A 109644-nucleotide genomic window follows, 5' to 3' on the forward strand; every position below is an offset into this window, starting at 1 on the left:
AACTGTTTTGCATTTGCTTCCCCAGGGTTATCACTAGCCCGGGAACACCGTTATTGTTAATATCTCAGTTTGGAGCTTCCTGGGATCATGCAGCTGGCTTAAAGTCAAACCTCAAATCCAAGTGTGAGTAGGCCTATTATACATTCGCAGAGGAGACTGTTTTTTTGGTTGTTATTGTGTTTTTTTAACCCTTCAAAGCAGGGACCAGATAGATTGAGGCAACCTTTATCTCCCTGTACCAGTCGATGGATTTTAAAATCCATTCTTTAATGGGATATAGTCCTTTGAGGCTCTTGTCTACATACAGATGTCTCAGTTCCAATTGCTTGTCCTATCTGGTCCCAAAGCCTTGTAGTCTGTCCCTGTAATACCTTTTAAAACACAAACCCTTTGATTACTGAGGAAGTCAGCAAACTTCCCCCACCCAGTATCAGCTTATATATTGCAATCTGGCCTTTGGTTTCCTCACTGTTTTGGGGCGCTGGTCCCTTACATTTTTTTTACACATTAATCTATGCATTTAAAAGAATGTAGGTTTTGTTTTTTTTCTGTCTACTTAGGTCATCTAGGCATCCATATTGCCCAAACTGGAAATTCTTGGCATTACTTTTATAATCATAAATAATGCTAAATATATTCCCATTTTTTGAAATATGAAAGTAAAATGTGTAGTTCTAGTGTGTTTATCAAGGAAGTAGTGCTCTTTTTGTAGTTTTTCGTTCTTATTTACTCATAAACCACTTACATTTATTTGGTTTACTATAGGAAAATATTAGTCTTTTACTTTTCTTTTAGATGTAACCTCTGTAATGGAAGATGATTGAAGATAAGGGGCCTCGTGTTGCTGACTACTTTGTTGTAGCAGGATTGACTGATGTTTCAAAGCCTCTTGAAGAAGAAATTCATTTCAATGACGCCTGTCATAAAGTAGCTAAACCAAAAGAACCTATCACAGATGTTTCAGTTATTATTAAATCTCTTGGGGAGGAAGTGCCACTGGATTATACGTGTATTGATGTTACCCCAACTGGATTGTCAGCTGACCTCAATAACGGAAGTCTTGTAGGGCCACAGATTTACCTTTGCTATAGAAGAGGGAGAGATAAGCCTCCACTTACAGACCTGGGGTAAGTCTTTTTAAAAAATAATTATTGTTATGGATCCAAATAAGATGCCTTGTAGATTTTGAAGTTAACTGTTTAGTTTTCTTTCATTAATAGATATATGGCAACTTTAGAAAAATAGACACATTTATATCCAGAATCCTGTATTTTCTCACTGTGTTCATGATACCTTTTCAAGGTCCCTTTGTCCTACAGGTTTCCAGTGCTTTCATCTTGTTTGAGTTTCTTTCTGTTTAAGGTAGGGGAGGGAATTTGAAAATCATTTACAGAAAAATACCAGGAAATTAATGTATTATCACAAAATTTTAAATTATTTTTGAAGTACGAGTAAAGGATGGCTTTTAGGCATCGGTTATAATGATCATTACAAATGGATGCTTATGTCTGTATACATCAAACAAGGATGTTGGGGTGTAAATTAGTGCTTTACTTAGGGTACTATATTGAAGGTGGGGCTCCTTTTTTATATAACACCTTTATTTAGATATAAGTCACACACCAGGCAATTCACCCATTTAAAGTGTATAATTCAGTAGTTTTTAGTATATTTATAGAGTTGTGCAACCATCACCACAATAAATTTTAGAACAGTTTTATCATGGCAAAAAGAAATCCTGTACTCATTTTGGTCACTATTCAATTCTCCCTAACCCCCTCAGCTCCAGGCAACCACCAGTCTATTTTGTATCTCTATGAATCGATTTGCTTATTTTGTACATTTTATGTAAATGGAATCATACTGTATATGTTTTTGCATGTGTATGACTGGCTTTTTTCACTTAGCATAATGTTTTCAAGGTTTATCCATGTTGTAGTATGTGTCAGTACTTTATTCCTTTATATGGCTGAATAATAGTCCATCTTGTGGCTACACTGCAGTTAATTTTTTCATTCATCAGTTGATTGATTTGTGGGTTGTTTTCCACTTTTTAGCTATTATAAATAATGCTGCTGGAAATATTCATTTACAAGTTGTTGTATGGACATATGTTTTCATCTGTCTTGTATATTTACTTAGAAATGGAATTGCTGGGTCACGTGCTAACTCTGTGTTTTGAGGAACTGGCCAGACTGCCTTCCAAAGCAGCTAGAGCACTTTGCATTCCTACCGGCACTGTATGAAGCTTCCAATTTCTCCACATCTGACAACATTGTTATTTTGATCATAGTAGCTGCCCTAATGGCTGTGAAGTGGTATCTCATTGCATTCACCTGATGGCTAATGATGTTGAACATCTTTCATGTGCTTATTAGCCATCTGTATATTTTTGGAGAAATGTCTATTCAGAATCCTTTTTTTGTTTTTTAATTGGATTGTCATTTTATTGTTGAGTTTGAGAGTTCTTTACATATTCTACAAGCAAGTCCCTTACCAGATACATGATTTACAAATATTTTCTCCCATTCTGTGGGTTGTCTTTTCACTTTATTTATGGTATCCTTTGAAGCTAAAAAGGTTTTAAATTTGATGAAGTCTGATTTACCTATTTTTTATTTCATTGCTTGTGTTTTGGTGTCATATCTAAGAAAGCTTTTACTAATCTAAGGTCATGAAGATTGACACCTAAGTTTTTGTCTAACAGTTTTACAGTTCAGCCTGTACATTTGGGTCTTTGATCCATTTTGAATTCATTCTTGTATATGGTTGAGGAAAGGGTCCAATCTTACTCTTTTTTTTATATGGATAACCACTTGTCCCAGCATCATCTGTTGAAGAGAATATTCTTTCTCCATTTTCAAAAATTAATTGACCATAGATGTATGGGTTTAATTCTGGACTCTCAATTCAATTTCGTTTGTCAACATGTCTATCCTTATGCCAGTACTATACAGTTTTGATTACTATTGCTTTGTAGTAAGTTTTTACATTGGGAAGTGTAAGTCTTCCAACTTTATTCTTCTTTCTCAAGGTTTTTTTGGCTATTCTGGGCCCCTTGAATTTCCTTGTGAATTTTCAGATCAGCTTGTCAGTTTCTGCAAAGATTGGGGTTCTTTTTAAAAGAGAAATATATATATATATATATATATATACACACACACACATACACACACATATAAAGATTATATAAATTTAAATGTATGTAATTTTTTAAATTAAAAGAACAAAATTTTAAAAGACCAAAGGAAGGCTAGGAGTAGCTCTAATAATGTCTTCAAAACAGATGAAGAGTTTATAAGGAATGATTAGCCGTCTTGTTTCCATTGCTCTGTCGCAAAAGGGGATGGGCTTAACTTACGTTTTGGTTAAAAATAAGGAAGCTATGGATATCCCTACTGCAGGAGCTATACAAAAGTTCCATCTCCTAATATACTAAGTCTGAAAGTGGATACGTAGTCATGTTTACTAATGCCTGAGATGGGATGAGCTGCTGAAGTTTCTTCTACTTTTAAATTTCTATCATCTAATGGTTGATATCAAAAAGTAATATTAAAAATCAATCTTTATTCTGTTAATTTATGAGTTAATTCCCGTAATTTAAATTGGTTTCAGAACAGCTACTATATTGCTTCGTACGAAGTTTACATATTTAGTAAGTGGCTTGGAAACGTAAGCCAGCTGTTAGATCTTGTTTTCAAAAGATTAGATGAATTGCTCCTATGACTACTGACCATCAGAATTTTAGCTTGTAGATAAAATGAAGGGAATGTTGCAGATTCTCATTAGAGTGTTGGAGTTCTCTAGAGTAGAGATAAGGAATTTTCCAAGCATAGAATGGATTCTCCAATAGGAAAGGATTTGAACTGGAATGAATAAATTAACCACTCTTATAATTACCCTCATGTTTGTCATTGTGAAGAACATGACATCATTCTTGCCTTTAAAAGCTTACAGTTTAGTTAGATAAGAAAAGTTATATAACAATATAAAAATAAAAATTAATAATACAAAATACATACAACAGCATAATACCTGATTAATACCTTTCTAATTCATCATCTCTTCTTGAATATGAAATAATTTAGGTTTTGCAGGTCACATACAGTCTCTGTTGCATATTCATCTTTTTTTCCTGATTAAGGAAAGTAGGTATTTTATGCATCAAATGTATTTATATTCCATATCTTTCAAGGTATATTTTTTGAAGTAAGAAATGGTGGTTTGTTATTCTGCGTGTTGTGTTTTCATTTTCTTGTTTTCAATTGAGCATCTGTATCAGGCAATATTTTGGAGTCTTTATACACTCATTTAATTCTATCAAGATCCTAGGAGTTAGATTTTTTAAATTTTGTAGCTGAGTAGTATAAGGCTAAGAGAGGTTAAGTAACTGCCTAAGATAGTAACAAGTGGTAGGAATTTGAATTCAGATATGTCTAACTTCTCTCTGTAACAATGCCTTTTTTTAAGATTAAAGAAACAAAACAGAAAGGCAAGATCAAAAGGAGGAAGAGGAGTAAGCAATTAAGCTAACATTAGGATAAACATAGTTGCTATTATTAGGTATCCAATTTAGCTCTAAATTTTCAAAATGTTGAGAAATTTTGTTGTTTGCTAACAGCCAGGACAAAAAGAAAAATTAAAAATTATATTAGGAAGGGATAATTTGGCTCATTTCTAATACTAAATTTTATTTGTATAGTGGGATTTTATATTAATGAAAGGGAATACAATTGATTTTGGGGACATTGCCTGTTACAGTTTCTATAGCAAATGTAGAAACACACTTAATATAGTAGGCCTTTGATTTTTTTTTTTGACTGATGCTAAGGACTTAGCAATAAAGTCAAATCAGTGAATTCTGTGAAAGAATAAACTAATGTTATTCAAACATGACATTTTCTTTGTGTCTCCAAGTACTTTAAGTATACTATTTAGAAGACTTAAGGAATGGATGCCTGGCCTGCCCTTTATTACAAGCCTATGATTTTACCACAATAAAGAAGGGAAGAAAAGCCTATGTCTTTCACCCATACTTTTGATTAAAGATAGATTTGAGATTATTTTCTCTTTTGAAAGCCTAAAATTATCTCGTAAACCTGAGGGAAACATTAGAGGTAAAAGTGCAAGTAGCTTCTATACCATCTGGCAAAGGAGCCTTTTGTAAAATGTTAACTTTGGTCACAATACAGAGTTGCTTTTTCTAAAGAAAATGCTTGGTTTTAAAGACAAAAATAAATAAGTAAATAAATCTGTTACATGGAACGCTAAAACAAGTTCCGTGCGTGTAATCATTGCCTTTCTATGGTTTATGTTAAGAAGCACAAAGATTAATCTGAATTTTTCTTACATTATTTTAATTTTTGGAAGGGAAAACAGTTATCCTTTAATTTCATATGGAGCTGTGCAATTCAAGCTTGCAATAAGATTGGAATATCTGCTACAGTTTAGGATCAGTGCATGATACCTGATAATACTACCTTTCATATTTTGAGGGTATTTTATATTTGTGTATTTATTTTATTTTTTAGGGTTTTATATGACTGGAAAGAAAGATTGAAACAGGGGTGTGAAATTATTCAGAGTACTCCCTATGGACGCCCTGCAAATATTAGCGGCAGTACCTCATCACAAAAAATTTATATCACTTACCGAAGAGCCTGTGAAAACATGACTCAGAATACGTTGGCTGTTACAGACATATGTATTATTATACCCAGTAAAGGAGAAAGTCCACCACACACTTTCTGCAAAGTTGACAAGAATCTCAATAACAGTATGGTAAGTGACTCTTTTGCACTGATAAAATTAGCCACTGATGAACAGACCATAATCTAAAATAAATCTTTGTTTGGAAAGCAGCATAGCACAATTACTGAATTAAAAATATGTCTTTAAAGATGTTGGATATTTTATTTTTAGGAAAGTTCTTTAGTTGTACTTTCAAAAGGAGCTATGCAAAAAGGTTGTTGTTTTTTTTAATTAAAAAGTAATTTCTTCCCCTTACTGCAAAAGTAATGTACTAGCAAAGGTTAACCCCTCCTTCCACTTGTGCACTAGATCCCATATACTGGGGGTACCAAAAAAATGTATACAAGTGGGCACTTTGGTCAACATTGCTCAAGCAGTAGTTTGCCGTAATCAGAAGTGTCTGGACACTGATGGTAACCACTTTGAGCACCTCTTGTAATTGCAGAAGTCAAACGGGACGTGTATTCATCTTTTGTTATCAGTGTATATTGAGTATTACAATTTTCATACAGTTTTCCTTTCTTAAAATGTATATGTATATTTTTTGGTACCCTCTGTACTGACCTATTTGAGGACATGGCTTCAGCAATTCTCCCTACTTTTTGTGAATCATCAGGTTTTCTCTCTGTATTGGATTATTTCTTCCAGTATGCAAACCATATTGCAGTATCTCCCATCTTTACAAAACTGGACCTTTATATCCCCTTCCATCTATTGCCCCATTTCATTGTTCTCCTTTACCATAAAATACCGCAAAAGAGTTGACTATATTCTGTCCCATTTGACTCTTTTCAGTTAGGCTTTTGTCTCCATCATTCCACCAAGACGGCTCTTTGAATCCAGTAATCAATTCATCTTATTTTCAGTAGGTTTTGACATAAAAGATCACTTATTCCTTCTTGAAACAGTGGCAAGAAGAGAAGATATATTATTTTTCTAGGTACTCTTCTTGCTTTTCCCTCTTACCAATTGTTCCTTTTCTGCCTTTGCTAATTCCTTCCCACCTCCCTAACCTCTACACCATGAAGTACCACCCCAAGGTTCAGTCCTCAGACCATTTATCTTCATCATCTAAATTCACACTCTTGATGATCTAATCATTTAAATAACAGGTTATGTGTGGATGACTTCTAAATATATGTGTCTAGCCTGAACCTTTCTAATTCATCATCTTTTCTTGAATATGAAATAATTTAGGTTTTGCAGGTCACATACAGTCTCTTTTGCATATTCATCTTTTTTTTTAAATAACCCTGTAAAAGTATAAAAACCAGTTTTTGTTCAGAATTAATAATTTGGTTTGTGTCCTTCCAGACCTATTTGTGTGCACATATGTGGAATACATATAATATAGATAAATCAGTTCTTTATTTTTCAGAAATTGGGAATTTCTATATATTCTGATATAAGCTTTTTTTCACTATCATCCATCTCTATCAGTTAATATGACTCTCTACTTAATTCTTTTAATGATTGTATAGTATTCCAGAAACTACAAGTGAAGAATAATGAATACAAATTATTTCCAGTTTTTCCCATTACTAATAATGCTGCTTTGATCAATCTTGTGCCTTTTTCTTTGTATATTTATTGGAGTGTCTCCAGAAGAATAAATAATTATAAGTGGAATTGATGGGTCCATGAGTATGTTATACATTTTGAAAAGTGTTGACAGATTACTCTGAAAGGTTTGGCAGTTTATACACTTCCAGCAGTTATACTGAATAAGAACACACTTTCCCAGGTCTCACACCTTACCAGCACTGGTTGTTATCAATCTATTTTTAATTATTGACTGTCTAATAAGCAAGAAATCGTTCTAATTTTAATTTGCATTTTTTGGATTATTGTGGGGATTGAGCGTCTTTTAACATATAATAACTTTGAATAGCTGAATATTACTGCACTAAGTGGATGTGCTACAATTTATTTATTCCATCTTCTATTGTAAGACATTTAGATTCTTTTAAAAAAATATATTTAAAGCAAAGCCGTTATATTTAGTTAAAACTAATCTTCCATAAAATAAGTTAGGTTTATTGAGCTCTTATGTGCTATACACTATTCTAAGTATTTCACATCTATTGTTAACTTAGTTAAATCCTCACAACCACCTGGAGTGGTATTTTTACCCCCATTTTACAGAAAAAGAAATTTGAGAATTAAAAAGATTGCTACTTGCACAAAAGCATACCTTCAATAAGTAGTTGGACCGAGATTAAAACCCAGACTATAAGACTCTAGAACCAAACTCCTAAAAACTGTTCTGTATAAAACTGTTCTTACTTAATTGTTTCCTTATATGTCCTAGAATTTCTGGATCAATGTGTGTGTTTGCTTTTAAGATTTTTATCCAGAAAGGTTTAACCAATTTATATTCCTTTGAACAAAGTATAAAAAGATTGATTTTTTAGAAACAATTTTGTCAACAATTGGGTTTTTAATCACAAATTTTTAAATTTAATTTCTTAATGACTCTAGAGCAGACATATACATTGTCCTGTTATAACTATTAACACTTAGCTAAGAACTTAAAGATTGTACATGCATCTCATCATTTATTAAGTTTTCATAAGCAGTTGATTTTTAAAACTATTATTTATCCTACTCTTAAGTTAGCAACCTGAGAAAAACTGAAGGTTTAGATAAAGCTAAAAGAGGAAGAACTGGAGTGTATTGATATGTGGTTGGATACAGTGCATATTTCAGGACCCTGAAAATGCTTTTGAACCCCGTTAGTAGATCTATGTTAAGTAGATCTATGTTCTGTAGTGGTTCAGGTCAGCCTAGTGGTTCAGAGCACAGACTCTGGAGCCAGAGCATCTGGATATGAATTCTTTCTCTGACACTTATTGTATGGCCTTGGGCAAGTAACTTTGTGACTGTTTCACAATTTTAAAATGAGGATGATGATAGCGTTTACCTTATAAGTTATTGTGATGATTAAATGAATTAGAACCGTGTCCCAGTACACATAAGAAAGCACTATATTTATGTTAGCTTGTTATCTATAAGCATCTTTGAATTCTAAATTTTCTTTAAGAAAAATCTGCAATTTTAAGGTAGTAGCAATATTTGTTCAAAATGTTTAAGTAGGTAATTTTTAAAATGAATATTCCCAGTACCTAAATTATATCCTAAAAGAATTATCTGTAGTGGTGTGACCCCTAATTAGATGACCATTTTTGTCAACAGCCATTCATATAAAAAACACTCTTTTTTCCATGCCATTCTTGGATATTATTTTGATTTGTTGATGACATGTGACAGTTGGAGAGATTTAGTGGAGGAAGAAGAGCATGGTAGCAAATAGGGTTTCACAGGCCTTGGGTGGTACTAATAGTGATGAGAAGGGGATTTTTGAACTCTTCCATGATAGGATGTACAGCTTAACATCATTTCAGATTCCATTTGGTATTTTAGCAAGGTTATACAGGCTCACGGATAGTTGCCATTTTACCATTGGTGAATTTTTCGTTTATTTTGTGGATGTTGGTTTTGGATTCAGAGCAAAATAAAAATGTCATTAGAACCATTTCTAGGTCTTATTAGTTAATCAAGGTGTTCAAGGTAGATTTACTGCATTGAAACTAAAACCAGAGATAGATAGGAGTTTCAGTTTTTCCTTACCCTAAACGTTTTTCAGTTTTTCCTTACCCTAAACGTTATTGGTCCCAGTTTGGTCAGAAAGCATTTATTCTCCACTGAAAGAGTAAAGGAACAATGTAACATAGGGTGAACAGAATGGACTCCAACTAAACCTGCTGGATTTGAATTCCAGATGTGTGTCTTGGACAAATTCCTTGTGTCTTTGTGCCTCAGTTTTCTCGTTCATGAAATAGGGATAAAGTAGCACTTTGTTTCACAGGCTTTTTGTGAAGATTAAATTAATATTTTTAAAGAAGTTTAGCATAGTTCCTGGCACATAGTAAGTGCTATCTATATAAATGTTAGCTATTATTAATTACTCCTTTGGTCAACTCTGCTTAATTAGTCACTTTTGTGTGTATTTAATGTTTGAAGGAGAGCTTTTCTTTTCAGTTTTATTAAGATATAATTGATATACAGCAAGAAAGAACTTTTGTATTTTATCCTAGTGTTCAAGCTCCTCTTAAGTACTTTTAAGAAACATTACAGAGTAAAAACCTCTTAAAGGTTTATTTTCTTATTCTTAAATCTAATATCAGTTCTAAATACTCCCTGATCAGGGAAGAGAAACTTCCCGATCTTAGTTGTCAATGTCTTTTTTTAAACAATGGGTTGTGGTTTATGTCTATTAATAATCTTTGTTTTCATTGACTATAAGAGAGTAAAAGCAAATTTAGATCTTTAGAATGGATGTACAGTGACTTCTGACTTTCAGAAAAGCTAAAATAGACATGGAATACAGGAAAATTATTTTCATCTCTGTCTAATGTATATATAAAGAATCAGGGAGTGGTTGGGATTAAATTATTGATGTGCTGATAATACCCAGGAGTATAATTATATAGCTTACTCTTGTTTTGGAAGATTAGGTAGCTTGAAGGAAAGCCATCTACTAGGTCTCCAAACCAGAAGAAAAAAAAAATCTAATGGACGTGAAGAAATGTATGTTGAATCTTTCCTTAAGTTCCTACATGATTTTTGTACCAGGCTTACAACTTTGGCCTCAAAAAAAATCTCCACCTCTCCATCCCTCATTAAGTTTATGTATGGAAAGAGTTTTCAAGAATTATTAGTTTTTAAACTTTGGACCATAGCCTTAAATGATTTGGACTTTGATTGATTTAGAATAGAATCATAATATTTTAGAGCTAGAAGAGAACTTAAGAGTGGTCATGTGGTGCAAAAATGCAAAAAATTGTCATTAATGATATTTAGTCTAGGATCTTTGATTCACCCTACTAATTCTTGGCAAATTTGGGACTCTATCCTCAGTTTTTGACTCCTTGAGAGTATTTTTTAATACTATCCAAGTGGCTCTTGTTTTACAGCTTTCCAAGAATGTCAGTATTTGATTTAGCAAGTTTATTTAGAAGAGTAGAGTTATTAACAAAGCGAATAATTAAATCATGCACCTAATTCCTGGGGGGGAAAAGCATCTGAAAGTACTTATTGGGGGATTGCTTTGTAAGTTATGTAACTATGCTGTAAACCTGAAGCTAATACAATATTGAGTGTCAACAATAATTGAAAAAAAAATTTAAAGCAAGCCATAAAAGCATATATTCAGCATATCACCATTTATGTAAAATTTTAACATGCACAAAACAATAATACATACTTGTAGATGTACATATTAGTGCAGTGGAAAATTTTTAAGTGCATGTGAATGAAATACACTAGCTTCAGGCCAGTAGTGAACTCCAGGGGACAGAAAGGAATGGAAGATGAGGCTTTAAATAAACCTGTAATTTTTTGTTTCTTTATAAATTAAAATATCTGAAGTAAATATGGTAAATTGTTAACATTTGTTAAATCTTGGTTGTGAATAAATTGGTATTTGTTATTGTATAATATTTAAATAGTGTAATATTTAAATGTAGTATAATATTTTAAAAATATTTCTTAAAGTAAGTTTATTTTCTCTATATATTTGTCTTGAGTGCTGTGAATCTGTCTTTATGTACTGGTTTATGCAGGCACTCTTATGTATGCACAAAATGTCCTGTCTCATTCATTTAACAAGTATTTATTAAGCATTTCTACATAATGGGCACTGTTTTCAATGCTACACATATAGCAATGAACAAAACAAAGCCTTTACCATCATGGAATTTATATTTTAATGGTAGAAGGCAGATAGTTAAGAAAATATGCCAAATGGTGGTAAGTGCTATGGAGGGAGAAAAAGCAAGATAGGGGTGATGGGAGGACCGGGCATGTAGAGAGACGTTTGTTATTGCACATAAGGTGAAGAAAGAGGAGCTCTCTAACAAAGTGACATATGAGTTGAGACCGAAAGGAGGTGAGAAAGTGCTTTGTGAATCTGTCACCACCTAATATCAAGTGGGACATCTCCCAAGTTACATCTCTATTTCAGACCTCTCGCCTTAGCTCCATTTGATTCTTCACTTGGATGTCTAATAGATGTTTCAAACTTAGTATGTCTAAAACTGAACTCCTTTTCTTCATCCCCAAATCTGCTTTACCCACAGTCTTCCCCATCTCAGTTGCAGCTGGGACTAGACATTTGAGACTCCTTTGGGGGTAGCTGTCATTTAAAACCATGGGACTAAACGTGTGAGATCATTTAGAGAAAGTAAAGAAGAGATCACGTTTAATGATCAGGAAGAGAGAGGATGCTACGAAGGAGGCTGAAGAGGGGCCAGAGATTTGGTGAGGAGGGACCAGGAGAGTGTGATGCATCAAACGCCAAGAAAAGAGAATGTTTCCGGAAGGGAGTCATTAGTGGCATCAGACTCTGTTGAGAGGTTGAATAAGACGAAGACTAGGAATCAACTATTAGATTTGGCATCATTAAAGTTGTTAAGGTGTTCTTTTAGGAAATGGTGGGTTCTTTTGGAATGGATTCAGGAGAGAATGGGGAATAAGGCAATGATGGCAATGAAGGCAATGATGTTAGGTTTAAATTACAACTCTTGAGTTTCGGTATAAAGAACCGTAGAAAAATCTTGAAATATCTCAAAGGGGTTGTAGAGTCAAAGGAAGGTATACACATGAGTCAGTATTTCTTAGTTTATCATTGCTGCCCAAAGTTTGTACTTAGAATAAAATCTAAATTATTGTGGATTTGCTTTATTTTAGAGCACGACGTTTTCCTCGTGTTATTGCTGTTGCAAAGGAAAAATATGTTAAAGTTTATTTCTGAGTGAAAAATGGGCAATAACTTCAACGAAATGCTGACAAAATAACCAACTGAAAATAGCTAACAGAGAAATCTGTTACATCTTAGATAATATATACTGGAGAGATCAAAGAGGTTCCATTTTAAAATTAAATGATATTTTCTTTTTTTTTAATTCAGTGGGGATCATCAGTATACTTATGTTATAAAAAATCGGTGGCAAAGACTAACACTATATCTTACAAAGCTGGTAAGTATAATTTTTCATGGGATACTTAATATGTAATGTATTGTGGGGGCCAGTAAGATTAAAGAAAAAACCCTGCCTTACAACGTGTTGGTGTTAGGACTGGAACTACAACCCATGTCTTTTGAAGTTATCATCCATTTATTTATTTATTTTATTCTAATGGAAGATTAATATTAAAAGAATATGGGTTTTTTTAAATGTTAGGTTTAAATAAATAACTAATAAGTAGATGTTACTTCTCTTTAAGTTTTTAAGTCAGTAGAAAATGTAGCAAAATATTTATTTTCCTGTTAAATTAGTGTTTCTTTAATATTTATATTAAATTTAGTCAAATCTATAATTCACATGTAATTATGTTTCATAATTATCTGAACTATTATGAATTAATTTGTGATTTTATAATATGTAGTTGAAATTTTCAATTGCCAGAAACCTCAAAATATCAAACATACTGATCTTATTCACAAAAGAGCGGATTCAGCCTTTTAAGTATTATATTTTTAAAATCCGTGTCCTAGACTTCTAGTTTTCTCTTCTACCTTTGATATTTTAGGATCTATGATCCATCAGTATTTCTATATTTACTTAAAGCCTATACTGTTCCCTCATGATCTGATATAGTAATGGACAGTTAACTAGATCCTCATGGAATCTGCTGGCTGGCTAGCATATGATTAGAAAATTTCAGAACTGCCTTGGACCTTAGTATATCTGGTTCATATCACTTTATAAATTAGAAGACCAGAGTCTTATAGGTATGTGATTTGTCCAAAATCACACCGATATTAGTGGCAGACTGACGACTGGTATTCCCAGTTTATCATTTTTGTCTTTATGGGCATATCTAGTGATGGTTTCCACTTGACTTGTACTGTTCAAGGTAGGGAACGTATTTTCTGTTTCTAGTCACACAAAATCCATTATGAGACTGCTTGGAGGATGTGTTCAATACAAGATTCCTGGATCACTTTCTAGACTAGTCTATTTAACGTGAAATCATAGGTCACTTGAAACTTTATCTTCATTTAATTTGGAATTATTCAGAAGCCAGGCTTGAGTTGATACTGCTTTGAAGATATTGTAAATATGTGACTCTTCTATTTTTTATTAGTATTTTTTCTTGTATTTATGCTAGAAGTTATGTATACACTCCTATAAGATATCTATATTAATGTGTAAACCCCCCAAGGGAAAGTTATTGAGAGCTGATGAAATGGATATATGCAGATAACCATGTTGAAAATTTCAAAAAAATAGTATATTCACGTGCCTTAAGATAGTGTGACTGCAAACTGAATTTTTGAGTGTGTGTGTATTTATATATGTTTCTTTAGGATAATCTTTTCTTGTTTGCCTTACTTAGCCATTGTGAATAACGCTTGATAAATTAAGCAGTTAATATGAATCGTTTTAATGTTTGAGCATTAAAATCTATATGAATAATACCGAAGCATTTAGTTATTTGATGAACATATAGGTAATGTTTTGGTCTTCAAATATGTTAAATAAGAAAACATTTCAGTATCATTCATATTACAAGCACCTAATTTCAAGACATGATGACCTAATATTTATTGTTGTTTTTATAGGTCTGATTTGTAGATATCCTCAAGAAGATTATGAGTCATTCTCACTCCCAGAATCTGTTCCCCTATTTTGTTTACCAATGGGAGCAACTATTGAATGTTGGCCACCAAATAGCAAATACCCTCTCCCTGTATTTTCTACATTTGTGTTAACTGGAGCCTCAGCTGAAAAGGTACAATGTGTTTTAACAAATGCTATCTGCAAAATTCTTGTACATTTTTAATTCTTAAGTTTTATATAATGGAAGGAATAGTAGAAAAACAATAACTGGTTGATTGAATCTATTATACATAACTCTTCCATTTGGTTAAGATAACTATATCCAAGGACATAGGAAAAGAAAATTTTCATTCTGTTCCATATACCCAAATGTTTTTTTTGGTGAATATGGTGAAAGATATTTTTATCATCAAATGATGATCCTTCAGTGCTTCATTTTCTGTGATACAGAAGCTTTGAAAGACATTATTAAATATGCAATGCTATTTAGAATCATAGACTATTATAGGTGGAAGGGACCTTGGAAATCATCTAGCTTAACATCTCATTTTATAGATTGAGAAATTGAGGTCTAGAGAAATTCAGTGAATTGCCTGAAGTTGGAATTCCTTATTTACAATTGTGTCCTACTGGCTACTAAATATTTTCAATCCCTTTCTTATAGAGAATATTGATACAGTTGCTTTCACTCTTTATAAAACAAATGCAATTTAATTGAAACACCTTTTTTCAACAATAAGGAGATGTGAGAGTAGCACTTGTATAGTTTTTAAATTTTATTTTTTAACGTTCTGCAAGAAAGCAAAAGTGATGTCTGTTCACGACTGTATTCCTAGTACCTGGAACGTTGCCTGACTCATAGGCATGTAACAGCTCATAATGGCCTACTAATAATGGCTGATCCATTAACTATTTAACTAATGATGTGATTTGAATAAATGATATAAGGTGTATTTAGTAAATATATTACTTGTTTTCCAGGTCTATGGTGCAGCTATTCAGTTTTATGAACCATATCCTGAGGAGAATCTCACAGAAAAACAGAGACTTCTTTTGGGTTTAGCATCATTGGCAGATGGAAGTCTGATAGTTCCAGAACAATTCACACTAATAAATGCATCTGTCTTCTTTCTCACTGGCCTTTTTTGATGCATTCAGGAAATTTCTGACTTTTCTGTATCGTTATTCCATCTCTGGACCACATGTCCTTCCAATTGAGAAGTAAGTTAGAAGCCTTTTGTGTTCAAAATTTGGCAGATCTTTCCATTATGTGTGGTATATCTGTACTGGTAGTTTACTACATTTTATATGGAAACTAGATTTGTCAAGAGTTATTTGAAAAAAAAGATTTTGGTTGTTTCAATCAGGAATATTTCTCTATTATACTTTTATAGTCATGTTATTTTAAATACCTTTAACAAAATAAAATGTTTCATTTTTTGATACACTTGTGAAGTTTGGAGATCCTAATTGGAATTTTTTTTCATCTAGTTTTGTAATTCTTATTTTACATATAATTTGTGTTTATTATGAACTTTTTTTCAACTTTTATTTATTTTAACTGTGTTTTCCCAGGACCCATTAACTCCAAGTCAAATAGTTGTTTCAAGCTAGTTATGGTGGGCGCAGCTCACAGTGGCCCATGTGGGGATCGAACCTGCAACATTGTTGTTAAGAGCACTGTGCTCTAACCAACTCGCCCCTATTACGAACTTTTGAAAATATTCCTTACTGTTTTTAGGTATCATGAATTTAAAAGAAAAATTAGATAAGAGCATTCTTTATTCTTTTTAAAATTTTAGTGGTTTACTTTACGATCACTAAAACTGAATACTGTTTCATATCTGTAAGATCTGATGCAAACGAGGATTTAAATATCTTCATTGTCTGACTATTATTTATTTTATACGATTTATCACTTAAGCTCTTTTGCATTCTTAGGCAGATCTCTAATGGCAATTGGAAAGTTATAGAATTATCATAAGAATATTTGGTGTATGGGATTACTCTTTAATTTTTCTTATACTTTCTACTGTAATGTCAGTATTCTAATACAGCAGTTCTCAAATTTTTTGGTCTCAGGACCCTTTATACTCTTAAAAAAATGAGGACCCCCAAAGAGCTTTTTTTATGTTATATCTGTCAGTATTTATTATAATAGAAATTAAAACAGAGAACTTTAAAAATATTTATTTTTTTAAATAGTAAACCCATTACATGTTAATATAAATACCTTTTTTTGAAAAATAACTGTTTTCAAAAACAAAAAATAATTAGTGAGAAGAGTAATTAATGTTTTACATTTTTGCAAATCTCTAATGTCTGGCTTAATTGCACATAGGTAAGTTCTCATATATCTTTATGTATTTGATCTGTTGCAATATGAAAATAACCTGGCCTCACACAGATATCTAGGTGAAAAGGGAGGACACTTGATTAGCCTTTTCAGAAAAATGTGGATTTCCTTTTTTGTCACTGCAACCAAACTTGACAAGTGTAGTTTATTATAGTGATTAGCAGACATTTTGTCTGGTCCAAAATGTCCACAGCGATATTTGGTACATGCCAAAAGGTCCTTGATATTTGGTACTGTCCAAAACATCCATAGAGATATTTGGTTCACGCTGACCCATCTGCCTAACCCATGTACTGTTACCAGCTCAACTACTGAGACAAGAAGGGTTATTACTGGCAATACAGCCACAACACAATTATTGGACTAATAAGACCTGATAGTATTTTTTATGCATTAACCCTGTAAACCAAAAGTATAAATAAATGTTATGGGCTATTTGAACCCAGGACGTTTTCTAAGCATGGCCATTTTTGACAGGACCAAATATCAAGGACAATTTAGTGTGAACCAAATATGCGTATGGACGTTTCTCATAGGACCAACTATCAAGGACCTTTTGGCATGGAGCACGTCTCCAGGGATGTTTTTGAAAGACCTTTTGGCATGTACCAAATATCTCTGTGGATGTTTTGGACCAGACAAAATGTGTGCTAATCCCTATAATAATGCCCTGCAAGGATTATAAATTATTTGCAAGGTGGAATCTAAAACTTCAGTGATTAACTTCCCTCTCTCTTAACATTAAAATCTCTTTGTCTCACTCTTTGAGTGGAACTTTTATACATGCATGATTGGTAGCATTGTACATTGGTTATTTGGAAAATACTGGTTATTCAGTTAATGTAGATATGTTCAGTATCAATATTTTAAAAAATCACTTTTGTTAATATTACCACCTATCTCATAAGAAAAATTATTGAGTATTGAGAAGTTGTCATGGTGGCAAAAATTCTAATTTTGCTTGAAAGCCTGCATTTAATTATTGGTGACAAGTACTATGAGTTATTTTTCTGAAACAATAGGCACACTTCATTCATGTAGAAAATATATGCTGAATACCCAACATTAGATAACCTTAATTTGTCAATGGTTCTTTCAAGGAAGAATGACATTCTATGTGGGAAAAAACAACAGCTAATTCACTTATAACTCAGTCACACAAGACAACCTCTTACTTCTATGTACAGCAGAAAAGCTTTATGCATACTTCCCCTTTTATCACACAGATAATTGCAAAAATGTACACTGCAGTAAAATGAATAATATTTACTGTTTCATCAAAGACATTCATAAGTGAAACTGAATACAACAACTATTAATACAGTTTGGTGCCACTACCTTAATTCATAGTAAGATGCTATCAATTTTATCCACAATGCTTTTGCACCACCAATGCAAATATTGACACAGTGAAAAAGGCATATGATGTCTTAGTATTATCATAAAATAGTTTTCTGCTCTTCTAACTACTTCAAAGATATTAAAGCAAATGTGTGTCCTCTGGAACTCATTCTCCTTATCTTTTTTCCTTAGCTTGGTGAGTACCTTCATGTTAGAAACTGGTAGTATATGGCTTTTTAATAATTCCCGTAGTGTCTGGCAGTGTCTTATACATAGCAAGCAGTCGAAACATGTTTGTAAAATTTGTAAATTTCTCTTCTAATGTTCTCTATCCAGTTGCATTTATCTCAAGTTCTGAAACCAAGATGATTTTGAAGTAGTGTTTTAAAGAAAAATAATGCAGAAATAAAATAACTTATTCTAAAAGAAAAAACAAAATTTTGTACTATTGTTGCCTTTTTTCTTTTCCATAGTGTTCAAAACAAAAGCCATCAGTCTAGCTTCTTATCCAGTTTCTTCTGGGGTAAAACACCCATAAAATCAGTAATAGAATGTTTAACCTATTGTTAATAGAAAGTACAGGCATACCTTGGAAGTATTGAAAGTTCTGTTCCAGACCAACATAATAAAGTAGTATTGCAATAAAGCAAGTCTTAATTTTTTTCTGGTGGAGGGTCTTGCCATCAGTTTGTAAAAAGGTACAATGAAGTTAAGCACAATGAAACGAAGTGTGTCTGTATATTGTTCATCTTTTAGAAACAGTTAAGCTCTTTCATTTTCTGGAGCACTCTAAATGGTATTTCACTTTTAAAATATGAGCAGTTGACTAAAAAGTATACTACAAATGCAAGATTAGCTTCTTTGGGAATGTCCACATCTCTTATATGTTATGTGTTATCTAGTTAGGGAGAGGTAAAGTTAAAATCGCTTTTGAGACATGGATAACATAAACTTCTTGAATGTAAATAACTATTAATATGAAAATTTATTGGATTTAGGTAGAAGCGTCTTTAATGAGACAAATGATTTTGGTTTTCGTTTGTTCACTTGTTTTCATAGTACTAGGATTTTGAAATTATAGGTACACAGCTTTTGACTTAACTTGGACTTATGGTGACATGTTGACCTTTGTAGCATATGGTACTTACTTGGAATCAATTGGCTTTTTGTTTGTTTGTTTTTAAGGCATATTTCTCATTTTATGCATAAAGTTCCTTTTCCATCTCCTCAGAGACCACGGATTTTAGTTCAGGTAAGAATTTCTTGATTTAAGTGCCCTGTTGAATGAATATTGGCTCTGTCAAAATGAGATATAAGAATAACAATTTATGGGGGAAAAATCAAATGAGATCAAAATAAAATCAGATGCTATTTCATTTCAGAGTTTGGGCCCTTATTATTTATTAACTCCCTTTCAGACAATTAATGTTTCCCTTTAAATAAAAGGTTACAGCGTTAAAGTAGACAGCAGTAGACATTTTGAACACACAAAAAGAACTTCTTCCCTAAATTTGTTCTAAATATTTGAAAGTTTGTCTGTGCCTTTAGCGTTTATTCCCTAAGTTAAAAGTATTAGAATAGATAGAAGAAAAGTTTGTGTGTTTTCATACATTGCAGGAAGGAATGCTTATATCTTTGTGACGGGGCAAGTTTAAAATGAGTATAAGTTGTATTCCCCATCTCTTTTCCCAATTGATTGTATCTTTCCTCGTTTATTTGCATTTCTTTTTTGTTTGTACTCTTGATATGTAAGTTTCTGCTTGTAATCTTTTATGAAGTGATTTATATATATACAGTATTTTCATGTATAATCACTATGTGTGCCTTACTGTATTTATCACAGCCCTTAATGGGGTATCATTCAGAATTAGAAATCATTTAGCAAATACTTACAAATTTGTCAAAATCAGCATAAATTTAAAAATGTGGATTAAATAATTGTATTACTGTATGGATACAGATAAAATGTCTAGAAAATATCATTTTGATAAGCTTTATAATCAGTCTGCATATCCACATATCATCTCTGTCTTACTTATTAGTGTTTAATGCCAGAATATATGTAACATACTCAGTTTGAATACATATAAGGATTTGTTTTATAGCAGAGTTGGCAGATTTTTTCTGTTGAGGACCAAACAGTAAATATTTTAGTCTTCACAGGCAATACTATCTGTCAAAACTACTCAGCCCTGCTGTTATTGCACAAAAGCCAGCTATAGGTATTATGTAAATGAATGAGCATGGCTGTGTTCCAATAAAACTTTATTTATAAAAACGGGTGACCTATGGATTTGCCCTGGAAGCCATAGATTTGCTAATCTTGTTTTATGGCATTAAATGAATAATTTAGTCTTTCAATACAAATTTGTTAAAATGGCATCAGGGAAACATTGCGGAACAGAAGAAAAGATACAGGATTTAGAATAAGAACAGTTAGCCAGATGAGGTCGGTGATTGGGACATATTTTTCAGGACCTTAGTAAGTGATTAAACAGTTCCTACACTGGCGAACAGATATATTGAAACTTCATGGACATCATGAGTCTGTAAGTTTTTATCAGAAAGTGATGTTTTAAAATTCATCTTTGTATTTCAAATACTTTATTTTAAATCTTCCAGTTATCACCACATGATAATCTGATTCTCAGTCAGCCTGTTTCTTCACCCCTTCCACTAAGGCAAGTAAAACTTCACTTCTATTTGTTTCTCTAAATCTAGTGTGAGCTAAAGTAACATTCAGATATTATGTCTCTCTCCTAGATAAAATTTCAAATGTTGACGAAAATACTTCTCATTTAATTTTATCTAAATTTCTTTTACTTAATATTTAGGTTACAGTTCCTAAAAAATAAAAACTTTTACAATAGTGTTTGGTATTTTGTGTCCATTTGTTATCATCAAGTACTTAACTATATTACATAAATAGGTATATATGTATGTAGATTGTGAAAACAGTTATTTTTAGCTATAAATATCCTCTGAAGAACACTCAGATATAGTTAATTTTAAATTTAACCTCAAAATAAGAAGATACTTACAAATATTAAACCATGGGGTAGAACAATATATTTTATCACATTAAAAGTTCAGAGAAATTACAAAACATGTTTAGAAAAATGTGTCTAGAGTATAATTTCTTGAAATTTAATTATCTGTACGATTTCTCTAGCAGAGAAGTAGTTACAACATAATTAAGTTATTTTGTAGCACGTACCTACGGGAGACCAGCTGCCATCTTTGGCATTAATTTTGTAAGAATTGCAGATTATTTCATCACTAAATCTCAGCCCAAAGTGACCAGTGTTTTCTTAACATTTGTTCGAAGCAAAGGTAAACTAGAAATATTGATTGAGACTATGTAAAAAAGATTCTGAATTGCCCTATGTCCTTTTTTTCGTAACAGCGTTATTGCTATAAAATTCACATACCATACAATTAAATTGTACAATGCACTGGTTATATTCACAGTTCTGCAACTGTTACTATAATCAATTTTAGACCATTTTTATGGCTCTAAAAAGAAACTTTGTAGTTTACCCTCCTTCATTCCTCCCATCCCTACACATACAAACACATATACACACACCTCCCAATCCTAGGCAACAACTCATCCTCATTCTGTTTACAAATTTGCCTGCTTTGAACATTTCATATACATGGAATCATAATAATGTGGCCTTTTGTGTTTAGCTTCTTTCGCTTAGCATAATGTTTTTGAGGTTTATCCATGTTGTAGCAAGTATCAGCAGTACTTCATTTCTTTTTATTTCCAATAAATAATGTGTATGGAAAACCACATTTCATTTATCCAGTCATCACTTGGTGAGTATTTGAGTTGTTTTGACAATTCGGCTATTAAAAGAATGCTGCTATGAGTATGCACAAGTTTTTTGTGGAAATGCTTTCATTTCTTTAAGAGATTTGTTATTAGTTTTGCTTTATTTTAAAAAGTTAATTTTGTACACTTGAAATCTATATAATTTTATTAATCAATGTCACCCCAATAAATTTATAAAACCGATTAAAAATAGTTAATTCAGTGAACCAATTATTTAGCATTATATAGACAAAATACTGGTTGGCTTACTGAATTACTTTGTCAGTTCAGTATTTTGTTACTATACAGAAGATCTAAGTTTTGATTATGAATTGGCTCTGTGTGTGTATGTCATCACTTGGTAGCTCTTGATTTCATTTACTATTATCATTACAATAGTAAAGATAATCTATTTCTACATCTAAATTTTAATATATGTATTTACCTTATGGAAGGTGGGCCTGTAAGTCATTTAGTTTTTTGGATAATTACAGTTGGAAGATGAGCCGTGTTAAAAAAAACTTCCGTTAAAGGATTTGCTTTCAACCAAAGCATCCCTCTTATAAACTGAATTCTTTATTTGGACATTATGTACATAGCAGGTCTTTTTATATAAAATAAAGTGGATGACTTTTCATTTTCCATATTGAATCCAATGCAGAAGAATTGAATGATTTTGAAACCTCATAAAACTTCCTTGTTTTCATAGTGTTTTTTGATACAGTGTTTTCCTACATAAGAGCAACAATCACGCTTAAAGTTGAATATATACTACAAATCCTCCCCTAATCATGAACTTTCTTTTCATTATTTGGATAGTGAGGTGTTTGGATATTATTTTTCTAATTATATATTTTTGTTTGTATTGACAGTGGTGGCAAGTTTTCAACACTACTTCAGAATTTAGGCCCTGAAAATGCTGTGACACTACTGGTGTTTGCAGTAACAGAACATAAGATTCTCATCCATTCCTTACGGCCTTCTGTGCTTACCAGTGTGACAGAAGCATTGGTGTCTGTGAGTATCATAGTTTCTTACTGGCCATCAATTTTTTTTAAACATAATTTATTCATATAATTTAAAGCTATTTTAATGCTTACCTAAAATTCATAGAGTAACGGATTTCTATGTTGTGAAAACAATTTTAATTTTCTGACCATTAACATTAGTTAGAATTATTTAATTCATTATCAAGCATTAAACTTTAGGGGTGAATATTTAAAAGATAATTTTTTGTGTATACTGATAAATTATTCTTCAGTGTCAAAGAGCTAAATATTCTCCTCTCTTTTGTTTATCCAAGATGATTTTCCCTTTCCACTGGCCGTGCCCATATGTTCCGCTCTGCCCACTGGCTTTAGCAGATGTCTTGAGTGCGCCATGTCCATTCATCGTAGGAATTGATTCAAGATACTTTGATCTCTATGACCCTCCACCAGATGTTAGTTGTGTTGACCTAGATACCAACACCATTTCTCAGTAAGTACATTTTAGTGATTCTACACCCAATAATGTAAAACTTCATAATGTATGTATGTAATTGTGTATTTTATGAATACTCATTAGAAGTTCTTTTGAGCTATATTGTTTTTATAGTCGGAGCTACCATCTTTGAACCAGCTCTTACTATATACTTTGATGGGATAGATTTAGGGTCTAATTAAAGAAGGTTTCATTGGAAAGAAAATATACCTTTCATCCTCAGGTCTCTAAATATTTAAGAAACATGATAATCTTATATTTACTTAGAAATTTAGCAGAAGGGAAATTGAGGTTAGAAATAGAAAAAGTTTATTTTCCTTTAGTCAGATGAATATGGGTAGAAACACAAATTGGATTGAAATATTATTCCTTGATCAATATTTCAATCCTATTTCTAGTCTTGCGTAATACTATTAGAACACTAATACTTCATGGCAAAATTGATGTAATTTTTAAATTTTTTAAATAACTTAATTTGTACATAATTTTATCACTTTTATACTTTAGGAATGTAAGGATTTTATGTTTCCATCTTTTTATTGTAATGATATTTAAGTTGTAGCTACTGGAGCTATGTATTTTATAGCTTTTTTTATAATTCTGTTTAATCATACCTTATTTTCAGTTTAATCATACTTAAGCTATTCAGGGAAGAGGAAATTGATGCAGTGACCACATTGACTCAAGACGTACTTAAAATAACTACAAGTTAGTCTTTCAGTAAAGCCCAAAATGTAGTATGCTTTTTGCAACTTAAATATATGTGTGAAATAGGCTTTTCTTCATCTTTAATCAGCATGTCTTATATTAAAGGATTTGATTTAATTCTGAAATCTTATATTAATTCTAGTCTTGTCATATGTCAAAACCTCAAGTACCTAAATCATCAAAAAAGTTCAGCAAAAATTTTTTTTCTGTTATAAAGCATGTATGCTGTCAAAAGCTTTTGTTCAGAGAAAGCCTAATGGAGAAAATATGTGATGTATTTTGTGCATAAAAGCCATTTTATAATGGGATCAATAGGGTCAAAGTTTCTTTACAAGGAACATTTCACTCTTTACCAGGAATACTTAATTCTTTAAATGTTAAAGTAGTATGTCTTTTTATGCCAGTTGTCAATGTTACATGACATATTGTTTTTAAAAATTGAAATTAAGGGTGGTAAATGAGTATACAGTGTGTTTATTATGGTAATAAATTACTTTTTCCCTCTTTTTATACTTTCCCGCAATTTGTTAAAAGAATTTTTCTTATTACTTTATCTTTCTGTTTTGATCCATTAACGAGTTAAAGAATCAAAGAAACATGAGTCGTTTGCATCATCAGTAGTTTTCCTTCTTGATATTTTTGTCCTTACAAACCTGGGAGGACTAAACTAGTGAACTAATAGCTTTCAACTTTCCTTCTCCAGAATTTTATGGGAGGACTAAACTAGTGAACTAATAGCTTTCAACTTTCCTTCATCCAGAATTTCTGGAGCCTCAACCTGAAATTTGAAAGAAAAACAAATCCTTAGTATGGATTTTTAGGTTTCCTTTTCCTTCTGTGACTGTCAGATACATGTCATACAGAGTATATTATGAGTATCAAGAAATTTCTAAAGAGAAATTATTATCTGATATGTGCTAGACATAAAGCTGTATGTATAGCCTAAATTATCTCATATTATTCTCTGTATTTTGTGAGGTAGTTTTAATTAACCCTTCTGACAAATAAGGAAACCAAAGCTTAGATTTTCAAAAGGCACATAGCTTTTACATCCAGAACTGGATTTTGAAACCATCATCGTCTGACTCCAAAACTAATACATCTACCACTAACTATTGGCTAACTTTTTAATGTAATAGTAATCTAATAAATGAAGTTTCTATGATTGAAAATGCAGAAGGCATCATAGACCCAAACTCAGGTGCTAAATAAAACTATCCTACTCAGACAAGTTTTAGAGTGAACATATCAAGGGCACGAGAAGGAGATGACTTGAATAAATAAAAATTAGATGTAATGAAATGATACCAACATATTTGTCATTCATTTATGCTACAGACATTATCTAGAGTGTCCTTTTTGCTAGGCACTGGGAATGAAAAGGCAAACCAAGTACTCTCTTTTTAAGTTGCTCATAATCTAGTCTGGCAAGGCAGGCCTGCACACAATGAATGGTAAGGCACAGTGGGAGAGCTGTGTTGCAAAGTTTTATCAAGAAAATCATGTAAACAGTGTTTCTATGTTGTGTTCTCACAGTAATGTAGGATTCCATGCTCCCATTATAAATGAAATAAAACCTCCCTAGCAGGACATCTGCAATTTGACCCTGCCCTATCTGTATTTTTATTCTCATTTGTGGAAAGATAGGATAGAGTCCAAGACAGTTCTTTGTCAGCTTAAGTTTTCCCATCCACTCTTTTTTCTTTGTTTAGTTTTCAAAGTGACATTTGCCCTTTTTGTTCTGTGGAAGTTTAGGGAACATTAAAAAAAAAAAAATTCAGCAAGTTCCACTACCCACCTGTGCTATGTTGTTGTCTTTGGCAGTTAGAGCATGAGTGATTTACTTTTCTTTTTTTTCTCTACATTTTTCAAGTTTTCTAAAATGAGCATCTGTTGCTTTTGAAATAGAAAAAAAGATGTAATAAATCAAGAATGGAACCAGCAAAGCTATAGTTAAGTCCAAAAACTTTATGGTTTTTATCATCATGATCGTTCCTTCTCCTACCCCATATATAAAGAGCAATTGTGTTGTAATAGTTGTAATAAAGGAGATGGTTTGTTTTCTTTAATTTTACTATTACAGAAATGCCGTGGAAAAAATAAGCATTTTCACTTGTGTACTTTCTTCATACATAAAATAGAAAGTTAGTTTTGAAAATCTAATACAGATGGTTTAAATTACATTATGAAATCCTTGGTTTTTCAGTGGGGTGAGAGCTAGGTTATATGCTTTTCACCTTCATTGGATCTTAATGCTGTGCTTATCTCAAATAATTTGAAAAATAGAAGCTTGTCATAGAAACAAAGATACCACTCCTCTTTTATAGTTAAAAAGTATTTTAGAATGTTATACTTTATTCAACTAATTTGATATTATAGATTATTTCTTTTCTGAAAAAAATACATTTTACTTGTACTTTTAGGAGACTAAGAAACTAAAAAATATACCAAAGGTAAGTTTTATGGATCATAAATTCATTGAAAGTTTTCTACAGTGTTTTTATCTTGGAGCCTATAAGAAAAAAAATATCTTAGTAGTTAGGTGTCTAACAGAGTAATGACCACCACATTAAATTTTGTAGTTCTAGCATGATTCCAATGCAAGTGAAATTTACTCAGTACCAACATAATTATAATTTTTTGAGCTACATTTAATTAATGCAAGTTTCCACCCTCATATGAATTAATTTTAAATATTCAGCATCCCAGTTTACCAGAGTAGTATTTTCCTCTTGTTAACTAGAATATTGTGTGTTTTTTTTTTTGTTTAATGTGTTTTCTCTTTTTCCTTTTTTATATATAACAAATATATACTTCCCACTCCCACCCTCCCCCAAAAGAGTCTATCTAACAAATATATTATTTTTGCCATTTCAGAATTGGTGACAAGAAAAATGTAGCCTGGAAGATACTCCCAAAGAAACCATGTAAAAATCTGATGAACACACTGAATAATTTGCACCAGCAATTGGCAAAATGTAAGTGTTTAACTTAATTAAAGGAAGTAATTTAATCTGAGAAAAGGACTCCAATTACTTCACCTTCCTTGTAAAAGCATAGTGGTTATCTAAAGGAAAGTGTTTTTACAATCTTAAAGGCAAATGAGCATTAATGCAAAATTTGTTAGAAGGTGAATGACGGTTTATAAAATTTAGTTTTTATATCTGTCACATTTTCATAGAACCATTTTAGAATAATAAAATTTTTAAAAAAGTTTGGTTTGTTTTCTTTAATTTTACTATTACAGAAATGCCATGGGAAAAATAAGCATTTTCACTTGTGTACTTTCTTGATACATTGAATAGAAAGTTAGTTTTGAAAATCTACTACAGATGGTTTAAATGAGATTAGGAAATGCTTGGTTTTTCATTGGGGTGAGAGCTAGGTTATATGCTTTTCACCTTCATTGGATCTTAATGCTGTGCTTATCTCAAATAATTTGAAAATAGAAGCTTGCTGAAAGCATTAGGAAATTAATCAAAATGAAAATTGATTAGGATATGGAATAGTTCCGTAAAAAGCTTATATAAGAATATGTTGGTAGTGATCCAGAATTTCTAATAAGAATTAAATCTTCATTTATCTAATACTTTTGGTATGTATAACAATGGTCCATTCAGGGTCCATAATTTAATACTTACTGTATGAAAAATGTAGCAATATTTGAGGTTCTCATTTATGTAATGGGTAAAATATAAACATAGGAGTTGGTCTACATCCTTGAAGGCTCAAGGTGCATATAGTGTACTTGGAAATAAACATGGAAGACCGTATTTACAAAGTAAATATCACAGCAAGTAGATAATTCAGAAGTGACTCATAAATATTGGGATATGACAAAAATGACATCAAATAGAATAAAATTTTACCTTATGGAACAGGTAAATTATGTATGGAATTTTGTTTAAGCTACCTATTTTTAAAAAGCTACTTTCTAAAAATGCGTGCACTTCTTTTGAATAGCTGAGAAGTCTAGCAGTTTTTGTAACAATATTTAAATATTATTAAAATCAGTAAAATAGTCCATCTAACTCTACTGAAGGGCAGAATGTTAAAGCTTAAAACTACAGACTTTTAAACAATACTGTATAGGTAAGGATCGTATTATACTTTATAGCTTCAGAGCACTTTCACATACATTCTTTTATGTTTGCAACTATAGGCTGATAAGGTTGAGAGAGGTATAGTACCTTCTCGGAGATCAGGCAGTTAACAAGATGACACCAATGACTAGGCCTTCTGTTCCAATGCCCACGTTCTTTTGAGTACTTCTACTTTTTTAGAGAATAAGAATTCCCCAAAAAGCTCACTAAGGTGACGTATTGTTCCTCATATTTTAAAAAGTTTTTAAATTCTGAAGCAAGCACAAACTTTTTCCCTTGGCCCTTTAAGAATAGATACCCCGTCACCTCCAAATGGAATGTATTTACTACCAACAAGTACATTCTCCTTCATCACTACACTGTAACCATGGAAATCAGGAAACTGACATTCAGCATTACTGTTATCCTTACTCTTAGACCAGATTTGAATTTTGCCAGTTATCATAATAATCTTCTTTGTAACAAAATAATCCATTTCCAAATCACATGTTGTATTTAGTTTCAAGTATCTTTGGTCTCCTTTTCTCTTAAACAGTTTCTCGATTTCTCCTTCATTTTCTTGACACTTTTGAAGATGATATTTACTCTTGTCGATGATGTGGTCCATGATGTGGATTTGTCTTAGTGTCCTCATGATATGTACAGATCCTGCATCTTTGACAGGAATGTTGCAGAAGTGACGTTGAGTTCCTTTCGTAGCATCCTTACCCGATGGAGCAGTATGTCCATTTGTCCCATTATTGATGTTCACTTTGATCGCTCGATTAAGGTGGTGCCTACCAGGCTTGTTCTCTATGTAAAGTTACTCTTTTACTACCTAATGGCTTTGGCATTGAATTGTGCAGGGAAAGGAAGAGTTGTTTTTCATATTGTAATCCCTGAGTGTTCCTCCTGTAGGCACTTATATTAAAAAAAGAGGGGGGAGGAAGGACTATTGCATTTAACCCTGTGTCCAGTTGATATGGCTGTTATGATTTTCGTTTATTAATCTATATGTGTTTATTTCAGAACATGACATTTTTTTCTGGTGGTAGTTGGATAAACCGAGATTATTTTATGTTTAATTTGGGTGAAATGTACTCAGCAGGGCCTAAAAAATGATATGACAAGCTTTGCTGGGACTTACATATTATGAAGTTATTAATATATAAACAAATGGTTGAAATAGCTTGAGCCCTTTTGAAAACACAACAAATTTTTTCTTTCAATTTTATTGATATGGTTAACATACAGGACTGTATAAGTTTAAGGTGTACAGCATAATAAATTGACATACATATACAACACATTTATTTTGATATCATTGTATTAGTTTTAACAGTTTGAAGAAAACACTAACACTGTATTTCTTCACAGTGCAGCAGAGACCAAGAGACGATGGACTAATGGACTTAGCAATGAATGACTATGATTTTAATTCTGGAAAGAGGTTGCACATGATAGATTTAGAAATCCAAGAGGCGTTTTTGTGTTTCATGGCCTCTATTTTAAAAGGTTATAGGTCATACTTAAGACCAATAACACAAGCCCCGTCTGAGACAGCCACAGATGCAAGTTCTCTTTTTGCCCTACAAGGTGAGTGATTGCATAGTTTTATAGCTGTCATGTTATTGAGCTTAACCTTGTGACGATTTAATTGCTTTCTGGGTTAACAGTTCCTAATTATCAAAATATGTACCTATTTCGAGAGTAAGTGAGTATCAACTCTGTTGGTAATCTGTTTCCATAGGACTAGTTATTTCTCAGGCACATTAGATATAATCCCATTGGCCAAATATGCAGAAGAAACTATTTGAAAATTACGAGCTTCCTACATGTACAACTGCACTTGTTGTGTCACAGGTGTGTTGATATTAGTGCTTTTAGCTTTCGGGGCAGCCAGGCAATGCTGGGCATGCAGAGGAGCCCCTAGGTGGTCACCTCAGGCTTGAGCCTCATTTGTTTTACTTCAGTATGCTCTGTAAATATTTTTTTCTGTCTGTGCCACAATGTAAAAAAAGGATGGGAAGCCCTGGAGTGCATTTTGTGTCATGATGTGTATTTACTTTCTTTTGTAGTATTTAACATTTACAAGAGAAATTCATTTAATGAACATATATTGAGTGCCTCCAAAGCGTAGGCATTGGTTGTGTAATGGCATTTAATGAACATATATTGAGTGCCTCCAAATGGTAGGCAAAAGAGACCACAGAAAAAAAGAAAAGATAGACATGGTCACTTTTCCCATGGAGCTCATGGTCAAGAAGATAAGCGATTTGAAATAATATGAATGAACGCTTCAGTTCACAACTTTAGATCACAGAGGCCTTCTGAGGTATTCACATCTGAGCCATGATTAAAGGGAGGAGTAGAAATTAGCCAGGCAAAAGCAAAGTACAAGAGTGTTTTAGGCCGAGAGAACAGTTTATGCAAAATCCCTGAGGCTTAGAGTTCATGGGCCCAAAAGAAGATCTAAGTGTTGTGTAACTGAGCATAGTGAGCAAGGTGAAGTGTGAAATCAGGAAATAAACTTTCACTGTTTCAGTAAGTAAAACACAAACATAAATGAATACTAGAGAGGCTGTCACTGCTGCTTTGAAAAAGCTACTAGGAGAGAGAGAGCATGCACCACGTACACATAACATGCAACAGCTAAGGGGGAAAATAGCAATTTTTAAATGCTTTCACATTTAATAGTTTATGAGTAATCTTTAAGGTAGTGAGGGGACAGCAGAGACAATTCTGGGTGAGAATTTAAAATCCTGGATTCAAGTTTCCTGTTGTTATCTTTGTTAGATCCCTTCCCCTTCCCTCTCAGGGGTCTTAGTTTCTTTTTCTGCAAAATGGTGAAGTGGGGGGTATAGATGACATGGTTGATCAAGTTCTGTCTAGCTCAAAAATTCTATGTCTAAAAATGGTATTCTGTATTCTGACATTATAAATTTATGTTGAACAGCTTTCTTAAGAAGCCGGGACCGGTCACATCAAAAATTCTATAACATGATGACCAAAACACAAATGTTTATTCGCTTCATTGAGGAATGTTCTTTTGTCAGTGATAAAGACGCAAGCCTGGCGTTTTTTGATGATTGTGTAGATAAAGTAAGTAATAGTATGTCTACAGTGCCTTCACTTATTTTGTGTGACTGTTATAAATATTAGGAATTATAGTTTCATAACTTTTACTGGCTTTTAACAAAATCTAAGTTAATTTTATTGCATCATTGACTGTTTATTATGAACATTTTGGTGGCCTACTAGATATAATAGAACACAACAACCTCTTCGGAATACCTTGCAGGATTTTACTACATAAATCGTGAGTTTTATTTTAGCAGTCAGGTCTGTAACCCAGCCTGCCCACTTACAGACGATGGGAGTTTTGTTCAAGCCTGTGAACCTCTAACTTGAGCATTCTTAATTTCCACCTCTTTTTGTCTAAGGTGCATTGTCACATGCTGAGACATAGGCATAGAGCATAATGAATATTTCGCTTGAATAGTTCTACAATTTGGGAGTGAATTTGTAGCATAAATTAAGTGAATTATATTTTAAATTCATGTGTGAAACCTTCGCTTTTCCTTCCATCCTAATATCGTTAGGTAGGATAAATAGAGCAAGGTGGGTATCCATGCTGGAGAGAGGAGGTTGGAGCACAGTGGCTCGGAGAGAGCTATCAAAACCTGCATGGAGTGAGGAAGGAGGAACAGCCTAGCATGGGGTGTCAGAGCCCAAGCCAGGTGAGGAGAGCATCCATGAAAGTGGTGGCCTAACATAGAGAATCAAAGGATGAGCAGGATAAAGAGAGTGTGCATGCTGGGGGTAGACTAGACTGCTGCAAGGAGTCGGAACCTAAACAGGATGAGAAGAGCATCCATGCAGCAATGAGGACAGCATGGACTGTCAGACTCTGAGCAAGGTGGGGAGAGTGTCCCCATTGGGTAGGAATAACAAATGGGGTGTCAGAGTTTGATCCGGATGAGGGAGATGCCAGCTTGGTGGGGGCAAGGGAGTTATCAAAGCTACATTAGGATGACGAAGTCATATGCATGGGGGAGGGGTGGTGGTAGAGATGGGAGAATGTTACATATGGGGGAATCAAATAAATAAATATATTAAAGATAACAGTCTTTTACTGTCAGAGTAGGGATTGTCGTGCGGGGGACCCTGCTCGCTGCGCCATTTGTCGTGCGAGGCGGCCTGTGGGATCTCGGCTCCCGCTCCCCACATAAGAACACAGGATATGGCTAGGCCAAAAAGGAACACCCCCGGAGCCATAGGTAGGGGAGTCATACCACTATAGTCTCACTGGAGGCACTACAGTTTCACTGGAGGCTGGATCCACAAGACCTGCAACCTGCTGTCCGCTTCTCTGCCTGCCAACCAACCAACCAACCAACCAACGCAGCCGTGGCAGTTGTGTCAGTGGCTAATTAGCTAACTGGTTACAGCTGATGGTCAATTAGCCACAGCTGACAGCCATCTATTACCCAAGTCAACACCTTTCCACGTGAGGCTGAGAGCCTGGAAACTGCTCTCTGGGACTCTGTCCCCACAGGATTTACAAATAGAGAAAAGGAGAAAACCAGAATCCTGTAGTATTGAACGGAATTGGAGGATATCGTTGGTTTTCAGTATGTATAGATAAATATAGAAATAAGTATAGATGAAAGTATGTGTGTCTATGTTTATACACACATATAGTCCCTAGATCTGTACATTGAGAGGACCTTGGAGCAGCCATACCCCAATAGCCATGAGTATATCTAATATACACATTTTGACTTCTAAATACCTTACTAAAAGGAGTCAGGACTCCTTGGGAAAATGATTGGTCCTAAGTCCTTGAAGAAAATAAGCCTTGAAGTAGTAGCTTCTGCTAGAAAATGAGAAATTGATCTAAGAATGATAGAGACATATTTTTATTTTTATAAGAACAACGCACACACACGCAGAAACACAAGCCCGTTTGAAGGGACTCCCACTGGCTACATCAGGGACAACCTGAACATCAAATGTTAGTCACAGATTATAATTTATTGAATAAAATAGGGAACTATGAGTTTACACAGGTACCATTCGAGAGACTGATGAGAAACAGGATTTTACATAGTTTCAAAGTACCTCCACACAAATACATATTAATTACGAAAGAGGAAAGAGTAACTTTATGGTGGAACCAGAAGCCTGGCAGACAGTACTTTAATCCAGTGATCAAAGTGAACGTCATCAATAATGGGACATCAATAATAGCACATGGCTCTAACAGGCTGCAGTGCGAAGGCAGCGTCAATCCTCTGTGTTCCTGCCAGAGATGCATGACCTGTATTATACCAAGGAAATACCAGACAAATTCAGGGACGTTCTACAAAATACCTGCTCTGTAATCCATATTATGTCAGGGTTAAGAACATAAAAGAAAAATTAAGCTATTGTTCAAAAGGAAAGGACATTTGACAACCAATTACAATACATAGTTCAAAACTGGATGCTTTTGGTATAACATTATTAAAATAATAAACAAAACCCAAATGTAGTTTGACGATTAGGCAGTAGTAGTATGATCAGTTAATTTCCAAATTCATGTATTTTAGCTATATAGCAAAATGTCCTTGTTTATAGGAAGTATACACTGTATTTGGAAGTGATGGGTCATTAGGCCAGCAACTTACTCTTGAAAGTTTAAAAAGAAAAAAATTCTTTGTACTTGAAAAGTTACTGTACTTGAAACTTTTCTATAAATTTGTAAATATATTTATAGTATTCATGATTTTATGCCCATGATAGTAGAAAAAAAGAAAGCAAAGCTTTGTCGTATATTTTCTCAGCAATTTATTCTTGTAAGTTTATTTAAAGAAGTCCATCACTTTCAAATTTATGTGACTGTGAAAGAAAATCAGTGACTTTTTTTGGGGGGGTGCGCACAACAGCCAAAATGCAGTTCATCCCTCAATATTCAGAAATTGGCTCAGTTTGAGTTTGACATGAAAATGTCATTTATTAATTACTAAATAAGTACCAAATGTTATCTTATAAAAATGAGAAATGATTCTCACTATGTAAGGTGTAGTGGGGAAAACCCTGCATTACGAATCAGAACTTGAACCACAGCTCTTATACTCGTGACTTTAGTCAAGTCATTTAGTCTTTCTAAGTTGTTTTCTTATCTGTTTTTAAAAATATTGTGGGGAGAAATCATTATAACTGCATGTTTCCCAGTATTCAGAGTAGTGTTATATTAACTAAAAAGTAGAAAACATTATGACTAATTTTATATTTTGGCTGTTTTTATTCGAGTTTATAGGTTAGTGGTTCGTTTGGTTTTATCATCTTGTGACAGTGTTCAACTCTTGAATGACTTATACATATGAATAGCAGAAACAAGTTCAGAGCCTTGTGTAGACCCACCTACCCTTTTCTTCAATTTAGAAAACTCAAGGGATGGTTGATACAGAGAAATACTCTTTCTGGTGCTGATAGAGAATTAACTAGCTAAGGTGCTTGAAGTCCTTGAAATGCTTTGGAATAGGGAAAAGATGGATATATACCATTGTCTGCTTAGAACTCCTAGTTCATTTTCTCGTGGGAACACTGATGTAAATGATGATTAACTGTGGTTCAAATGGTGCAGGGCTACAGTGTGCTGGAAATATGTATTAAACTTTTTTGGTGGAATGATACTCTAACCACTTTTTAGAACAGTAAAAAAAGTTCACTGAGATATATACCAATAATAAATGTACTTTTGAAGTATACTGTTTGATAAGTTTTGGCAACTAATAGATTTCCAGGTAACCATGTTTCCAAAATATAGAACATTTCCACCACCCCAGAAGAAATATTGTTTTTGGGGGAAGTTTATTTTCTATATTTTGAATAACCTATTTACAAATGGACTTTTAGAACCATACCTTTTTATAAGTTGATCCCTGCCTATATAGAGCTTTGAAAATCCTGTTTATTTTAAGAAGTAATGTCATAGCTCCTGGAAAATTTTGTCTTCCTTATAGTATTATATCAAGAACTTGGTTTCAATATTTTAATCAAATTTTTAAGTTTGCTTTATTTGGTGCCTATAAAGTTAAATATTAATAGAAAAAATAAATAAATGGAAAGGTATACAACAAATAGAAAGATGTGCTTTAAAAACTGATTTCTCTAAATCCTTTTTATAGGAATAATTATGTTGGGTTTTGTATATAAAAATGGTTTTTCTGACTAGCGTTTTGCACTTCAGATGTTGTTCCTATATGGTGCTTGCACTGGTCAGATATATGTACTTGCTGAGCTTCCCTTTTGAGCACTGGTATACATTTGTTTAACAGTTGTCCCCTGTGCCAAGCTAACTGAATATTAAGGGGCCAAATTAGTGACCAGGATTTTGCTAATAGCATGCTTTAGCCAGTAGATATATTAATTCACATGAGAACAATGAATTAATTGTAGGAATCCAATTAACAATGCAGAAGAGAGAAATCTTGTTCTCTTTCAGATTTCACTCACTTTATGTATTTTGTTCACAACTTTTTGTTTCAGCTAAGAACTCATATTGTAGTATCACATGGTTTAAAAACTACTCATTAATATTGTAAGACATACAAGACTTGTAATTTTGCTAAGTATCTAGGACATGTTCTAAGAATATTTTATTACTGATAATTACTACATTATTTTGTCTAGGGTTTTCTGAAAGTAGGTCACCTGCTCTTTGTTGGTAAGAGCCAGTGCAGGACATTGGAATACTTGCTTAAAGAATAAAAATTCTGAGAAGTCTCAAAAAAAGAAACAATTCCATTAAGTGTATAACCATTGTTTCTAGGAAGACTATTTTCCTACAGTGCTATTATTTACCTATTTAAAGTCTAGATCCAACAAAAGATCACTTATATAAAATGGATTAATGTTATACTTAAAGAATTTAATGACTACCAAGAAAGTCAAAACCAAAAATTAACTGAAATATGGTTACTTGTATTTGCTTTGTTATAATTCAAGGGACTCTTTGATTAAAGAAAATAAAATGTCCAAAGATTTTATTACAAGATCCAAAATATATCTTAACTTTCAAATACAGCTAGAGTAGATGTCAATTATATTCTTGCTATTATTAAGCAGAACTCTCTGAAATAGTAAAAATTATACAGTGCTGTTACTACCTTTCATATTTTAATGCCGCAATTTAAGTACACTCAGCACAGCAAGTCAGTGCCTGCTTTTAATCTGCAAATGTTTTCTGAATATCAGAAATATTTTCAAAATAATCATTAATGGGGGGCTATTCCTTAGTTTACTACTTTGAACTTAATTTTAAGTGAACAGATCCTCTTACTTCTGGCAGTTTAGCTCTGAAAAATAAATAGTATTAGATATACGTTAACTACCTAAGCCAGTCCATGACTAAAATTGAACAGAAATTAGACATTTCCTCTTTTGATCTTAGCATATTCAAACAGAAAACATTTGACTGATTTTTAAAAGCTGGAGTGGTTAATGCTGAATAAGAATAAGAAAAACAATGTATGAGAATTATTTGAGTTTCATGTATGACTCATTTAAGAACCATGTGTTCTTGTTCTTCATATGATTATATTTTAAATCCTTACAATCTGTTCCTGTAGGATGGAACTTAACTAAGGGCAGCTTTGTGTAACAAATAGTCTGGTAAGGTTTTCTTGGTTTCCCAAGCATCCCTTTGTGTTTTCTGAGGATATTAATGTGAGACAATATGAAGAGAATACGAAAATTATTTGAATTTTGTACTGCTGTGGATGTTGGATTTCTTTTTCTCCCAATCGAGACAGATGTCACTGTACATTCACAAGACAGAAATGTCCAAATGATAAATGCAGGAATTATTGCATGGCTGTTTTTATGTTGAAATGAGAGTTTATTGGTATGGAAGTTAAGGAAAGTATCTTATACCAACGTTTTGAATCTATTGTGCAGAATTTAATATTTTAATAGACGTTACAATACTGCGTGTTAGAGCGGTTGTCCTTGTCCATACGGGTTTTTCTATACGAACAAAGTGTCTGGAGAGTGGAAAATAGGCACAGGTCTGGAAAGGGAGAAGCTATTAAATACATAAATAAAAATGTAAAAACACCTGGTGCTTACAGGCAAGCAATTATCTTATACTGTTCCATCATGGAGACAGGAGTAGTTACCAGCTTCCTTTCCAATGACCTCGGGTATTTGTTTTAACCTTTTTATTCTGGCCCATCTCTTCTATTTCATTATCATTGCTGCCCTTATAATTAGATTAACCCCATTTCATCTGCATAGAAATGTTTGCATGTAGAGCTTCTCATTTGTTCTTGGGTTGCCCATGAATACCATATCCTACTAGGGGTACCTGTGATTTATCACTGACGTGTTTTCACTATGAGTTATCACTGACATGTTCTTAATGTTTTCTTTTTAAAATATTTTTAGGTTTTGCTAATAATGGCTTAGTTTCTCTGTTTTATTGAAAGATTAATTTTTAACACTTTTATTAAATAACTAAAGTAACAGGAAATGTGGAAAATAAAAGGGAGAAAAACTTTCATAAGCCCTCTGCCCTAATACCCGTTTTACATTTACTTTCAATGTGTTTACATAATTGTAATATAGTTTCCTAATTTTTTCATAACCAGATCTTATAAGCATTTTTAATATTGCCAAATCTCTTAAAAATACCTTGTTCATTTTTATCACAGTGAAACATAACATAGTTTAGAAAGCCAAATAATTTTACAAGGCTAGGTCCCATTCCTTCCCACTCCTAGTTTCTACTCCTCGGAGACAGCCACTTTCTCTCATCTATTTCTTGTCATTTACCTTAAGTTTCTAAATAATGTGTTTTATTGCCACTTATTTTATAAATTATCTGTTAATGTCCTACCACCTACCACCACCACCACAATTCTCCCAGTGTAGTTATAGCACTACTTTTGGTTGAATGGTTGTTCAATATTAATTATTATTACTTTGTATAGAATCATTGCTAGGCTCTATATATATGTTGTAATTAAATTTCCTTTCATGTATGGATTTTGTTTCTCTGAAGTTAATTACTGTATTGCTTTGTGTCTACTATTAATTCATCTCCAAACTCTTCTCCAAGAATGAAAAATCTAAGATCTCTCAAATTTCCAAATAATCAGGTAATTTATCCATTTGATTTTTTAAAAATTCTTGCTGGGCCATTCCATCTTTATGTTCCAGTCTGAACTGATTGCTTCTAGTCTGTCATTTTGGGATTTTCCTTCATCATCATCTTGGGAATTGTCCTTTCTGTAGAGTTGGATCACCTGATTTCTGTCTTCAATAACTTCTCTTTTGGTATTCTTGTTATGATCTCTCTTTTCTCTTTCTTTCTTTGTGTGGGTGTTAGCACCATCTTCCAGTACCTTAGTGAGAAAAGTACATGGGATACATATTTTTGATGCCCTGTTCATTTGCATATTTCCTGATCCTCTTATAATACTTGATTGCTAATTTGGTTGGGTATAAAATTTTGAAGTCATTATTACATTGTCTTCTAGCTTCAAATGTTATTGTTAAGAATAACATCTAGTCTAATACCATCTTGATTTCTGATCTTTTGTGCCTCATCTCTTTTTCTCTCTGGAAGTGTTTTAAGATCCCTGATGTTCTAAAATTTTGTAAGGATATGCCTGGTATAGGCCTTCTTTTCTTCAGTGAATTGAATACCTTTATTCTGTGGACTCATTTCCTTCAAATTCTGGGCAATGTTCTTGAATTTTTTTTCTTTCTTTAATTTCTTTCCTCCATTTGCTCTATTCTCTTTTTCTGAAATATGTATTATTGGGGTGTGGCCCTCCTGGTCTGATCCTCTTAATTTCTTATCTTTCTTCATCTCATTTTCTGTCTCAATTTTAGGAGATTTCTTCAATTTTATCTTCCAATCTTCATAGTATACTTCTTATTCTGTTTATCATATTGTAAACTCCTTTCATTCTGAATGCTCTTTTTTTTTTATAGCATCTTCTCGTTTCATGAATATAGGCTTAGTCATTTCAGTTATTTTGAAGGTTTTCCCACCTGCATTGTCTCTGCTTCTTCTGAATACCTTTTAATATTTGTTTATTTTTATTCTATTTCAAGTTATTGATTTTTCGTGTGTGATCTTTGATTGGTATTTATTTTCAAGGGTGAAGCACAAAGAACTCATTGGCACTCTTTCTGGGAACGTGAGGTTTGGGGCTTCCTTAGGTATGAGAGTAATGATCATAAAGGAACTCAACTATTGCATTAGAGTCCGTGTCTGATCATTGTCTGTAATTCTTTTCTTTTAGGCTGCTTAGTTTCCCCAGGAGGTATCTCCAGTCTTTAGCCTGGGGAGCATAAGCCTGACGGCCAGTATTCTCAGAGCTGAGTGGGGAAGGTAACTGAGGTTTTCCCTTTATTGCAACATGTAGGCTTTTCTCACTTCACCTGCTTTTATTAACTTCCTCATCTCCCCACCTCTGCTCGGTGTCCTCAAGTCTAAAATCCCTCTGGTTCACTCAGAAGAACCCAACCTCATCTTCTGCCATGCTGGGAGGAGGTAGTGGCCTAACAGTACTGGGTTGGGCCAGGAATCTGGGAGTCCTGAAATTGCAGGCTTTTAATTAGCTCTCCTCCCACCTGCACACCAATATTAAAGACATCTAGCACTTTTCCTTACCTTTCTGGGACTCTACAGAGCAAAATGGCTTGCTTTTGGCTGTTCTCCTCAGCACCCCTCATTGGAGCCAGATATATGGCTTCAGCTTTATAGGTCTCATCAGTCTACTTTGCAGCTTCTACAATATTTTGAACTCCATCTCTGCTGTTGTCCCCTCCCCAGTTCATTTTGTCTGTGTTGTTTTGTTTGTTGTTTGTTTGTTTAATCCCCTTACTCTCATTTTGGTAAGATTTCAGAAGGGGTTGAAGATAAATTATTGTGTTTAATTTGTCTTATTCAACCAAAAGTCTGCATAATCTTTATTGTTTTCATTTTTAATGTTTGTGTATTTTATCCATTTATCATGCTTTGTTCATTTACCTATTTTTTTGACATGTGGATGACTTCCAATTTATTGCTATTGGAACATCCTGCAAAAAACATCTTTCATACTGATAGCTTTTTTTTATGTTAGGTTATTTTTTTAGAATAAGAATAAGGTAGATGTGTTTAAACACATCTTTCTAAAGAAGACTGTGCCAATTTTGAGTAACAGCAGGGTATGTATTATTTAGCTTATTATTGTATTATTACTAGTTTTACCATATAAAAGTCTTTTGACAGGCTAAAACAGAAAGGTACCTTATTTTATTATTGGATTAATTTGTAAATGTCCTTCAACAGAAGGTGAAATAAGTGCTTATATTCTAAAAGCAATATATCTACCTTGTTTAAATTTTATTCTTGAGCATTTACTACTTTTTCAATTTTAAGGAGCAAATGAAAGTAATACATATTCATTATATTTTAATGGAAAATAAATAATAATATAAAGAAGAAAATTAATTTCAGTAATACCACTACCCAGTGATCGCATTTTGATAATTGTGTGTGTGTGAGAGCACACACCAATATATTGTATAGCATACATCCTCTTTAAAATCTTAAAATATACTATACATATGATTATCTTAAAATCATACTATAAATATGATGTAATGCTCATTTTTTTATTTGTCATTACTTTGTGAACATTCTCTCTTGTCATTAATTATAATTCTGAAGGCATGCCTTAGTAGTTAACTATTTACTGTATGGATATAGCATTAAAAACATTCTTTAACCCTGGAGATTATGGCATGTAAGTGCTGTGAAGTTAAAACCCACAATTTGTATAATACTCCGCGGCAAGTGTATCAGCTCTTTTTAAGAATAAGAAAAAATGAAAAGTTCTCCCTGTCCTTTTTTGCTATACTCTGCCCTAGGTCCTTGTCTAAAGATATAACTTGTTAATAATTATTGCTCTCCCATTTATTCCTAACTGGTATATGATTATTCTATCTAACCTAATAAAGTTCTGTGGGGTATGTATTTGTTATATGTATGGACATGTGGGTATTTTAGATTAATATTAATGTTGTGCTCTTTAATTTATGAGCTCCTTTTGGGCATTTTAGACTCTGTGAAGTTTTATTTTTTTATGCATATTACCTTGCAGTAGAGTATCTGGGGGAAATAATACTACTGAAGGGCTTTCAGTATGAATGTGACTAGAATTTAACTCAAATGTGCTTCTATATTGGGAATGTGTGCATCTTTAAAACATTATTCTTGAATACATTCTCATCATTCAAATGCAAAATAATATGAAAAGATATACATTGGGAAAATCTGGGTCCTATCCCATCCTGTCCGTTCCATTCATCTCCCCTTCCCCATACAGGTAATTACTTTTCTTAGTATTCTTTAGTATTTCTTTATGTGAATACATGCAAAAAAATAAATATATTGTCTTATTTTTCCCTCTTTCTTATTCAATAGAGAGTATACTATGTACAGTATACTATGTACAATGTTGTGCACCTTGTTACTTTCACTTAATTATCTTGGAGATCTTTCTATAGTGGTACATAAAGAACTTGTTCATTCTTTTCTTTTCTTTTCTTTTTTTTAACTAGCTCTTTAGTGTCCATTTGTGTAAATGGTTTATTTAACAATTCCCTTATAGATGAACACGTGGCTAACCAATGTTTTATTTTAATGTATGTTTTTTTAAACTTCTTCAGGTGGATATGGACAAGAGTGGTGAAATGCGACTTATAGAACTGGATGAATCTTTCAAAAGTGAACATACTGTTTTTGTAACACCACCTGAGATTCCCCATCTACCCAATGGTGAAGAACCCCCTTTACAGTACAGGTATTCAAGAGGCAGAATGTTTGAGATTGAAAGAGAGAAGCAATCCATCATCTGTGACGTAGCTTTCTAAGGACTGTGGTATTTTCAAAAATCCAAACTTTACAGATCCCTAATTTTTAGGTGGTAAGCAAGCTTATCCCACATCCATATTAAATTTTGAGGTATAAAAAGAAAAAATTAATAATTTTGCATAATATAGACTTGGGAATGGGAAGCTCTCTATATCTGCATACCTATATGTTCTCATGTTGATTAAATTTAGTTAGGACCCCCTACCCCACCAAAATGCAGTACTTTTGTTATAAATTTTGATTTTTGTTTCTCACTAAAGCTGGTTTCCTCATTTTCATCCCCTCCCCCATGCACATGGTTGATGTAATCTTGGTTTACAAAAGATTAAATCTAATTTAGAATCAACATTTGTGGCCTTGATTTGGATGATATAATTTTTTAGGCTATTAATTTGTCCATGAATTTTTATTTTAAGTCATGGTAATAATTGTTAATTTAGGAAATTTGGTCAGACAGGGCAAACAAGTACTTGGTATTTAGACTTGAAATGCTACATGTTCCTGCCTTCAAGTCTAGTGGGAAAGAGAGAAAGTTCTGAGCACGATGAAATAAAGGTCATGATAGAGGTAGACTTATATATCTATCTAGGTGTATGTATATATTACGTATATATGCTATATATCAAAATACATATGTCATACATATACATTTGTTATATGCTAGAGGTAGTTTCAAGTGTACATTTATTTTTACTTAAAATGGTATTTCCTTTTAGATTTTAAATTATTTTTTATTCTCCAACAATATTTTCTTACTTTATTTAAAGATTCTAAAACCATTGTACACCTGTCATTCATTAAATTAGTTATTTTCATTGAAAAAGGGTTTTTCAGGACATCCTCATTTATAATCTAGATTAAATTTTTCCTTTTACAGATGAAAGTGATGTAACAGATGTTAGTAAATGTTGACTGATTCATAGGCCACTTGATGAAAAGATTCTTACTCTTTTCATCTATTGACGATGTTATTCATACCACTTTTAAGAAGTCTGTCTTGTGTCTAAGACATTTAAAATATTTCTCCTAATTTCTCTCTTTCTTTCTAAACAAGATTTCATTTCTTTGATCTCTTTTGCACATTATACTTCTAAGACTTCTTTTGGTGTGTTTGCTGACATACTTTTGTTTCTATTTTTGTGGTTTGATTTTAACTTTAATTAAAATTTTACTTTTAGATTTAGTCTTTTAACAAGAAAATTACTTAACTTTAAAAGTTCCCTTTTTTTTTTTTAAAGAATCTAAGTCATTTTTATTCCTTGAAACTACCCAATATAATTTTGGTGTAATCATACCCATCAATGGAAAAACACTTAAAATAAATGTCTTGAATGAGCACAGTGGATTCTCTTAATAAGGGATGATTTATATACTTTACTTACATTGTCTGTATAAATGATAAGGCAGTAAGTTTCCATAACATACACAGAATGGTCTTACTATCATACCATGTACATACGATGGGTTTTTTAAAAGGCATGGTTTCCTGAACTTCTTTGCTATTTTATTCTACTTAACATTCAGTCACTACCAATATTTTCTTATACTGCTGAAGTTGCCTATAATAATATATAATAGATATAGTTTACCATCTTTTATCATAGTTTTCTTCTTAGTTAATTGAAACTATTTATATGCCTTTAAGAATATCATAAAGTAGGTTAAGTTTGTTGCTCTTCTGTTCTTTTCAGCATATTTTATTCCTAGCTGCTGCTACCTTTAAATGCCCAAACATCTTCCTCTAACCCCAAATTAAGCCCACCTCCTCACAGAGCTACCCATTCTAAACTTTTCTTCCTCTTCTCCAACCTCTTCTATTTTTCGTTCTCATAAATGAGGCCCGAACCTGCTACACAGCCTGGTAAACCAATTCATGATAATGTGAAAGCTTGTCCTGGTGTCTAATATGTAATGTGCATCTTTTTAAGAGCGGCGTTCTACAGTAATATGTTAATCCAAAGCAATGATACTAATGACTGTCCTTTTTGAAAGAATATTGATTTGGTGGGCCCTTTACCAACTATCATAATATGTGATATGTTTGCTATATATGTACATGAATACTAACAAAGTTTGCTTGAGTTACTTTGTAGTTTGATCTCAGTTCAACAAAATTTAAATGTTTTTCACTTTTTTCCTCCATAATATGTATTCGAGTTTATACTTGGCTATTGCATTTCTAAATTTTATAGTAAAAAAAGTAACGTTAGTGTGAATATTTATTGAGTATATGTAATAGTCTGCTGGAAAAACATAGTTAAAATAAATACTAAGTTAAGAAGTTATTGGTCATAATTTTTTTAACTTGTAACCAATATGATCATCTGTGTATGCTTGAGATTTTTTTTTTTTCAAAAACAGCTATAATGGATTTCCAGTTCTTAGGAACAATTTATTTGAGAGACCTGAAGGATTTCTACAAACACGAAAGAGCAAATTGCCTTCAAAATCAAGTAGTCCTTGTAGTCCTTCTCCCATGTTCAGAAGAACAAAACAGGTGCTTTGATAATTTTGCATTCTTCATGTAATCAAATATTCAAACAAAAATAAATATGATACTCATCCTCCCTTAATATACTTTCTATTTCATATGTAACGATTAGTAGATTATTATGCTCCCTGAAGCATTCTGAAGATAAATTAGAGTAAACTGACTTCAAAAAATGAACTAGTTCACTTGTTCTAGAACTTTAGAACAAGTTCACTTGAACTTGTTCACTTGTTCTAGAACTTTACTTTATATATTATATAATACAAGTTCAAGCAGAGGCTTGACTATATATTAATTGTAGACAGATTTTGTTAGGGAAACATTATAAAAGCATATGACTTACACTTGTTCAGCATTCAGTTAAATAAGAATGCTTACGTGTGTAAATTTATTAATAACACCGTTGCATTTTTTTCTAGGAAATTAAATCAGCTCATAAAATTGCCAAGAGGTATTCATCCATTCCTCAGATGTGGTCTAGGTGTCTTCTGCGTCACTGTTACGGACTGTGGTTTATTTGTCTCCCAGCTTATGTGAAAGTATGTCATTCAAAAGTCAGGGCTCTGAAAACAGCGTATGATGTGCTTAAAAAAATGCAGTCAAAGAAGATGGATCCACCTGATGAGGTAACAGTTATTCTTTAAAATGCAGTATTTTATTCTAGATTTGTGTACATAGATATTTTTCTGTACACTTTTGAACTTAACTGTGTTTCAGGTGTGCTACCGCATCCTTATGCAGCTCTGTGGGCAGTACGATCAGCCAGTGCTTGCAGTTCGAGTGCTTTTTGAAATGCAGAAAGCTGGTATTGACCCCAACGCCATTACTTATGGTTATTATAATAAGGTAATTACTTTGATTTCATGGAGAAAGAGTATGACTTTTGTGATTCTACAACCTTAATTTAATGGCAAAAATCATTGATGCGGGGGTTATTTGGCATTTATTTGAAAGTATCTAAAGTATATTTTGTAAATCAAGTAAAATTTTTGTGCTATTTATGTTATACAGTCTACTTAGATATTCATTAGTTTGACTCTAAAGCCAATGTGTTCATTTATAAAAATTATTATAATGATTATTTTATTTTGTTAAACAAATAGGCTGTTTTGGAAAGTACCTGGCCTTCAAGAAGACATAATGGCTATTTGCTTTGGACAAAATTAAGAAACGTTGTTTTAGGAGTAGCACAGTTCAAAGAGCTTTAAAGAAACATGCACAATTATCACAAACAACTCTCTCAGGTAATTAAAGGTTTTTAAGAGGTGTATGTGCTTTACTTTTTCTTTAAAGTTAATGGGTGAGTTACATTTTACAATTTTTAAAATTTTAAATACTTTCAAAACATTGGAGGTTGTCTACTTTTTATTGCCATTAAACAAACTCTCATATTGGAGTATTCTTCGCATTTAAAAAACCCACAAAATTTCACTTTTTTTCTTGCAAGTTAAACTGTCAACCTTTGGTGGTCTTGTTTTAGTATTCATTAATAATTCACAATAGGGTTCTTTGTTACAGTTGTGTTTTGCTAATTATGTGGTATTTTTCATGTGCAGTATTAGTAGATAATAGCTTGAGCAACAAACTAATGTGTATTCTTGGTATCTCCGTGAGTAGTAAAATGCTGTCAAATTGTGTTCTTAAGCAGATGGCAGTGACCTGGATGCTGTTAGTCATGGCAGCATGGATAGTGGTCATGGGACACACACTGTGGAGCAGGCACCTTTTAATACGGGTTTAATCAAAGTATATGCTACTGATGATAGAGCTAGTACAGGTTTGTGTGTGCTTACCTCTACATTTCTTACAGTACGTTCTGAAAATTAAATTTGCTAGCTTTCCTTTTTTAGATTGTAATTTTCAGTCATGTATTAAGTTGTCACTTTTGAATTTTACATATTAGGTACTTGATTTGATACTGTACTTAAAACTGTAATTTTGTTCATTATTTATCAGAATACAAATAAGTTTGAGAGTTTATTCAAGTATTTAGTCCATTAAAATCCAGTTAACTCTGGAGAGCACTTTGTAGTTATGAAAATGTTATTAGAGTTTTAAAAAAGAAACTTACAGCCCCAAGCTGAGTTAATAGTACCATATCAATATCAATTTCCTGTTTCATCTATGATATGATTGGGGGAAGCTGAGTAAAGGGTACACAGGAACTCTCTGTACTATATTATTTTTGTAACTTGTGAGTCTTAAACTATATTAAAATAAAAAGTTATAAAAATATTTAAATATATATAAAATTTGTAGCATTCTAGCACTGAAAATGGTATTAATTTCACTAAAATGTAAGATTTGTACAGAAGTTTTCTCTGACTAATATTAAAACTGACAGATTTTTAAAATAAATCACTTGAAATTCTATCATTTTTGTTATTACATTTAAAAAAATTACGTATGATTTTCGAATATAAGAGCCACCTCTTCACAGACAGAAATTTTAAATTTAAAAATTCAAGCATTAATAATAAAATAGGAAATCTTCTATCTCTACAAACAGTAACATTATTTTAGTCTGTGTCCTTTTATGTCTACTTTTAAGAGTAACAAATAAGCTAATTGTGTTGAAATGTAATTTTCATAGTTCTGACTTGGCTGGTTTTATTTCTTGATAATGGAATATGAATTTAATCAGAGCTATACTAGCCATTCTCAGACATTATCTCTTAAATATGAAGAAATCTATCTTTTGTTTTTTAGTTATGGCCTTTAAAAAGACTATCTTAAAGTAGTGCAGAACCTAATAAAATTTCATCAAGATTATCTTCACATTTTTGACATGTAGTTTCTTTGGGAATAGAGCTGAAAATTTGATTAGAAAAAGTACCCACTCAAAAGTATAACAAAGATATTAAATACCTAGTGATAATACAATTTCTTCAGACAGTTCTTTACAAGTTTATAAAACCATTCCATATGTAGTCTCTCATATGATCATAACAACCTTGTGTATTATAAATCTTGGAACTTGAGATCCAAACAAAAAGGTTATATGGTTTACTTAAAGTTATGTCTGCTAAGACAGAGAACTAGGATTCAAAATCTTGTTTTGATGCTAATCTAGTGAAAATAATTTGCTGAAAATTAGAGAGCCTCTTTAACACAATATATAAGGTATTAGAAGTTTTCTTGTATCAGTGCAACTTTTGCTTTTCTTAAAAGCATTAACACTAGATTATTTTTCCTTCCCTTGTATTTGTACTCATGCAATTCAGTAATTATTCAGTTGAATTTTCGGAAAAAGCAATTACCTACCTATAAATTTAAGTAAACCTGGTGGGGTTTTTTGGGGGGGGGTTGTGGGATTTTTGTTTTTGGTAATATCATTTAGACATTCTGCGTCAGTGATCTTTGTATAAATGTTCTGTTACGAATTTCCTGCAGATTTTTCTTATTCAGTGCTTAGCTGGAACTCACACTTTTCACCTAGAAAGGTCATGGATTTATATAAAGAGTGTCTGGTTTGTCTGTGTCTTTTGGAACCCAGATAGTAGTATGAATGTATGTAGTTATTTTTGACTGCAATGTGGATCCAAAAATAAATTATTTTGAGATTATCTCTTTCTTACATTAGTAAAGATAGGGAGATCTAACAAAATAATGCTTTCAATTGAAAGTTAACCAGAAAAATTGCTAAAAATAAATCCAAATATTAATGTGTTGCTCCTAATTCCAGTTCTCACTAAAGAAGTTTATGATAAACAGCATAGGGGTATTTTTCTTTGTGTTTTTTTTTTCTAGGTGGCCAGTCTGATCTTGGATATAATTCATTATCTAAGGATGAAGTTAGAAGAGGAGATATATCTACTGAGGACATTCAAGAAGAAAAAGATAAGAAAGGGAGTGATTCTAGTTCCTGTAGGTATTAAGTTGATATTGTATAAAATTATGAACTTATATTAATAGAAAATACAAGTGACTTTAAGTATAAAAGTGTTAGTTTTATTTTCCACTTTCCCATTATAACTCCTCTTTCCTCCCATTACAAGCCCCCTCCACCACCTAATATTCCCACATACAAATCTTCATGTATGAAGTATATAATCCCAGTGGCACAACCACTCTCCAATCAGATACAGCCCTTCTTATAGTAGAAATGTATATTTCTTCCAACAGTGGCTCTTTCTGAGGCTGAGTTAATTATCTGTGACTTACATTTCCCCCCTTGCCTCCTCCCATCAAAAACAGTGTTTCACAACCAAAGAAGAAATACAAAATTTATGCCTGGGTCTCATGTATCACCAGTACTTAGTAATTTGATACACACCTTGAGGCCTCAAATCACTTATTGATAAATGGAATCACTTATTTCTGATTGATAAATAGAAAAGAGGTGTTCAACATTTTATTATATCACCTATTTTGAGATAGAAATATTTTGAAATAAAAGCTACTTCTCTTTATGCATCTTATGATGTGTATAGATTTCATCTTATTAATTTCATTTTAATCTTTACAGTGTCAGAGAGTGAGAGTGCAAAAGGAAGTGCTGATTGTCTTCCTAAGCTCCATTACCAAAGTTCTTCCAATATAGTTCGCCTCAGTGGTACAAATCATAACAGTGCTGATAAAATATCAGGAGAAAACACAGGTGAGTTGAATAGTACGCATATACCTCTGTTATGTGCAGAATGACTTGTGTCTGTATTTCTAGCGAATTTTTTTTAAGTCTTAATTTTCCAGGGTTATTTTTTTATATATTTGGTATGGTTTAGTAGCTTGACTTCTATGTTTTATAATATACTTTGTTCAAGCTTTTATTATAACGAAGTATAGGGGCAAACTTACGAGCTACATACTATCTTTTGAGTTTGGACTGTTGGGACCTTTTGGAAGGAGGAATTGGGAGCAATTGAGATGATCAGTCTGAGAGAACCACATACCTCGCCAGTTTTTAAATGAAGCATATGGTTCCTTAGTCTTCATATTGGGTCTTTTTTTTCCCCCTTAGAGGCAAAAGGATAATCCTTCAATTAGTTTAGTAGCAGTGCCCAATATTTTTTCTTTTCAAAGGCTTTTTATATATTATTTTATTTTTATTAATACAGCAATGCTTGTATTAGTGAGAGGTGATATTAGCACTGTTTTAAAGATGAGAAAACTAAGGTGTAATCTGACTGTTGGCAGGTCACATAAGTTATCAACTAGTTAATGGAAAAGTCAGTTTAGGATCGGGAATAATACTTGGTCTCACATTTTTCATCAGACCATTTGTGGAGGGTTAAACAGACCTAAGATTCAGAATTTCTAGTGTTAGTAGTCTGATCACATAATTACATTATTTCATTTTTGTGTTAGCTCAATTCTGTATCATGTTACAATCTAAACAAATATTGAAAGACTTGTGCTTTCAAGGCTAAAATATCTCTGTAAATGGCCTTGCTGCAATGATGTTTGTTTTTCTGCAGCATAGTTAGATATGCCTCTAGCTCAGGGGCAGGCAAACTATGGCCCATGTGCCAAATTGGGCCTGCAGCCTTTTTTTGTACAGGCCCACAAGCTAGGAATGGGTTTTCAAACAGTTGGGGGGAAAATCAAAAGAATAACGTTTTGGGACATACAAAAATTATATGAAATTCAAACTTCAGTGTTCATAAACAAAGGTTTATTGGAACACAGCCATGCTCATTCATTTACGTATTGTCTATGGCTGCTTTTGCACTACAAAATTAAATGATCTATAACTGTCTTACTTTGTATTTCTTTATTTAATAATTATTATAACTTAAACATTAAGTTTTTTTCCTTTGGTGTCATGGAATTGCTTCACAACCATTTAGTCCTTCCTAATCATTGTCTAATTATAACCCTTAATATTAGGTTGGTGCCAAAGTAATGGCAGTTTTAAAAGGTTAAAAATAATTGCAAAAACCGCCATTACTTTTGCACCAATCTATTATCTTGTCTTTGCCTTATTGTTCTTTCATTACTGTCTCTTCATGCTTGCCTTTTCTTAAAATCTGCTTTTATGAACTTTCTATTTTAATATGATTATAAACAGAGTACTCATCTGACTCATCCAGCTTTTGGTTACTCTCTATGCTTAACAGGCCAACTTTTTAAAGCCTGTAATAGGTGTCCCAGGTGTGAATTACACTTGTTTGTTTATCCTTATGATTTTTGGTTTTTTGTGTGTTTTTTTAATTTTATTATTATTATTTTTTTTATTCAGGGAGGGGAACAGGACTTTGTTGGGGAACAGTGTGTACTTCCAGGACTTTTTTTTTTTCCCAAGTCAAGTTGTCGTCCTTTCAATCTTAGTTGTGGAGGGTGTCATTCAGCTTCATGTTGTCCTTTCAGTCTTAGTTGTGGAGGGCGCAGCTCAGCTCCAGGTCCAGTTGCTATTGCTAGTTGCAGGGGGCGCAGCCCACAATCCCTTGTGGGAGTCGAACCGACAACCTTGTGGTTGAGAGGATGTGCTCCAACCAATTGAGTCATCTGGGAGCTCAGCAGCAGCTCAGCTCAAGGTTGTTCAATTTTAGTTGCAGGGGGCGGAGCCCACCATCCCTTGCGGGACTCCAGGAGTTGAACCAGCAACCTTGTGGTTGAGAGCCCACTGGCCCATGTGGTAATCGAACCGGCAGCCTTCGGAGTTAGGAGCTCAGAGCTCCGACCTCCTGAGCCACCGGGCCCGCCCTATCCTTAAGATTTTTGGCTTGAAAACTTTCCCGTCTGTTAAGTACTATGGGTTATTACTGCTGCCAAAGACTATATATGGAATTTATAGGAATACTTATTTTTCAATAACACGTTTCTTATATACTAGTACATGCTGTGATTCAAAGGATTTTTCAGGTTTGTTTATATTTTGCAAATACATATACATGTACATATATACATACAACAGCTTTTAAAAGATATGGGAGTAAAATAACCAGAGATGTTTTAATGTTTGATTGGATATTGAAATAAAATCATTACCCTGTAGTTACTTCATGATTATCTTGAGAATTTAACATTTTGATAAATGAATGTGGAATACTGAGAGTTAAACCACAAGAAAATTTACTCTGAAATAGGAAAACATACTCTGAAATGTTTTTCTAAGCCTAATTCTGGTTTTAGTATGTTTTAATTCTTTATCTTTAGCTACCATATTTAGCTATAATATTTCATATTATACTATATTATACTAGGTTATATTATATGTTTGTATTTGTGGCAGTTGTTTCCGGCAGACAATATTCATTAAGTAATTATTTTTTGAGATCCTACTTTATGCTACCATATGCCAGGTGCTACTGGGGATATAATAAGGCACGAAACAGAAACATGGCCCCTGCCTTCATAGAGAAGACAGGTGAGAGGGATAGGAAAATATTAATCAGAGAATCAAGTAAATATAAAAATGCTCTGAGATTAAATACTACAAAGAAGGGCTGTAAATTGCCACAAGAACATATAATAGAGAGACATGACCTGGATTTGGGTGAACATTGGTCAGGGAAAGCTTCCTTGAGAATATGGTTTTGAGCTTAGATCTGAAGGGTGAGTAGAAAACAAGTGAAAGGGGTTGCAGAGAAGGAGCTGAGAGGAGGCATTCCAAGCAGAGGGAAGCAGTATGCAAAGGGCTGTGTGGTGAGCATGCTCAAAGAGCTGAAAAAGGGCTGGTATGTATCAGCTAGCAGTATAGTCTGTCAGTATACCAGGAATTCCTATACCAGGAATTCTTTCAGCTTTAAGAATATGATTAACAGTCAAGGTTTTTTTCCTCAGATAAGAAATTCAAAGGTAAACAATTGCTCAGGATGTTGGTTTAGGGGCTTTGCCATCAGTTCTCTGTACCTAACCATGACTATAATGTGGCAACCTAGGCTATCACTCACCTGTGCAAGGCAGGAAGAATCAGGAAGGGGACCACTAGCCCATTTATCCCCTTACCAGGAAAGCAGAAGTTTCTCCGGAAGCCCTCAGGAACTATCACTTCAATATCACTCAACAGAATTATGTCACAGAGTCACCTGGCCCAAGAAGGTTAAATAGTTTGCAGCCTCTATGTTAGAGGCACACAGCTACCAGCCTAATCTGGTGGAGGTTAGCATGCATATAAAGTTAGAATCGGACAAACTTTTCTGTAAATGCCAGATAGTAAATATTTTAGGCCTTGCAGGACACACAACAGTCTCTACTGTCTATTATTCATGTGTGTGTGATTTTTACAACCCTTTAAAAATGGAAAAACCATTTGAGACTGTACAGAAACAATTCACAGGCCGAATTTGGCTCATAGATGTAGTTTGTCAATGCCTGGTATAATTTGATAACCAGCTTTATTTGTCTTCAGGCCATAGCATAGTTCTGACTACAAAGGAAGCCTTGCACAGCTATTTAAATGCTATCCCAGAGTATTATCTTGGAGTTATAAGATTTCTCCAAGTCTTTGATAATATTTGGCCTGTTGAACAGAAAGTTTCCCAGACTATCAGAAGAAAGCATATTCTTAGTTTCTTGTGTACTTAATCATAAGCTAATAATAGAAAAAAAAAGAATAAACTTTATCTCTCTGCTATATTGTTTTCCTTGCTAATGGTACAGGTTTATTAAATAATATTAGTTTGTAGGCTTTTATGGTTTCTAGTATTCCCTTTTTATTTCCTATCCTGTTATCTGAATGCTTTACATGGCAGGAAAAAAGGCACATTTTTAGTAATTACATAGTTATAGAGAGCTCATTCTGTTGAATAAAGCATGTAAAAAGAATCGTTGGCAATACCACACCTAGAATAATGCTTTAGAAGACTCCCACATAATAAGGACAATTAAAATGATCAGAAATCTAGAGTGCTGCTTTCAGCATTGGTACCTAAGTAATTTGGTAAGAAGCAGTGAATAATGTTTCTGGCTATTCTCATTTGACTGGTCTAAACTTGCAACCAATATGTAAAGCAAAGGCAAAATTGTTTAGCCACATCTATAGTAATAAGGATTTGGAGTTTTTTAAAAATACTTTCTGTTTATGGATAAAGCTAACATAGCTGCATTTTATTTGGTTTGGTGTAGTGTTTTTGGTTTTGTTTTTCATTTTTATTGGCAGAAGACCCAGAATCTTAAGGTCACCTAACACAACCACAACTGTATAACCATTGTTATTTAATCAATTTAGTGGCATTAACATGAATTTATTATTAAATATACCCAGGATAAATATTAATTTTAATTTATAAACTTAAAAAGCAGTGCATCCTTATACCTAAGAATATACCCTTTATGGTTAGTCAAATCTGAATTTAAATACCAGTTCTATCATTTCAGGACTGGGTAACTTTGGGCTAGATAATGAATGTGTCTGAGTGTCAGTTTTTTCTCTGTTGGAATAATTATGGTAGATAATGTAAGTAAAGTGCCTAGTAAAGTATCTGTCAAATAGCAGGCACCTGATTAGTGCTTGCTATCATCATGTTCATTACTAGTATTTCAGGTATTTTAGACAACTTATATTCGCACAGTACATTTTTCATGGCTAAAAACACTTTTCTTGTTTTTCAGAGAGCACAGCTGAGTCACTCTTAATATCATCTTTTGAGGCTACAAATGAAACAGGAAACATTCAAAGTAGATGCTTCAGGAAAAGACATAAAAGTGACAATGAACCTAATTTGCAGCAGCAAATGTCCTGGGGAAATAGAAACCATGACCTTAGTGGAGGAGTAGTGATGGGACTTAGGCTCAATAGAATTAACCAGGAAGCAAACCCTGGAGATATGGTTGAAAAATTAGGAGCTGATGCAAAAATTATTTCACATGTTATTTCAAAAAGCACAAGACCAAATACTCTTGATATTGGAAGGCCATCTTTAAGATCAAAAAGAGACAGTCTAGAAAAGGAATCTAGTGATGATGATACACCTTTTGATGGTTCTAACTGTTTATCAGAAAAAGTGGATTCGCCAGTTATTTTTGACTTAGAAGATTTAGACAATGAAAACAATGGGTCAAAAGTGGGATATGTTACACGAAATCACAAGAGGATTCAACGTACGAACAGCATTTCAGTAAAACCTTTTGAAAAAACTGATGTGGCAACAGGATTTGATCCCCTCTCTCTTTTGGTTGCTGAGAGTGAGCAGCAGCAAAAAGAGGAGGAAGAAGAGGATGAAGATGATAGCAAAAGCATTCCAACACCATCTGCTAGGCGTGATTTAGCTGAAGAAATTGTGATGTATATGAATAACATGACCAGTCCTTTGACAAGTCGGACACCAAGCATTGATTTACAACGGGCATGTGATGATAAATTAACCAATAAGAAAAGCCCAACATTGGTCAAGGCCTGTAGAAGATCGAGCCTGCCTCCTAATTCTCCTAGGCCAATGAGACTTACCAAATCTAAAAGTTATACAAAAAGTGAAGACAGACCAAGGGATAGACTCTGGTCTTCTCCAGCCTTCTCACCTACTTGCCCATTTAGGGAAGAATCTCAAGATGCATTAACTCATTCATCGTCTTCATTTAATTTAGATACACTACTAGTACCTAAACTAGATATTCTAAGGAACAGTATGTTCACTGCTGGAAAAGGAGTTGCAGAGAAAGCAAGCAAATGGTATTCCAGGTTCACCATGTATACCACATCACCTAAGGTAAGTTTTGTTAATACTTTCTATTTTTCCTTTTCTCTTCCTCCACTGCCAAAAGTTCCTTACTTTAAAGATGCCTGTTTTTACCATTCTCCTTAAATACAGCTTTACAAAAAAGACTCTTGCTTAAGGTTGGTAAGTGTCAAGAATTTAAACTTCAATAAAAACTTCAAAAGGAAAGAAAATTCACTAACTATAAAGTTAGGTTTATAATTCAGTTTTGAAAGAAAGTGATTTGAAGATAGATAAAAATTAGTGTTATATGAAAATGCTTACTGAGCTTCATTATTTCCTTCAAAATGCAGATTTTTCTTCAGATACAGTGTCCAGTATATTACCAGCCAGACATAGGATTTCTCCTGCTGGTTAAGATGGAGTAGCTTTTGATAGAGCTACATACTTCTTAAGAAAAAAAGCTAGATGAAAATGAAAATACAGAAAGTAGATGTTAGAAGTCTGCATAAAACTGCTAAAGCAACTAGAAAGTAGAGGGGCAAGATTCTAGAGAGAGAAGAATTGCAGAGGTGAGCTCAAGTTCTGTAGCTACTTTTTCCCTGAGGACATTTGCTTATTCTGAGCACAGAGCAAGAGGTTGCAAATCCAGGTTTTGCCTTATCAGAGAACTGTGGAGAGGTGAGGAGGCCAGCAGAGCTTTTAAGATCTTGTAGAGCTGGAAAGAAAATTAGAGACTTTGGGGTCCTCAGATACACAATTTTTTTCCTTCAAGACATTTTCTACATGCTGATATTGCATGAGAAAGAGGATAAAAAGATAAGCAGAAAGTCTCTGACAGACAAGAGTTCTCTGAAGTTTCATGGTGCTGGGAATACAATAACTAGAGTTCATGAGCTGGTGGACAAGGGGCTGGGGCTGGTGGTGAACACACCAGGCCCTTAGCTGGAAATTCTGCCCAACTCTGCCTTAGGAACATTGGCAAACTGGATGTGACTGAGCCTGACCAAAACTGCAACCTAGGCTTGACTCAGCTCCATCTATGGTTAGATTAAAATAATCAGCCTTTATCCAAAAGAGGAAATAGTATACCCTTTTTGGAAAAATAGAACATTATCTGGAGTCCTTCCGATTTTTACATATTTTTAAAATTGTATGTAATTTTTAAATATATTTTTTATATTCTATACATTTTTTATTTTTTATATTTTATACGGTTTTTTTTATATTCTGTCATTAAATTAAAAATAGCTATATCAAGAAACAGGACTATAAGTAAAAAAAGAAAACATGGTGGAAACAGATCTTTAGGTGATGCAAATATTTGAATTAGCCAGGGACTTTGAAATAATTATAATATTGTCAAGAAAATAGAGGAAAAGGTGAAAAATAGCTACAAAGATGGAAAATTTCACCAGATAATTATATATTTAAAAAAATAAAGTGTAAATTCTAAAACTCAAAAGGATACAAAGTTAAGAATGCAATAGTTGCATTTAAGAGCAGACAAAACACATAAAAAGAAAGGTCAGTAAACTAGATGAAAGTTAGTAGAAAATATACACATCGAAGCAAAGACAGCGAAAAACTGGAAAATACAAAAAAGAATGTAGGGTTTAGTGAAAATGCGTAGCATTGATGTAATTGAATTCCAGAAGAAGAGAGAATGAGGTATTCAAATGAACATTTAAAAAGCTAATTGCCGGGCTAACCTGGTGGCTCAGGTGGTTGGAGCACAGTGCTCCTAACGCCAAGGTCGCTGGTTCAATTCCCACATGGGCCAGCGAGCTGCTCCCTCTACCACTAAGAGAGTGAATAATGGCTCTCCCTGGAGCTGGGAGGCCGTGAGCAGCCAGAGCTCAGTGTGAGCTGACTGCCTTAGCCGGTTTGAACTGGAGTGGGGTGGGGAAGTGGACAAAGGGGGGAAAAAAAGCTAATTGCCAAGAATTTTCCAAAAGAAAATTAATCAAAGATGTCAGTTCACATATTTAGAATATCTACAAATGTCAAGCAGAATAAATACAAAGAAAACCATATTTAGGCATCTAATGTTAAAGTAGATGAAAATGAAATACAAAGAGAAATCTTAAAAGGAGCCAGATAAAAGAGATATATCATGTTTTGCCCAGTATAATGCACTCCTTTATATAATACGCACCCTCGTTTTTGGCCCAAACTTTCAGGGGAAAAAAATCTCTCACTTTAATTTTTCAGTTCAAATTTTTATTTGTTTAAATTTAGGTACTTGTTTTTTGTATTATAAAGGAATTTTAGCATTTATTTTTTAATATATTATGATACAAGAAATTTTATGTAACAAATAATGACAAAACACAAGAACAGATATAAATACAAGAAATTTTATGTACTGGTAACAAATTTACGATATTTACACGTCATAAAAGGCCAAGGACTCTTCATCATGGCAAATATGTCCTAAGTTCAGCAAAACCAATTATCGTATTCCAGGGTATTATTTTGCATTCGGATATTGTTACTGATTTATTTTAACTCATAAGCATAAATAAAAAAATTAAAAACATTTGCGAGTATATAGATACAGAATTAGTACTATGCATGTATAATGCACATCCTTATTTTTCCCTCACAAATTTGGGCAAAAAAAGCATGCATTATATACGGCAAAATACGGTATTACTTTCAAAGGAGCAACAATAAGAAACCGACAGTTGTCTTTTGAACAGAAACTATGATGTCAGAATACACTGGAAAGACATCTTTAGAGTTCTGAAAGAAAATGACTGCCAACTTATTTTTCTATACCCAGCAAAGATATTCTTTAAAAATTAGGGTGAGAGTTCTAGTTCCACTATAGTAACATAAGGCCACAACGCCCATCCCTCCCACTGATTACAGCTAAAAACTCCAGGCAAAATACAAAAACAACAACTTTCTAAGGATTCTGAAAAATAAAAGCAGGCCAACTATGAGAAGGGACCCACACAGAGATGAATTTTCCATTTTGTTTTTCTCATTCATCTTTGGCCCAAGAGCAGATCACAGTGTGGCATGGCAACTCTGGCAGCTAAAAATTCAAAAGAAAACCCATATTTCCTGGGCAGAGGAACCAGGGAAGAGGGCCACTGTGGGCTGGAAAGTTTGAGGGGAATCCAAGAGAAGGGGATTCCCTTATTCTGTGTGTGGACCACATAAGTCTCAAGAATCAAAACGCAAAGTACAATCTGAAATAACTCTGTTGACTGCTTGCTAAAACAAAAGCATCAATGTTCTGCAAGAGATTAAAACAGTACCCAGACTATACAACATTCACAGTGTCTAAAATAAAATCCAAAATTAGTTGGTATATAAAGAATCACAAATATATGACCCAATTCTCAAGGGAAAGACAATCCTGAGATGGCCCTGGTGTTGGAATTATCAGACACTGTAAAGCAGCTATTATAACTAGATTCCCCGAGGTAAAGAAAAACACATTTCAAATAAATGAAGGGAATTTTAAGCAAGAAATAGAAATTATTTTTAAAATGTATAACTATAAAATACACTTAAACTCATTGGATGAATTCAATAGTAGAATGGAGATCACAGAGGATAGTCGGTGAACTTGAAAATCGAGTAGTATTAATAGAAACTATCCAATTGAAAGAACAGAGAAAACTTTTTTATACAAATGAATATGGTAATAACTATGTATAGTACCAGGTGAGTACTAGACTAGTCAGGGGGATCACTTTATAAATTACATAAATGTCTAACCACCATGCTGAAATTAATATAAAATAATATTGAATGTCAACTGTAATTGAAAAAATTTTTAAAGGTGGGGGAAGGTAAAGGGAAATAAAAGGTTCAGATTTCCAGGTATGAAACAAGTCATGGGTAGGTAATGTACAGCATAGGGAATATAGTCAATAATATTGTGATAGTGTTATATGATGTCAGATGGTTAGTAGACTTATGGTGATCACTTCTTTAGGTATATAAAGGTTGAATAACTGTGGGGTACACCTAAAGCTAATATAATATTACATGTCAGCTATATTTTAATAAAAATCTTTAAAAAAATGAACAGTACCTCAGAGACTTTGGGGACAGTATCAAAAGGTGTAACATATAATTGAAGTTCCAAAAGAATTAGAGAAAGAGATTGTGGTAGAAAAGATATTTGAAGAAATAATGGCTGAAACTTACTGAATTTGGTAAAAGATTTAGAGTTACAGGTATAAGAGACTCAGTAAACTATAGACAGGATAAATTCAGAGAAAACTAAACCTACGTACACATAAGGAAACTGCTAAAAACCAAAGATATCCATCTGCTAATAAGAAAATGACTGCTGGAAAAAGAAAATAAGAATAAAAAGTATCTTCAAAGCTGTTAAAGAAAAATGACACATTACCTACAGAGGAATAAAGATTTGAATGACCATGTAGTTTTCATCATAATCCTTGGAGGGAAGAATACAGTGGAACAACACCTTTAACGTGTTGAAAGAAAACACCTGTCAACAACCCAGAATTCTGTATCCAGTGAAAATATTCTTCAGGGGTGAAGGTAAAATAAAAACATTTTCAGAAAAAGGAAAAAAAAAATCATGGCTGGTAGACCTATAAGATGTGCTAAATGGAGTTCTTCAGGCAAAAGAAAAATGATATTCAAAGAAACCTGTATCTTAAAAATGAAGGAAGACCAAAATAGATGGTAAATAGCTGATTAATATAAAAGACTACTTTTTTAACCTCTTAAATTGCTTAAAATACTTACAATTGTCTAAAATAAAAAATTATCTCACAGGATTTTTCAGTATACAAGTATGTTCATGTTTTATAGTGGTAAAAGGACTCACCATACTGACGTTTATTATACTTATTATATATGAAGTGATACTATACTAAGTAGACTGTAAAGGATTAGGTATATATATTGTAATCCTTCAAGCACCCACTTAAAAAATATGAGATGTAGCTAAAAAACCAATAAAAATATTCCAATAATCTTAAAAATAGCTCAGCAACACACACAAATACACACACACACACACACACACACACACAACTAGAAAAAAGCAAGTTTTATCTGGGCAGTAGAATTACAGATATTTAAAAAAAATTTCTTCATGCAAAAATTTGTATCTACCAGATTTTCTTATGGATTACTGGTATAACCGAAAAAAAATTTAACTCTGGTGTTCTCAAACGTGAAAACTAGAAATATATGTCTTTGAAACCTGGATGATTGTGGAAAAGAATAAAGTGTAAACAAATGAAATTTTAAAAGAAGAAAATGTAATTCGAATGGTATCATCCTGGGCTGAGATTTGCAGGAAGGAAATGAACAATAAATGGAGATTTAAAGTCAGCAAGGTTAGCTTACTAACAGATGATTATTTTGATCTAACTAAAAAATGCTGTCTTAAAAATTGATCTCCAGATCACATGGTACCTCTGTTTTAATTTTTTATGGCACCTCCATATTGTTTTCCATAGTGACTACCAATTTATATCTCCACCAACAGTGCAGGAGAGTTCCCTTTTCTCCACATCTTTGCCTACACTTGTTAATCTCTTATCTCTCTGATGGCAGCCATTCTATAATAACAGGCTTGAGGCAATATCTCATTGTGGTTTTGATTTGCATTTCCCTGATGACTAGTCCTGTTGAGGACCTTTTCATGTATCTGTTGGCCATTTGTCTTCTTTGAAAAAATATTTACTCAAGTCCTTTGCCCATTTAAAAATTTTTTTTTCAATTATAGTTGATATTCAGTATTATTTTATATTAGTTACAGGTGTACAGTGTAGTGGCTAGACATTTATATAATTTATGAAGTGATTCCTCCGATTAGTCTAGTACCCACCTGACACCACCATACGTAGTTGTTACAATACTATTGACCATATTCTCTGTGCTGTACTCTATACATCCCCGTGACCACCTTGCAACCACCAATAGGTTGTCGAAAAAATACCCGCATCCCCAGGTTCATTGCAGCATTATTCACAACAGCCAAGACACGGAAACCACTAAGTGTCCCTCACCAGATGAATGGATAAAGAAGATAAAGATGTGGTATCTATATAGAATGGAATATTATTCGGCCATTGGACGGAAATCCTGTCATTTGTGACAATGTGGAGGGATCTTGATGGTATCATGCTAACTGAAATAAGTCAGACAAGAAGGACAAATACTGTATTTTATCACTTACGTGTGGAATCCAAAAAAAGCTGAACTCATAGAAACTGCACATTGGAGGGTAGGGGAAATGGGGAGATGTTGGTCAAAGGGTATAAACTTCCAGTTATAAGAACAAGCTTTGGGAATCACAGCATTGTCATTATTGTTAACAAAATTGATTGTATACTTGAAAGTTGCTAAGACAGTAGCTATTAAACTTTCTCACCACAAAAAGAAATGGTAACTATATAATGGGTTCGAGGTGTCAGCTCATGCTATGGTGGTATTCATTTTGCATTATATAAGTGTACCAAATCAACACGTTATACACTTAAACTTACACAGAGTTATATGACAATTATAGCTCAATAAGGCTGGGGGAAAAATTGATCTCCAGCATGTCCGTCCAAATTAGCACACCCTTGTAAATTCGGTTGTTTTTTTCCTCTCGAAGTTATGTGATTAACTGATCAGCTGAGTAATTAGGCATTTCCTCTGCCTTTGAAGTGACTTTTTAAATAATAAGCTTTAAATATGAAGGAAAGTAAGCTTATAATTATGTCCTTAGGATCAAAGTTCTGATCGTACCAGTCTTTCTTCAGTGGGAGCCCAGGATTCTGAATCTACCTCTTTAACAGATGAGGATGTCTGCCCTGAGTTGGAAGGAGCAACTTTCTCCCAAGAGAGCGGTATCACCCCAGGGACTAAGGGAATTGATTTCAGCAGAACAAGCCTAGAAAGTTCTGCCTCCTTAGAAGGTTTGTCTAAACAGTTCTGTCATGCCTCATTTGGTATGTGGTACCTTTACTTGTTTTATGTTTTAATTTTGTAAAAGATTTGCATGGCTCCAAAGTCAAAACAATGAGAGCTGGGACACTTTCAGAGGTCTAGCTTCTGTCCACCCCCTGCATCTTGTTTTCTCCCTGTCCCTAGAGGTAACCATATTTATCCATTTTCGTTTATCCTTCCATTGTTGCTGTTTAAAAAAAAAATAACTCGGTGTGTGTGTGTGTGTGTGTGTGTGTGTGTGTGTGTGTACGTACACGCTTATTACCTCCCTGCCCTACCTCAAAAGGTAAAGTACTGTAAATACTATCCCACTCCTGGCTCTTTTCACTTGACAATATCCTGAAGATATTGCATATTGGTTGTTTTTTTCCTCTCGAAATTATAATGTCATCATCACATAACACTGTCCCACATCCATTTTTACGGTTGTATAGTTCATCATATGTCAGTATATTATTTTATTTTAACCACTGCTCTGTTAAGTTTCCAGCCTCTGACTATTACAAATAATGCTATGATGCATATATGTCATACTATATTTTTGCCAGGGTATTTTGAAAGATACTTCAAAATTCTTCCTTGAAGTGATATTGCCAAGTTCCCTACCTCAGGGCTATCCTATTTTGCATTCCCACCGGCAGTAGTTCAACGTACCTATTTCCTCATAGCCTTGTCAACAAAGTATGTTGACAGACTTTTGGATTTTTGTCATCTGATTGGTGAGAAATGTATTTCAGTTTGGTTTTTACTTATACTTCTTATTAATTTGTTTTAATAGCTGTATTTATATTAGAGAATTAATCCATTCTCTCTTATGTAAGTGACAGATACTTTTTCCAAGTTTGTCAAGTTTTGTGGAGTTTTTTTTGGTTACATGTATTTCATTTTATGTCATCAAACCTATCAGTCTTTTTCCCTCTTGCTTCTGGATTTTGAGTCATTAGGAAAGATTTCCCCTTTCCTAGGTTCAACAGTATTTTCTTCTGATACTTCTCTGGTTTCTTTTGTAACATTTTCTGGGGTCAGCATACTTTCTGTAAAGGGTCATATCATAAACATTTTAGATTTTGTGGGCCATCATGTACCCTTTTTTGTCACATATTCTTTTTTTTTTAACAATGTTTTAAAATGTAAAAACAATTCTTAGCTTGTGGCTATACAAAAATAGATTTGACCCCTGATTTAGATTTTCAATCCATTGAGATTTATCCTGGTATATGATGTGAGGAATGGATGAATGTAGTATTTTTTCATATACACCTTTGCTATTTTAAAAAGCTTTGGTGGAAATTTTCACACATTCACAAAAGTAGAAAGAATAGCACAATGAGCCTCCATGTACTCTTCGCCCAACTTCAAGAATTATCAGCAAATGGCCAATCTTGTTTTGTCTTTTCCTCTCTCCCCTCTGCTGCCATATTTTTTCCTTCCCTAAAGTCTCAAACAACATATAATTTTATTCATAAATACTTCAATATGTATCTCTAAAGTATAAGGACTTTAATGTTATATATTTTTAATTTCTTATAAAATTACTTAATTTGTTGAATAAATTTATTTTTAATCTTATGTCATACATATAATGTGTACACTTTTATGTATGTAAATACATTTCATAAATTGAGGACGTCTGAGTAACCAGCACTCAGATCAAGAAACAGAATATTAACAGCATCCCAAACCTCCTCCTCTCATGGCCAGATCCACTAGTCACTACTCCCTTCATGGATAAACATTATCTTCTAACACTGTTAGCATGGCCATTTTTAAACATTTTATAGATGCACATGGTGTGTAGCTTTCATGATGCATTCACTTTTTTGAAAACATAATTGTAATACCATTGTATTTTTTTAAATGTGAATGTATCATATAATATCTTAAATATTTCTTTAGTTTAAATTTGCACGATTATCTCATAAAGCTGTTTTTATAGGTGGTTTGTTCAAATTGGGATCCAAACAAGGTCCACTTGTTGCTTTTGCTTGGTTTGTCTATGAACTCCCTTTGGTCTTTGTTTCCTCTTTTTCTCCCCCACTTTGCCGTATATTCATGAAGAAATCAGGTGATGAGCTCCCCTCCTCCTTTTTTTCAATATACAAGAACAGTTTGTTGTGCTAAGCAAATAAAACTTACCCCACAACCTGATTCATATTTGTTAAAATGAATATTTATTCTGTGCTGATGATTAGTTGCAAAAGATGGGCTGCCCACATAAATGACTGATTTAGCCAAGGCAAATAGAAAGTATTAGAAAGCACCTTTGAACGAGCTTTAGCAGAGGAATTAAAGAAGGTTATTGGAGCGCCATCAAAAAACAAAACAAAACTGCAGTTCCCATCAGCTCCAAACATCTTTTTTTTTAATCTTGAATATTTTTTATTTTTATTATTTATTTTTTTATTAGTTTCAGGTGTACAAAACAATGTAATAGACATTTATCATTTATATCCCTCACACAGTGATAACCCTCCTCTCCCCATCTACTACCCCTCTCACATCGCACACAGCCATTACATTTCCACTGTCTCTATTCCTGATGCTGTACTCCGCTTCTTGTAACTATATATATATATATACATATATATATATACGTGTATATATATATATATATACACACATACATACATACACATACATATATATGAAATTGTAGTTGACATTCATTATTGTTCAGCGTCAGCTTCAGGTGTGCAGTGCAGTGATCAGGCATCTATATCATTCCTGAGGTGGTCTCCCTAACGTCTTAAAGGATGGTGTGAGGCTTCAGCTCTCTCTGCGTCTCTGTATCTCTGCATGGCAGGGCCTAGGGCCAGTGGTAGCTCTGGAGTTGTCTTTCTTCCCTTTGTCCTTTATTTGCTGAAAGAATCAGGTCTTTCATTAGTCTGGAGTATGCTGACTGCATCCCCATGGTGATGTTTAACATGTTTTCCTATCCTTTCTATTTCTTGTGAACTGGTAGTTTATACAATTCCTTTTTTTGATCTTTACATTTATAAAAATACCAATGTTCATTCATAAAATATAGTAACTACCAGGAAAAAAACGTATAGAGAGTACAGATTACCTCCGGTTTTACTAACAAGATATAGCCACTGTCAATTGATTGGACCCCAGAATTCCCCTTTTGTTGTTGTCGTTGTTGTTATAAATACCTACTAATAAAGCATTGCTCTGAAGAATACACTTGGAAACTCCTCCCTAGTGCTGAAGAGCAAGATTACTGTACCAGATCCTAAAAGATCCTTATATAGGGCAGAGAATTGACGGTAAATCTTTTCATGATTTGAAATAAGATGAGCTATTTTATACTTTTTAGACCTTAGAACTAAACACCTTCTTGTATTTTAAACATGGAAAAATAGAGACAGCAAAACAGTAATTATAAACAAATGTAATGCCTTCTAGTCTGTACACACAATGCATTTAATAAGTGAGTAATGACTGAACACACTTAGCATGTGTGTTCAATAGAATTAGAACACATTTCCTTAGGTTTGTACTCAGAACAAAAATTCATGCGTTGAAAAACATTTTTTATTAGTTTTTTAATTAGTTTTAATATTTTGAATAGAACAGTTTGATATTTTATCAGAGAATTTATGAAAGTATAAGATTCTCGTATCTTTTCTCATTCGTTTTAATGGTTTTGCTCTTTGTATTTTAATAATGAATAGGATCCCTGTCAAAGTTTGCCTTGCCTGGGAAATCAGAAGTGGCATCTTCCTGCAACACGAGTAACACAAATATCTTCCAGAACTATGCAATGGAGGTACAATTTTAATCAAAAGAGCATCTTTATGTACTACTTTATACAATGTACATTTATTAAGTGTTGGTGGTCTCAGAGTAATAAAAATTGAAATATATAGCATCTGAAAATTTGGGAATGTATTCTGCACCTGAACAAACTTAAAATATCTAGTATTTCAGATTAATGAAGTCATACTACTTTATCTCTATTTAGAAAAGTTCCATGCTTCCTTTGAGATTTATCAACATACAAAAGCATTTTCATGTTCAATATTTATATTTATCCCTTATTATATGTATGTTCTCTTTGAATTTTTATTTCACATCTCAAACACAACCGATTTTGCTATGGAAGTACACTTTTTTGAAGAGGGGTACAGGAAGCAGTCTTGGCATATGTGTCAGCTGTCCGTCTGATTTAAATATCTGCTGGATATGCTGCCATATCTCATCTTCTTACATTGAAAAACTTACACTTTTACACTTTAAAATTTTTTCCTAATTATTGTGTAAAAATTACTCCCAAATACATTTGTGAGTGTTACTTCATGCTACTTTGCATAAATTTGGAAAGTAAAGTTTCATGCAGCTGAATAGTAAATGAGTACTGATGTTGCAACTTACAAAGTTTCTGAGGACTTCAGGAATTTCTATATTTTATTAATATAATGACAGCATTTATATTTATCTACAGCAGTACTTCTTAAACTATCTATAGTGACAGACCAGGGTTTTTTTTCTTTCTTTCTTTCTTTTTTTTTTTTTTTGGTTATTGTTTTTATATTGATCACACGCTTACGATATTTCAACAATGACAAAGTACTTAAAGGTTACTAAATCCTTTTCTCAATTTCTTTACTTATCTAACCACAAACCAGTAAGAATTTGTAGACCAGCACTGGTCTGGGGACCACACTTTGAATAGCACAGGTCTATAATATGTAATTACAAAAACCTATTTTGAGTATTAACAAATTAATGCTTGGGTTTACTTTTCCATTAATAAAACCATGGCAGGTTTATAGTAATTATAATGGTAAAAACTCTCACTTAAATGAAAATTTCCCTTTTGGGCAAAAAATTTGGAATAGCTGAAATAAAGATGAGTATCTTATCTAATGCACTGAATGTAATCCACTTTTTGTTTGTAACTTCTGAATCTTTCTGAGTTTTAGTTTTCCAATAGATTTATTAATCAAAATGGCTTTTTAATTCATAATATGCACTAACCGGCTTACGTTATACGGTGCCATTTTCTCCCACAGGTTCTCATTTCAAGTTGCTCTCGGTGTAAAACTTGTGATTGTCTTGTCCATGATGAGGAAATCATGGCTGGCTGGACAGCAGATGATTCAAATCTTAATACCACATGCCCGTTTTGTGGCAATCTTTTCTTGCCCTTCTTGAATATTGAAATAAGAGATTTAAGACGTCCTGGAAGGTAATGATTTATGCTTTCTTCCCCCTTCGAATTTAAGATCATGTTTCCTAAAATAGCTGTTTTCTGAAATAGCTCCTTTGGTTCACATTACAGATACTTTTTGAAGTCAAGCCCATCTACAGAAAATATGCATTTTCCACCCTCCTTTTCCAGGCAAACAAGACCATCTTGTATCTCAGCATCAGCCTCTGGTCTTGATACATCTGTTTTCTCTGTTCAAGGGGATTTTGATTTAAATAGGTAATTATGATTATGTGGAACTATATTTTAACAATTTATATTACACAAGTTTTTGATAATGACAAAAATGTGCTGACCATTTTCAAGTTTAAATTTCTATGATTCATAGTCTTAAATTCTTCTAATTAAAGCAGTATTAAAATTCTCTAATAACCTAGATGTTTAAACAGTTACAGTTTATGCTTTATGAATCCCCAGGGTTTAAGCTGTATAATTCATGTATGGTAATGTTTACTGGTATTTTAAAAGTAAAAATTCTGGAGAACACTAGAAGCTTATAATGAACACCTTTCTTTTATCTCTCTCTCTTCAGGAATTAAATCAGTACGAACTTCTATTTTGGAATATTTAATTTTCTACTTAGGAATATTTAATAATATAAGAAAACATTTGGAGCTGATAGAGGAACTGTAAAATTAAACTAAGACTATACTGTAAGCCTAATATAAATAAATCTATGCTTAAAACAAAAGCAGAAATCACCTTCATTTCGGAGAAGTGCCAGATACACCATAGGTGGCTGGGCAGATGAAACCATATTGGTAACTGCATGTGCAGAAGAAAATCTGCATAGTACTGGCAGGTTAACATGACCTGTTTAATCCTAAGCGCTTAGGCAGCAAAATTGCGAATCTGTGCACCATCTTTCATCATGGGTTTGTTGTAACCATTTCTCTGACTCTCTGCCACTGGCTTGTGAATAGTTGAGAATCTCTCTTCCCACTAGCTGAAGGAATAGTTTCCTCTGCTTTGTATCCTTTGGGCCTGCAGTGGTTTCTGCTGTATAAAAGTTGTCTACTATATGTTTTGAATAATTGAATGACTCTTGAATGTTTAAAGTTCACTGGATAAAAAGGAATTTTAACATGACTAGACTACTTAAAAATGTATCCTGTTTCCCAGCTGAAGCCTGAGTTCCTTTGATTTACTTTGGTATGCCTAGCTCTGCTGCTAAAGAGAAGAATATGGTCTTTCTAGATGAAATAATAAATCTAGACAGTGATATGATGTTTTCTTTTTTCAATGCCCAAGCAAATCTAAAGCACTGGAAAATACATGTGCCCGAAGTAGAAGTATTCAGATCCCTGCTGATAGATCAAAAACAACTATGTCCAAATGTCCAATATTTCCGTTGGCCAGGAGTGTCAGTACTTATGGTCCCTTGGATAAAGAAGACATTGGGGGCCAGAAGCTCATTCCTACAGGCAGCCTGCCAGCCACTTTACAAGGAGCTACGGTATGTATTTTGGTGGTGTTAAAAATTCAGACATTGATAATTTACATATGATTTTGTTCCCCTTGTCCTGAACAGCTGTATTGGCTTTAATTTTATTATTGTCAAGAAGAGTCTCTTGTCTCATGATACAATTATAGTACCTTTCTACATATGGAAATCATGGACAGGAATTTTTTTTTCAGTGACCGTATCATCAATCTTGTATTTGCCATTTACGGTTTTTATTTATTCAACAGGAGTCTTTAGGATTAGAATGGCGCCTTCAAAGTCCAGATCCTGTCACTGTTCCATATCTTAGTCCTTTAGTGGTGTGGAAGGAACTTGAAAGTTTATTGGAAAACGAAGGCGATCATGCAATAACAGTGGCCGACTTTGTGGACCATCATCCAATTGTGTTTTGGAACCTGGTGTGGTATTTTAGGCGTCTTGACTTACCCAGTAACTTACCTGGATTGATTCTTTCTTCTGAGCATTGTAACAAGTATTCAAAGGTATGAGAATAAAAATTAAAAGGCAGTGCTATTGTCACCATTGTAATGTTTGCATATTCCCAATGACAAAAAACTTAATGTATTACAGAATTGTACACCTGAAATCTATGTAACTTTACTAACAATTGTTGCCCCAATAAACTTTAATTTTTAAAAAAAATTAATTTTTATGCTATTTTTAATAACCATCTGAATCATTAGCTCAATAAAATTGTTTTAGTTGCGTTTACAAATAGTTTTTCTTCTTATAATCGAGCATTAAGACAAAGTCATGTTTTTTAGCTTTCTTATAAAATTTACACAAAATGGGCTTGCATTTTTGTGATAGCCTCAAGAATAAACTGCATGACTCTTAATGAGAGGAGTTTGTGAGTTGGCCCCACTCATGTCTCATACATCCTTCAAAAATAATTCATATTGCAGTCATGTGCTACCATTCTCTTCATGCCTTTACTTTGAATTTTTGCTTAACATTTAGATAATCAGTTTGTTCACTTGTTCACTTGTACTTTTAATATGTTGCTCTATAAATGCATTTTTACTTTTTCATATGCTATCACCACCACTAAAATGCAAAGCCTCTAAGTTCAGGAGTTTTGTCTTCTCCTTTCTTGTACTTCATGTCTATGATTGTGCACTTGCTTTGGATTTTCAGTACATGATGAATGAGTAACCAAAGGTTAACTCAGAGTTATCTGGACTGCGGACTCAGACTGATGTAGAATAGGGCCCCCGGATTCATTTTTCTTGGATTCATCTGAACCAGTTGAGATTAGCCCGTGTGCCCCCCTTCTCACTGATCTCTGTCCTAAAACCTACTTTAGAGCAGAAATCACTTTACTTTAGAGATCATTAGATTCTCAACTCAGCCCATCTTCCTTCAGTCAATATAAAACGCGTACAAACCAGTCATTTTCTGTTCTCTTTTCTCTCTTCCATACACATATCCTAAAAAATAAGGATCTTTATAAAATATTTACAAAACATTATTATGTAAGGATCATTAATGAATGTTTGTTCTTCCACACAGATTCCTCGCCACTGTATGTCTGAAGATAGTAAATATGTTTTAATACAAATGTTATGGGACAATATGAAATTACATCAGGACCCGGGACAGCCCTTGTACATCCTCTGGAATGCCCACAGTAAGTGCTGTCATGGGATGTTGGCTTCGTTCATAGGACGGTAATCTCTACTTACTTTAAATAGCCTAAACTCATGTATAACTGACTCTTATTTTGCTATACTACTTTTTGTCTTACAGGTCAAAATCGTACTCTTTTGTTTGAGAGTGAGTGTTTAAATTTGATGTTTTTAGAGTTACCTTCCATGGAGGTTAAGGGTTTTTTGGTTTTTATTTTGGGGTGTTTTTTTTTAAGTAGTGCTATATATGTGCTGGAGGGGTTATGTTTTGTAGTTTTGCTTTTAGCATATTGCTTGTCCCAATTTCTTCTTTTTACCTATTGTTTTGTTTGTTTTCATCCTGGCTGCTGATGTAGAACTTCTCCAGGGGCTGTATTAAGGAAAAAATGTCTTTTCAGTTTTAGTCTTTAAGGCCACAAAATAACTTTTTTTTCCGGCCTATTTTTATCATTATTTGTCTTATTTTTTCCTTTTTCTTTTCTTTCTTCATTCTTGGATTTCTATTCCTTTATTTATTGCCTTTAATTTATTTTTAGTGCTTTGTAACTTCTTTGATAGCTCTCATTTGCTGCTGAATTACATTCTCCTTTCTACAAAGAACATTTTCCTTCATCTACTCTTTTGTTTTTTTACAGCCCAAAAGTATCCAATGGTCCATTTATTGCAAAAAGGTGATAATTCATTTAACCAGGAACTATTGAAAAATATGGTAAAAAGCATTAAAATGAATGATGTCTATGGACCAATGAGTCAGATTTTAGAGACACTGAATAAATGTCCTCATTTTAAAAGACAGAGGTAAGTCATTATCTTAAATGAATATATTGTTCCTCTAAGCATATTTATATTGTTTACTTAATAATTTGTTAGAATATCTTGTGCTTATATCAGCATAAAGTTTTTGTAGAGAATATATAGACTATATACATAGTAATATCATCTCCACTCCTTTCCCTCCCCAGGAGTTTATATAGAGAAATACTATTTCTCTCACTTGTGGCACTGGGAAGAGAAAACATTGATATAGGTAATTCAGCATAATATATAACATGTAATATTTACATATCATGGTATAGTTCTCAAAGTGTCTTTATATTGGTAGTCTTTATTATTTTAATATTGTTATATTAGAAGAATCTTCTTTGGCTTTTTTTGATATAGTGTAAGAGATATTTTGATATTTTGGTAATGTTAATGAAAATGATAAATAATAAAAGCTAACAGTAGAATTTCCATATGATGCAGCAGTTCCACTTCTGGGTATATACCGAAAAGAATAGAAAGCAGCGTTTTGAAGAGATATTTGCACACCTATGTTCATAGCATCATTACCCATCATAGCTAAAATGTGGAAACAACCCAAGTGTCCATTGAAGTATGAGTGAATAAACAAAATGTGGTGTATACATAAAATGGAATATTATTATTCAGTCTTAAAATTGAAAGAAATTCTGACATGTGGTACAGTGTGAATGAATCTTAAGGACATTATGTTAAGGGAAATAAGCCAGTCACAAAAAGACAAATACTGTGGAGTTCCACTTATGAGGTGTTTAAAGTAGTCAAAAATCATAGACATAAATAGAATGATAGTTGGCAGAGCTGGAGGAGGGGAGAATGGGGAATTATTGTTTAACGGGTATAGAGTTTCAGTTTTACAAGATGAAAAGCGTTCTGGAGCTGGATGGCTGTAATGGGTGCACAACTCTGTGAATGTGTATAGTACCACTGAACTATATAGTTAGACATGGGTAAGATGATCAATTTTATATTATATGTTTTTTCCTACAATTTTATAATTTGGGGAAAAAATCATTTATAAAGTTGGCATCTTAAAGCTTTAAATTTCATTGGTCTGTGTAACGTAGCTCTAAAATGCTGTGGACTCTAAAGTCCCTGATCCAGCTTTGAAATTCTGTGGTCCTTTAGTTGTTGGAAACAACCTAGAGTCTCCCTTGTGGCCTTCAGTTTTGCAGTTCTGTAGTATCACAAAACTTGATTGTTGTTAACATCAAGTATAAATTTCTTTATGCCTTTATTTCTTTATGAATTTTTGCAGATGTATTTGATAAAGAATACAAGATGGCATATGATCGTCTCACTCCTAGTCAAGTCAAGAGCACACACAACTGTGACAGACCACCAAGTACGGGGGTGATAGAATGTCGCAAAACCTTTGGAGAACCTTATCTTTAAGATGTGTGTGTGTGTGTATAATTGCAATATGTATTGTATAGTCAGTGTATAAAAAGAACACTTTTAGACTCTCAACTTTTTTTCTTCAATTTTTGAGAATGCATTTGTAAATGATTCAGGAAGTTCATATAGCTTATGTACAGAATGTACTAAGAATAGTGAAAAGTGGGGAGAGAGCCACTTTGTTTCCCATTTCCTTTTTTTTTCTTTACTTCCCCTGTAACAAGTAATTATTTTTGTGATGAGGAAATCCCTAAACAAAATTAGTTCCCATAAAAGAAGACAACTGTTTTATGGTTTCTCTTGGAAAAGAGACGGATTGAAATTTCATGTATGGAACTTAAACAAATGTAAGAAAAGAGTATCTCCTGTTTTCATAGACTATTCAAATGTTTTGACCATGAAGTTGTATTATACATATTTTAAATTGTTTATAGTAAGTTGATATTTTTTTATTTTTTAAACTTAATATAGCAACTTAAAATGAACTTAAACTTATGAAGCAAGCAATTAAGTGTTTATTTTCCTTGTCTGCTCTTTGAAGTAATTAGTAAAGCTGCAGATCTCTATATGTATAGCTACCGACACACACACACATATATATATATATATATATTTTATTACTTGGGAGAAGGATTCAGAAACGTCAGTGCTAGTGTTAGTGTGTCCTCGGATCGCATGTGAGTACTCCTGAGCCTGACTGCAGTGAGTTAGTCACGGCAAGCGCGTACCCTGCCCGGACCAACTCATTGAGCCTTGTGGAAGGAGAGCCAGACAGGTTCCAGGTCTGCTTCTGCAAAATCAGGTTCAATATACCATGATTCCAAAATTTCTCTATTGCTAATACATACATACAGTACACAGGGAAAGTAGTTGACAAAGCCAAATATCAATTTAAATTTTAGTATTATACATAAACACTTATGTTGAGAAATATGTCAGACAATGTATTCCAAATTTTACCCTTAATGTCTAAAATATTGGGTATGATGCAAATTGTACTATATTTATCTGGTATATGACATACTGGAGTATTCTGTTAATATTGTATTTATATATATAAATATTCAAATTTTTTCTTCAAAAGTAGAAAAGGGATAACTCTCTAATAAAAGTACAGCCAGATAGAATTTCCCATATTGAGGAATTTGGCTTTTTCAGTAAGCCTTCAGAATCTGAAGTTTATGGAATCTAAAATCCAGAAATATCCAGAAATCAGGTAATAAACTGAATGTTTAAGCACCATGGGTAGATTCTAAAATAGACTGTAAAACATATTTTTAGTCCCATTATTTCTAATATCACTTTCTTTGGGTAATTTCTGATCAAAACTATCATTTGGCTGTTAGAATTATTTAAAGATTTTTAGTGTGTGTATGTGTGTATGTTTGCACACATTGTCATTTAGAAAGGAATTCTCTAGCCAATTTGAAAGAACAAAAAAAAAAGGATGGTCCCAAATTAGGTGTGTAAAGCCGGTAGAGTCCAGGACACTTGAACTGGAGATGTGATGAAGTCCTGAGACGCAGAATCAGTTCAGCTACAGAAAAACCACTTTTGAGTTCACACCATTAGTGAATAGCACCACGCTGAAACATTGCACAGATTTCTACTCTGGGAAATAATGAGGAGAGTTTAAAAATGTACAATTTTAGTTCAGTTAGTTTGGAGCTGAACTTACTTACTTGAAAAATCCGGTGCTATGCACATATATCTGCCTCTCCTTTGTAAATGCCACTCCAATTTTGTCTTTCTTTACTATTCAAATCCAAGCTTCATATTCTAAGTGAGTGTTATGTTTTCTAAATCACTTGAAAGTTGTAAAGTGAGAAACATTTGATAAGTGAGGCTTTTGACGTTGGCCACAAACATCCCTCCAGACAGGATTTTGGGGTTCTATTCTATTTGATTTGTTTGTGTGTTTTTGTTGATTTTTTTTGTAGTTGTAGTTCCCTTATAAGAACAACTTTCACTAATGTTGACCTTTTCTTTAACATAATATGTAAGAATCAGAATCATAGTTTATTGATTTCAAATATCTGACAAAAAAGCAAGTGAGGTAAAGGCCAATCTTTATGGTTCAAATTCATTTGGAAAAGTGAATGTAATTTGTATCTCCTCTCCCCGCCTCACCCCCACCCTCCCAGTTTTGTTTCTGCTTTTGGTTGGGTTTTGTTTCCCGTACTTTTAATCCCCAGGGAATATTATTTGCACAAATATAGTCTTAAAAACAGAAAAACCTAAAATATGAATGGAAAGTGGTAAGCCCTGCTCAGGAGAAAATTAAAATATAGATCATCCTCTAGAATAACTCTGTACAAACTTTTCTTCAGTTTTCTCTCTGTTGACCATACATTTTGGAGAATTATGGCCAGTCCTGTTGGAGAGAAATACCCTTTGTTACATTATCTGTCTCTTATTTTCTTACTCTTAGTTTTATGTGTTTAATAGTTGAAAATAAATTATGCTGTGTCCTGGTATAACTTGTTTACTACTTCCTTCCATTGTATTTTGAATGGCACACATTTGTATTTTATATCATATTTTGATATTCAACTTTTTCATCCTATGGGCAGATAGGGAATTATGCAGTCAATTCATATTCTGATTTTTGTCTTTTTTTCCATGATATTTTGTTTTTGGGTTTTGTTTTTCTTTACATCCTTAAAACCAGCAACTTATTTTATTACCAGATTTTCTAATATGTCTTTCCATTTTTGTCTCTAGAGAAATGGCCCCTGAAAACGTTGGTTCAGCATTTTAAGTTTTAAATACTTATTTTACTTTAATGCTGGTAATTACTATGATACTTTAGCGCCACTAGCAAGTGTTAGCCTGCTGTGTATAAAATGCTGTTATATTGTATCTCTAAATACGTTGTAGGTATATGGTTAAGAAAATACCCATTTGTATGATAATGTATGATAGCGCAGCTTTATTTTTATTTCTCCACTTGAAAGCTGCTATTTATTAGGCACATTCTCTCAGAGCAGGAAGAGAAAGAGCAGACTGCCCTTGGCCCGCCTTTGTGCTGGAGTGCGCATGCTCTGCTCTTCCTCCTTACATGCAAGACTGAGTTTTATTTCAGAATTGAGTTCTCGAGCAGCAGCAGACCAGTTTACCTTCAGATCCTCAGTATTTGGTCTCTTTATTATCCCTTCATACTATCCTCTTTCTCTCACCTCAAAGTAAGTACATTTGCTGACTTAATTATTTTTGTTTACAAAATTAATATAGGAATTTCTGTCTCTGATTCAAAAAGTCTGTGTGCATGTGCTTATTCTCTGAGATGGTAACAGACTCTTATAAAGTTACTACATCTTTCCACAGTTGCCATTCATTTGGATGGCTTCCTCCTTTCGTCTTGAAAGATTTTCTTTTCAAACATAGTACTGTGATAAAACCACTGGAGCAACTGATGGAATTTTCTATAGATGAAATTCTCCAGGTTTTACCTGCTCATCACAGTGAAGGGCCCGAAAAGCAGAAGCAGTGCCTTTGGTTGTGTGGGTAGTCATAGGCCAGGGTGTCCTGTTGGTGCTAGTGCCCCCCCAGGGATAGACAAGTTGATCGTGAGCCCTCTCTTTGTACCTTTCAGAGACCAGTCCCGCCTGCAGCAGGGCCCACCCACAGAAAAGGGGTCAGAACCAAGGGTATTCTTTAGCATATAAGGCCAACAAGCTCTTCACATGTATCTACCAGGCTGTGCCCTGAATATTCCAATTCTGGCCGCCTTTGATACTCAATCTTTTCATAAATGATAATTATGATATAGACAGTGTTATAAAAGGCCAAACCAATAATTTGCTAAAAACATTTTCAGAACTATTGAAAGAGGGCAATACAATGTTCACAATCTATAGTTAACCATTTAAACATACACCAATTTTCCTACGTTTGGAATGCAGCCTTTTTTTCTGGTATTATATATAGAATCTTAACCATTTAAATTAGGAAAAGTTTCACATTTTTAGAAATTTGGCCCAAAGTTACTACCAGGGCCATCAAGAAATTGCAAACTCAAGGGGGATGAAGGAGAAGTCATGTATGCAGCCATTGTCTTCCAATTCAGACACCCACGTGGAACAGTTCAGACTTTCTAAGCTGAAGGATGACCTAGAATTTGTCCCGTGTAACTATATAGGTGATTTTGCCTAGCAAATGAGTACCATCTCACCATTATCTTGACATTTTAAGGTGGTACTTTCTCTCTAAAACATCACAGTTTTAATAAATTATAGATTTGTAAATGACAAAAATTTTAGTATCCAAGCATAACAAATTGATCTTTTAGAAGTTACCTAAGTTTTCCATCTCCCTGAAATCTCCTCTTTCTCCCCCTACTCATCCATCAAGACTCAGCTTTCATTTTGCTTACTTGACTCTTTCTGTCATAGTGTAAAGTGATCAGAACTTCCTTTCTAGGCAGAGAGAAATGCCAGAAGCTCAGCAAACTAATTAGGAAAAGGTTAGATCATTAGAGTTGATTTTAATTACGAAATGTCTCTCCAGCGCTTTATCATTACAGCACTTTTCACTGTCCATCACTCCCCAGTCATTCTGGGCAAGAGCATCAGATCCCGGGCTGTCAGTGAGGAGGTGGCTTCCCCAAGGCTGGTTGGAACTGGCTGCACATACCAGGTTGACGCCCCGTTTTAGCACTGGGCTCTCGCTTCTGTAGGCATTATTCTCTCCTCCTGTTCTTAAGCCATGGCATATGGAAACCAGGCAGTGCAGCCGCAGCAGGAATGAGGATAACTAAGTGAAGTATATGGAACTTGAACATGATTCCATATTCTTTAGCATTCTTCTCTTGAGCATTCTGATCAAGTGACCTAAGGTAGCGATGAACCCATCCATGTTTGTAAAATAAAATACCGTTGAGACTCACAATTTATTGAAATTTAATGAAAGTCATTTCCAAAGAATGTGAATCCTGGCATAGTGAGGCCATTAATTAAATTAACCCGTCTTAAGAGATGGATAATGGATTGAAGTACTTTGAACACAGGCCTTCAACACCAAAATGTTTGATTTTCTTTTCTTTCACATCACATCTGTCCTGCTATCTTCTAGTCTTTGGTGAATCCTCCCATGTTTGTAAATAAAAACATGTTTACTATCATAACCTATAGTCACCTGAGCTCCCTTTGCTCTAAAACCAGGGACATAGAACGCTTTCATTTCTAATGTGTCCCTTAATTTGATGCTGCTGTGTTTCCCCGAAAATAAGAGCTACCCTGAAAATAAGCCCCAGTTAAGATGGTCAGCCAGACGGACGCATTTAGTACGTTATGACAATGTTCCAGAAGAAGATGACATGACTGTATTTGAATAAGTGTAGATTGTTGTACATGAAAAAATAAGAAATCCCCTAATGCGTCTTTTAGAGCAAAAATTAATATAAGACCCGGTCTTATTTTCGGGGAAATACGGTATAAGACCCAGTCTTATTTTTGGGGAAACATGGTAGTAAAAACAGCCAGCAGTGGTATTTACTATACAAGCACTTCAAATTCCACATGAAATGTTTAAATGACCACATAATTTTTAAAAACGCAAGAGTCCTTTACATGGGCTACCTTGGAAATACTAATCCTTTTTTTCTTACACGATGTTGCCATCGTGCTAATCATTTTTAGAATTTCTCCTTTGTAATTGCCTTAACATCCACTTGTAAGCCACACAAGAAATCAATCTTCTTGTTTTATAATCCTATCTAGTTTAACATACAAAACTGTAGCAGTGCCCCACTGGATCTCTTACTTCATGAACCAGACTTGGCTCTACTGACTTTGAACTTGAAAATGGCTTCTCTCCTCACTCATTAGGTGCAGCTGTCACTGCTGAGTGAGCATCTGCTGGAGGGGCAGAGCCAGCACAGCTCTGTTTAAAGGTCTGATCCCTCAGGGTGACCACAGGATGGAGGCAGCAGTGACTTGGATTTTCTAATAAGTCCGTATTTGTAAATAGCCCCTAATATCCATGCCTTGCAATTCAAGGGCAATTTATCATTTTAATTTCTTGGGCTACTTATTTTAATTTCAATTTTCAGAAATGCAACAAGAACTAATATCCTCCTTTTAAGCTATAAAATATTGATACACATTTCACTAATGATAATTGATTCCTGTTATACTTCGTTTTTTTCCTGTAGCCTTAGCTCCTTAAATATACCAGTAGCTGAATCAGTAATGATTACGAACCTGCTAGAACCTCATGTTTTGAGCAGAAAAAGAAGAGACAGCAAATTGCAGGCTGTGTTTGGGGCAGGGGCCACAAGGGTCAGATACAGACCACACGTCCTTCCTGGGCTCGGGACTGTGAGCAGGGGAGCTTGTCTTATGGCTACTGTGCGTGTCCCAATCCTCACCCCCAATTCTCATGTGGAAAACCCTCAGACTCGGGTCCTTGTGCTGGTCTCCATGTGATAGCTGTCTGCATCAGTCAGGTGAGGAAGTCCCGCCTTCAGAGGTGAGAGTCTAATCCACAGTGAGCTGCAGGTGTTCCTAACGATCAACTTCACCCTATGTCACACATCAGCGCATCTCAGCCTCTCAGTTCATGCTCCTGGATCATGCTCATTGTTTCATGAAAGTGACAAGAAGTACAACAACTTCTGACATGGTTTTCTGATCTATGTCCATTTTGAGCAAGAGTGAATGACTCAGACAGATACAGGACAGGATATAATTCGATCTTCTAACATCACACTGATTATCAGGAATACAAAGTAAAGGAGGAACATTGTGAAGCCCAGGATCTTGTTCATTCTCCATTTGCATGATGCAATTGAAGAGATCACAAACAGGAGCATGAGAAAAAGCAAGACGATTGCACAAAACAAGCCGTTGCTGCTGACAGGAACAGGCTGTAGTCCGTTGATGAGAGAGAAAAGCAACCAAGGAACAGGTAGGCTGCAAGATTGAAGAAACAATGTGAATATTTTTCATGTTTATCATCATCCAATGTACTTAAACGGTATTTTACAATGTACAAAGCACTTATTTTTACACACATACACACAAAATCTATGAAACAGAGCAGAAAATATTAGCCCCATTTCACAGATGAGGATACTAAGGTTCAGGGAAATTAAATTACTTCCTTGGACTCACAACTAAAAACTGGGAGAGCCTAGATTAAAACTGAATTTTCTGCGTCTGACTGTTTTTCCTTCGTGCTTCATGACTTCTGTAGGACTAACCCAGATCGGTTGTGACTCATCTGAATTTTTATGATAAGGCCCAGCTCTGGATGACGTTTCTTTAAATTCTTTCATGATAGGATTCTCCTATGCCCATTTACCTGCCCCACCCAGACATACACATAAATTCAAATGAACGAAACCCAAGTCACCATCCTCGTCCCGACATGATTGGGAAATGCAAACAGCTCAGGTGCTCTGCTCTGACCAGGCTGAGAGGAGAGGGAAGGGAACAGGTACAGGAGAATGTGGCGTTTGCCTGTTTAGACAAAATGCTTGTAGAGCTGGCAGGAACCCCAATGCAAAGGAGCAGGAACATCAGGAAGTGAGACTGAGTCACTGCTCCTTCCAACCCCACCTCCACCACCTCGGCCGTCAGCGAGCAGAGCGTTTGACTGTATTTGGTAATGGAATTTAATGGACTTCATTTTTCAATTCATCTGTAAATTCCAGTCAGTTACATTTCAGGCAGCATTTTAGTTCTGTTAATCCCATCTGGCTGTGATAAATCAAGGGAGGATACTTCGTTGCCTTGCAGAAAGTAATAACATAAATGTCCTTTTAGTCCATGTAAAATGAATGAAGCAGAAAACCGACAAACAGAGCCAACACAAGATTTTCCAGTCTTACTTAATATGCCTTAGAAAGCAACTTGGCCACTCACCCCACGGTGATATCAAATATGTTACTGCCCACAGAGCTTGACACGGCCATGTCTCCCAAGCCTTTCCGAGCGACAATCACACTGGTAATGAGGTCAGGAATTGATGTGCCTGCTGCTAGGATTGTCAAACCCATAATCTCTTCAGAAATCCCTATTGTTTCACCAACCTGGTAAACAGTAACAATAATAAGAAACCATGGCAACAGCAGGTGGAAAATCTGAGGCTCTTCAAATTACCAATCATACTACTTTGTGCAAACCCAACACCTCCCACGGAGCTCAGCACACTCCCTTGGCCTGCGCGAGGTAAGGGGATGGTGGAACCGACAGCTGGGGAGATGGACCCTAGAGAGAACAGGGCCCCTGCTCAAGCTTCAGGAAAGGACACCACTCTTGTCTAACGTGGAATTAAAGCCCATCTTCGACACCACCTCTCACTGTCATGCCAACTACAACACCTCTACTTGTAAAAGAACTGCCCCTCCAAAGATGTTCATGTAGCATTTCCAGAACCATGGACCCCTGCTAAGTGCCAGGAACTAAGGCTGGAAATGAAAGTCTGAGCAGTACGACACTGACCGTACTCTCAGCCTAGTGAAGGAGAAACGCTTGCAAACAACAATTACAGCTCTGTGCTAAGTGCAGTATTCCAGGTGGAACAGAAAAGCCATGGGCACTCAGGAAAACTGATTAAATGCCAGAAAGGAGGTAAAACTGAGCTTGCTCTCAGGAGTGTGCGCGATTCCCCAGGTGGAGAGGAGTGGGAGTCGCGTGACAGAGAAAGCAGGGAGTAAGGCTGATAAGAAATGGTCGACGGGAAGCAGATGCTGAAGGGCCCTCTATGTCATGCTACAATGGAAGACAGAAAAGCCACACATGAAAAGCGTTACAGGCACTGGAATAAAAAGGCTGCCTTTACAACCCATGTAGAAACTATAAATTCACTGGATCCTCACCATTCCCCAGGTACTAGAAATTTACCCTGAAGGAAAACAGTGTACTCGGGACTTGCTGACACAGGATTTTCGCTCCTGCTGTTCACTCACCTGGTGAGCCCACCACACCATGAGGTATGAGAACATGGCTATCCACGTGATGGATCCCAGGAAAGTGACAACGAAAAACTTCCTAGACTCCTATTGGAAAGTTTGAAAAGAAAGAAAGAAGTTGAAGGGGCAAAAGGGCTTTGGCCCTTTTGAAGGGTCCCCGGAACCAGTGATGAAATCTGCTGGAAGAGATCTGGACGTTTGAGCTGAAATCTGTTTCCACTGAGGACTCGGAGGTGGCTGGGAAAGGATGGGTTGGTGGCCCACAGGGGAGTCCAGCCAGTGGCTGTTCAGCAGTCGCCAAACTGGAGAGCTGTGCGCCTGCCCTAGAACCCGCCAGTCTAGGTTGTGGCTTGGCCTCGGCCACCTCTCCCTGCCCTCCCCCTCTCCAGCCTTTGGGTGGAGTATGCTAGTCCAATCTTTCCCTATAAATTCTGGGTAGAAATAGCACTTATTACCCTTGGTTTCCACAATATCCCTGTGAAATATCGGAGGGGCGGTGTAGTGGCTTCATTCCCATATTAAACTCAAGATACTGCGAGAGGAGTCGAGAGGGACTGGTTCACGCTGCTTATGGTGGTGGAAACAAGCACAGGCTAGGGCCTCCCAAGCCCATCGGTATGCCCACGGCTGCATGGGCCCCTCCAGAGCTGAAAATTCCACCACCACCACCACCACCACCACCACCACCACCACACCCCCCCCACCCCCCCACCCCCCCCCGCTTGTGTGGGAGTGCAGAGAGACCCCACAGCCTCCCTCCCGGGGATACGGCTGGGCCAACTCACCAGCCTCCGGACATCAGGCACAGTCAGCCACAGCGGAAACGCAATGGGTAGGAGGAAGAGGTAAATGGCCTGCTTCTGCCTGGTCCCAGGCCACTCCAGGGACAAAGGCTCCTCGTTTTCTTCCTCCTCCTCCTCCTCGTCGTCCTCCTCCTCATCATCATCCTCATCTTCACCATCACCTCCATCACTTCCCTCTTCACCGTCTGTACCTTTCTCATCACTTTCGGCTTCACCTGGATTTTCAGCACTGAATTCCTGCTGTTCAGTTTCACCTTCATCACCTTTCATTTCACCATCTTCTGCTTGGAGTTCACCTTCACTGTCATCATTTCCTTTTCTTTCTGCTTCAATTTCACCTTCACCTTCTAGTTGGGTTTCACCTCCCAGCTGCTGTCCATTTGCACCTTCACCAGGAGCTTCAAGCTCTTCACCTGTCATTTCTCCTGTGCTCCCCCCTCCAGCCACATGTCCTTCCTGCAATCCAAAGCCAACATATTAATGTGTAATAACCGCTCTGCTTGGTTTCCTTCCCAGTCTCTCCCTTTTATTTTTTTGTTGTTGTTGTTCTTCTCAGAATGAATCTAAAAAGAGTATGAGGAGAAAACTAGTGAAATTATTCAGCGAAGTTCCCTTCACAACATTCCTACCCAGTGGTTGTCCAGTCTTTGTATGATTATTTCCAGCGATGGAGAACTCATCACCTAAAGCAGCTCCTGTCGTCTTTGACAACTCTGATGAGTTAGAAGCCCACATTATACCCGGGGGCTTCCCACTGTGTACATGCTTCCTCTGTGGAGACACACGGAACAAAGCTAATCACTCTTCCACGAGACAGCGCTCTTCTCGGCATTACAGGTCCCCAGGTCCTTCTGTCATCTCCCATGCTATGGCCTAGTGCCCCCGCCCCCTCTGGGTGAACTAATTCTAATTAACTCGTCTCCTGAGGAGGCTTCAAAACCTGAACACAGAACACTGCACAGAGTCTAATAGGGCTATCACCTCAGTTGTCTTGGATACTACGCTGCCATTAAGGTTGCCTAATAGGGCATGGTATCTTTTCATGGTTACATCACATTGCTGAGTCCACTAAACTCCTGAATTGTTATATTACCTTATATGTAAAATGATACCTATTTATTGAGGATTTTATGTGCCAGGCACTATGTTAAGTGGAATAATAATAATAGCTAGCATCTACATTTCATGAATCAATTTATGATATAGATAGAATTAAAACCATCTGACAGGGCTGGCCCGGTGGCTCAGGCGGTTGGAGCTCCGTGCTCCTGACTCCGAAGGCTGCCAGTTCAGTTCCCACATGGGCTGGTGGGCTCTCAACCACAAGGTTGCCAGTTCAATTCCTCGAGTCCCGCAAGGGATGGTGGGCTCCGCCCCCTGCAACTGGGATTGAACACGGCACCTTGAGCTGAGCTGCCGCTGAACTCCCGGATGGCTCAGTTGGTTGGAGCATGTCCTCTCAACCACAAGGTTGCCGGTTCGACTCCCGTGGGGGATGATGGGCTGCGTCCCCTGCAACTAGCAACGGCAACTGGACCTGGAGCTGAGCTGCGCCCTCCACAACTAGGACTGGAAGGACGGCAACCTGAAGCTGAGCGGCACCCTCCACAACTGGGATTGAAGGGACAACAACTTGACTTGGAAAAAAACAGTCCTGGAGGTGCATACTGTTCCCCAATAGAGTCCTGTACCCTTTCCCCAATAAAAAAAAAAAAAATTAAAAAAAAAATCTTAAAAAAACAAAAAACATCTGACAGATAGAGAAACTAGGATACAGACTAGTTAAATAACTTGCCCGTGGTCCACACCATTTGTATTTGAAGGTGAGATTTAAATACGGATAATCCAACTCTCGGCCTCTCAACCACCAAGCAACCCTGCTTTGTAGATGCCAACCCCAAATGAGATTTCTCGTTCCCAAACCTCATAGTCTGGAGAGTTTGTTAGAAATACAGGTTTCCTCACCCCACTTGGAGCAACTGAATTAGAATCTCTGGGATTGAAGCCAGGAATCTATTCTAACATTCTCGCAAGTACTCCCAGTAGATGACAGCTGCAGACCAGCGTTTGAGAACCGTGGGTCGCCTCCAGGTATTCTAAAAGCCACTGATTCTGAGGTTCCTCAGGTTAGGCTCTCAGCTAACCTATAAAGAGGCGCTGGTCGAATCCCTGGAACCAATGAGCTGTGTGCTCCGGGAGTCATCTTCTGTAACAAATTTCACGACACAGCCAACCCCCAAGGGATGCTCGGTGGTTCTCAACTCGTATGTATATGAAACCATCGCCCGGAAGCTTTAAATCATCCATGCTCAAGGACCCGTCCGGAGAGTTTGACTTAGTCAGTTGAGGGTGGTGCCTGGCCATTTTTCAAAGCTTTCCAAATTATTTTAATAGGCAACCAGGGTTAAGAACCTATGATGAAGTCAAATATTAATATCTGTGAAGCTTTGCTTTGAATTGGGAACGAAAAGTGAGCTTTCAGTCTGACAGAATTCCTGCCCTCCCTCCCCAGCCCCATCAGGAGAGATGGCTTCCTGGAGACGACAAGTCACTTCAATCAATAGGGAGTGTCTGCCCAGCCCACACCCTCTTCTCCGAAAAGTGTCACCCAATAGTTCCTTCTTCCGTGTTGGAGTCAAAGTACCCCACCTTTCCCTGCCACAGCTGACTGAACACAGGCTGGATGCCCGCTCCATGCCCTGGTTTGAGAGGATTCTCTTTTGTGACGGGGAGCCAGTCACTGTTAAGCCCCCTTTGGCCTGGAGGGCTGGGTCGTGGTTTAGGGCTGGGTGTGCTCAGAAGGAAGCAAATGGAGCCAGGCCCAGGAGACGCCAAGCGACAGACCTGCACACAGAGAAGGGGGTGTGAGGGAGAGCGGGCGTGACACGCCACTGGGGTCACAGATGCCGTCACCGGCCTAGGTCCAGCTCCACTTCCTGCCCTGGGATTCCAGGAGACACCTCCGCACCCTCAATCCCTTTCATCTGAGCTGCCTGCAATGGGCCAGTCAGGATACTCACGATACCACGAAGATGTCTTAGACACTGAACCCAAAATGGCTGTTTAAGGATGAGGTATAATTGAGTGCTTCTGGGTAAATAAGAAGAACAAACAAACAGTGCTGGAACTTGCTAACCGAATGCTTATTTACTGTAGTCACTCAACTTACTGAGCCCAGCCGTGTGCCAGGCCCTGCGTTTCTCTCTGGGGGGAAGACGGACGATTCAGACTTGGATCCTGCCCTCAGGAACCTAACCACCCAACAGAGGAACTAGAGAGACTCACAAACAGAGCAGGGAAGGCAGTGATAAGAGCCCTGAGAGAGGGACAATGTACCGGGTCATTGGGGCGGGGGCGGTCAGGGAAGCCTCAGGGCACAGGAGGCATTGCATGAGCCTGGAGGGGATTAGGATGTATGGAGGGGAGAGGCATTCTCTGTGGAGGAAACCCTGTGGGCCTAGGCCAGGAGGTGGAAAAGCATGGAGACAAGAAGTCCTGTTTGGCTGGAGCATGGTGGAAGAAGAGGCTGTGACGCTGTGAAGACAGTGGCGTCAGGACTCGCGAAGCCCGACAGCCAAGGCTGAGACGCCTTGGAAGGTTCCAAGGCCTTTACCCCGCCATCCTCCCCCCTGCATTTCGAGCTGACTGGTCTCACTGTTGCTGACAGAGCCCCTAACAGTTATTCCTTAAGTTTCCACAGCATGTGCTAACCGGCAACACCTTCTCATGGATATTAGGTCCCTCATACTAGGGTGTTACAGTGAATTAACCGGCCCCATGATGTATTTGATCTTCAGAGAAAGGGCAGTGCTTACCCCTGAGAATGAACCTCAGGAAGGAAGCATTTTGGTCAGCATTTCTGGGCCTCAGTCTCCTCCACCAGGGAGAGGCTTGTGCCTACCTGACCGCCAGGGTCCTCCTCCTGATCCCCCTGGACGTCTGGAGCAGGGGCTGCTGTGACCGTGGCCGCAGGGAGTTTGGCTGGCTCTTCCTCTTTAAAGGATAAACATGGGAGAGGTCAGAAAAGTGCCAGGTTTGACGGCAGCTGGCAGAGACTGGTGCGAGTGGCTGCAGGGCTACTGGACTTTCCACTTGAGGGTCTCAGAAGATTTGTCTGGGGCATTGCTTGTTGATAGGAAAAGTAACATGATATGATGTGAACTGTTATTGCCCTGTCCACAGAGATATTACAGAAAAGAGGACAGCTGGGAAGTGGCCATCTTTGCTCCCCCTGTATTCACAGACATTTCTGTCCAGGTCAGTGTGGCTGTGGGGACAGAGCCCCAAAAAGCAGTTTCCAGGCTCTCGGCCTCACAAAGAAAGGTGCTGGCTCAGGTAGTAAATGGCCATCGACTGTGATCAAATGGCCATCAGCTGTGGCTAGTTGGCGGTCAGCTGTAACCAGTGAGCCATTAGCCATGAATATAACTGCCGTGGCTAGGCTAGCAGGAAAAGGGGGGGCTAGCAAGAAGATGGTGGCTGAGCCTGCAAGCGGCGCAGTGAGGGTTGAGAATTGTGTGGCTCCTGTTTCTTGTTTCTCCAACCCAGCCGCCAGCGAGAATATAGGAATGACTCCCCTACCTATGGCTCCGTGGGTGTTCCTTTTTGGCCTTACCATTTCCTGCATTCTTATGTGGGGAGCGGGAGCTGAGACACCCCAGGCCGCCCCGCACGACACATGGCGAAGTCGGCAGGATCCCCTGCATGACAGTGGCCAAGGAACAGCTTGGGCATCTGGAGCAGAGAGAGGACAAAGCCCCAGGCCGTAGGGTCTGACCTTGCCCCCTACCAACTGCATGGAGAGGATCCTGATGATTTCAAAGGCAGCAGCTAGGAGGCCTTGGAAAGTCTGCAGAGCTGGGTTTAGCTACAGGCTCTCTCATTTCTTGGCGGTGTGGCTTTAGGCAAGTCACTGGACCTCTCTGAGCCTCCCTTGTCTACAGAACAATGACTGCTGCTCTACCTCCTTCCAAGGATTGCTGAGTACATCAGGCAGGCCTGGTGTGCTGTACGGAGCCCACAGGGCAGCAGCTGTCACACTGTCCCTGTCCCAGCTGCCACACAGATACTGGACTTCTGTGTCACCATACTCCTGGTAGCCTTCATTCACTGGGGTTGCTGGTCTCAGAACAAACCCCAGCACAACTGCTCTTTTGTAGAAGTGGCGGGAAGAAGAAATAGAGTCTAATTTGGGCTGAGATTTAGCAGAAAAAAGTGGGTGTTCAACGACTGCCGACCCCATCTAAGGAGAGTGCAGAGGGAGCTGTCCAGCACTGGCCTCGGGAAGGGGGCTGCTGGAGCGCAGGCAGCACCGGACTGTCACTTCAGCCGATTGGCTAAGACAGCCCAAGAGGCGGCCTCAGTCCCTGGCCAACAGGAAGGAGGAAGGTGGCAGGAGAAAACCCACTGGTCTCGCCATCCTCTCACCTTCTGGTTTGCTCTCTGCTTTGGCCTGAGGGTTGGCTTTGCCCTCCTGATTCAAGCTTTCCTCCTCCTCGTTCTTGGAGGAGTGTACTGCGAATGAGAAAGGAAACACATGTGGGACCACATATCCTCCCCACGCCCGTCAGCCGGCTGGTTAGAGCAGCTGAAGCAGGTGGGGAGAGGCTGGCCCTGGGAGTTGCGCTGTCTGGATTCCCGCCCAACTAGGCTTCTTCGCAGTGCCTAGTTCCCAAACTTTTGTCCCCAACTCCCTGCACTGTCACTAACTGGCTGGGATCTTGGGCAAGTCACCTCCCCTCTCTAGGCCTATTTCAAATAACATGGGTACTTTTGGGGACAACAAATATTTATTTCCTTTGTGATCTCACGTGATGACCGCTAGAGTGCTGAACTGAGCAGAATTCTCATCCAGGCTTGGTGGGAGAATGCCGTGATTGATCAGGGATGTCTGCAGTGGGCAGAGAATGGAGAAATAACGGCAGGGAGGTGTTTTTGACACCCGTGGGCTGAATTACCGGCAAGGTCCTTAGCAGTGTACTTTCTATGAATCTACTAGAAGCTTTGCTATAACTCTAGGCCATGAGCATGAGCCTTTCCTCTCCAGTGGGAAAGGGGAAATAGCTGCCACCAAGCTCCCCGCCACACCCTTTCTGACTACAGACACTGGGACCCGAGCAGGACCTCCTCCCAGATCCCTGCGCACACACTTGGCCGGAGCTCAGGGCACCATGCACACAATGCTGCTGCCTGATTTCTCGGCAAGAAAAACGGGAAGGCAACTCTCTTTCAACGTGACTATGTTCCAGACAAATGCAAAGTGCTTTACGTGTGCAATTTCAGGTGGGAGGCTCAGAAACTGAGGTACAGGGGTTCACAGCCATGTAGTCTGGGAGGGGTGAGGACCACGGCACATGTGATACAACAAAGTGGTGCCATGGAGTCTATTCTAGAGTCCAGGCTGGCTCTGCCCTGCGAGCACTGAGTGACCTTGAGAAGCCCATACCCCTCTCTAAGCATCAGTGTCCCCTCTCTAAAAAGGCAACACCATGGTATACTCAGAGCAGTGATGTGGGGTCCATGAGACAAACTAAATGAAAAGGCTTCCATTGCTGCAATTAAATATTCCCTTAGTTCAGACCCTGGAACCACACAGCCTGCATTTGAATCCCAGTTCTGCCGCTTGCTAGGCACGGGCCTAGCTGGGTGATTCCTTAACCTCTCCGTACCTCAGGTTTTTCATCTGCAAAACCTTAGACTTGTTGAAGGAATAAATGAATCCATACGTGAATGTGCTTGAAACAATGCCGGCACCTGGAAAGCACTATGTCAGTTTTCGCTGTGACGACCATGATGCACTGACAACAGTAGTTGAGAGCAGCTGTCCCACCCAGACTGCAGTGCTGAGGCCCCACATTCCAGGGGGTTTGGGTTACAGAGGGACCCTGGGGATCCTCTAGTCCATAATCCAGGTGCAATCGGGGAACCTGGGTGGATCCAACTCTGCCGGGGTCCAGGAAGGGCAGGAAACATAAACAGGTCTGGAATTTCCTCCTCTCCACCTGTCTCCTAAACTCTGAGCTGGTTCAGCCGCCTCTGGTCCTTTGCATCCACTGCCTCCTTCATCCAGACAAGTCCAGCGCCCTTGGACTTGATCAAGCACTGCAGTTTTCTGTTGAGCAGCATGTAGCTATTATCAAAGAAGGGCTGCCCTGCTTCCAGTCCTGGGGCTGACAGTATCTGCTGACTGTTGGCCAGAGGGGCTGAAAAGAAAACCAAGTTCCCCTCTTTCCTTTTCATCCCTCGTCACACACCCTAACCTCTCATTTCCCATGATCCTGAGGAAAGCAGGTCAGGACCTCTCTCTCTGTTTCTCTCTGTCTCTGTCTCTCCATCACATACACACACATGAAATCACCAGAAGAGGCATGGGATCCTGGAAAGGTAAAGCCCCTTCTCGGGGTGAGAGTTTACACCACAGATTGGCTCTGTGGAAGAATCGGAACACGTGGAAAGAGTGGAAACATCTGGACAGCCGTTTGGAAACAGCATATGGAAATACAAACATGTATCTGGAAAGTCTTGGGGACAAAGGCCTTCATCACAGCCCCAGTCCCTCCTGGATGGAATCGGGGTCCGCTTCTCTGAGCAGGACTGCACCCCGAGCATGTCAGCAGTCACTCACAGTGAGGCCGTTCCATGCCCGCCACACATGCCCACGATGGACCGTGTCTTCCTCGGGATGCCGGTCCCTGGCTCCACCACAGCTTGTTTTCTCACCCGGCCCCTCAGCTCTCAGCACAGGGGATCATCTCCTTAGTATCAATCTCCTCTGACCTCAGCCTGGCCCAAACGTCACATAATCCTGTTAGTACAAGGAGGCCAGCTGGCAGCTGTTGGTGGCAGTGGCCCAGGCAAGCGGCCCTGCGATCCCACTGATGAGACGTCTTTATCTAAAGGGCTTTGCCAGAGTCGGTGATCCCACAGGAGTGGCCAGGCGTCACCCACAGATACAGCTTCTTCATGATGCCCAGGCCGGGTCCGCTGCCAGCACTGACCAGGCACAGGCTGCCAGGTGCTGCGTCCTCTGCTCTCAAAAGCCCAGGCTACTGTTTCCCCGGAGCTGACACTTGGGAGTGGCCTCTCTCAGTGTCTGCCAAGGCTCACCTGGACGGTTTTCCAAAGAAGGTTTGATCACCTTGTCATTGACCCTGCTTTTCACAATACAATATACTTGTTTTAAACAGCCAACAACCCAACATTGTGTCTGAAGAAGAAAGTTCAGGGCCTGAGGAAATTCTAAGCCCCCAAACTTTGTCCCTGAGCCAGAAAGGTCAGTCAGGATGGTCCCTGGGGCCCAGGAATCTGTCTCTGGTTTCATGTTCAGCTCAGTCCTCAGCCTTCCTGCCCAACTGCAACCCCGACCCCCTTAGCTTCGGCCCAAAGGCCAACCTGCCCTTGATGGGCCTTCCGCCGGCTCTCAGTTCTGCAGCAGAGCCCCAGAGAAGGAGGGGCTCAAGGAGAGCAGGCGCACACCTGAGGGGGGCCTTTTGAGGGCCTGAGAATCATGTTAGGGGCAGCTCTCTGGGGAAGGGGACTAGAAGGCAGGACTCGGTAACATGGATGATGAAAATATCAGTTGCCCCCATCATTTGTCAAGTCAGACATCAGCCCCCACTGTACTTTGGGTCCTCACCACCCCCAGAAGTGGTCCTGGCAGCTCCCAGGATGTCCTTTGGGATCCCCGGCTGGGGAGAGGGGTCAGCAGGCTTCCTAGGACAGAGTTAAATACAGAGCAAAGGGGGGTGCCATGAGCTTCCGGCTATGAGGCCCGACAGGAGGTGCCCCAGAAGCGGCCCTGGCCAGTCAGCCTGAGCCCAGCTGCCTGGCTGGAGTCAGTGGGACACGGGGCTCAAACTGGGGTGGTGGGCTCTGCAGGGACATCACAAGGGCAGCCCCAAAACAGCCCAGTGCAGGGCACACGGCACTCATGGCCGCACCAACTGCAGGTGAACCCCTTCATGTTACAGGGAGGGCCACAGAGGCAGGGGGTGGCGGGACGTGGATACCCAAGGACGTTCGCTCCACGGGCGCCTCCTGGTCAGTTCCGTGTCTTGGTCTCTATCCCGTCACTGACTGTACCGACCACTCTCACTCTCGCTGCTAACTCTCTCTTCCCGCTCCACCCTCACCCCAGCCCCTGCCTCCCAGTTGCCCTGCTGCAGGAGGGAAGGAGGGGACAGGGAGAGCAGCAGGTCTGGGGAGGCCTTGCTTACCTTCCCCCATGGGGTGCAGGCTGTGAAGCAGGAGCCGGTAAACGGTGCTGCGGACAGTGCTGTTGTGCAGAGAGGCCGAGCTCCTCCCTCGGGTCAGCACGGCCGGGAGCTGAGCAGGAGAGAGCGGCACTGACCTCAGTGGGCCCCGGCCCAAGCCGGGGCAGGAGCCGCCGACGGCCTGACTAACCCTGCCTCCCTCCCCTGGAGATCAGGGCCGAAGCGCGGAGACTTATCCTGGCCGCCTCACTCCCTTCACCTCAACCAAGAGAGTGACACTACTTTCTTTCTCATCCTCCGCTCAACGACTCCATGACTGACTACGTCTACATACTGAATAACTCCCCGAGGTCTCAGCAAGACCTTGGAGCAGCAGACAATGTGTGCGAAGGATAACACATGACCAAAGGTGTGTCCGTCCCCCCAGCACACCCGCCTGGAAACACACACTCACCCACACGACACACAGTCAGACCCACTGCACGCGGTACAGCCTCTGCAGTCCCCCAGCATGCCGGTGCTCTACCATGGCCGCTCCCAGAGAGAAGAGGCTGTGATCCTTCTACAGAAAAGGACATGCAAACGCAACGAGGCCAGGTGGCTCGTCCAAGGGCACGCAGGGTGTCAAAGGAAAGTCATGACTAGCGCCCAGCTCGTCTGATTCCCAGTCCAGATCTTTCATTTCTACCCACGTGCTCCAGAGACCTTCACAGGCACACACGTACACACATTTGGAGATGCACACACACATGTGACACACACTGATTCATAATTACACAGACAGAGACATTATCGGATTTACAATGGAACTTCCAATGACAGACAAACCCTCCCTCATTCCCTCCATCCCCACCTTCCGCCTTCCCCATCCCTCTGGCTCTAAACTCTTCTGCCACCTAGTGGCTGTGGTAACACAGTACTTACAACAGGCCGGGGGATTTTCTTTGGATGGGGGAGGTTTCATCCAGGCCCCGCCCCTCGTCTCTGAGGTCCCCATACTTCTCCCCAAATACCCCATGGGCCAAAGGCAGCTAAGACACAGTTGTTCAGAAACCTCCGACTCCCCTGCCCCTCGGGCCCCTCCTGTGGTTCTCTTAGTTCTGCGCACTCCAAAGCGACAGGTAGGTAGTAGGCTTTTAGATCAATCACAGCATGCCGGGACTGGAAAGGTGGACTTGACTTCATCTGGTCATTTCACAGATGCAGCACGTAAGGCCCAAGCCCACACAGTAAGCTAGTGGCAGAGCGAGCAGTGACATTCTAGGCTTATCTCCCAAACGACACCTCCTCCAAGGCCACCTGAAGGTGAGGGTCCCTCTGGCAAATGAGCCCGCTCCCTCCCTGGCTCACCCCGGCAGCACTCCCAGCAGCTCCCAGCCCAAGATCCCCGGCCCAGGGCCCCAGTGCCCTGCGTCTGTGGATGTCATCTGAGACCCCGCAGTGTCCTCACTCGGCAGACTGCACATGGCACCCACCTTCAGCTTCTCGTCATCCTGTAGCTCATCCACCGCAACAGACCCATCACCTGGCTGCAAACAGGGACAGGAATCACAAGGTGTTTGGCGACACCCTCATTCTTTGCCCCTGCTTCCCTTTCTTTCCAGGGAGCCCTCAGCTTGGCACACAGAGACACACCCAGAGAGCTGGCCTTCCACAGCCGGCACACGTTATTCCCAGCCAATTGTGTCCACTCACTATGGCCCAGGGACACCAGCTGGCTCTTAGCCCCTCAGATGTGCCATCCTCTTCCCCCACCTTGGAACGCTCAGCCGTCATAGGGCGCCTGGCTCATTCTCTTTTATAGACTTCTGTCCTTTTCCTTCATAGCACTTTCCCGGATTTATTTGTATGTTATTTGTATGTTAGCAAACATGCAAATAAACCGACTGCCCCACTAGCATCTTGAAGGCAAACTGCCTAGTTCATTCACTATGTTGTGTGTCCAGCACAAAAACACCGCCAGGAACTTAGCAAGGGTTTGATAAATATTTGTTAAATGAACGGACTGCCTTCTAAATATACCGAATCTCTTCCAACTCTGATTCCCTTGTTCATGCCTTTTCCAAGTGCCCAAAATGTCTTCTCCATCCCTCGGTGGCTAGCAAATTTTCAGAAAATTCAGGGTGAAATTTTATATCAAGTTTTCCCAAATGGCCCCTTCCGCCCCACCCTCATTTCAACTTACTATGATACATCTCTTTTTGAAAGTGGTCTAACAACAGTGAGCACATTTTGTGATACCCAAATCTGGCTCTGTAATCAAGTAAGTGCATGGGGAAGTTATAGGGCAGCCAGCTGGGAACTGGGACAGCTGTAGAAAATCCAAGATGAGCCCCTGTACTTCCTGTCTGGACCACCAGCTTGCCGCTTTGTATTTACTGCCTTGTAATAAATACTATTCAAACTTTTTTAAAAAGCCATTATGTAACTTTTCACATACATGAGTTGTCTACCCAGCTAGACTCCATTTTTTGCCATGCGATGAATGTGTGATACAGTCATGTCTGTTCTACTAACCTGTTGCATAGTGTCTTGTACACAGTAGGTGCTCAGTAAAGGTGAACTGAATGCAGAGATACTCCCAGCTGTCCTCCAGGGCTGTCTCCAAGTAACAGGGTCATTAATGGCTGTCCCCACCCCCCAGCCACTGTCTTCACCTTCCCATTGCCTTCTCCACCACACCAACCTCCGTGGCCAGGATTAGAACCGGAATTGCTATACTCCCTTCTCTGTTCGGCTCAGAAAATATAGAAAATACTGCCTGATCCAGGGCTACCCACCCTTCCATTCACCCACTTTGTTCATTCACTCAGTTCTTCCTGCCTGAGCACCTGTTTGTTTACATGGCTCTGTGCTGGTGCTGTAAGGATACAAAGACATTTAGGACATGGATTTTATGTCCGGAAAAGAATTGAGACCAATGATAATACAAACACATGACAAAGTAGAATGTGTTTTAAGAATGGAGGGGCATAGATTAAGGTGCTGTGCTGGGATGGACAAGGAAGGCTTCCAGAAGTATATAGAATTTGGGTAAGTTGTGAAGGATGGGGAGGTTTGAATGCTCAGATACACGCCGAATGAATGAATAAATGAATGGATGACTGAAGGAAGGAAGGAAGGAAAGAAAGAAGGAAGGAAGGAAGGAAGGAGAAAGGAACAAATAAATATACAAATGAATGAAACAGAGCAGAAATAACCAATCTGAATATGAAGGGGGGCACTGTGGATTTTCTGAACAACTTCCCTAACTCTTTCATGATGAACCTGTAAACTTACTGGGATACTGGAATCTATAACGCTGAACCCCACTGGATCACCCATCTCCCTATTTATCATGACCAACCCTCATCCAGTGAGGTCTTTTTGGAAGCAAAGAACGATGAGGGGCCAGGCTACCCTTTGGGATGGCTGGTTCTGTCCGCAGAGGGGCAGGAGAAACTCACTTTCATCCCATGATGCACACGGCTAATGATTTCTCTGCCATTCACATTTATTCAAATCAAAATAACTTCTCTGTGGGATCACTGTTTATTGCACACATCTGTATCTTCTAACCTCAACTCCATGAAATAAACAAAACTAGTATTATTATTGCTATTTTGACAGGTGCAAAAACGGAGATGTAGAAAGTCTATGACTTGCCCACCTTTACAAAGATAATGACAACCCCGATCTCCTAATCTCCATTCAAGGTTTGTTTTGTTGGGGTTTTTTTTTTTTTTTTTTTTTTACTAAATCACATTTCTCAAGCATACCAAGAAAATGAGGTCCAATCTATGTTCTCTGGTGGCTCTTTTCAAATTATTGAGGTAAATGGACATGAATGTTTGTCTGCATTAGAGTGTCGGTGATGGGTCTATTTCTGGGTAGCAGTACCAGAAAGTAGGTGCTCTCAGAACAGGCCCTTCCGACAAACACATTCCCACATCTGCCTCTCACACCACACATTATCCCTCCTCTTTCCTCCACCTCATCACCCCACCTCGGCTTTCTGCCTGTGAAAACTAGCCAAGGGGCTAAGGAACCTGAAGAGGATGTCTTCATGCCAGCCCAGCCCCGGGCAGCTGTGATGCATCTAGCTGAGAAGGGGCAACGGGAACTGCTCCCGGAGACCTGGGGAGGCCTACAAGGCAGCCCTTCAGCGGGCTTGTCCTCGAGTTCCAGTTTCTGTGTCCCACTGATGGAGCAGTTAATCATCGGCCTCTCCCCTTCTAGACCATCCATGACATAGTTCCAGAACCACACATTTCAGTCTGTGATTTTTTAAAACATACTCGCTCCACAGATATTTCCTGAATCCCTGCTCTGAGTCCTGCCTTCACCCAGTTACACTCCAGCAGGGCGCTTCTTCACTGCAGCCCTCACTGAGCACAGACTTGCATGCTGATCCCCTCACCTGTCCAGGCTAGAAACCCAACAGGCTTCCCGAATCCTTTCCTCTCCTCACAGCCAACGTCCAATCAGCTGCCAGACCGGGTTCCTGAAAACCCTCAAATTTGGCTTCATCTCTCCACTCTCCTGCCCACACTCCTGCAACGGCCTCCTGACTTCTGACCTCTTCTGGTTCATTCTCCACCCCTCAGCCAGTGATTTTCTGAGCAAAGCACGTCATGTCCTTCCCCTGCACCCTGGGGGCCCACTGTCCTCAGGGGGGAGCCCAGAGTCTTTGGCTGAACACACACCAGCCTCCTGCTCACCTCCAGTCCAGCCCTGTCCAACAGGAATAGAATGTGAGCCATACACATAATTTTAATTTTTTAGTAGCCACATTTTTTAAAAGTAAGAGAAACAGGTAAAATTAATTTTAATAACGTACACTATTTAACCTAATGTATAAAAACTATAATTCAATACATTTTTAAAACATTAATGAGATATTTTACATTTTTTCATCCTAAGCCTTTGAAACCCAGTGTGTATTTTATACTTACAGCACATCTCAATTCAGAGCACTAGCTCATTTCATACGTATGACACACATACACATACATATGTATATTATATATAATTATTTATAATATAAATATATATGTATATACTGGATGCCCACAACAGCCTCCTAACTGGACTCCTGCCTGCACCCTTTTACACCTACAATTTACTCTCTGCACAGCAGTTAGGAAGCTACCTTTTACACATGGCTCCTCCTTACAACATTCCCTATGGAGCTTCAAATACAATCCAAACTCCGTGTCTGCTCACAGCGCCCTGCATGCAGCAGCTCCCACCCTCTTCCCAGCATGCCCTGTACCACTCTCCCCTTACTCACCAACCACACTGGCCCCATTCTCTCCTCCAACACACAGAGCTCTTTCCCCACTCTGAGATTTTGCAAATGCTGATTCCTCTTTGGAATTCTTCCCCATAGAACATGGGGTGTTTCCCCTCTCATTCTGCAGATCTCGACTTGGACTTCTCCTCTTCCAAGAGGCCTCCCTTCCTCTCCCTCACGAAAGGGGGCCGCTACCCCCACTCACTCCCCATCACATGCACTGTTTATTTCCTTCATGGCACTTGTCACACTCTGAAATTATCTTCTTAATTTATTTTACTTGTTTATCATCCATATGTCCACTCATCCACATTAAAAAATTTTCTGTTGGATTTATGTTTCCAATTTATACGGGTGGGAGAGCATCTAGAAATCATGCTGTTCCTTGTAGAATACCATGAATATCTAATTTCATACTTAATCCTATCATATACACTAGGAGAAAATACACCGTGTTGCATGGATGCATGTAAAATCTCAACTATAAGCATACATGCTCCCATGAAAACAAGATATTGGACCAGGCATGATCAGATGTTTGAGTTTTTCTGTGAATATTTGTTTGTTTCCTATGCATTCACTTTGGCATCTACTAGCACCCACTAGCAGGGGAACACTAAAAGCTTAAGAAAATTTTACAAAAGAAAGCCTTTAAGTTGACAATTCTGTTCTTACCATCTTTTCCTGACAACTGGGGGGAAGCTGACTATTATTCGAAGAGTTAAAGGAGGGAAGCCCTTAGCCGGGCTAGGATGGGCTGTTGGAGAGCACAGACTAAATTGGGGTGGGGGGGAGGGCAGAGGCAGGAGGGGCCCTGGTGGCTATCCACACCCTCCCTGTCTCCACAGCAGGCAGCTGGCAGTACAGTAAATGTCAACCTGTCAAGAAACCTAAGGGGACACCAGGTTTGCCTGCTTGCGGGCGCTGTTGGTTGGTTTAATAAACAATCCCACCAGGAAGCAAGCAGCCCCAAAGGCATTTAGGAAACAGTGGCAGTTTTCCTCCAGTTTCACATTCTGAAGTACTTTGGGGGTAGAATGTGGGTACAGGGTTTTCCAAGGGGCCCAGACCCGACTCGTTCTCTGCCTTGCTTCCCTTCTCATCACTGGCACCCCAAAGGACTGTCTTGCCAATCTGTGTCTCATGCAAATGACTGGTGCTTCCTGGCTAAGCTCGTAAGTCTCTCTAAAGATGGGCCCATCGTCCTTCAAAACAGGTAAGGCTTTCCGTTCAGCAAGGCTAACGCCTTAGTTTTGCTGTTTGTTGGCTTTCTGTGAGTACACGTGGTCAAGGCGTGTCAGACAGGTATCATTTCTGGCCAGAACAAATACAATGAGAGCTCCAAACTCAGAGCAAGTTTCAGAGCAAGCTACGTTAGACTGTGTTGGTAACTATACAAACACTTACCATTTCCTTATTGGGGTAGTTCCTTAAACCAATCAACACATGTCAGTTTGACAATGTTAGCTAAAATATGTTAGGATTTAATTTTTATTCAGGCTGTGTCAAAAGTCTCTAAAATAGTTACTATCGTATTTCCCCGATAATAAGACCTAGCCGGACAATCAGCTCTAATGCATCTTTTGGAGCAAAAATTAATATAAGACTGGGTATTATATTATATCAGGTCTTATATTATAGTAAAATAAGACCAGGTCTTATATTAATTTTTCCTCCAAAAGACACATTAGAGCTGATGGTCCAGCTAGGTCTTATTTTCGGGGAAACATGGTATGTGTCAATGTCTGCTGCTATGTCATTTACTTTTTTCTGAAAATACTCTGAGGTAAATTCTGATTAGAATCATTCTCCCCCACATTTTTATCCTGGTTCTAGATTATTAGAGCAGAATAAAAAGTAAAGTGAAAGATCCTCCAGCTCAGAAACTCCACAGATACCAGTTGGGTGCATATTCAGTAAGAAAATGAATCATTCTCTGCTGATCTTACGTCTCCAAATTGTTCGGGTAGGAAAACACTTGTGAGTATGTTGCTCTTAGTAAAAAGCACCACGTGGCCATCCCATTAGTCTCCATACTGTCTGTGCTGCTTTCACACAACAGAGTGGAGTAGTTGTGACAGAGACTGTGTGGCCTGCAAAGGCTAAAATGTTTACTCTCTGTCCCTTTACAGTAAGTCCGCCAACCCCTGCATTAGTTCATCTCATTTACTTTACAGATGAGCAATCTAAGGTCTGGATGAAAAGCAAAGTGACTTTGTAGCACTTTGCATGGTGTTTCCTTTATCATAGTTACTCTTGTCTATGCCTGTCCTTTCTACTGGAAGGGACACAATCTTTTTATTTCCCACACTGCTTTTCATTTAAGTGCTCAATAATAAAGATTTGTTGAATTGCATTGACTTGCCCAGGGTAATAGGATAGTTGGCAGTGGAGCCCGGGCTCAAACCCAAATATACAGATTCATGAGCTGTGTGACTTTGGCTGAGTTAATTATCCTCTCTGAGCCTCAGTTTCCTCATCTGCAAGATGAGGGTAACAATCTATTCCTTGTAGGGTTTTTACGAGAAGTTGTGAGATAATGTATGTGTGCAATAGGCCCTCCATCAGGATGCATTCCCTCCCCCACTCCTTTCTCTCTCGAAATTGTTAGGGTTCCCTGAGGAAACGGAACCAAATAGTTAGAGAGCTTCTGCTAGAGATGAGACCCTGGGCTCGGCCCTTTGGGAGATAGGAAGATTGTTTCCCCATTTAGTGACAATGATGAGCCACCCCCCGTCCATCCCTCACCCCAGGCTGGCAACAGAGGAAGATGGTGTCTTTCTTGCTCCTGTTTCTCTCCAAGAGGGAGTGAATCCAATTGCCCTCCACTTTTCTTCCCACTGCTTAGGCTTCCTGAGCAGCTGTAGCTCTGACCTCACCTCCCCGACCATCCTGCCTGGCTCCCTACCACCCTATATGGCCTGGCCCCACTTCTCTCTGACTTCCTCACCTGTGGGGCCTGGCTGATTAAATAAGCCCAGTCTCCCCAGGCTCCTGCCTTCCTGAGGTGATGCTCAGAGATGGGACCCATTAGTCAGGGAGAAGTAATAAGTCAGTAAAGTGAGAGAGAGCAAGGCATATTCATTTTCATAGTTAAAAGTAAAATAATTTACAGAGGTGAGTACACACTCTTGCATAAACTGCCAAAATGAATATTAACACCGTTTACTGGATCAAAGATTGGATTTTTACAGGATTGCTTTATGAATTCAAAACAGAATGACTTGGTGCAGCCAGATGGTTCAGTTGGTTAGAGTGCGAGCTCTCAACAACAAGGTTCCCGGAATTAAACGATGACTGGACTTGGAGCTAGGCTGCACCCTCCACAATTAGATTGAAGGACAATGACTTGGAGCTGATGGGCCCTGGAGATACACACTGTTCCCCAACATTCCCCAATAAAAACAAAACAGAATGGCTTGCCCTCAGTCTGTCAGTGGAACACAGCACAGGATACTGATCTCCCTCTAACCGGTTCGATCATAGGTCTTGGCCAGCCAAACACAGACATAAAGTACAAGCAAAGGCCATTCTTTCTCTCTTTGGCTATAAAAAACGTGGGGAAAAACTCCAAATCCATAGTTTTAAAAAAATTTTCAAAACAGCTTTTCAAAACAGCTACAGTTCTTGAGTTACTTGGACTAATTTTCAGCAGGCAGTGGTTAGTGCTAGAAAGTCCTAACTATAGGTTTTTCATTTGAAATAAATATAGATTTGCTTTCAAGTATAGCCAGGAAATTCAACCTGCTTTTAAAAAATAATGTTGTTAATTAAAAATCATCCTGGATCTCTTCCAACAAATAGCTAAGAACAGAGTTGTAATAAGCCCCACTCTCACTGGTTGCCAAAGAGCTGCTACGAAAGCCCTTGAAGAGTCTGTTAAGTAGATTATAAATTCTCTTTTGAAATCATGATTACACTTCACTTCCTTGGCAAGCTTTGCTTTGATGGTCTGGCTCTGATGAAATGGAAATCCAGAATTTGTAGAGTTTAAGTAAAAACAGAATGCCTATGAAGGATTGGGAGGCAAATCAGAGGCATTTTGAAAACCGCTGCCTGATGTCTACCAGGCAGTAGATGCTTTTCTCAGAGGAGAATACCAGGCTTCATGGCCACCCTCGTCGAGCTGCCTGAGAACATTAGGAAGGAGCCCCATTTCTTCACAGGAAGTAATGTAACACGCTGAGCCCCCCTTACTTTTTTAAGGCTCTGGCTTCTGGAGCGGTAGTCTGGTGGGAAATAGTGCTGAATGGGGAGTTAGGATACTGGATTCCAGCTCTGGTACCTGCTGGCTGTTTTACGGTGGTGTGGGGAGCCATGATTTCTTGTTATTCTAAAAGCCTTGCAGACTGGCTCAGTTTATGATTAACTTGTTTCAGCTTCTAAGGCATTATCTCTGCCTGTTCCTGGAGGGTGCTTGCGAGCTGCTGAGAAAGTAGGTGGGAGTGACCGGTTCTCGGACACTGAGGACTGAAGACTAGCAGGATAATTGGTGGGCTTTGTCATGAGATAATGACTTGGGAAAAGTTTCAAGGATTTTGTATCTGTATGTAAAAGTTATAAATTTGCTCTTGATGAGATAATAGCATTGAGGTTTGTTTAGTAGTTTCTGCTTTTCTGTGTTTTAGGTAAAAGATAACTTTCTGTGATGTAATACATTCCTTTATCTGCTGACTGTTAAAACTGCACGTATTCTTAGGGTATATAAACGGTGGTAAAAAATAAACTCGGTGCTTCAGCATCACTGGAGACCGGCCGCATCATCATAATTGTGAGTGTCTTTATTTAATTCCCACTCCCCCTTTCAGGTTCTTCGTTAATTCGTGGCTGCTGGTCGGCCACACGCTGGGCAGCACATTTCTCCGTTTTGGGTAATCTGCAAATGTGGCATGTAGAGCTCGGCTGACCAGATCAAATGGCCACTGGGCTGGGCCTGCCAGAACTGAACTCAATTGGACACAGGACATTACCAATGAATGTTAGAACTAAACAGGACCTTTTGGTGATCAGCTGGACTTTGTCATTTGTCCCAGAGATAAAAAAGGATCTGTACAAGGTCATAGAGTCAGTTAAAGGCAGGATCAGATTAGAACCCAGGTTCCCTGACTCTCAGTTCCGTGCTCCAACCACATTATCTCAAAAATTCCTAAATGAAGTACACTTCATCTCCTTCGCATCACACATCTTCCAGACATGTTGCTGAGTTTGTTCTCCATCTTGCCCACTCATCAAAACTGCTCTGGATTAAGTAGCTAAGTCCTTCCACTCTTTGCACGCAAAATTCTGCTTGCTCCAGGGGCTTCTCTGAGACCTGAGACAGGCAGGCTATGAACGAAACTTTGCCCAAACTCAACCTTCAGGAGCAGGAGAGAAATGGGGGCGGTGTTCCCGAGGGGGCCCTCACTTTGGAATCTCAAGGAACAAACAACTTTGAGATGAATTTTCAGAGATTACTTCCCCAATTCAATCTTCCAGGTTATTGAATCATGCAATAAATTTAGGAGGAGGGTCCCACCTGGGGACAGAGAATTTCTTGGGAAGGAATTTTGGGGCCAGGAGAAAGCCCAAGGGTTAGAGCTCCTGGTATCTGGTCTCCAGTCAGAGCAGAGACAGGGCTCTGCGCCCAGGGCTGATTTGTCTGGGTAAGTGGAGCTCCCATCTTCTCCAACATTTTAAAAATATAACAAAACCCAAAAAATGCCTGCCCGCTTCTCAGACCCCAACTAAGCCACCAGACCCTCCAAGTATGGAATGTGAACAAATAAGATTAAATGAGATGAGGGTGCTAGAGAAAGCCTAAACACCACGCACATGGAAGAGATTATCATTTTTTCCCTGCCTGATATCTTCTTGGACATTTTCCAAAGCCCAGCTCAAATGTCACTGCCAAGACCAAGTCAGACCAACTTGAGTTCAAATCCTGGCTCTACCACCTATTTGCTGTGTGACATTGAAAAGATGGTTTAATTTCATTAGGCCTCAGCTTCTTCCCCTGCCAATGGTGGATCATAAGAATAACCATGGTACAGGGTGACTGGGAGATAAACCAAGGTCACGCTTGGAAAGGCCCCAGTGTGGTACCTGACACAGTATAGAACTCTAAATGCTGAATGGAGAGCAAGGGAACCAGAGCACCCATCTCTTGAGGTCTGACCCAGCACTTTCCACTCTTCAGTCCCTGCGTTCCCTTCCCCGTTTCCCCCGAGGAGCGAGAGAAGCCTCAGCTGGCCTGGCCTTACCTGGGTGAGATCCCCCAGAGCCATGACCTTGGCCACCGGCCTCCTGCTGAGCTGCTCCTTCAGCCAGAGCTCGAGCTTCTTGTTCCACTTCATGGTGAGCACATACAAGGCATAGGCCAGCAGCAGCAGCAGGCTCTCCCACCAGAGGACAAGGCTGTCCAGGAAGAAGAGGATGAGCAGCAGCAGGTCAACGATGTAGAAGGAGACGTCGCGGAACAAGGGCCACCAGGTGAGGCTGAGGATCTCCCGGGAGAAGAGGGCACAGGTGCCGATGACAAAGAGGACGTTGAACACAGCAGAGCCCACAATGGTGCCGATGCCCACGTTGCTGTGGGAGATGAAGACGCCGATGAGGGAGGTGAAGAGCTCCGGGGCAGAGCCTCCGGCGGCCATGAATGTGGCTCCTGCCACATCCTCAGAGATCTGCAGCTTGTCTGTGATGACACCCAGGGCTGGGACAAAGTACTCGTCACACACGATGGCCAAGGCCACAAACACGTACATCATGCCAAAGACGTGCAGGACCACCCAGCCCTGCCGCCGCTCCTCCACGCTGAACAGGTCTGGGGGGTACTCTGCCTTGGGGTGGTGGTCCGGCCAGCTGGGGGGCAGTGCTGAGGGACTGGGGCTGGGCGCCTCTGGGAGCAGGGCCGTCGTCGGGCGAGGGGTGGGGGTGGTGGGCACAGCGGGGGCTGGCTCCACAGCCACACACTGGCGGACCTGGGTGGTCGGATTTACCCTGACGTTGGGGGCTGCTGAGGTGCTGGGGGCTGGGGGTGGTTTCTTCGCCAGCTCCCAAAAGGTGGCGAAGAATATTCCAGGGGTTGGTGCACTCGTTCTGGATGAGGGGTTTCTAACCTTCCAGGCAGCAGCAGAAGCTTTGGTTTCTGCTGGGCTGCTGCCTGCCATGGTGCTAATCGTCACTTGCCCCTTAGAGACAGCGGCAGTGGGCTCCAGGACTGTTCCCTGGGGAGTAGTCAGGTTGTTCTTTCCCACGAACCCCCAGGGGTTGGTGGAGCTGTTATTGTCCACTCTTCTGGGTGTAGTCAGGGTGTTCTTTTCCACCCTACTTGGAGAAGTCACGATGTTTGTTTCTGCATCATTTATCGGGAAAGTTGGGGTGTTATCAATTATTTCCTTGAGAGTAGTTGGGGTGGTTTCTTCCACTATTCCCTTGGAGGGGTTGGTCTCCAATATTTTGTAGGTTGCCATAGTTTCACTATCTCTCACTGTTGTTCTGGGGGTGATCCCATGGCTCCTTATCAGTGTCAAGAGTGTGGCTGGGACATAACTGTTTACTATGCTACCAAGTGGGGAGGGGGTGAATTTCTTCACCTTTCCCCTGGCTTGAGTTGGATGGTAGCTCTTCGTTTCTCCCCTGGATGTTGTTGGGGTATAATTCTCTATCATTGATCTGCTTGAAGTTGGGATGTAGTGATTCAGTACTCCACTAGCTGTGGTTGGGATATTTTCCTTCACTCTTTCTGTGCCTGCTGCTGTTGGGCTATAGTTATTTTGAGGTATTGTTGGAGAGAGGTTGGCTGTTGTTCTGGGTGAATTGGGGATGTTCTTCATCGTTATGCTGCGCATTGCTTCATCCCTGCCCACTGTGGTTTGGGGCGCCAAGGTCTCACCCTCCACTTCAGGGCTCGCTTTTGGAGGGTCACTGCTCACCATCATCATCTCCTCGTTGGGAAGGTCCCGACTGGCCAGTTTTACAGGGTGTTGGGAAGAGACTGCTGCCCAGAGTGAGGGGAGGCCCTGGGGGCTCCTCAGGTGCTGATAGGTGGAACCAATGACCAACATGCCCAGTAGGAAGAGGAAGCGACTCCAGCGAAGCCGTTTGAGCCGGACTGACCGCCTTTCCTGCACCCCCATCCTGTCCCATTTCCCCATGACAGCCAGTTATGCCAGGTTACAGAAGGCCTCTCATTCTGTCCATTGCAAGATGGGGGCTGTTCTGGGATTCAGGTTGGTGATCAGGGAAGATTTCTCCATGAAGTCCAGCCAAGAGATATCCACAAACCTAGAAGAACACAAAAAGAGGTTATTTGCCTCTAAGAAGAGAGCTGGAATCCACCAAACCCTCATCTGGAGCGGAGTGACAATTCATGCGGTGCTTTAATGCTGGAAGGCAGAGGGAACAAAACTACCTCTGCCCCCAGCTGCAGGGGGCAGTGCCTGCTCACGGGGAAAAAGAGCATCTCGGGGTCCTCTGTGCTGCGGAGGCAGGCCAGCAGCCTAGGTTCCTGAGCTGGGTCTACCCAGCCCCCCTGGGCTCCCTGCCAAAGGCCTGCTACCACTTCTCAGGTCCTAGCCTGAGTTGCTGGGAATTCAGTCATTCCTAGTCGGTGCCCCAGGTCACAGATCTCACCTTATCAAAGGCAGAAGAAAGGTAACAAGACATGGTTTTAAGCTTTAAACTAAAAGAGGCAGAAGTGGAAGACAAAGGCAGAGATATCAAGGCTTCATACGTATTTTTTTCCAACTGACTTAAAACGATTCCAGCATATCATCCAGAGAGCACAAAGCTTAAAAGTTAATGTCATGAAGCTTCCCAGACAGTGCGTGTGCTGGGAGGAAACACTGAGAATGGAGTCAAAGGCCCGGATTCCCTGCTCTGCTGCTTACCAGGTGTGTCACCCTGGACAGGCTGAACCTCAGTGCATCATCTGTGAAATGGGCATGATAACATATGTCGATTTATGCAAAGATGATCTCTAGAAGGACATCTGGAGAAGGGAATTAAAGGGCAGGGGTCAAAAGGAAACTTACTTTTCAGTGTATCTTATTGTTCACTTTAACCATTTAACCTTTTTATTATATACATGTTATAGTTTAAATTTAAATTTCATTTAATAGAAATAACAATAATAATAACAAGACCTAGCTATGTAAATAGTAATAACAATACCCATGTCACAGGAATGCTGGGAGGGGAAAAAGGTCTGTGAAAAGTATAGAATCAAGTGCTACGTAAGTGTTATTTACATCAGGGCGCAGAAGGAAAAAACATGAACGACCCTCAAAGAATCCTCGATTTATAAAGAAGGGCACTGAGGCCCAGCCCAAGTAAATATTTATGAACTCTCTAATCAATGTCCACAGATTATTACAAAACAATAACTAGAGATGATTGGATTTGCATATGAAGTCATCTATTAGAAGTGAGATGAGCAAGCCATCTCACTTAGGTTGTTAAAGGTAGGAGTTACTGACACAGTTTAGTTCAACTCCCCATCTGAGACATGAAGAAACAGGTCCAGAGGGATGTGACTTGCTCAGTGTCACAAAGGTAGTGAGTAGCATGCAGATGAGTTTTCTAATGCTCAATCTTTCCAGCATGACACACTAATTAGAGATGCAAATGCAATTGTCTTAAACAGCAAAAGAGGGACAAGCCAAAAGAGAACTGCGGAGCAAGTGAATGTCCTTCTTTGTCCTTGATTCCTGTAATTATCTTTCCACCATCTCCTTGTCCCCCCCGTCTCTTGCCATAAACTCAACACTTTGAATCTCCTAAAGAAACTTCAGAGGGTCTCTGCCTGTGTTATGTAACAGAGCTGAGCTGGCACCCCAGCTGATCCGTCCTACCTAATCACACCATTTACCTTCAGATATGGACATCTGGGTGTCTTCTCCGTTCTGGAAACTTGTCAAAAACCAGGGTCTCAAAGAGTGGGTCTGAAGCTGGAACACCCCGGTCTCCTGCCTCCTGCTCTCCTATGGGATCCTAATTCAACGCAGGGTCGGATGTGAAGGGCATCTCGGGAGAAGAATATCCAATCCTTACTAATACCCGCCTCTAAGAAGCTTATGGGGTATTGTACAAGTCCTGGGTCCCAGTGCCTCTGCCAGAGCCTGAGAGGGTGGGCCTTCCCCCAGGGACACAAATGGGCTCTCCGTGTGACCCTATAGTCAAGGGGGGAAACTCGGGGAACTTCTCAAACTTGCTTCTAAGCTCTGGAAATGAAAGGTGGTCCGGGGTTTCCATGCTAATGGGGAGAAAAGATTCTGAATTCACTCTGTGGGAACCAAGAGAAAGTGCTTGAGGCTTAAGAGATCAGAAGACCTCAGCACCAGGCTCCATTTGCTACTGTGTGATTCTAATGTAATCTAAATGTAAATATGGAGATAACAATACCAGCCCTACCTATCTGGAGGGTGGATGTGAGAATCAAAATGTTAAATGAGGGAATATCTACTCAATTCTTCTATGAACCTAAAACTGCTCTAAAAAAAAAAAGTGTATTAAGTCCTTCTCTTTTAGAGAAACATATTGAAATAGCTATAGACAAAGTGTTATCCAATCTGGGATATGCATCAAAATACTACGTTGGGGGGAAGTGGGTAGGGGTATAAATGAAACAAGATTGAAAATTAGGTTGACAGTAGAAGCTGAGTGAAAAGCACATGGGGATTTATTATGCTATTTCCCTTATCTTTGTCTATGTTTGAAATTTTCCACTAGTATTTTTTTTTAAGGTGAGAGAAGGGTCATATCTACGATTTTTTTGTACTTCCACTTCAGTGAAAATAGTGGAATGCGGCTTGTGGATGGGGGAAGGCGGATAGCCTGGAGCCTGGAAGTATGATTTTTTGAGTGGACAAGGACAGGACAGTGAAAGGGAGAGAAAGACAGAAAACGAGTGGATGTGGATGCACCACTCTCCCCTACCCTCTCTCGTCCCCTTTTCCTCACTTACTCCTTACTCCATCTCTGTAGATGAAAAATCATGCTGGGACTTAATGAAAATTCCAGCCACAAACCCATGAAATTACAATTCAATTGGTATGGCCTGGGACTCTACATAGTCAACACATGCCCTCGGAAAACTGAATATATGAACTTCCCTTGAGCCCCAGCACCTGGCCCCTGTGAGCGGCTTGGTATTTCTGTCACTAACCTTTTCTCTGCCAGACTAGAGACCAAACCATTCTGTCTTTCAAAGCCTCTGTGACAGCAGCTCACGGTTTAAAAGCAGGAAAAAATAAAGGGGATCATAGATTATGCAAAGAAGTTGTTTAATTGATTTGCTTTAGGTGTGTGGAAACATGCAAATGTTGAGGGTCCTTAAGTGAGAAAAAGAAATTCATTGGCCAGCTATGGCTTGAAAGACATCTCCTTTAAGACCTTCCAACTCTTTGTGCTGACGTTCTCTGATTTTATATTCACTAAACAACCTTCTGAATTTTAATGGGATTCTACTAAGAATTAAAAAACAAAAACAAAAGCATTCACAAGTTGTCCTAAGTCATGTGGTCCTCTTGGTAGTTCTACCTTTTATTGTCAATGTTAATAAATGGCACTTTTACTTCCCTAGTCTCCTGAAAGCCTGTATTCAGAAGAACGAAGTCACCAAGCTCTGATCACCCATCAGCAAACTAGTAAACTTAGGCTTTAGGACTAGGTAAGGTAACGAATCAGTCCATGGAACTGAGCTGGAACTACCAGGAGAACAGTGGCCCTATGGCTAAGTCATGAGCACGTTAGGGGTAGTTCGTCAACTCCCACGTCCATACATTCTTGGCCACACCCCTCCTGTTAGGAAAAGAATTAGAAATTACAACCAAGAAATCAGTATGCAGCCTTACTTACCTAGATCCCAGTGCCTGCTCCAGCACAACAAGGTCTTGAGATGGTGAGACCAGCCAAGTTGGGGGGAGACGTTCTGAAGCCAATAGGACAGTCTGCAGGCCCCAGGGCCCTGCTGCTGGCAGGGACATTCCCCAGGGACCGACTTGTCTTCCTCTGACACCTGTGATACAAAGAGGAGACAAGAAAGAACTACAAACAATTGGAGCCCCCACACTCGCCCACAGAACGAGCTGTGAAAAGTCAGACTTGGTTGTTCAGTTCAAAGTATTCTCCTTCCTTGACCTACCCTCTATCTCATCCCATCCCACCAACTGAAAGAAAAAGAGGCAAAGGCCTAAGGCCTCAGGAGGCCTTTCCATGCCCACTTGGAACCTCTGTGGTACAACACGGTTCTTTGAACCACAACTCCCCAGGGCCTGCTGGCTGGCATCCAATCAGGCCTCCCTCTTTTAGCTGGTATTTCCTGGCTACCTACATGGTGAGAAAGAAAGTCCCTTCTTGCCCCGCACAAGCACCTCGCTGATGCACAGGCAGCTGTGGGGACACCAGGTGGCCAAAGGTGAGGCAGGTGAAGGCCCATGATGCCTCACAGGAAAGCCTGAGTGCACATCGCTCAGCAATGCACTTTGGTCAAGGTAGAACTAACTAAACATTCCCTCTGCTTCCTTCAAAGAAAGGGTTGGGGGATAAAGTGAGCAGCGTGCTAAGGGGACCAAGGGGAAATGCCTTCGCGTGTATTTGGCTCAAGTCAGCTAAGAAAAACACAGAGTGCTTAGCAATGAGCAGTCCTCGGGCAGGAATTATAGTTTTAAAAGAGTATCAAGAGGATACTGTCCACTGGTTCCGAGGATGTGAGTGAGGTGTCTGAAGAGGGACGGGGAAGAGGGGCAAATATTAAGGACGGTTAGGCTGGTGGTACCAACGGGCCCAGGTCCGTAGGAGACAAAAGTGTGAAGGGGTCTCGGTTACAGGAATGAGGGGGAGGTGGGCAAGAGGCTAGAGGTAAATGGGGGAAGAGCCCGAG

At 37.8% G+C, this 109644-nt stretch overlaps 2 protein-coding genes across 4 annotated transcripts; one reads left to right on the plus strand and one right to left on the minus strand.

The window, feature by feature from the left end:
- Positions 1–816: 816 nt before the first annotated feature.
- DENND4A (DENN domain containing 4A) lies at positions 817–74615 on the plus strand. Its single transcript, XM_033107627.1, is given in 34 exon segments — positions 817–1127; positions 5532–5781; positions 12722–12791; positions 14381–14550; positions 15360–15456; positions 15459–15518; positions 15521–15599; positions 19261–19327; positions 20698–20756; positions 22768–22912; positions 23199–23374; positions 26963–27063; positions 29545–29763; positions 31124–31269; positions 41887–42020; positions 44453–44588; positions 45002–45208; positions 45300–45428; positions 45686–45776; positions 45779–45826; positions 46228–46359; positions 48333–48449; positions 49051–49182; positions 54078–55171; positions 61848–62037; positions 65746–65840; positions 67087–67262; positions 67356–67502; positions 68535–68739; positions 68976–69230; positions 70261–70378; positions 71012–71174; positions 71339–71403; positions 72436–74615. Coding segments are annotated over 34 exon segments (5721 nt in total). The 3' UTR covers positions 72573–74615.
- Positions 74616–77976: 3361 nt separating this feature from the next.
- SLC24A1 (solute carrier family 24 member 1) lies at positions 77977–104917 on the minus strand. 3 transcript variants are annotated; one of them, XM_033107060.1, is made up of 9 exons: positions 103022–104917; positions 92983–93036; positions 91511–91619; positions 87723–87809; positions 86197–86288; positions 82278–82751; positions 81490–81579; positions 80444–80610; positions 77977–79489 (listed from the first exon to the last, which is right to left on the minus strand). In XM_033107060.1, the coding sequence occupies exons 1-9, from the start codon at positions 104915–104917 to the stop codon at positions 79240–79242; spliced, it is 3219 nt and encodes a 1072-aa protein (XP_032962951.1). In that variant the 3' UTR covers positions 77977–79239. The 3 variants fall into 3 exon arrangements, with proteins under 3 accessions (XP_032962951.1, XP_032962952.1, XP_032962953.1); XM_033107061.1 differs by lacking the exon at positions 92983–93036; XM_033107062.1 differs by lacking the exon at positions 81490–81579.
- Between the last annotated feature and the right edge of the window lie 4727 nt (positions 104918–109644).

This window comes from Rhinolophus ferrumequinum, chromosome 6 (genome assembly GCF_004115265.2).
Source record: "Rhinolophus ferrumequinum isolate MPI-CBG mRhiFer1 chromosome 6, mRhiFer1_v1.p, whole genome shotgun sequence".
Taxonomy (NCBI): domain Eukaryota; kingdom Metazoa; phylum Chordata; class Mammalia; order Chiroptera; family Rhinolophidae; genus Rhinolophus; species Rhinolophus ferrumequinum.

Bases quoted from the DNA above. Each gene is read 5' to 3' on its own strand.
- SLC24A1 (XM_033107060.1), bottom strand. From the start codon at position 104,917: ATGGGGAAATGGGACAGGATGGGGGTGCAGGAAAGGCGGTCAGTCCGG. The intron at 93,037-103,021 runs GTAAGGCCAGGC...CCCTGTTTGCAG, and splicing joins CTCTGGGGGATCTCACCCAG to CCAGGTGATGGGTCTGTTGC. The intron at 91,620-92,982 runs GTGGGTGCCATG...TCTCCTGCTCAG, and splicing joins AGGATGACGAGAAGCTGAAG to CTCCCGGCCGTGCTGACCCG.